This window comes from Nelusetta ayraudi, unplaced genomic scaffold, assembly GCF_046127955.1.
Source record: "Nelusetta ayraudi isolate G7.1 ecotype Tasmania unplaced genomic scaffold, CSIRO-AGI_Nayr_v1 ptg000019l, whole genome shotgun sequence".
Classification (NCBI taxonomy): domain Eukaryota; kingdom Metazoa; phylum Chordata; class Actinopteri; order Tetraodontiformes; family Monacanthidae; genus Nelusetta; species Nelusetta ayraudi.
This window is the reverse complement of record NW_027466069.1, coordinates 3,663,068-3,800,028: the sequence shown is the minus strand read 5'-3', so window position 1 is coordinate 3,800,028 and position 136,961 is coordinate 3,663,068. Positions and strand designations below refer to the sequence as shown.

Sequence of the window (136,961 nt, the reverse complement as noted above, 5' to 3'; positions counted from 1 at the left end):
TTCTTTGTGCGTGTGTTCCAGTTGTTGACTGTATTCAGAGATGGGCGGAGTAAAAGGGAGGCCAAGAGCCAAAAATCTGCCTTCTACAGTTTGGTCAGCAGGGACCGCCACAAATGGTTTCAAAAACACTAAAAATGATTGACTGTCAAAACAGAAAAGAGCCCTAAATTCACACCTTTACAAAGTGGCTCAAATTACTTTGTCGGTCTAAATGACTAGTAAGAAAAAAAAAAATCATTAAATCAGCCCGAGGGTCAATTTTTACAAAGCGGTTACATTCAATTTGTTTATTTAATCTGAATTCTTGAAGATAATTTTGAATAAAATGTCTCATAATCACGCTGTAACAAATTTGTACCTTTGCAATTATTCCCTCTAGGAAATACTCACGTTCCTCCCACTGATCAGCTTCAGGCTGCAGGGTTCAGACTCACTCTGACCGGCAGCAGAGAAGTGTGCGGTCGACCTCTCAGATAGACATTTCCATGTTTATTACATCCGGGGCTGGCCACATATTGGCTCCACCGCATGTTAGGCGTTGGGTTATTTGCATGCATTGGAGTTCGGAGCGCGACCACACCCTGATGCAGCATCTGGGACCGAGGAGGAGGAGGAGGAGGAGGAGGAGGAAGGGAAGCAGCCACCAGCTTCGGATGGCAGCTTGTTAGTAGGATTTTCATTCTGTTTTATTTTGTTTATGTGTTGCAGTTGTAGGCATTGATGATTAATTGATGAATATTCAACTCCCCAAAAATGGTTAAACAGTTCTTCTTGAGAAGTGTGATGTCAACAAGTGATTGAATTGAAAAAGGTGAAGGATTAAAAACCTGATTCTTCCTTTATTTCTTCGCAACTTTCAACTACAACATGAAACTCAAACGCTTGCTGAGCAGGTTGCCCGTGCTACCCAGTTACAGGCGGCGATGGCAGCCAGCTGTTTATTCACCAAAAACTTGTTCCCATCATTCTCTTCTGCAGGTGACACGACGTTTGAGTTCTGGAGGGGAAGCAGCGCCCCCTGTGTCCGGAGGTATTCACTGGCGGTCTGATGCCATAGCAAGCACACACAGAGCAGCGGTGGGGCCGAGTCAGTTGGCGCCTCGATTCCCAGATCAATGGATCAAATGAGTCTCATCGACCTGCTTAGAGGCCCAGGAATCCCAGAGTTCCCACAATCCTTTGCTTCCCGTCGCTCCACAGCAAGAGGACTGTTTGTGTGTTCTAGCTGTTGTTTCTCCAGTTTCCGGGCCGACTGATTCTGAGAGCGAGACTTGATTATCAGCACTACGTTTGGCAGTGCAGATAAACTTTTTTTTTTTGTCCCATGCTGATGCGCAGCAGACGTAATGGACGTGTGCAATGTTGTTTTGTTGTGTTGCCCTGTCACCCCGTGCTCTTCCTGCTGTGTCTTCAACTGCTTCCTGCTTACTGTGTTTACCCTGCAGATACGGATGACATCCATTATTTATTGAAAATTTTTTATGTTCCTTGCTGACCGACGACGAGATAAGAAGTTTGTCTCCTCGTCAGAGGCCGCTGTGATTTTTGAGCCGCTCCAGGAATCTGCTCCTGATTGGCCAATGGCGGACATGCATTTTCCCACCATGCAGTGAGGCAGGGGAGCTTCTTCTTCTCCTCATCAAAGGTTCATGGTCATGGCACTGCAGTTATTTCAGGTAGCTGCTCGTCAGCTGCTGTCTGAGGCATCTACCAGCTAATTGGAATGCGGGAAGGCAAAGTGCATTGTGGTGCACCAGCGGACGCAGTGTGCTGGTAATTGCCTCAGACTCCACCCTGCACCTTCTGTTTTCTGCAACACAGGGATTACTCTCGAGGTAACTTCAATAATTTTTTCCCTCCCCTTTGTAAGTAAACATTTCCTCAGACACTTTCACCTTTTTGCACCTGGACTCACAAGAACAAAACACACAGATTCCCCAACACCGACGAGGACGAGGGGATTAATTGTCCGATTGCTTCTTGTTTCCTTCCGCTCTGCGTCACGCTGCTGACCTCTTCGGCTCTGGGAGCTGTGTGTGAAACCTGTCGCACTTCCAGCAGGAAAAAACAAAACCAAGTGGAAGCAGCAGCTGCGCAACCTTTTTCCCCGGTTACTCACTGTCCACGCAAGCTGATGGCGATGATATCAGGATGACTATTAGGCTGCTGGTCATCCAGATTTAAATGAAAATTTTCATAATTAAAGAGTTTTAAAAGCTCTAAATAATTAAAAAAAAAAAAAAAAAAAAAAAAAGCACTTCTGTCTAAAAGTCTTGCACTTGCACTTGCTCAGTGTCTCAGTAAAAGTCTGCTCAAACATGCAGTTCTGGAAATTGGCCTTCTGTGACATCATAAACGCCACCTCATTGATATACCTTTTACCTAGTAAGCAACTGCGCACCTAGTCAGGTGTCGGCTGACTGGCTGCCTTGATTTTTGCCCCCAACCAGTCATGTGAAGGTCCAACAGCATCAGTTTTTGCAGGCGGCTGTAAACAGAGGGCTAAATTAGCTGTTTTCTGGAGCTCAAGAGAGGTTGTTTTTTTTTAATTCATCGTGTGAGACGCTTCTCGAGTATCAGAGATCGAAACGATTTAATGGGACCTTTGAGTGACCGCACCACTGTGGAAAAGCTAATTAATTGTCTGGGGCCTATTTAGCAGCGTGCACACAGCGCAACGTCTGGAAAATGTGCCAGTTCTCCACATACTTGCCCATGCAGGGACCTCACAGATGTCTACAGCATCCCACCGTCGAAGGCAGTGAACCGCACAGCCCGTGGTGCGCGCAAACCTCAGCGGCTTCGGTCGTTTGTGTAAAACCTAAAGCGAGGCCATTTGTGCCGCAGCACAATAGCGTTCCAGCGCTTAGCGAGCCACTGAACCACCATTCCAGAGGACATTCTGTTCAGTGCCGTCACCCATCACTGCCTTTGGCTGACGAAGAATCGAGCGCATTAAAGGTGCAACATGTGGTCTGGGGCACTGAAATAGCCGCTAGAGCACCGCGGTGTTTGCAGCGGCTGACGGCCGGGTTGAGCACTAATGAGGCGTCTCGGCTGTCAGGTTAGCGGCCCTGATGAACACACACACACACACACACACACACACACACACACACACACACACACACACACACACATACGACCATCTGGCCGGCCTCTGCTCTATGAGAGAGTGTGACTGACAGATCGCTGCCCACGCTGTCCTCCTGCTGCTCCTTCAAGGAAAACGAGTGTGAAAAGTGTCTGGCAACATTTGTCTTTACCTGGATCAGGTGATGGGACAGTTGGGAGGAGAAGAGTGGGAGGAGGAGGAGGAGGAGGAGGAGGAAGAGGAGGAGAGAGAGAGAGAGAGAGAGAGAGAGAGAGAGAGAGAGAGAGAGAGAGAGAGAGAGAGAGCACTGGGCTTCTCCTTAATGCGTGTATGCATAGCCGCTCTGTGATTGTAACATCATCAAGTCACCTCAGCACATTTGGATGTTGATGATTCGCGCTGCTCTGCGGCGGGAAGTGATTTGTTTACAGGAGACAGAGAGTGAGCGCACGGGAGCTGAGAGCTCAGAGCTGAGAGGAGAAAAAAAAAAAAAATCACCTCAGCTTAGCCGTCAGCGCGGCTGTTCCACTGACCCGCTCCTTCCTTATTGAATCAAATCAGATGCCCAGCGCTTGCTGGAATGTGTTGGCTAATTTGTTTTGACGGCGTTTTCTAGTTGTCACTCAAAACTCCTCACCACACCACCTCCAAATTACAATTACATTAAAATCACGCCCATTCATCATTACTTTCTGAGTTTGACCCCCCCAGCACCCAATGAGCTGCAATGGGACAAAAGATATGAGTTCAATATTTCACTGAGTACACTTGACTAGATCTTTGTATGATGAACTGGTGATGGGGTTGATTGATTGTTACCAATCACACTCTTCAAAATGTATTAATTAATTAATTAATTCATTCATTCATTCGTTTTCCTTACTACCACAGTTTTTTTGATCGCTCTAAGAAGAGAAAGTTAAGAAAAAGAATCGCTGCCTCCTCAGTTTCACTGCCAGTGAACACAACACACCAGCAGAACATGGAGTTAGCGCTGGTAACAGTTTAGCTTCGTGATACAGCTGTTGCACTTTGAAAATAACCTTAAAACTAAAGTTGCTTGCTTTGACTTTTGTCTTTGGTCACCGAGGACAAAAACATTCACCCACGGCACAGTTTCATAAGCCTTCAAGCTTTCAAAATGTGAAAATGTAAAAGTCTACACGCAGGGAATTTAATTTAAAAATGGAGGTCGCACTCATTGTTGGTCAAAACTCTAAGCAAATCAGTCCCCTGCTCTGGTGTTTTACCATTTTGCTTCCAACCCTCAAAATGGTGAGGGTTGAAAGCGTGTTGGCACCAGTGGAAACCACGACAAATCGAGCCAAGCCGAGCCAAGCCGAGCGGAGTTGCGCTGGTGGAAACCGTCCCTCTGACTCCCCCCTCTGGTGGCCACCCGGTCCTGCAGCCTGACATCAGTCACGTCAGCTCATTTACTGGCACCAGTTCACTGCAAGGAAACACTCCCACTGCTTTCTGGATTGTCTTGATGCTTTATTGGTTCAATTCAAAAGTTGATCTTTCACTTGACCTTGTTGTGGAATATAGACTGATGGCATATTTCATGAGTTATTGATTCACTATTGTCATATTGAGCCCAACAACCAGAATCAAAAGACAAAATTCTCTCCAAATATTTACATCCATTAATCTGATTCTTGACAAATGGATCAACAGTCAGAAGGTTCATCAGATGGATCAGTTCTTGAAAGGTCAAAGGTCAAGAAAGGTCCAGAGTGAAAACAGACCTCAGCTGTGTTACCACAGTAATAACGTTGCTATCTGAACTAATCACACATTATTAATCTGTGGGATGAATCGGCTGCAGAGGAAGAGAAACACCCAGCAGCCGTCACCAGGAGCACATACAGGAAGTGGTGTCCAGGCCAAGCCCACCTTGTTTGACTGACAGCCGGAGACATTCGGCAACAAACATGAAGACAAACACTCAAAGGTGAGAATTCAGCTCAGAATCTCTCGAGCGACTTCAGTCACACTTTCATCAACTCTGCTGAACCACGCTCAACATGAAAGCCAACATGTAGTGGCTGTGTGAAGCAGGTCTGGACTCTGTGGAGGAGCTCCATGGTTCCAGAGACGCTGTAGAAGGACAGAAGACCTGCCCTGTGGTCCAGGTGCACTCCCACTCTGGAGGAACTGGGACCTGAGACAACAGTCATGACCTTGTTGTGATAAAACCTATATTCTCCACCTGAGTAACAATCTAAACTCCAGGATTTGTCATTGAATCCAAATCCACTTTTGCTTGCCGTTTCTGCTCTGCTGATGTTCCTGTAGGCCACTGCTACACCAATCTCAAACCCACTCCACTCCACCTCCCAGTAGCATCGTCCAGTCACACTTTCTCTACTCAGGACCTGGTTACAGGAAGTGAATCTGTCTGGATGATCACAATTAGACTGAACTTCTTCCATACGTGTCACTTTTCTGTTCTCCTCAGATAATAACAGGTATTTGTTCACTGTGTTTGGATCCAGAGTGATTTGATGAGAATATCTGAGGAAGCCCTCTCTGCTCCGGGGTTCTGGTTCTGGCAGTAGAACATCAACGTTCCTCACTGTCAATGAGATATTTGTCTCAGTCTCCATCAGAACGTGCTGTATTTCATCTCTCAGCTTGGTTACAGCTGCTGCCACGTCCTCAAAGTATCTCAGAGGACGGATCTCCAGGCTGGAGGAGTTTGGAGACTGACTGAGTTCTGGCAGTGAGGAGAAGCTGTGGAGAAACTGGCTGTGGTCCAGTGTGTTTGAGATATTCTCCAGCTCATCGTCTCTTCTCTTCAGCTCCATCATCTCCTGCTCCAGCTTCTTCTGAAGCTCTTTGACTCGACTCACTGCTGCCCCCTGTGTGGATCTGACCTGCTGCTGCACCTCAGACTGTCTTTTCTCCAGCAGATGGATCATCTGGGTGAAGACGTCCTCGCTGTCCTTCACTGCTTTATCAGCAGATCTGTCGATGGACTCCACCTCCATCTGAAGCACCTTCAGGTCGTCCTCTGTGCGCTGGATCTTCTGCTGGATCTTCGGCCTGGTATCCTCCAGCTCTCTCTGCCTCTCACTCCTCTCTGCTGCTGCTGTCACTGTGTGGTGACCTTGATGATCATCCATAGTGCAGAGATAACAAATGATCTTCTGATCAGTGCGGCAGAATATCTTCATCACCTCATCATGACGAGGGCAGATGATCTCCTGGAGCTGCTGGTTGGGTTCCACCAGCTTGTGTCTCTGTAGGGGAGGAACATCACGATGAGGCTGGAGGTGAGAGTCACAGTAGGAGGCCCGACAGTCCAGACAGGACTTGACGGCCTTCAGTTTCCTCCCAGTGCAGACATCACAGGCCTCATCTCCAGCTCCAGCATAGCAGTGATCAGCAGGAGCAGCTTTGAGTGCAGTCTTCTGCAGGGTCTCCACTAGAGCTGTTAACAGGGTGTTCCTCTCCAGGACAGGCCTCGCTGTGAAGGTCCTCTTACATTGAGGGCAGCTATAGACTCTCCTCTCCTCCTCCGCATCCCAGTGATGTTGGAGACACTTCCTGCAGTAGTTGTGTCCACAGGAAGTGGTCACCGGATCCTTCAGAAGATCCAGACAGAGGAAACAAGAGAAGGGTTCTGAGTCCAGCTGAGTTGCTGCCTGAGACATGTCCCCTCTGAGAGCCACTGACTGACTGACTGACTGGGTTCCACCTCCACAGCAGTGGAGCTACTTAAAGCTGAGGAAGAGGAAACACCCAGGCAGGGCTGTGATTGGCTGCAGGGACCACAGGGGGCGGAGCTTCTAAAGTCCTGACTCATTCCTGGAAGAGGAGTGTCAGGCTGTGTGTGCGTGTGCGTGTGTGTGTGTTTCTGCTTTGCTCACAGCTGGTTGACCTTTGACCGTGGACTGAGATCCAGCTGACAGTGAAACCATCAGTTCAGTTAGCCGCAGCTGGTTCACTGACTGACTGACTGACTGAGCAGCAGCATCAGGTAGCTGACGGAGAGAACTGGGAGCACTAGGCCCCGCCCACCTTGTTTGATTGACGGCTGAAGACAGACGACGACGGATCAAAGTTCAAGGTTCACAAACTGAGGCGTTTGGTTAATGTTTGCAGGTGATGTGATTGCTGCTGAGACACACACACACACACGCACACACACACACACACACACACACACACACACACACACACACACACACACACACACACACGCACGCACACACCTGCTTATCACCAACAGGTGATCTATCGTCTTTCACAATCTCTGACAAACTGTAACCCAGATGAACAAAGATCAGAACTCATTTAAATCAGTTGTTTAACACTGTTGACTATCAACACACTGTCCTAGCAGAGAAGTGGTCGCGGCTGAAACTATCACTGGTGTCACAAAGTCGTCAATTATTAGACAAAAATATCTGCACAACTTGTGTGGACTACCACACAAAGCACAAGACAGCACCTGCTTCATTCAACCACTGTTCCAACAGTCAACAACTGTTGGAACACAAGGAGCGACACTTCTCACACATTTCCAAAATTGCTAACACACCAACACACCTACAACACAGAACTTGTTGTGTGCTTGAATGCTCAAAAGCTGACATTCTAATCCAAACACCTACACTAGTTTTCAAAACACAATACACCAACTGGAGAGAACACACGCAGACACAAGGAGAACATGGAAACTCCAGGCAGAAAGGTCCCAGGAAGGGCCCGGAATCGAACCCTAGACCTTCTTGCTGTGAGGTGGCAGCACTAATCACTGCACCACAGTGTCGCCCCACATTTACTTATGACAAGTTTTTTCTTTATTTTCATGGGGATAGGAGACCATTAGTTAAGGTTAAGTTGGGCCCCACACGCACTAGATGGACATCAGACATCTAAAGGCGAAATTAATAAATGTGACGTTGGCAAAGGATAATGAACTGCATCTCAAACATTTAGGCAGTAACGCCTGAAATGTATATTGTCATCGGAGCCTCTCATCTCTTTCGCCACAGGTGCAGCAGACAAAGCGAGGCGTCCCCTCCTCTCCACATCTGAAGTGTTTGTGAGCTCTTGCCACTGCTGGTTCCCCTGGGTAACGCGGCTGTCTTCACAGCAGCGGGTCACCGGGAGGGGGGCCCTCATTCAGCGATGGACAATAGATTGGCGCAGTCGCACATCTGCACCTGCAGACAGGTGTGTATCTCTGCAAGAACATGGACTCTGCCTGTTCCCTGGATTTGCTAGAACTGGGAGGGGAAGTCTGGGAGCTGGGCAATATAAGACGTCAGGCAGCCTTGATGGTTTGATGGATGAGTGAAAACGTCTTGATTTTGTTCACTAAAATGCAGATGTGCCGTTCAGTTTTACTAATAAGCCTGTATCTGCAGCAGCATTCATGATCATCTTTAGGATCAGCTACTTTTTCATAAGCTCTGTTTCCTCCACTGTGCTTCAGTGTTGAGAAATAACGTAAGGGATGAAAACGGCAAATTCTTGTATATGTACTCAGTTTATTGTGAGGAACATTAGTACAAGGTTCAACAGGAGTGAGTGAAGCAGAGTTAGAATGAAAAACAGGTTTTTGGAGGACTTATACAATAAATGAGCCCAGGTGCCACCTGGTGATCCAAATAGACAGATGGACATCGGAGGGAAAAGGGACCTGGCTGAAGTTCCAGCCTGTAATCAGGTGCTTTGATGGAGCACCAGCAGTTTGCATGGGATCTTAGAAGTGAGATTGAAGTGTCGGGTGATGAAGATGATGGGCAGCGGCAGGAGGGCCACAACGATGAGGAGGTAGGCCATGGCCGAAGCCCACGGAGGGTAGCTCTGGAAACGTTCGACTGCCTGAAGAACAACATGGAGGTACAGGGGAGACGAATGAGAACATAGGCAGATGATTCAAGGGGAGGACGTCTGCAGAAACTCACCTCCGATGCCACCCAGGCACTATATCCTGCAGGACTGAGGGCCATCTGCACTATGGTGGCAATGGTGAGGGCGGCCAGCACGGTCGGCGTCACGTAGCACCACATGTAGTAAAGGAGGCCGTACGGCCTGAAGCCGAGCATGTCCTCCAGGTCCTGCATGAACCTGCCGGCAGTTCATGACAACAGAGGAAAATAACATCTACCAGTAGTTTGATGCCTTAAAATCATCCTGTGACGACTTGATGGCAGAGAAAGTCTGTGAGGCAGTTTGCCAAAGCCAGAAATGTCTTCTGTGAGATGATCCCAGAGGGGAAAAAATCGCTGGCTCATTAAAATTAATTCTGATTCCTCCTTTGGGAATCATTAATACGCATCAGATACCAAGTTATTTTGGACCATGCTGGATGATTCACACTATTACTGGGCTGAAAAAGAGGGGGCCCAAATTCCCCTTAAGCACTGGAGAGAATGATGGAGATACTTCCTTTTTGGGGGGGAATTTGGGCGGGGGGGTCGGGGGTCGTCTAAACACACACGGTTGTCTTTTTCACCAGGCAACAGCGACGTATTAAGAGTTACCGCTTGCCGCCGTAGATCCAGGCCACGCTGACGTTCTCCAGCAGTGCGACCACGGTGAGGGGCAGACCGGCCGAGTAGTCGTCGAACATAGTGACAAAGTAGTTCCCTGTCGACTCCACAAATGGCAGGCCCAGCAGGAAGGCCGTGAAGCAGAGAACCACTGGAGGAAAGAAAGAGGAGGAGTCGTTTGCACCCAGTGGGACAAACTTAATCACTAGGCAAATAAAGAAGCTCACCGCACAGGATCTCCTTGCGGATCTTGAAGGCGTCCAGGATGGGCGTGGTCAGGCCGGTGATGATGCCGATCATGCTCCCGAGGCCCAGGTTGATGAGCATGAAGAAGAACATGACGGACCAGAAGGGGCTGGCGGGGAAATGAGTCATGGCCTCGGTGAAGGCGATGAACGCCAGGCCGGTGCCCTGAACCGCCTGCAGACAACCAGGAGCAGCTTTAGTTGTCTGTTAGCTCGAGCCGCACCATTAGACTAAACACCAGCAACTTTGCGGAAACATTTTATTGCTTCAACACTTATCTACTCTGACCTTGTTGAGTTCGTCCTCTAGCACGCAGGCGTCCAGGCCCAGCTGAGTAAAGTTGTCCTCCTTCACCGTCTTAATGATGCCGTAAATCACAGCGTAGTCCTCAGTGGACAGGTGGGAGAAGTTGACGTTGGGAGGGAGCATGTTGATGAGCTCAGGTGAAGTGAAGAGGCTCATCATATTCCCTGCATTTCTTTGGATAGGGAGGATGAAAAAAAACCCAACATTGGCAGATTCATGATGTCAGCAGTTCTATCGGCTCACGTTGGCTTCCGGAGGACACACTCACTCTGCGATGCACTTCTCGTTCAGAATGTTAGCCTTGAAGCCCAGGACGGCGAACACCACCACAGTGGCCAGGATGGAGGTGAAGAAGTTGACCAGCGGGACCAGCAAGGCGTCCATTTGGCAGTTGTTGTCCTTCTTGGTGTAGCTGGAGAACGCGATGACGCCTCCGAACCCCAGGCCGAGGGCGAAGAAGACCTGCGTGGCCGCCTCCCTCCACACCTGCAGCTCCAGCATCTTCTCCAGCTGCACACGGGGAGACAGCATTGATTAGTGAATGATTAGTGATGCCATAATTGGCGCAATATAAATGAAAAAGTTGATAATCTCAGAAAATCTGAATCTATTGAAGTCATATACAATACCAGTCAAAACTTTGGACACACCTGTTTCTTCTTTATCTTTACTACTCTCAGATACATCCTGAGGACATTGAATATATGACCAAAATATGAGGATTAATGTGGCAAAAGGTGTTAAATACCTAAATATGTTATTTTATATATATTTTATATGAAGGTTGGCTACTCTAGAACATCTGAAATATAAAACTTGTTTTATTTCACACTTTTTGTTTAATACATATTCCATATGTGTTCATTCATAGTTTTGATGCCTTAGTGACGATCTACAATGTAAATAGTCATGAAAGTGAACGAAAAACCATTACATCAGAACTATGTGTCCAAACGTTTGCCCGCTAGTGTAGAATATCAGTTTGGATTGACATATTTTCACCACTAGAGTGCGACATAGACCCAAAACGCTCCACAACCGTATTATAAGAACATTTCTGCACTGCAGGGTAACAATCAGTAGTTTAACCAGGATAAGAGACTGACGTCACTGCCACGTCATTACTTGCTCTTTCAACTCTCTCAAACGATCCCTTTTTTTCCTTTTTTCTTTTCTTTTCTTTTTTTTCACTGTGCGTGGCTTGGCCCCTGCTCAGTCTCGTTCCCTCTCACCTTTGGGGTGAACATGTACGCGATGCCGTCCACGGCGCCTTTCAGCAGCAGACCTCGCACCAGGAAGCAGAAGAGCACCACGTAGGGGAATAGGGAGCTGAAGTACATCACCTGAGAGAGACGGACAGAGAGAGCAGTTCGCGGCGTTGCCATGGAGACGCTCCCTTTCAAACGGCTCTGTTCTCTCTCGCAGAGTGACGCTGAGGTAGAAAACGAGGCGAATGGTGCCCAAAGTGCTCTGCGAAATCGTCGAAAACTCTTTCCTGCAGCGCCGCGGGGTATTGTTTTCAGACCTGACAGTAAAAGCTGGGTCTTTAGTTACTAGGTGACTCACGCTCTGGACCGAGATGAATAAAGACAATTTGTTTGCAGCTGTCTGGCATCTTTCCATCTGCATCCTGTCGTGGTTTTCCGCTCGCTTTGCTCACAGCTAACGAGCGCTGCGTGTGTCTCCCTCTCATTATGAAGTATGGATACGTAAAGGCTGACTGATGTTGTGGAGGGCAGCAAGGTGGTGCAGCGGTTGGCGGAGCAGCGAGTTTTGCCTGTTCTGGTTATGCCCAAAGACACAGAAGGCTAAACTATCCGTGAATGTGAATGTGCATGCTTATTGGTTTCCACTAAGGCCTACAACTGCTGCCCAGGGTGTGAGCCCGACCTTTTTACCTGAGCCAGCTGGCATAAACCCCTTCCCTGCCAAAAAAAACCAACAACCCAGAATCAACATGTTAAACGAGATTGTTTGCATGTTGCACATTCCTCTGCACCTTCCCAGACGACTGGATGCCCTTAATGACGGCCAGGCTGACTATGGTCCAGGCGGCCAGCAGGGACAGGGCCATCTTCCAGTTGATGCCGCCCGAGTCGTTGATGCTGCTGGCGATGTCGAGGGCCTCGCGGTACCAGAAGTAAGTGGTGGCCGTGCTCCTCTCGCACTCTGGCTCCACCACTTTGGCGGCAAAAGGAGGAGGAGGAGGAACAGTTAAAAGAGTGATTTGTAAAGTGAAGATGCATCGTCAGATGAATTTTCTAGTGTGCCGGGAACATTTAAAAACTGACATGGGGTTTTCTTTCAGTCTGCAAGATTACACCCTAAAGTCTCAGTGAAGTTTTAAGGAAGCGCAACACTAACACAGCGGTTGGAAAATATCAGCTAACACAGGAAACACAGTGGCCATGCGAACACGTGAGCCCTTTGCAGAAAACGAGGCTTCCACTGCCAAAAGAAAATTATGCTATTTTATGCTGGAGCCATCGTGAGGTGGCCCATTTATTCTTGAAAGCAGACAGCAATGTCCTTTCACCTTCAATATTTGTGTGGGAGGAAATTACAATTTATTCTTTAAACACAATTTTAAACTTTTTTCACTGAAAAAAAAAACAATCTGACCTACATGCACACAGCAGGCATTTGGCCCCACAGACATCCTGAGTCTGCCAGTGCTGCTTGACTGCAGTCTGCTCAATGCCGAGAGAGACGCGTTTAGCTGCTCAGTACTTAAACCTTGTTTGCGACCATGTAGCTTGCCGGCCTGTGACCGTGCAACAGGGACTCATTCATCTTTTTTTTTTTTTTTTTAATCATGTTTTCCTCTTTATGTCCTTCGGTTCCGTCGAGGGTCACTCACCGGCCCCGTCTCCACTTCCGTTCATAGGGCATTCAGCCCAAGGCAGCGGGTATTGGAAAGAGCTGCCGAAATAGAAGATGCTCCAGCCGATGATGACGTTGTAGTAGAGGCCCACAAACGCGCAAACCTGAAGGTAAAAGCGGCAGCAGCGTATTTTTCCTTTAGAACATTTTGCTACACGCAACTTCAAAGCTCACGAATTGTGTTGTAGGACCTGCAGCGCAGCCATGTCTCAGGTACTCCACAGAAGGGACCGTGTGGACCCGTCGGTACTCACCACCAGGCTGGAGAACCCGATCCCACCCAGTTTTGGGTAGATGTAGTTCCAGACGCCGATGCTGCCGCGTCTGATCTTCTGACCCACCGCCAGTTCCAAGTAGAAGAGCGGGATGCCGATGAGGAAGAGGAGGATTAGGTAGGGCACCAGGTAGGCACCTGAGACACACACACGGGTGAATTTCAAAAGAGCCTTAATGGATTTTGTTGTCAAGTTACTTAAAAAAAAAAAAAAAAAAAAAGTAGCAACCCTAACCCTAACCCTTTTTCAGTTTCAGTCAAAGTGTGTTCTCTGTCACAACCAGGTTGATTCTCAGCCGATCTAATGAGCTTCTTCCTCCTTCTAATGGTGTCTGCAGAATCAGCTCGGCACAGAGTAAACTCGCTGTCAGGTTTTGTTGTTGACTGTTGAAACTGTTGTAAAACCTTGCAAACTTGTCGCTAACCCAGTCACTTTGCGACTACAGAAACACAAGTTTTAGGCTTCCTCATTCAGACTCGTGCACACTTGGTTGGTCCCATTGATGACCCATAACAGTGGATTTTTTTCCCAGTAATTTAGAATACTGACTGGACAAGACTGCAGACGGAACAACATACCGTATTCCAGTATTCCGCTCAAATCCAAGAACGTGATTTATTTATTTTTTACGTGCCATTAAAAAAATGATTCCCAGCTGGACGCTCAATCTATGGAGGATTTTTACTTTTATTTATTTATTTTTTCGTTTTTCAGAATTAATGAAAACCGTGCTGGAGCTGGCACTGACTCAGCACAATACCTCTCATTGTTAACAATTACTCGGCCTCCTCCACTAGGGGGACACATTTTCACCATGGGTGGCCAATTTGGGCGCAGACCTCTTAAAACCTGGAACGTATTTCTTGATTTACACTTTAGGCTACACACGAATGGAGAAGCCACAAAAGACGCTTGTTTGCCTACCACCGCCGTTCTTCTGGCACATGTAGGGGAACCTCCAGACGTTGCCAAGGCCCACTGAGAAGCCCACCTGGGCCAGGATGTACTCCACCTTGTTGCTCCAGGAGGGTCGGCCCTCCTCGGAGTCTGAATCTGCGGGTAGAGGGGGGGCCGTGCTCCCCTGACCGCCCTTGAAATCTATCATTTGCTGCAGAGCGACGTCACCTTGCCCTGCAGGTGAACTTATGTTTCTTCCCTGTTCTCTCATCGTCCAGGGCTAGTGTAGACCCACTGGTGGCGGTGGAAGAGAGAGCAAGGGAAGGGGTTAGTTTCTCCGGCTGGGAAAAGATCAGAAGGCAGGAAATACTGGACGTGATGAAGCTGAGGAATCTCATTCACTGCTGTATATTATCTGCTGCTATGTTCTCGCCACCCAAAGCTCTAGACTCCTAACCCGACTGACCCTGAGACACTAGTTGAACCTGATAAATGTGGAAGCTGTTCTGACTTGAAAGAAAAAAAATGCACACACACTTTGAAGGCACGAACTAAAACCAATGTGTTGGATGATGCAACAGATCTCCTGTTTGCATGACAATCCCGAAAAATGACTTCTTTTGTTTGTCGTCAATCAATATTTTCCTTCTTATTTCCATTTTCTTTTTGGTTTGTTTTTGAAAGAAATGACAGTGAATGCATCCAAAGTGCTTTTTGTGTTATGGCAAAAACAAAAAGCTGTATTGTATTGATTTCACACATGTACCTGTTCTGATATATATATATATATATATATATATATATATATGTAGGTGAAAAGGCAAAACTCCAAATGAAGTTCCCAAAGAAAATCCAGTCAATCCTTAATAACAGCTTCCTATTGAGTTTGCTAAATATTCACTGAATCTGCTGATTTCTTAAGATTTCTTTCCCTTTAAATTTGAATGTTTGTCCTTTAATTCTTTAATCTCATTTATTCCATTCAACACCTTCTGGAACACGTGGTGGTGACTGCCAACCACATTCTTTTTTTCTTTTACACACACACACACGCACACACACACACACACACACACACACACACACACACACACTTTGAAGTAAGGGAAGTAAGGGACTAGAACCAATGAAAAATTACTTTTTTGTTTGTCGTCAATGAATTTTTTTTTTATTATTATTTTCCATTCTTTTTTTTATTTTTGAGTAAATCCAGCCAAAGCCAAAGTACTCTTTGTGTTACGGCAAAAATAAAACGCTGTACCTGTTCTCATATATATGCATGTATATATATACATATATATATATATATATATATATATATATATATACATATATACATATATATATATATATATATATATATATATATATATATATGTATATATGTATATATATATATATATGTATGTATATACATATATATATATATTTATATATGAACAGGCAAAGCAAATGAAGTTCCCAAAAAAAGACCCAATAAACTCTTAATAACAGCTTCCTATTGCGTTTGCTAAATATTGACCGACTGAATCTGCTGATTTTTAGTATTTTCTTTTCCTCCAAACACACACACACACACGCAGCTGTGTAAATTCTTCATTCTGACTTGCCCCCTCCCGTCCCCCTGGAACGGTGACACCATGCAACATGGAGCTGCAGGCTTAAAAATTTCTATCATGAGGTGAAATATGCGGTGGTTTACGCCACACTGCCAATTTTTGTCTTAGCACTATTCGAGGCGGAATTCATTCATTCATGTGCTGCTGTGAGGAATTAACTATTAATGTACGCCAAAAAAAGTGTGGAACTCTTTAAGAATGGTAGAAGGATTTGGTACCTTACAACCAAAATGTGTAAAAGTACCTAAAAGCGACGTAGTTTGGTACTAAATCCCAGAGTCTAAGAAGTAAAACAAGCAGCGTGAACATTTTTTTTTACCGATTCAGATCAACGTCACTGTTGGGCTATTTCTGATTTAATAGTCACAATTGTTCTGCCAAGACGTTTCTCTCCGTGCTTCATTGCTTCTTTCTTCCTTGTCTTCTCTTTTCCTGCTTTCCTCTCCCCCCCCCTGTTTAAAGTCAGCTAATGAAAAGATAAGAGCCACATGTGGCCACTTTGCCAATTGGATTTTCACTTTTGAAAAAAACAAAACAAAAAAAAAAACCTGAAAATGTTCATTTCACTCCGAATGAATCATTGCCACGCACAAGCTGCAGTATGTTTCAGAGTGATAGCTTTAATTTCCTGTTGTAACATCATCATTTACACGCCACATTGCTCTCTTTGCCGAAACAAAATAAACAACAACAAAAAATGAACTAGGTTTCAGCTCATGGTCATACCTGTCGACAAACATATCATTTTGATTATGTTGCCGACCTGTGCTGGTTGCCACCCCTGGTTCCTGTTAAAATAACTCAACTAGCAGGAGTAAATCTACCGTATTGAATCAGCAGCAGCACTCAACACTGAGATAGGAGGGAAAAAAATACACATTTAAACACCCAAAAAACCTACCGGTTCTACTGCATACTCACACACACTCACACACACAGACACGCAGACACACACAGACATACACACACACACACTCTCAACCGTTCGCCTATGATGAAAACAACCACACGCCACCAGCACGAGGAACCGAAAGACATCAAGGTAACGTTACAGTACAAAAATCAAAAAAATATCTCAAAATATACAGTTATTATTTACAGCTCAAGTATATATACTCTGACTATAGACACTTAGTGTGTGTGTTTTTTTTTTATTATCAGAATATACATCCATATGTACAGCGTAAATTGTCTTAAATACTATAAATATAAATATGTGTTTGGTCACGTAAGGACTATTTGCACAGCTAATTAAATCCACTGACACTCTACACTGTGAATGACTTCATATCAGTCAAAGGAACCAATTTTAATTGCTAGGAGTTGCTCTGCGGTTCATAGGGATACAACACAGGACGACAGAATGGACGAGACAGAGAGACCCTGGAGTCACCGCTTTCCAGCAAGGATTAAATGTTTGAAGCGGGTTTCCCAAACGCGTGTAGTGAGCTCAAAAAACAGCATTCAGGACCTGCGATCCGTGTGCTTGGCTGCGTGCGTGGCTCATCGGGCCAACGTGCATCGCTCATCGCACAGCAGAGGCAGTGGCCGTGCACGTGCTTTTGGAAGCAGGCGCCCGTGTCCTCCACCGCCGAGGGCCTCCACCCGACCCGGAGCCCTGCTGTGGCTGCTGAGGCCCACGGCTCGCTGAGACACGGAACCCCTTTGTGCTCTCTTGTCATGTGCTTCCATTAAAAATGTGCTTTTTCCCATAAATCCGAGTCAGAATTCAAATTGTAAGCGGGCAAAAAAAAAAAGTCACAGCGACTGTTTTTTTTCTTCCTTTCTCACCCTTGTAATAATGTTATTGCATTAAATTTGAAATTTGAGATATTAAAAACACGGTGAGCTTGAGGAGGTTTTACCATGTTTTTCGAGGGGGTTGCACCCTGTGTGTCTATTATGTTTGTTTACACACGCCATGCTTTTGTACACCCCTTGAAACAAATGGAGCAACAATATGCTCATCATTGTGGTATTGAAAATTGTAACACATTTCCATGGCAAATTCCACTGATTCATTGTGCAGATACTTATTGTGCAAAAATCAACCGAGCAGCAAAAGCCATTATCTGAACCAGTGAAGTGTGGAGCTATGGAAGTGTCCTTTGTGAGATGCCCGGCATCACTTTTGAGTTCAGTTACGGTGGAATTGTGCTTAAATTTAAAAGCATTTGTCTCAATGTAAATCATTAGCAACACTGTTGCTGCTGCCTTACTAATATTATTTTTTTATTTTAAAGATCCCTCAACCTTACCATCTCCATAAGAGCAAGTCTATGGCTGTGTCTCAATTCAGAGTCTGCATCCTTCGAAGGAAGCGTCCTCCGTCGGCTGAGAAGGACGAACCCAAACCCGCCTCCCCGGTAACCACATGGGACGGCGTAGCCTTCGGCATATTTCCTGCCGTTCGCTTCAGCTGGCCAACCCCAGAAGTTACGTTATTATAGCATCAAGTTAACCATTGGTTCGCCATCCAACCTTGTCCCAATTTTAGTGAATTGGGACAAGCCTTCGCGCAGTGCTATGACGCAACTGGCCTTCAAATGCATCCTTTGAAGGATGCAGACCCTGAATTGAGACACAGCCTATGTCGACCTGTTTCTCTAAAATATTTAGGCAAGCTCCTCCTTTAACAGACAACTCCAGGGTCTCACACTTGAAGTGCTCATGTAAATGAGACGTAACGTTGATCCAAAACGCACAATCGCACGACACGGCCCGGAAACAAGCAAACGTACGGACAGAAGCATAAGGCCGACAAAAGAGTCGCAGCTCTGGGAGCCGCACAACGCCACTGACTGTGTTCCACAACACACCTGCTCACTCTGTCGTCTTGGGGAGGGAGGGGCCCACCGGATGAGGGGGAGCTTGCTATTGGCTCATACGCGTGCCGGCAGAGACACCTGGTGGCCACGCCTGTGTACTGCTGCCGGTTCCAAACATTTATCACAGTACATTCTCCACATGGTTACACCCGTAAACACACATTGTCTCACAATTAAGGTATTTTTTCTTTTCTTTTCTTTTTTTTTTCTCTTTACAAAGCTTTAGTGTAGTCACTCCACAAAAAGACATCTAAGTGTAGACTAAGTGCTCATGACATAATGGTAGTGGTGGTCACCGTTTCAGGAGATTAAGTCAGTGCGTCTCAAGCCTCTTTCCCGTGAAAGATGATGACGGCAGTGAACCTCTGGGACAACATTGCAGCAATTCGGACAAAACGATGCGCCTCCTCTCCTCCTTCCTCCGCCTGAAGAGGATCCGACCTGCGAGCCGCTGCTGCTACTGCAGCAGGTTCTCCTGGGTAACGTGGCTCTTGTCGCAGCAGCAGCAGCAGCAGCAGGTCCATTCAGCGACGGACAATATAACCGGCGCACTCGCACGTCTGGACGGAGGTGCGCATGTCTGACGCACATGAAGCAGCTCCCCTGCGCACCACGACTTTTACAATGGCATCTGATTGAAATAGAAAAGCTCGACTGAACTGATTCATGTCAAGCCCAAAAGCTTTGCGGCGGTCGGCTGCAACCGGCGCAATTTGGAGATAGCAGGAAGAAGTCAGGAACTAATCCCAACGCCTTAATGTGGAGGACGGGCTCTCTGAAAGAAAAGGTGCTGTCGTGTGGTAAGGCTCAGAGTTGCTTGAATGATCTGTGCTTCTGTGGAGAAATGAGAGGACGGTCCCCGGGATGCTGCACTACTCCGGTGTGTGAACGCGCACTTGCACACGGTGACATCTGGGACGATTGCACAACACATATGTACAGTTTTCTACATCGGTGGTGAAGGCGTGGATGGAAGGAGATCCGCGGGACGCTGGGTGGCGAATTATTGCTGATGCATGATAGGCACGGTAAACCCCACGCGGCCTGCTCGCGGCGCTGTTCGCACAATCTCTTCCTCCTCCTCCGCTGATTGAAAGGATGATGGGTCGGGTTTCAATACTGCGTCCCCGGGATCTCCTTCCACCCTCTTTCCCGCCGTGAGCGACATTCCTTTCCTCCAGAAACTGGAACTGGGAACCGGGATTTACAAACTTCCCGCTGTCACAAGAGGAACCTCTCAAAAAAACACGTGGAACATACGATGTAAAGCGTTTTTACAGTTTGCACCTCAACCCCAGGCCAGAGCTCTCTCTCTCTCTCTCTCTCTCTCTCTCTCTCTCTCTCACTCTCTCTCTCTCGCCCTCTTTCCCTCCCCGTCACTGTGACGGATGGTCGATGGGGAAATGTTGTGGCATGTTTGGAGTTGCCTGCGATCCTGCTGGGGGTTGACTGGAAGCGAGCAGCAAGGATCCCACAGTGTGAAGAACCGTGGGCAAGGAGTGACGGGGCGGAATAGAGGGACTCTACTCTGGGGGTGTGGTCAAGGTGTGATGCAACAAGTGGATGGATCTGCTCTCCCTTCCTCATGTCCTCTCTCTCGGTTCCTTTCTCCGTCTGTCTCCTTCCCCCTTCAAGAAGGAAACGGGTCTACTGGATAGGGGAACCTGTGCGGCCAGCGGATCATAGCTCGGACTCGGGCGAGCCGATGTTCTGGTAGCCCGTTTTGGTGCTGGTGCCGTAGTTGGTGTTGGTCATCTCGTGGGTGCCGCCAGGCCCCAGGTAGGCACGGGGGGTGGGCATCGGCGAGGGCGCCTCGCTGGGGTTCTTGCCCAGGATGAAGCGCTGCTCGTTCTGCTCCTCCAGGTTGGACATGTCTTTCATCATGCCTTTGCGGTAGGAGACGGAGAGCTTGTTAGAGCCATCCGAGATGAGGTTGAAGTGGCGGACGATGAAGACGATGGGCAGAGGCAGCATAGACACGACCACGAGGGAGTAGGCCATTCCCAGAGCCCAGGGCGGGTAGCTGTGGAAGCGCTCGGCACCCTGGCAGACAAAGAGTGCATATGTAAGGCAAGGCAAGGCAAGGCAAATGTATCTGTATAGCACATTTTCAGACACAAGGTAATTCAAAGTGCTTATACAGAAACAGGAACAAGAAGACAAAATACACAGCACAGGCAGTAAAAGCAATCAGTAACACAGAAATAAAAGACAAAGTTATTGAATCGCAATAACAGAATCATTAAAAACAGAAATTAAAAACAGAGAGTATTAAAATAGTAATAGAACAAATAAAAGGTGCAGTGTGAGATAAATTTGATTTAATAAAAGGCAGTTTTAAAAAGAAAAGTCTTGATTTAAAAGAGCTGAGAGTTGGAGCAGATGTACAATTCTCTGGGAGTTTGTTCCAGATATGTGGGGCATGCAAGCAAAAACCAAAAATATTTTGGCCCTAAACCATTCAGAGCTTTATAAACCAACATCAGTATTTTAAAATCAATTCTTTAACAGACAGGAAGCCAGTGTAAAGACCTCAAAACCGGAGTGATATGTGAGGCAACAAAAGAGGAAGGTGACGCGAGAAACCTTCCGAGATCCTGAAACCTTACTTCTGACTCCACCCAGGCGTTGTATCCTGCGGGACTGACGGCCATCTCGATGACGGTTGCAACAATCAGCACCACCAGCACGGCCGGTGACACGTAGCGCCACATGTAGTAGTAAAAGCTGTATGGCCTGAAGCCAAGCATGTCCTCCAGGTCCTGCATGAACCTGTCAGGGAAATGATGCATAGGACAAGAGTAGGAATGAAAAACCAGCCCTCTGACTAGGTCGACTATGGCAAGTCCCTTGACGTTTGGAGTCTCCCAAAGTGGCTTATAAGCAACTGTGATTATTATCACCTCTTGGTGCCGTAGATCCAGGCCACGGAGACGTTCTCCAGAATCACCACAACGGTGAGAGGCAGACCGGCCGAGTAGTCGTCGAACATGGTGACAAAGTAGTTTCCAGACCGCTGCACAAACAGCAGACCCAGCAGGAAGGCAATGATGCAGCAAACCACTGGGCAGCGGGGAAGAGAAAGGGATCTAATGAGACTGATGATGGTGATCATCGTTTGATTTCTTGCATGCAAGCACAAGTCAAGAGCTAGCTCACCGCACAGGATCTCCTTGCGGATCTTGAAAGCGTCCAGGATGGGTGTGGTGATCCCAGTCATGGTGCCGATCATGCTTCCCAGGCCCAGGTTGATGAGCATGAAGAAGAACATGACGGACCAGAAGGGGCTGGCGGGGAAATGAGTCATGGCCTCGGTGAAGGCGATGAACGCCAGGCCGGTGCCCTGAACCGCCTGCAGACAACCAGGAGCAGTTTTTGATGGAGAAACAATCAGTTAGTTGTCAAAGTTACATTTTATTTTGCAGCGTTGAAGATGGTTTGCAGCTTTGAAGACACGCACTCTTAATTAATGTCATTAAATATAAGTGTGTTTCTTAAATAATGGTGTTTCTGCATCTGTGCGGCTATCCGGGTTGCCCCTTTTCCGCCTCACAAGTGCTGCTCTGACCTTGTTGAGTTCGTCCTCCAGCACGCAGGCGTCCAGGCCCAGCTGGGCGAAGTTGTCCTCCTTCACCGTCTTAATGACGCCGTACATCTCCGCGTAGTCCTCGGTGGACAGGTGGGAGAAGTTGATATGGGGAGGGATGAGCTCCTTGCTGAGCACGCCTGTGTTAACGAAGCCCAGGATCTTCTCTGCATTTCTAAACCAGAAGACGGTAGTTATGTGAAATTTGACCAGCCGGGGTTTCAGTACAGTCACTTCTGCGGCGGGAGGACACAAACCAACAAACACACTCACTCAACAACACATTTCTCGTTCATCATGTTGGCCTTGAAGCCCAGCACGGCGAACACCACCAGAGTGGCCAGGATGGAGGTGACGAAGTTGATAACGGACACCAGAGCTGCGTCAAAGTGGCAGTTGTTGTCCCGCTTGTTGTAGCTGGAGAACGCGATGACGCCTCCGAACCCCAGGCCGAGGGCGAAGAAGACCTGCGTGGCCGCCTCCCTCCACACCTGCGGCTCCAGCATCTTCTCCAGCTGCGGCCGATGAGAAAAAGTAATTGCGATGAAGCATCCAAAGCTTGGGGAACAAAATTAAACTGCAGAAGATTGAAGAGAGTAATAGTCAGTATAGTCAGTACTACTACTAGTTAGTAGTAGTAGTAGCAGCAGCAGTAGTGACTGGTGGCTCATACATAATGTCACCCTTTTCTGCTGCAGGAACCCTCAGGAGTACTTGGACTGGACAAAGTCCCTCTTTGATTTCTAAGAGAATTTAAATTTAGGTTCACAGGATTTGAGGACAAATATATTGTGAATACACTGTGTATGTATACTGAATGTACTGTATATAACTTTTTTACCAACGGAGATTTATTGAGTGAGTTAAAGCCAACAGTAGTGGGTTGAGGGGGTTTGGTTCAGGGACAGTTTTCACTTCCTCGCAGCTCTGATATCTTTCCAGAGATATTAATACATCAAAGAAAAAAACATTGACAATCCCCTATAAACTGGTTCATTCTGCAGTGACGTGTTTTCACCACTAGAGAGAAACATAAACCTTGACAACTAAACCGTATGTTCAAAACTCAGTAGCGTTGCATGAGATGCGGTTGAAGATGGCGGGAGAATGAAATGTATAGATCTGCAGCTGCTGCTCTATTATTTTACAGATGTGCAAGTACTGCTCGTTTTCACTCTCACCTTGGGGGTGAACATGTGCGCGATGCCGTCGACGGCCCCTTTCAGCAGCAGACCTCGCACCAGGAAGCAGAAGAGTACCACGTAGGGGAAGAGGGAGCTGAAGTACATCACCTGAGACAGACAGACAGAGGCAGATCGTTACGTGGCGTTGCCATGGAGACGCTCTTTCACGAGGCTCTGCCCTCTCGCAAGCAAAATGAATTGAGTGGCGGCCAGAGCGGCCGCGGGCGTTGCTCAGCTCTGCGTCTGTGACACCTTTCTCCGTCAACGTGGCAGGGGGAGCCGGTGAGGTTTGAAGAGCGACGAGTGGAAAAATCAGCCCTCAGGGGAGCGTTTTCGGCGCTGACTGTGAAAACTAGATTAGGAAATGTAGCGCATGAAAACGCCTCGGCGATGTTCGCTCGTCCCTATTGAAATTGGGCTGGATGCTACGCTGCGCTACGTGACTCACGCTCTGGATCGAGATTACAAGAGGTTGTTGCAGTTGTTGCCAAACAGCGTTTTTCCATCTGTCGCAGCCTCCGCTGGCTCCGGCTAATTGATGCTGCATGCGTGTGTGTCTGTCTTTCATGATATGGTGCAGAAATAAAGATGGACCGCCGCTGCTGTTGTTGATATGTTTAAGTACCTTACGTATCGACTGAAAAGCATTAGCAAACAACGGGATGAAACACTTGGATGGATCAGGATTCAGTGAAAGGCAAATACAGCGCAGGACTGATTGTTTGCATGTGTTTCTGTGCAGCCCAGCGAGCCCCCGGTACCTTCCCAGACGACTGGATGCCCTTGATGACGGCCAGGCAGACCAGGATCCAGGCCACAAGCAGGGACAGGGTCATCTTCCAGTTCAGGCCGCCCGTGTCGTCGATGCTGCTGGTGATGTTGAGAGTCTGCCGGTACCAGAAGTAAGTGGTGGCCGAGCTCTTCTCGCACTCCGGCTCCACAACTTTGGCGGAAGATGAGGAAGAAGGAGAAGGATGAATTTCCATGGAGGCAATAACACATGAGTCACATTAAGATGCCTTGGTGGATTAATATTTTGTGTAAGTGAAATAAGGAATTTGTCTTGTGTAAAGCTAAATATTGACTTCATGAGTCAGGTCTGATTTGCACAGAAACATGCTCTGCCAGGAAGCCACTTGCTTCGAGCTCTTTCTTAAACCGTGTGCCTTCAATATTCTTCTCTGGCTGCTCACCGCCGCCTCGTTCCGATTCCAAGAAAGCCACTTTTTCAGGATAACTGGACTTAAAAACGACGAGCGCTGCCATTTGATAAATCCAACAACCTAAACATCAAAATGTTTATTTTGACAAAATAAACAAGATAAAACTAGGAGGCTCCGCGGAGAAAACCCAGTGTGTGTTTAACGTTCAGCGCTAAACCTTTGTCCTCGAAGCCGAACGCATCTGTTCTGTTCATTCCTGTGGTGCTTGTTGAAACTGCGGAGAACATTTCCAGCCCACTGCTCTCTAAGCCCTGCTAACTGTCAACAGACAAAAGCTCCAGAGTGTAGAGCCGAGCGGTACGAAGCAGAAGCATCCTTATGTTGGCCCGTATTTGTAAATTCTCTACCCTCAACTTCATTTAATGCGATCCATCTGGAGGCTCTGCGTGCGTACGGCCATGAGCGGAGCCTACAGGCCACCAGCCCTGGTGTGTCAGAGGCGGCCGATGCCCTTCACCCTGCCAGATCGTACATGTTCTCCCACCGACGGCGACCAGCTGACGCTGTTGGCCGAGTCACAGCGTCTGGCAGGGCAGCAGCTCTCGAAGAGGAGGTGCAGCCACACACACACACACACACACACACACACACACACACACACAGACATGACATTGACTTTCATCATCCATCTTTTTTCTTTTTTTTTCCTTTTTTTACGCAGCCAAACTCAAACCTCTATGCATCTAAACTGAAGCCTTCACTCGTACAATTATTGACTTGCTATTGCAACTGCCACCTCAATACAATGTCCTTGGTTGGTACAAAACGCACTCTGGTCCTCACAATGCCATATTCAAAACACGCACACACACACACACACACACACACACACACACACACACACACACACACACACACACACACACACACACACACGCACACACATTTCGATCTCTCTCTCTCTCTCTCCCTCTCTCTCTCCCTCTTTCGCCCTCTCTCTCTCTCTCTCTCTCTCTCTCTCTCCAGCTCTCATCTCTGCGGAGCTCCTGCTGCATGACTGCAGAGCTGTTTCAATGCAAGGACACGTTCTCCCACTCGAAGCTCCGCCCTCTGAAGCACCGCGCAGCCTGTTTCTGTGTGTGCGTGCTTGCGTCTGTGAATGTGGCATTGTCTGGCATGGTTTTATTTATTTATTTTTACTTTTTTAATTTTTTTTTTTCCTTTTTGCTCTGCGTCTCCTCGTCTCATCCTGTTTATCTTTTCCTGGTCTGGCTGTGCACTTACTGGCTTGGCTTCCATTTCTCCGGATGGGGCATTCGGCCCAAGGCAGTGGAAACTGGAATGACTGGAAGAAGTAGAAGATGCTCCAGCCGATGATGACGTTGTAATAGAGGCCCACGAAACCGCAAACCTGTTGGGCAAAAAAAAAAAGGGGGTTATACCCCGAATTAAAAGACTGTCCTGGAACAAATCGAACCAGGAGACGTGCAAACATGGAGTTGGGACACGAGCGCTGGCCCCACGGCTTAAGTCACAGTGTTGATGAATTATTGAGATGTTTGCTCTCAGCAGCCGGGGCTGGGGTCCTCTATGAGCGGGTATTTATAGCTGCTAAATCTCCTGCTGCCGCACGCCTCGCTGCCCCAGACCTGGCCTCTCCCTCTCCTCCTCTGCAGCGGGATTAATGAAACTGGCTGACAAACAAAACAAGCGGCGCGGTCGATCAGCGGCTGGTCGACTCAGAGGCCGGTGACTGAGGGCGACGGCCGGCAGAGGGAGCGGGGACGTGATGAGCGGAGCGATCAGCACCGGGCTTCGTTGGAAGACAATGAAGAAATGAGGAAAGACAGATAGTGGCAGCCCAGCTACTGTCTCTGCGTGAGACACATTATGGCTAATGCTACATGCTATTATACTGTAGTTTTATGGGCTAAACAGTTGTGTTTTCATCGCAGCAGATACCAGGACGTATCCAGATACTGAGCCTGAAAGACAGACAAGCAAAAAAGGATCCTCCAAATCCAACCAAGAGGGTCAGTGGGGCGCAAAAGACTCACACTGAGAGAAACACGAGCTACTCGTGTTTGAGTGAAATAATGATTGCTCAAGTCAAAAGGTCTCTGCTTCTAATGAGGCAACTTCTTGCGACAGGGAGTGACAAACCAAACAGCAACAGGAGCTGGACTCAACACGTGCTAGTTCCAGAAAGTGCTATTAATTAACACCAACACGGCCAGATGCAGACTCTGTATATGTGAAATGATATCAGCCCTGTCACACGTCTGCTTGTCAAGTGGGAACCTGCCTTCACCAGTATGAAGACCTGCTCTGGCCCAGCTCACGTGGAACCCTGGCCTATTAGGTACTAAAGTAGCTAAAGCTTAAAAAACAAGGACTTGCTCTTAAGTAAAAAAAAAACAAAAAAAAAACATATGAGGTCCCCATCAGTCACTTACCATCAGACTGGAGACCCCGATGCCCCCCAGCTGTGGGTAGACGTAGTTCCAAACCCCGATGCTGCCGCGTCTGATCCTCTGACCCACCGCCAGCTCCAGGAAGAACAGCGGGATGCCGATGAGCAACAGCAGGATGGAGTAGGGCACCAGGTAGGCACCTGAGACAGAAGGGACATGGTTACTAGAGATTAGAACAAAGATTTTGAAATGCATTTGAAGTTCAGGCCTGAAGCTCACTGTGTAATGACACATTGGTCATTTGGATTTATTTGGATCCTTCTGTCCTTTTGTCCCCTCAAATTTGCTTGTTGTTTCTAATCTTCACTTCCCACTGAACTGGCTTTTTTTTTCCGGTAACCCTTTCAAAAGCGACAGAGAAGGCGGCAGCCACTCAAGAGACAAAACGGGTCACGTCGTCCCGCCCTGCTGCTTACGTCAGGCACCATGGCGACGTGACCGTCCACAGCCAGAGGGGAGAAGGGCTGTGGAGGACACCAGACCATTTCCAGACTGAACGTGAATCACGTGATGTCCGCCTCCATAAAAAAACCCCCCAAAAAACAAAGAAACCAAAAAAAAAAAACAAACACAGATTGGGTCAGGAGTGGCTATTAGAGACCGCATCAGACAAAGACAACAAAGACGGGCACGAGGCGTCGCGTCATCCGAGCCGCAGCCGGCAATCAACGATCCATCATGTCTATTCCTGGCACACAGAACAAACAGAACACATTTGACACTCATTCTTTGTTGTTCTGTCCCCCCCGCCAGACAGGCACAATTTCTTTCCGCACATGCACCAGAACCTCCTTTCCCTCCTGTCAGAAAAAGGTGAGGGTACAGCAGATTCATCAGACCTCAAATTAGTATAATCTGGTTGCAGGTAATTTTTCATAATAAAAGCATGTTACACTGTTGCACATAAAGTTGGGATCATATATTTTTGATCCTAATAAAAACTGTAGTTGGGACGCATGATGTCATTGCACCTGGTAAGAAGTGGCCACTGATGCATTTCACACAGGATTGTGTCTGAAAACTTTTTTTTTGGAAACTGTGTGGGCAACAGTAGAGCTGAAAAGATAGGAAAAGAGAAGGACACAAAAAGAAAAACTATTTGGAAACAATTTTCCTGAATCAAAGATTTGTTTCCTTGTTATTTTAAACATTGGTTCTGCTGTTTTACATGGACGCTCATCCTTACGCACATGGCGCCAGGATACATCTTAATTTTAATGCTTCTTGTGGCTTTTGTTTCAGCTGTTTCTGGACTAAAGGACAAGTTGTTCTTTCAGCTATTACCTACACCTATAACCGCTCAATTGAATCAAAGAAAACCATTGAATCAAAAAAGAAAAGTAGTCAGTAGCTGCAGCTCTAGACAATATTGCATTATAGCGTGATTATTGAAATATATTTGTTCTTTTACTTTTATAGAGGACACAGAGAACAAACAAGCTGGGGGCTATTGCCAGTAATCACTTTTGCTTTTTTTTTTTTTTTTTTTAAGGAAAATAGATGAATAGCAGGTTTACAAGATAATCTTTCCCATCATAATTTAATTTCCACATAAACACAACCACAACGTGCTTCAGACAGAAAGTGATGGTACACGGTGCTTCACTGAGGAAGCAGAAAACATTTCAGCAGCTTTCCTTTCGTGCACATTGTACTATTATACTATTAATACAAACCGTTTAATGTCTTCAACAAGATTTGATGACGATAAATGGTGAAGCACACGCGAGGAACATTTTGTCCTCCTCTCCACGATGAAGACAAAGCAGCACCACCCACAGAGCCAAAATTAAGCAGGAGATCACACGCAACCACAAACGCACACACACACACACACACACACACACACACACACACACACACACACACACACTCGTAGGCTTCGATTTGAATCATGCAGCTTTGCATCTCAAATATTGTTCTTTGCGCACGCCTCCCACGCAAGGTACGAGCAGCTGCGTCTGGAAAAGCCAGGAAATCAATCAATGTTTACGCTTTGCACTTCCTCCATCTTAGTCACGGCCACCCCGCCGTGCCATCGCAGCACAATGCCGTTGAATCACGGCAGTGGATTGATAAGGCCGGAGGAATGAGAAACCTGCAAGGAAAGCAAATATGCTTCCCTCTGTGTCTAATGGTGGGGGGGTGGACGATCTTATCCTGCCTGCCGCTGATGACGAAGGGACATTAAAGAAGCCGGCGCTCCGACTTGAATCTTTTCACTCTTCCAGCAGCTTGATGAGAAGATGGCAAAACGCCTCAGAAGGACGGCGTCCTTGTTATGTCGCAACACTTTTTTCTTCCCCCCCGACACACAAATGGTGTCCGCCTGTGCCACTGACGGGGGCTCGTTTAACGCAAATTCCCCTTTCGCTGCACTTCCGGCGTTATCGGACGATGGAAATGAGTTCCAAACGAGTCGCAATCGCCTGGGCAGGTCTCGCTGTCGTGTGACGCAAGTGAACGATTTATGAAGTGCAGAGAAAAAAAAACAAACATGTCTCAACACTGGGAAAACAATTGAATGACGAATTCTATTGGCAATCTAGCTCTTCTTCCCATCTGGCGGCTGATTGCATTGAAGGTTTTCGCAGAACCGCAATGCACAATTAGCTACAGACATCCCCAACTGGGCAGCAGATTTTAGACTTTAGCCTGCACACGGCCGAGGTCAAGGACCCTTCAACTGCTGAGACCTTGCAAAGCATCACCGTCCACCCACCTCCTCCGTTCTTCTGGCACAGGTAGGGGAACCTCCAGACGTTGCCCAGGCCCACCGAGAAGCCCACCTGGGCCAGGATGTACTCCAGCTTGTTGTTCCAGGCGGGCCGGCCGTCCTCGGCGTCGGGGTCGGGCGAGGGCAGCAGGGCCTTGACCGGGGCGGTGGAGCTGGGGCTCAGGCCCATGCTCATCTGGCTGCTCTTGTAGTCCATGGCGTGCTCCAGCGACAGCAGGTCGGCCACCGACTCGGTGACCGGCTCGCCGCTCTGCTCGCGCTGTGTCACCTTGGTGTTCTTTGGCATGGCGGCGGTAGCTTGGTTGCTTGAAAGTAGGAGGAAGAGGAGGAGCCCGGGAAGGAGGAGGTGGGAGAAGATCTGTGCTTTGTTACTCCGCAAATCTGTAAAACAGTGGAGTGGAAAGTTGTGAATTAAATATGAGATGTGAAGATGAGCTAGCGATACCAGTTGGGCCAATAAATGCAGGCCATTTAAAATGTATGTGACACGGGGGGTGAATGTGAAAATAACTTGTGAGAATGAAAAAAAACAAAACAGTTTACAGCTTCAATTATGCAACAGCGTCCGGTCTCAACTCCCTGCTCAGCTGATGCTGAACCGTGCCAAAACGTTTCAATCCCTGATGGACTGTAAATTAGCATTCAATAAAAGAGACATTATTGAAGCACGAGAGAAAGATCACAGCAGGAAATGGATTCAGAGGGGAAGCACTTTCTTCCCTTTTATACGTTTTGCGTCGGCTGTTTTCTGCAACAAGCAAAGCAAAAAAACACAACAACAAAAAAAAATGCATTGGTGCTCTGCAGCCGCCAGTTAAGGCATCACAGTCACCAACTTATTTTGCGACCCAATGTGACCCAAAGATTGAATTAGAGCGCACTTCACAGTGGAGCTCATTATGCTTAAGTGGAGTCATGTGAACGGCATGAGTGCCACTTTTTGCGAGTTAGCCTCGGCAGAATGCGCCGCAATAAAGTGGAAGCCGACCGAGCTGAGATTCCATCTGTGAACACTTCTTGCTCTGTCCTAACACAGATTTCAACATTTCTCATCAGTACTTGAGGGCTGCAATTAAACGGCTCAGTGGTCCGGCGCCAACGCTAAACATCTTAATTTTTCAAAGAAAGATTCCAAGAAGGAAGCAGTCACAGCGATGGGAAGCCTCTGCTCATTCACTCCCAATTGAGTTCCTTCAAGTTTATTCCATATGATTTCATCATTGTTTGATATATCTTGCCTTTTCGCGCCATAGAGAACAACTTCTGACGTAAGATCGACGGCGGGGTCCATCTCAAAGCAGACACAGCCGACCGAGGTCACAGCCGGGGCCCTTTTATTCACAGCCGCTGCTCTGGAGCCGTTGCCAGTCGGGCTGGACGGACGGCGAGCCCACCCACAGGCGGCAGCAGCAGCAGGAGCAGCAGCAGCAGCAGCACGCACAGTGCATTCCTCAACAGTGGCAGTAAGCCCCTGCAGTCACGACATCCGACGGATCCCCGGTGCAGTAACCCACAGCGGAGCAAAAAAACTAAACACCAGACACCAGGCTTGTTTTGGAAATGAATGATGATTATGATAATGAAAAAACTGACATATTACTCAAGCATTTAGCCCCGTTACTGAGGGGTAATGGAGACGCAACAAAGTGTCTCGACACAGATGGCACATGACACACAACGCCAGCCGGCAGGACTCGTGCACCAGTGCAAGACTCTCTCACGGAGGGTGACTCACGATGCATGAGGGGGAAACTGACAAGTGAGTGTTTGCTTCTCCTCAGGATTAAACCAAAGAGGTTTTTATTGCCACCAACAACCAGCTGGATGCACAGAAGACCCAGAGGAGGAGGGAAGGAGGCACCTCCGTCCTCACTTACACGAACTGGAGCTTCACATTTTGGGGTTTTGTCTGTGGCTCGGCAGCACTTCTCCCTGCGATGGTGCACTCTCACTTTTTTTTTTTTTTTTTTCAGAAATCCAGACCCGTTGCTAAGCGATGGCTCTTCCTGTGAAATCCAAGTCCTGTCCCTGCGCATCGGCGCTCGCCTTCCTCCCCGTCTCAAATGTTCAAATATTATTCCCCAGGGGGCTGGCGGTGGTTGGCGCGAATGAGCAGGTGGGAGTGAGCCGGGATGAACGATGGAGTGGGGTGATGGAGCTGAAGGACCTGATGCAGTGTCCATCAGGTAGCCATGACTAGAGGGTGTGCGCATTGAGAAGGTGAAGGGGGAGATCAGGATGTTCTTAGCCTGCCTGGGGGAACTGATCCTCCCTTGCTGTGGACTGCCGTGGCTATTTAAAAATAAATAAATAAATAAATAACACCTGTACGGCCAGGTCCAGGTACCTCCTGGGATCCGAGGCAGCTAAGCCAAGCCAAGCCAAGCCAGGCCAGGCCAGGCCAGGCAAGAGCAGCGACTGCCTGAGCAGGATCCTGGATGTGCTATCCGCGTGGATGCAACAACCACCGCGCACCTCGTCAAGGTCAAATCACTCACCTGGCGGAATGAACGCGTTAAAGTCCCCTCCCTATTCGATGATCAGCCTGTGTGCAGCTGTTACCCGGAAATCATCGCAACTGTATGCACGCCAGTCGCCACGGAAGCATGGCATTAATATGCGATGCTTGAAATTAAAATCTATGTGTGTGTATGTTAACGGCAATGCGGGGTTATCCTCGCTAAGGGAAAGACGCGGCGAAAGATGACGTTAATACGGGATGACAAACAAACAAACAAAAAAAACTCTTTATAAAGGTGGATATATACATATTTGTAAAATAAATAAATATATAAATAAATAATATATTAAAAAAAAAATCGCTATCTATTCTCGTCAAAACTATGAATACGTCAGAAAGAAAAAAGAACATAAAATAAAAACCCAACACGTCTCCGCGTCCTCACCGAGGTGCTCACCTGGCACTCGTCAGGTCCGCGTTAACGAGCCTTAATGCAGAGTGACGGACGTTTTCATTCAGCTCCCGCCTCCGTGTGAACCATCTCCCAGACTGCTGCGGTCCGCTCGCAGCTCCCGCACGGCCAGAGTAGTCGCCCCCTCCCTCTGCGTGATTTATGGTGCGCCCGTATTACAGTCGTTACGGCACATTTATTGGGGGGGGGGGAGAAAAAAGAACAGTGCACTGCTACACGTGCGGCTTTGACGAGACGAGCCTCCCTGGAAGTGACAGTTAAGAGGTTCTATATCAGTGCCGCAAGAGCGCTACTGATCTGATTGGTTGCAAGAACTGCGGCGATATTTTTTTTTCTTTTTTTTTTTTTATAAATGTTTTTTATTTATTTATTTGTTTTGTTTTATTTTTAGAGCTAGACAGAGAAGACGCAGGTTCTATCGATTTCCGGTTTTCAAAATAAAATTGAATTTACTGGCGTCACTTTCGCGAAAATTGGTTTATTATTATTATTATTTTTATTTTATTTTGTAAAGCAGGTAGCAAGGAAGCACGAAGACGTAAAAGGGCTGATCATGTGTTGACATAACTAGTTAACATCTCGGATAGTTACTATTAAAGGTCCCACATTATAATTAATTTTAGTTCTATATTTCTCATATTAGACAGAAATGGATGAGCCACGCACACCTCCAGCAAAACAGCAGATTCAACCCTGTGTTTACAGCTCCCTTGTCAAAACATTGTGGTTTTTGATTTGATTTCTGTGTGTGTGTTTCCTACTGAAACTGATAATTAGCTGGTTTTTCCACACCGGAATAGTTCCAGTGGCAGAACGGGCACGAGGCTGGGTGTGAGAACACTGAGCGAGTGCTCAGTGCCCTTTGTGACATCACTTTACTGCTGTGCAAGATTGTGTTTTAAGGGAGCAGTTTCCTTTAACTCAGAACAGAGATCGTGTCTCTACGTTTCATTCACAGGCAAGGTATACCGTTGTTAGAAAACATCGGTTAAGTGAGGGGAGTGTATTTCAAAATGTGGGACCTTTAATAAATGAACCGCACTGGACGTAATAGGCGTGCAACACTAAATCTCCGAGCTGCTGCTTTGACCATGGGGATGAGAAGGCGGTTAAAATGGTCACACAAGGTTAACGAATCTCCCTCCCGCTTCACATGGGGCTTCTGCGCTATCGCGTGAACGGCTCCCCGCGACGCTGCGGTTTTCTTCGTTTGATCGCCCCTCCCCTGGTTCCCACGTGGTCCGGGCCCGTGTTGAGCCACGGGCTCCCGGGGGGCAGGGGGGCGGGGATAGAGGCATTACTATGGAAAGTCACGACGTGGTCTGACGCAGGTTTGACTCACCCACTCGCTCGTGCGCACGTCACTAGTTGATCAAAAAAAAGGAAGGGGAATAAAAAGCATCTGCAGAGGGTAGTGTGTTGTCACGTCAAAGGTAACAGAATGAGAACACTGCGGAAAATAGCATTAAATATAAACACGTTCAGTCGTCTGCATTATCATTATTACCATCGTCGTTATTGTAGGAATACTCATTAATATACTAGTACTGTGGTAGTTTTCCTGTACTACTTATAACAACAATACCAAGAACAGCATTTTGTGGTTGTTTTGTTAGGTCCTCATTACTCTTTATATTGTTCTTATCGCTGTCGTTATCATAATTGTTACTAGCAGCATACGAAGCTACAAGCTAGCAGTAGTTTCAGTTTTATCACTACAATGTTAATCATGTTAGCACTGGCGCTATTGGAAACAACATATCTTATTATTATTTTGTTGTTGTTGTTCTTGTTGTATTACTACTAACATTGGAGTGGTAGTCGTTAGAGCCACAATACTAATATTAATATTATTGTGACTACTATTTTTGACAATAACAACATTTTTGTTGTTCATATGTTATGATATGATATTTACTATCATCATTTTTACAACTGTTACTCTGGTTGATGTTTTTGCCACATGATATTCACTCGCAGTGATGTAAATGAAAGGAAAGTTGCGCATCACACTCACTAAGTGCTCCGATTTCCTTCTTTCTGCCTGAACTTCCTCAAGATGTCAGTATTGAACAGACTCTGAGAGCCCTCTCGCATTATGAGATATAGTTAAGCGCCAAAGTAGTGGAGGTAATGAACGGGTTCATTGATGGAACTTATGCTGACACAGTTTCTTGCTCCCAGTCCTTAATGGATGTGTCACACCGCTGGCCCGGAGTCATGTAGACTAAAACAGGTGCTAAAAGACAGAGCTCCTTAATAGAGGTCTCTTTTTTTTTTGGCTCAGGCGCAGATCATTTGTTGTACGCTCGTTTTTCTCCCTGACACCTGCAATTTATTCTGCCCTTGGCTCCGTCTGCCAGCGCTTCACTCTCTATATATCTTTTTCCCCTTTGCGTGCTGGGTGGCTTTTCATCATCGCAAAGCTGGCAACAGAGAAGTCTGCACAAGCTGTTTTTTTTTTTGTTTGTTTTTTTTTAATTATTGTATATGTTTTTCAGGGTTTGCCGGAATCGTAGCCCAAGGACTTGTCAGTGGAGGAGCAGCTTCTGGCGTCGTCAGGCGACGGCAAGAAGATGCTGGCAGAAGGTACAAGTTGAACAACACAGATGAGGAGTTTGAGGAGTGTAGTATTTCTAAAGTTCCACCTTTTTGCTGGGGCTGGTAGTAGGTAACAACAATCTTACTTTGGATCCTGTTCAGCCTCTAGACACCTAACATTTCCCAAAGGCTAAACACGCTTACACACTGCCTTCGTGCTAAACATGGCAACGCAATCTGTGGACACAGGAGCACTGCACCAACCGACAGCAGTGCAGCGCACAGCGTGCTTCTGTCTCCTTCGATTCACTCATGTGACTCACTTCGCAAGGGCTCTGACTGCTGGGATCAGTTGCCATGGCAACCTCCGATCATATGATGGTTACTCACCCCGATTTTTTTCCCCCTCCTTCCTCTCCCCGTGTTATTTTTTTTTATCACTCCTCTCTTTCTCCTCCTCCCTCCCTCCCTCCCTCTGTAGTATCTGCTACCGTTCTGTGAATGGGCCACTGATAAACCTCCACCTCCCTCTTTTCAAAGCACAACCCATCGCAGGCTCGGCTTCATCTCTTCTGGCGCGGTTCTCTCTCGCAGTTTATATCGCACCTTTCTATGATGCAGCAGGAGACGCGCGCTCGCCCTCCCTGTCAGAACCTGAACGCCGCTGCAGCGCTGCGCACCTGAAGGCGTCATGAGTAAACCCTCGGAGCGAGTATCTCTTAGGCCGGAAACAAACGGGCCAGAAATCACATTTCATATCCGTGGGGAGGAACCTCGTCTCGCCTGTCTACATCAACGTCATCAGAGCTCTGACCTCGAGACTCCTGACCTTGAGCTGACTTTATTTTTATTCATCTCACAGAGCGAGAAGAGAGGCAGGCGGGGAGGATGGAGGGCTGGGAAAGAGCTGCAGAAAAGCCTCGGATTTAGCCCCTTCAGTATTTCACATGTTGTAAAATGGGAGCACAAAGGGGAAATGAGCCATAAGACTCGGGCTATTAGCAGAGCCTTTTAGGACTCTAAATAGTTATGGGCCAGTGTAAAGAGGCTGCGAATGGACAGGAGACATAAAGATTCATGGGTCATATACCATGACCGAACCTGCGCATTAAAATGAGTCCTCGGATCTTTTAACCTTGCATAGCAGCGGCTGGGCTAGTTAGAATTCCACTCGGATGCCTTACAACTGTGAAAAAAATGGTGAGTCTTGGTGGTGAGTCATAGCCAATCAGCTTCCTTTGAGGGTGAGGAGACAGGAAGTAGGAGAGCGAGAAGTTGCCCTGGAAAAAAACAGCAGATGGAGGCCAGACTGAAGAAGGCATCACAGCTGTTGGTGCTACAACGACTAGCACGGATGCGGCACTGGGAGCAGTTTTAGCTTTAGTTTTAGAGCTGGGTGTCATTTTTATTAAACCCTTTGCATCTCATTAGACCTGTGACTCAAAGTCAGAACAAACAAATCTGATTGGTCCTCAAATGTGATTGAATAGTTGGCCCAATCGCTCTCTATGTTATTCCCCTCCCTATTCAAATGCTTTCTATAGATCAGTTAGGGTTAGCAAACAGAACAACAAACCAGATTTCAACATTCTCTCTGGATGGGAGTTTGAACTGGTGGGTTATAATGTCACCCAGTCACAAAACCTTACTGTCAATCACGCTCAAACATGGCAGCAGTTATGTCTAAATGTTTGGTTTACAAAAAAAACAAAAATAAAGAAATCCCTGGAGAGCCGAGTTGCCAGGGCACCTGCTCGACATGCTGAGGAACAGCCGGCGGCCTACATGCGATCTGCATCTCTGGGGTGTTTTCTGTGCAGCTGAGCCCGGTCGGCGCTGCCATCAGCACTTCCTCTCCTCCGGTGCCTCGCGCTATTGATGGTGCAATTCCAAATCTGTCGGCAGAGACACATTTTCTCGCCGGCCCCTCCGGGCTGTGAATGCGCCGGTGCTGCCGCAGCCGCTGAACCGGCGAGTCGAGGTAAAACTGGCAGGTCTGCTGACTGACGCTGCTTCCCTCGCCTCTGTTCAAAGAGATGCTGCTGTGGAGGAAATTCTTCTGCCCTCATGGCCTCTTGCGTAATCATCACCAACGGCGTACGCGCCCCCACCGCATTCAATCAAGAAACATAGACAGGGTTCGCATCTGGAGTGGGGACGTGCGTTAAAGTGTCGACGTCTCTGCTGTCTCGGGTTCGTCAACGGCAGAGGAATCGACGGTGGGGTTTTCGATTTGTGCGCCGGTTATGATTTATTGCACGAAACACAATCAAACGAGCTAAAAAGATTAGGAGGAAGCAGCCAATTGTGCGTCTGTGTGGATGAGTACAGAGGATCCTGGCCTCCTCCCAGGAGAGGAGACAATAAAACTGTTACGACGAGAGTGAAACCTGACAGTTGGCCTGCCAGAGCCACCGGGAGAGAACTCAGCTAGCGCAATATCCTTCCCGCTAACATTCACGTTTCGTCACTCCAACGTCCGCGTGAGCCGGCGACGTCTGAAGTCTTTTCAATTAGCGCTGCGCGCGTGAAGAAGGAGGCCTCTGAAAATAGATCCCATCCCTCCTCATCCTGCTCCCTGAGTGCAAGGACTCGAGAGCAGCTGTGCGTTGCAGGGCCGGCTTCGCTCAGAGCAGAAATGAGCCCACACGCTTTTATTTACCCGGCTTGCGAAAATATGGACTTAAAGATCCCATGATGAGGCAAAATCTATTGTTTTGTCTGACAGGCCACACAAGATGCAGCCACAAAAAAATTAAAACCTTTACTTAAACACAAAGTTCTGGTAGTCACCTCTCTGTGATGTCACAAAGGGCTCTGATACCTCTTCCAGGCAGGTGAAAACAGGTGTTGGCTCTGCCCTCTTAGAAGAGCTCTCTTTGGTCTCCTTCGAAATATGTGGAAGATCAGAAGTGTTAGCAGGGGGCTAAAACAGCATTTTTGCAGGAGGCTGTAAACAGAGGGTTAAATATGTTGTTTTCTTAAATTGTAGATTAGAGATCTGTATTTTTTTTTCGGTGTTATTAATCATCATCATCATCATCATCATCATCATCATCAGGGCTGAAGAAATTAAAAGATCTGAAATAAATTGCTATGAAACGGGACCTTTAAGCAAATGCCACGGTTCTTGTTTTCTGCTTTGAGCACAAAGTTAATTTTCTTTCAGTCACGCGTCGAGGCGTAAAGGTCGAGACGGGAAAATGGAGTTTGAGGATTTAGATTTTGACCATTTTGATGTGAGCGCTGCCCTGCGGCACAGCATTTGCCATCTGAGGTTGCAAGGAGGGACAAATATGAAAAGAGCGAAGACTTCCTGCTGGTGTCACACAGATCAATGTGCATCCGTCCCTATCATGCATCAATGGGGAAAACCCACAGAGGCATCAGAGAACCAACAAAGCAGTGAGGTGGGGGCTCTGATCCCTGTCTGGCTTTTTGCTCACAGCAGATATATAATAGAACGGCTAAGCTTATATGCAGTCCTGCTGTATGTATACACAGCCACCGAAATTGCGGCCGCCCGGCTCCTCAGCGACCAGACACAAAGTGTCAAGCTTTTTTTTTTTTTTTTTTCTTTTGTGTAGCGACGTTAAAGAGTGCGCGTTTGCACCCAAGCTGTGTTGTGTTGTCGCTGTCAGCTGCAGTCTCGTCGTTACAGCTCCGCCGCTGCCTGGGGACGAGGGGGATGACCTCAGCGTTGCCCCACTGTAGGTGTGTTGTGTTTGTGTGTCGCGTCAAATTGACTGTGTTTACAGCAGCCTCCGCCGCAGGAGAAGCTGCAGGGCGTCGAAACAAACCTGCGTTTTTCCCCTGTTGCTCCCCTTCAGACAGCCGCGGCTCCTACCTCTGTCCCTGAAAAATAACCGTTTATTGAAAGAAAATATTATTTAATACATCTGTTTTGAGATCTTTGGAGGTCTCCAGACATCGAAAAGTGACAATGCGTCTGAAAACACAGAGATGTTATAGCAGATACCACATAGAAATCACTCTCCCTTATTCTTTAATTCTTTAAATCTTATTTTAAATGAGAATACAGTTTTTGAGATTTGGTAGCATTCCTCACTCGATTTTTCTTTTAATGCACCAAAATGTGTGATTACTTCATCAGTTAACCAACTGTTGGCCGATCTTAGGTTTCATGGAGAACTCTGCAAAATGATTTCTGGAGAAATATTAAAAGCGCACGTTTAATTAGACTTTCCCTGATAACGTCAGCTTTTAAGAAAAAACGAACGTGCAAGGTTGAGCTGTGAGTGAGGGCTCTGAACCTCAGCGGTTGTTTCAGCACGATACTCTACGCTGACCTGATTGCGCCCTCTTGTGGTTAGAAATGAAAGAACATCCTGTAAATAAATGAATCCTGACGAGGACTAAAAGATTCTGCCTCAAACAGAACTGCGTGCCTATTTTTTTTTTTTTTTAAACGCAAGCAAAAGTTTTTAAAGCAAATAAAATTGGACTGTGGGTTTAATTAGAGAATTTTGCACTGAGATGTCGGTCGAAATAAGCAATATTTATGAGCTGTTTCCTGCAGGTTTGCAGAGACTCGGGATGATTAGCTCGGTAATCCCGCCTCCTCTCTCCTTCTCTACCGGCTGGCGAGACAAGCTGCTGAGACCTCGGCGACGTCGAGAGGGCTCGGCTGCCATCTGTGGCTCGGTACACCGAGTTTTCGGCCAAGACGGACGCAACAGACGCACAGTCAAACTTTGCAGACAGACAGACAAACACGCGCGCACACCCACACGCCCAGGGAGAAAAGCCTTCAGAGGTTAGCAGGGGCGTCAGCACAAACTGTGCTTTGGGTGGACCGGCACAAGAGTTGTGTGGGGCTGATGAGTGTGTAGAACAGGGCTGGGTGGACTGGGTGGACTGGGTTGTTGGAGCCAGTGGTGAGTCCTCGGCCTCCACCCAGCCTCTTTACAAATAACACATGAAAAAAAATGTTTTTTGCATTTGTTGTAAGTTGTGTGAAAAGTCTGCTAGCTAAGTTGAGGGGCGTGGCTACTGGCTAGCAATTTTGAGGCCTATGACTAAAAATCGGTTTGGGCTCTCCTCCCCTCCCATTGCTACACAGCAAATTAATAACGGTATCCTCTGGGGCCCACCATGACTGTTGGGCCCATAGAATCAACCTCCTTAACGCTGCACCAGGCTAAGCTAACTATCAGAGCTGTATAGCTCTCCTGGATTGCTACGGTTGCTATTGTGTTGGATTGGACAGTGGTCATTTAAGGGGAGGGGCTTAGTTGCTATGTTCCGGCGGTTTCATTTAACATTTTTCTGTTGTTCAGTTTTATTCGCAACAAGTCAACAACAAACCAGTTTCATGTCTACAGTACTTCTTTTTATGGTAATTTATGGAGTTTTAATGAATCTAAACCTCGGGGGCCAATGACTAGTGTTGGCACAGCTGGTCCCACCCTGGTCCATTATATCTGCTCAGCACCTGGAACATGCAGTTAATGGTGTCAAGAAGAAGTACAAGGAAATGCCTTAAAACTGTGTGCAGACTTCCAGATTTGCTGAGCGGGGCTGTTACACTGAGGAAAAAAAGAAGAAGAAAAAAGCAATAGAGAAATGGCCCTGGCTTGGCAAAGAGGACCTGCAGCTTCGAGGTCTGTTGTGAATTATCCCCAGAGAAATGGCACCCTGCATCTAAAAACAGGCCCGTGTTTATTTTAGGAGCCTCCAACGGAACGCCGCTCTCCGGAGCGTGTCTGCGTGGTCGTTGGATCTGCGTGTTAGCGCGGCGGCACGGCGCTGAAGCCTTCGGAGATGCTCAATAAACAAACAGAATCCAATTACGCTCTCATGTCAAACGCGCAGGGGGGAGAACGGCGACCATTAAAAAGAACGTGAGTTATGAATCCGATGACGGCGGGGCGGGGCGGGGCGAGGCGAGGCGGTCTGGCGGAGGGGGCGGGCCCTAATGAGTGCGTCTGTAATGTGTGTAGTTGTGCTGTGTGTGTATTTGCAGCGTACGTGAAATACACAGTACCAGGGACACAGCCAGGCGGGGTTAATGGTCCTCCTAGAACGGCTCTGCAGCCGGGAACGCTGACCCCGCCCGCCTGCGTTCAGATTCATGTCTTCATCGGTAACAAGGCGGCCAGTCACAGTGATGGATTCTGCCCAGACGCCGTCGCACAGAGCCTGGCCGCCTGCCAGGAAGCTGCAGCGCCTCCAACCCCGAGACAAACGACGCCGCTTCTGCCATCGATTACCGCCGCCACCGCCTGCTCATTTTATCTCTTCTTCACACTGGGTTTTTTTTTTTGTTGTTGTTAGAAAAAGAATTCCTCGCCGGCTCCTTGAGTATCGATCGGAAAAGCAGGGGCGGCCGCAGCTCTTTACGTTTCTCTCTCCCAGCGCTCACGTAACGCCGACTGCAGTTCCAGGCCAATGTAATGAGCGGCGGGGAGATGATAATCGAATTAACACTCATTTCACAGGGTGTTGCTTTAAATGACTTAGCGAGTGTGTCATTCTTTCTGTGAGGACGCAGGAGTTTGAGGGTCAGCGGACGGCGTGTGTGTGTGTGTGTGTGTGCGTGTGTGTGTGCGTTGCTCCAGTTTTAAAAAAGGGGGGGAGAGAGAAAGAAAAAAACACCAGTTGCCGCCACCGCCGCCGCACCCATGAGAACTGGCAACCGTCTGGCCATTAAAACCATAAACAACAGACTAAAGGGTGACATGACCTGCTCATAAAAAAAAAAAAATCCGCCCAGTCGCGAGGTTTGATGTACAGTTGGCCTCTATATAGCAAAAAAAAAAAAAAGAAGAAGAAAAAAAAGCTGCCTTTGCTGCCGACCATTAGTGGGAATGATTATTGCCATATATTTCAACCTGTAGTCGCCTCCTGAAGCTCTGCTGGGTAAAACTGGCTCCAAGGTCCTGCTTGTGACAGTAGGGAGAACAAATGATTATCATAAGAGGGTCAAAGTAATTGGCCATAATTCACCCAAGCCACAAAAGAGTTTTGTGTGTGTGTGTGTGTGTGTGTGTGTGTGTGTGTGTGTGTGTGTGTGTGTATGCCAGTAATCAAAGACTTTTTTTTTTCCCATACAGTGAAGGTGCCCATATGACCGGCCGTTTGTCTGCAATAAATCATTGTCCAGACACACACACACACACACACACACACACACACACACACACACACACACACACACACACACACACACCCTGCCCCGCTCTGTGTGTGTGTGATTTAAGGGGAGAGTGACACGCTGATGATACGCATGCACCAGACTCCAGGACACTAGACACTGAACAGACAGAAGGAAATCCATTGCAACTATTGCAGCAATTATTTTTTCTAGTTGCAGTTGCAGAATTTCTTTTTTCCACATTTATATCTATGACTTTGTTCAAGTTTTTTTTGTTGGTTTTCCTCCGATTTCTGCGTGCGATTTTCTTTTTTTGTATTTGTGTCTATTTCATGTCTTCGCCGCAGACCTGCCCGGAAACTATTCACTTGCTATAATCCCGCATACTTAAGTTTTAAACTCGCAAGTCTCTGTTTCTTCTTTTAAACAAATAAATCCTAATTTGATGTTACAGCAGAATACCTGCTGGAATTAGGAAACATACAGAAAAACCACAAAAAAAAAGGCCTGATCCTAATTTGCAGCCTTTATAGTTGATCACAGGCCATTTTAATACAGAGAGACAACGGCCACATGGGAAACATTGGCGTGCGCTGTTCACGTCGAGTCGCATAAAAGCTGGCGTATAAAACTCCACTCGGCAACAAGAGTTATCTGACACCACGGACGAGGCTCAGACCAAACTTTTTATCATTCTTCTTCGCCGTTAACATGAATCAAATCAGGCTAGAAGTGCAAGGGATTAAACGCATGGGGGGGTGATGTAACTGTTAATCACCACTAGGTGGTATCATTAACGTCACGCACCGGCCGGGCTCTGGGAAGCTGACGGGCTGACGCGCCCCAGAGTGGGCAGACTGGTGGGAGGAGGTGGCTGACTGGGGCTGCGCGTTGCATTGTGGGATTTATTTTGATCTGCGTGTGTGTTTAATGTGAGCGCCGGCTACCTGATTCTTTGCTGGAGGCCCTGACTCTGCGCTTGGGGGGGGGGTTCTTTTCTTCTTCTTTTTAACTGCGTGTGTGCTGAATGAGCGGCAGAGATCTGTGGCTCTCACTGTGACATCAGGGTTTCATTCAAACGCTTGGAGGTCTGGCGACGTGCACGAAAAGTTCTGAGCAAGACAAGAGAGAGCTTGCACCCCCGGGAGTCTCTCCAAGACAAAGCAAGAATTCAAGTGTAGCCTGTGTAGCAGTGCACTGATCAGCCACTATCGTGTTGAAGAGCTCAAGAGTTTTTGTGCTGATAAAAATAAATAGGCAGCAAAAACAAGCCAAAGATTCAACAGTGGACACTTCCCACAGACAACAAATACCACGTTGGTGACGTAGAGAAAGTGGCGTTAGCGTTCTGCCTAGAGCGGTAATATCTGCTAGCTAGCTAACTGACCCAGCTGTCGTGGTGCATTTTTGGTTTATGCGTGATTCGTGATTCGTCATTTTAAATGCCTTTACCATATGTTTTCAGTCCACCGCAAAGAATAGAAAAAGATTTAAGTGTAAATAAAAAAAGAACTTTGTATGCCTCTGCACCAAACATTTGTCGTGAGGAAGTGTACAAAAAAGTTGCTATTTTGCTCACTCAAAACAGCCGCCGCTTCACACAGTCAGCAAAAGCCACACGGCAGACTGCTCTACTTCAGGATAGATAAAGGGATAGGTTAGCTAACTTAGCGGTTAACCTAGCAGTCGTTTTTAAACGCCTTTATTGTATTTTTTCAATCCGCTGCCAAGAGTAAAAAATAACAAGCGGCGGTCAAATGCACCAAAAAAAAAACACTGTCCGCTGGCAGCGAACAGCGTTGAACTGCAAGTGCACTGCATTGAAGTTACGCCACGTTTTCGGTGCACTGACAGAGGTGTTTGGAGTAGTTTGAAGGTGTAGCTCGAGTGTCTTTTGTGCCGTCAAACATTTGGACGTGTGCAGACTTCAATAGGTTCTGCTGCATATTTGATGCGCCCTCCCGACCTCCTGCTGAGGCCAACATGCAACTTTTAACAAAACAATAAACAGACGCCTTTGCTAGCCGCTGCTAGTTGTCAGTAGAAACGCTCTGAAACACACTTTTCATCTTACACAGCGTCGCACCCTCGCACGCACACATACATGCACGGCGCCCGAAACATGCAATGCATTTGTTCGCCGCTCAAAAACCGCAGGAATGCGAGACTCACGGCCCCGGCGCAGCTCAGCGCAGGCCTGATCTCTCTCTCTGACATGAACGCTAACGGGAAGTTTAATAAGGCTTTGTTTACTCTTTGCCCACCATATGTGATGTCCCTGAGTTTTTGAAATCCAAGAGCAGCCAAGGGGAGAGGGGGGAGGCGGGGGAAGGGTGGAGGAGGGGGGTTCTCCTCGGACATCTAATACTCTGCGTGCTCCAGGGCCGGTGAGAAGAAAAAGAGCACAATTGGATTAGGTACCAAAATAAGGTCAGTGTTTGTTTTAATCATCCCGGTGACACGGGGAGCTCTTGAAACGGGCCGGGCTAAAGGCGGGTGGTGGCGGGGGTTGGGGGGGGTTTGAGAGAGGGTCAGGGGGACAGATAGCGAGGGCGGAGAGGGAGAAGAAGGAGAAGAAGGGGAAGAGGAGCTAGACAGAGGGCAGCCGGGGTGAGTGGTCCCCAGGCTGTGGCAGGATAATGAGAGCAGAGGCTGGAGGGGAAGCCGTCTGGGGGGTGGCCGGCCCTCCTCGGGGGGGGTTCACTGTCAGGTCTCCTCGGCCGAGGGGGACGGCGGCCACGTCCGCCAGTCCCGGGCCCTCGGCCGCCTCCGCTCTGTTTTCCGCGCGAAAAAACACCAACAAACCATCCAGGCAAAAGTGTCTGTGAAGGAAGGGGCGTCCGTGAAATCGCAGATTTATCTGCCGGAGATGATTTGCGTCAAACAACAGTCGCAGCGTTTGTTGTTTTTTTCCCTCCTTCTTCTACTTTTTTTTTCTGTTGTTGCGCCGACGGGGCCCTTTCACACGGAGGTCGCTGCGAAAACACTCCCGAGCAAATCCCGAGGCTGGGAATGTCGGCCGTCGCCTCATCTCAGATCGGGCTCTCCGATTACCAAACGTTGTTGTAATCGGAGGCGACTCCCCCGGCGGATAATAAGTTTAGAGAGTGAGAGTGGCGAGCGGAGGGAAAGACAGTGCGCATTAATCAGGCGGGTGGAGGAGGAGGAGGAGGAGGTACTGGAGGAGGAAGGTTCTGATTTAAGAGCGTGAGGCCTCGGCTAAATTCGGCCCGTAAGATTACACTCCCCCCGTCAGGTCGGTGAGTGAGCTGCGGCTACCGGGGGAACAGAACGTGGTTACAGCTGACTGGCCTTCCCGCAGCAGAGCTCGCAGCCCTCGGCCCGGCGCACACCGCGGAATTTCAGACGTCAAAAATGATTTTGTAGCCCTGCGACAAATGCGGTCGGACGGCGAAAGGGTGGAGTGTGGGATCGGGTGCGTGCGTGCGTGTGTGTGTGCGTGCACGCACGTGTATGGTATCCGCCATTGTTTCCCACAGACAACCGATATGATGTCAAATGTAGAGTAGAAAGAAAAAGTAACGAAAAAAAAAATCTCAGATTTCTCAGCTCGGAGATGAATTTGTTGGTTATTTAACAGGCTGTTTTTTTTCTATTTTGCTTTTGTCGCTCTATTTTTGATTTTTTTTTGTATTTTCTTTACGTGACGTAGCGCCCAGACTCCCAGGTCCTAATTGTATCATATATAAATGGGCTCGGCTCTCTTCCTTTCCCTTGCTTATTTAGTTTCTTAAAATAAAAAACCGAGCGATGACGTAGCCGACCACTTAAGATGAGCGCCGCTTCCCTCGGCCGCCGTCCCGCTGACCTTTGAGCGTAATTACACAAACCAGAAAAAAAAACAGAAGCGTCTCAATTAAAAAGAAAAAAAACACAAAAAAAAAATGTGTGCAAGTATTTCAGAACGCAAGGAAGGTCGTTGCGACATTTTGGGTTTTTTTCCCCTTCTCCAACTGGAGAATGTACACGCTGCCTAAATATAGAGCACATTTGTGTTCGGCAGTCGAGTCCCGACTCCTGCAAATATCCACAGGCCCTCTGCAGCGTGTTTGGTAACGGTATCCCCAGGTCGGAAGTGCAAATCCAGCTGCTGCCGAGTGGCCATAAATTAGATTATTCTGAAACCTGGTCAAGACGGGAGTCTCCTGTGTGTCATTGACTGCAGCGCTTGCTCGCCCGCTACACAACTCTTTATGACCCATCTACACGAATCTCCCCCCAAAGTCGCCTGATCGGTCTTGCGCGCAAGGCGTGCGAGTCGAGCGTCGAGATCTTCGGCAGCCGAGGCCGCGAAGTCTGAGGATGAAGAAGAAGAAGATTAAGATGAAGAAGTTTAAATCTAGTCCGAACCTCCGGCTGTGTACTTTATCTCCTTTAAAGAGCGCAGACATGCTGAAGACATTACAGCTGGTGCTCTCGCTGCCTCAGCCTAAAGCTCTGGATGATGTTCTTGCTGAAAGCTTTTCCCCAAATCGCAGGGAGATCTGCAGCGCGAGTTTCGGATTTTTGCAGCTGCTTTCTATTTCTCAATGTGCAGAGTAATTCCAAACAGTTTATTTTCTATCCAGCCACTTTAGCCCCCGAGGTCATTTGCTTTTTTTTTTTATATATATATATATATATATATGTATATATATATAAACAGGCAGAAATTGTTGCATGTCCTTTTTCTTGGTGGAGATCCACCAAGAAAAATCCCTCTTAATTTGCCGCGCCGGTGCCACGGTCTTCCCCCAGCAGAGCTGTGCAAGTCCGGCTTGGATGCCAGAACTCCTTTAATTTACCGACTTGAGATCTTGTGATAGCACAAAGTAAGTAGGGGCGGTGGTCTCACCTGCCCCGAGACCTTCAGATGGAGGGCTGCACGCTCGGCGCCCTCTGTGGCCTTCACGCAGAGCTGACGGCCTGCACGCTACAGTGGAACAAAACCCCGTGAATTGTTTCTGCTATCGAGGGTGAACTTGCAAACAAATACCATTTCCACCACCCGTCCCCCCTCTGCGAGTAAAGACGGGAAGATGACCGAAAAACACCAGCAGCTAGCGCGAGCTCCGGCTCAAGGACGGCATTATAGTGTCTGGGTGGCTCTTTGCGGGGGTCACGCTCCGTGCCCGGGCCCTCGGGGCACCAGTAGCAGGATGGACCCCGAGCATCCGCTAAGAGGATGACCCCGGCTTTCCCCGTGGAGATGGGCTTGTACAGCTGTATCTGATTGGACAGGAACAAAGGGCCGCGCTGCACCAGGGGGTTTGGCATTCAGCAGATAGAGGGGCTTATCCCCCCGGGACCACACTCACTCATATCTGTCTGCTGGCCAGTGCCCTGCTCAATATAATAATGGCTGATGTTTTTGAAAGGGAAATTAATTACTTTATGGGATCAGTAACGGTGTATACATAAATGTATGTACATATATCTATATTTACATTTTCAGTTATTTGAAGTTATTTTTGTCACTATTTATACTAAAAATCGCCTTCAGTAATGTTTTATTCTGTGTCTATTTGTCTGCGCTTGTCTGCAAATAATCTACATCCGATATTGTACTATCCTGGCCTGAGAAGCACACTTCAATTAAGGCGATAAGGGATTCCAAGTTGGGATCAGTGCTTCTAATGTTTTGCATCCGACATGCCTCCCTCCAAGTGGCAAAAAACATATATATTCAAGTAATCAAATCCCCCCCCCCCCCCTTTTTTTTTTTAATTCCACGGGCGTCTCGCTTTGTTTTTGTTTTTGTTTTATCCAGCTGACACGGTTTCTTGCCTCAATGTGAGAATGCTACTGTGCGTCACGGCTCCTGTCCCGATGGCAGCTGCCAGACACGCTACAGGTCTGTCTGTCTGTCTGTCTGTCTGTCTGTCTGTCATATTAGCAGCGTCGTCATTGGGAGCAGGACATTAGAGAAATTACTCTTCAGACGTCACTCATTCTTCGTCAATAGGCCGTCGAGTCCACTTATGATAGAAATGCCGTCTGGAATTGGAAACTTTAACAGTCCGTACTTTCAATTTTCTACTCGCATGACGGCTCTAAAAAGTTTTGTTTAAAAAAAAAAAATAAATAAGAGGGGGAAAAAAGATTTATATAAAAGGGACCTGCTCAAGCCTTTTCTCCACGACTGCTGAGAATAACGACAAAAATAATTTGTCAAGATATTTCGTTTCTGCAAAGTGTTCCTATTTTTGTCCCCTGAAAAGAACAACTTTGCGTCGGAGGGACGCTCACAATTGTCGTTCACATGTTTTTATTTCAATGCAAATATTAACTTATTCACGGATTGTTTTTTCCCCTCAATTTCTTTTTAAACATTTCAGATGTTTTGTTTTGTTTTTTAAGACGTTTTCGGTCAACAAAACACATCACATAAAATCACTTAAAACTATAACAGATTAGGTTTAGTTGTAGTCAAACGGAATTGAGTAAAATTAAAACGAGAGAAAGAAAAGGCAGGAAAAAAAAACCTGAAATTATCGTAAAACTAAAAACTAAAAAGATACCCCGGTTTTATCGATTAAATTATTTTTAAGGCAGACACACTCCGGATTTCTATAATAATAATAATAATAATAATAATAATAATAATAATAATAATAATAATGATAATAATAATAGTTTATATTAAACAATGACATTAAAAAACAAGGGGGGTGCGAATAGAAATCATGTTGTGAGTGCTAATATTTAGTTTTATTATTTATTTGATTTAACTTACTTTACATTCTCTCTCCGTCTTGAATTTTAAATGCAAGCTTTTTAAGTGTCCTCTTTCCAACAAGTCTCGACTGACAGGTGGGCGGACGCCAATCAGGGTTGCACACAGGTGTCACTTCCACTGACCGTGAACCCTCGGTGTGCCTGAGGTTCCTGCGTGCCTTCGACTGATGACAATCCCGTGATGGTCAGTCTGGGCTGTCACTTCACATCCTCGAACCCAGTCAAACACCATCAAATAAATAGCCAAATATCGCCAGGGAAATCGCTGGGCATGTCAACAGGTAGCTGCTTTCCTTTTCTTTAAAATCCGTCTCTTCAGAAATATGTCCACGGCTCCCATCAAGTATGTTCACGGGAAAAGAGTCCCATTTAAAATGACCCATTTTCAAGCGCAAAAATAGTCTCAATATTCAATTTCACCTGTCTGGAATCAAGCTCAATTAGTTTTACATTTGGCCTGCACATTTCGAGCCCAAAGCAACAACCGTGTTTTGATCGCTAAAAGCGGAGCTCCCTTTCCGTCGCTTCCCCCTCCCCCTCCCGCCGCTGTCACGCATACGCACCGACGCGCCGGTTCCTAATCAGTCCGGCTAAATGACGGATTACGGTGTTTATTTTTTGGCCGTGGCGAGCTCACTGGTGCGTGGCCCATGTACCGGTGCGGCTATCACATGGTTTTGATGCGGGGGGAGGGGAGGGGAGGGGAGGAGGTCTCCACCGGTCTGCCCTTCATTAGGGAGCCAGTCGGGAGGCATTTATCAAGACGGACAGAGCTTCCATAATAACCCCGGTGTTCAAATCCCCCTCACACACACATGCACTCAGCTACTGTGCCACAGAAGTATGGACATCCCGCTCCATGTTTAAAGTATCAGAGGAGGATATCAGACCTGATATTATAACTCAACGTTGTGGTTCTGCAGACATGAGATACTGCTGCTGCTGCTGATGATGATGCTGCGTCAGAGCAAGAAAAAATGTTTTATTGCTATTATATTTTTATACTTTTGCTACATTTCTGTCTGGATAAACAAAGGAGAACGTTTGAGAAAAGGGGTCGAACAAAAAAGAGAAGAAGAAAAAGATGAAGGAGAAGAAGAAGAAGAAATGGATCATAATAAACTGGCACCCTGGCCTGTTTTATCTGCTGTGGGCCTCGTCAGCCTTTTGTGGTCACGTCTTGTATTTTAACTGGCCGCTCCAGTGTCTAAAACTACTGTATGAAGGTTAACACGGCGCATGTGTTGCAGCAGAAAAATATTTTCCTGATAAATCAACCCCTGTCCGGATTCAAATTTACCAAAGGGGCAAGTTGTAATTTTCTATCTGTGCTGTCAAACATCAAGGTCTCCGGGTCTGAAGATCACCGGGGGGGTTCATTAAGGAGCTCAAGTACGCCACAATCATGTCGCCAGTGACATAGATGGAAAAAAATTTCAGGGTCACTTTTTTTTTTTTTTTTTTTTTTTTTTCACTTTTCTGTTTTTCTCTTTTAAAAAAAAAAAGGCCAGTGCAGATTTTGCGGCATACAATAATATTTTCTCGTAAAATTAAAAAACAAAGGAAAAGAAGAAAACAGTTTAGCGTCCATTATGAGGAGGCCTTGTGACAGATTCATGCCCGGCTCATCTGTGTGTTGTGGCTGTGAATCCCGACTCGCCCGCTAACACTCACCAGGCTCCAGTGTGCTCTGCGACGCCTCCTGAGAGGTCAGGCAGAGGACAGCGCCGCCGCTTCCCCCTTTTTCCAAGAGCCTCAACCACCCTCCCCACCAGCCCCCCTACACCCGTCGCAAATCGCCAGAGCGGGCCGGCGTTTTTTAGCCTCCCACAATGCACCTCTCCGGCCCAGCCCGGCTGACCCCGGGGGTCGCCGCCTGTCAATCACGGGCTTCAGCTGGGCTCTGGCCGCGTCTGGATATTGGCTGCAGGATGTGAGGGAGGCCTCTGAGAGGAGTCCCGGCTCTGCATATGGGTTCATCTCTGTGCATTCATGGCGGCTAATTAAATTAGCCATCCTTCTCCTATTCTAATGCAAACCTCAGGTTGAATCGCCACCCTGTACGTGAGAGGAAAGGCCCCGGGGCAGTCGCAGGCAGACAAAGAGCGAAGCTGACCGCGCACGCACGCAGCGCTCAGAGCAGATCTCTCCTCTCGGCGTGTGATACCGTTAAAGGTCCTGGACTATACGAAACTCACTCTCGCGGCGTTTCTCTAATAACAATACGCTGTTTCTGTTCCGACAGCAAAACGCCTCAGGAAAGGGAAAATTCCGCCCTGTGTTTCTTATCCTGGCTTCACTTTTTGGAAAATGGCTCTCGAACTGCTTTTTTCCCCAAAGCCACTGATAATTGCACTAAATGCATGAGACTTATGTCTGAGTACGATATAAAGAATTTATGCAATAGCTAGAATGAACTGTCTTGGTGTTTTTTATGCTTAAATATAACTGTGTTATTTATGTATTTTAAATATCTTGTTACATATTATTGTGCCATAGATGTGACATTCTGTTTTCGTTGTGCTTGCATAGTGATTTTAATTTGTTTTATTCAATTTATTCAATTATAAAAGTTCAGGTAATTGGTTCATTGTGACACCACATGGTTAGTGACAACACCAGCAGCCAGGTGTTGGTGAAGGCGCTGCCCTCTGACTCCACAGTTTCTGTTTCCTCGCAAAGATGTGGACGGTACGACAAAACAACAGCAAATAGAGTGAAGTGGACTTTTGCGTGTGTGTGCGTGTGTTTGTGTGTGTGTGTGTGTGTATATGTATGTGTGTGTGTGTGTGTGAGTGAGAGAAGAAAGAGAGAGAGAGAGAGAGGGTGTAAACAGGGGGCTAAATATGCTGCTGCGCTGGATCATCATTAATCGTGTGAGGCTATAAAGGAATAATATGGTGCTTTTAAAGGTTCAGTGCCTGGTATTCAATCCTGATGACAACGCATTTTGTATTTAGGGCACTGTCAGCCGGGCTTCCTTAAATACCCTAATACTACTACTAAAAATGGCACCGCAAGATGGCAGCTAACTACTGTCGGATCAAGACCCTTGCTTTGAGAACCAATCTAAGGGTAGGAAAACCAAATTACTTTTATTAATGTATATATGTGCAGTATGTTAAGCTTTTACCAATATAAAAATCTTAAATCAAGCCAAATTTTACACACTGGACCTTTAAAGCCTATGTAGTATAAATATGTATTTTTAAAATAACAAACATTTTTCCCTAATTGCTTGCTTCTTTCCAGGCCCCTGCACATGATGCGCATGCAGGACGCTGAGTGTGTGTGTGTGTGTGTGTGTGTGTGTGTGTGTGTGTGTGTGTGTGTGTGTGTGTGTGTGTGTGTGTGTGTGTGTGTGTGTGTGTCTTGCAGCCAGGATGTCAGGTGGATCAGGCTGTCCCCAGGCCCAGCAGACTGACACCAGGCTGGGAGGATGTCAGGGTGGAAGTGACTCGGCAGCCCCGGGCTTGTCAGGGCACAGGGTCACCTTTATCCCGGCCCGCCGTCTGTGTCCCCAGCCCCGACAGGCCTGTGTGGCTGCGGTGCTGGGTGAGGAGGGGAGCGAGGGGGGGGAGGGGCGGGATGGGGGTTAGATCTGTGACTCCCGACAGGTTGAAGTGATTTCCTGTGCAGGGTCATGCCCAGGACAGGCTGCGTGCGGGGACGAGGATTGAGGACGACGGGGCCGAGCGGCGAGGAGTCCTGACGGCCTGCGAGCGTGAGTTGTTGCCGCCTTCTCCCGTTTCCCACCATGCACCGCTCCTTTCGTTTGATAACCGTAGATAGAATTTACGCCTGTCTCTGTCGGAGGCAGGATTTTGGTGTCAGACGTTTAATTAAATGTATTTTATAGAGCAGGAGCAGCTTTGTTTTGTTTTAGATTGGCAGAGATGTTGCTTCCTATTTAAACTGTGTAGTTGGATATTTATTTGCTCAACGGTCTTTTAGCAAACCCAGTAACAGAATCTTGTTTTTTTTTATGAGCTCCAGTAGAGAATAAAATAACTGATCATCCACAGATCCCCCAAAGAACAGTGGTATGTAGCCCTCTGTTTGCAGCCTCCACTTGGTTTTTAGCCTCCTGCTAAAACTGACGATCTTGTGGGATTTTCTACACGGTTATCAGGGACCAAAAACAAGGTGGCCTGAGGGGGTGGAGCCGACACCTGGCTGCAGGTGTTTTCACTAACCTGTGAGATGGATCAGTGCCCTTTGTGACATCACAAAGAGCTGAACTTGTCGAGAGTGTGCTCTGTGTGCTTTAGTTCGACTGACAGGATGGAGTTTTTTTTAGAATGCTGAGGTCGGTTTTGCCTAATATCCTGATACACAAGGTATAAAAGGGGAAAAGCTAAGTTTTTTAAATACTAAGACTAATATTGCGATATTTTATATATCTATATATATAATTTTTTTTTTTCAAATTATCTGGGAGAGCTTTCAGTTCCCCTTTGCTTCCCTTTGTGACATCACAGGTTTGATTTTTAGGAGCGAAAAAGTAATGCGAGCTAAAGAAGCCAGGGATGGATTTGGCTCATTTCTGATGAGTCACTGACAGGGTTGAGACTCAAGATTATTGTCAAATAACGCCGTTAACGCCACTTTAAATCAGCTGCACTCTGCACTTCAGGCGCGGCCTCGGCCAGGATGCTCCTCGCCGCTCTTACTCGTTGCCACGCCAGCCGTTCTTTGGCGCTGGGTTTGGCACAAACGCCGTTTACCTGCAGCTGCTCCGAGATCACAGCGCGGACATTCTTCCTCCTTGCCCGCATTTCTGGAATGCATTTACTCAGCTGGCTCTGTGAATCTGGAGAGCGCTCTGCCGCCCGCCCCAGGCCACAGAGGACATGCTTGTCACGAGATTTAAGGAGCACAAACTCTGCGCGTGCATCTCGAGAGAGAGAGAGAGAGAGAGAAAGAGAGAGAGAGAGAGAGAGAGAAAAAAGAAAGAAAAAAAAAACCTCCACCCCAGCCCTAAGAATTATGAGGTTTCCAGCTAGACAGTTTGATAGATGCCGGCAGGCTGAAGTTTACGGGGGACAGAGACACTTTGGTTTAAAGACAGAGAGAGAGAGAGAGAGAGAGAGAGAAAAAGAGGCACTGTGGTTGTGAGTTACATTACAGAGTGGTATGTCTCTCTCTGTCTGTCTTTTTTTATCCAGCCCACACGCTCCACTGACTCAAACATGTTAATCTAAGTCATGTTACTCATAAATGTCATTAGGCCTCATATCTGAGGTCACTAATCATTTTAACGTCGGCGGAGCTCCTCTTTCCACGCGGGCTGCCACGTACGTCCCTGCAATTTGTTTTTCAGGGATTTTCGGGGGGAGGGGGGGGTGACCTGGGATTTTCACGTTCCCTCTACCCGTGTGCGCGCACGTCAAGACGTCTGTCGCGCTTGTCTGAAAAAAATCAAATTACGGTTCCCACGTTGGTTTGTTGATAATGATTTTCAGACACTTTTGCCAGTTTTCTGCAGGCCGACCCTCGTCGGAGTCGTCAGTCCGTAGGCACCCTCTCCCCACCGCCCCCTCCGCCCCGAAAGTCCTCCTTACACTCGGAGCTGTTGCGTCCAGCGCAGACACTTTGATATCACGGGGGCCTCAAAATGGATTCAAATGAGGCTTGTGTGGCCTCGCGGGCCTAAATGGACCCCTTGTTTACGCACTTGTCCGTCAGCTGGGCTGCAGCAAGCGGCCTCGGGTATCCGCAGAGATGGCGAGATGTCCTCAAGCCTCCGCCGCCGCGTCTCAGCCTGGTAAGTGCACCGCTGTTTAGATAAAGTTTGTCTAAAACCTGAGATCGCGTGTCAGTATCAAGAGGCTTTTATCTGGCCGCCGAGTCTGACATGTGGCAGAGTGTTCGGTCTGTTTTAATTTGCCTGCTGGAGGGAGACACACACACACACACACACACACACACACACACACACACACACACACACATATGGAATAAAATGTGTCTAAGTTTGTGTGCAACTGAGAAAACGTATGACACAGCTGCCTTGAAGTTCAGATATTTGCTTTCATTGCCTGCTGTCACAACAATTGGATTGAATATTTAATGCATTGATCGTGGCTGCAGGCTGGCTTCTCTCCGCATTCTGACTGGTTTGATTTGTTGTTTCCAGTATTTGCACAGGACATTTGGAACCACAGGAAATCAGCATCAGCTTAGACTCGAACAAATGGAATGCCGCGGTGAATTAGTGCGCGCGAATAGGTGATGTACGCTGAAAAAAAAAAGAAGAAAAAAAAAAAAAGATTTCGCGCAGTTGATCTGTCTAATCTACTTTGGGTTTGTTTCGGCCGACCGGATGATTTTTTTTTTTTTTTTTTTCAAGATGATGCCGTTGAAAAAAAAACAAAAAAACAAAAACGAGCCGAAATACCGCCCCTGGTTCTTAATTATAACAGGAACAGACCGAGGACAGAAATGATTCCGCGGCCGCTAAATTAGGAGAGTGCGACTCGTTCCTGCGGCTTTGTTTAATTTTAATTAAAGAGGTTAGAAACATATTAATGCGCGCGGGCTTTGCAACTCAGCCGACCACTGCTGCATGGGGCCTAAAACCGGAAATACGAGGCGGGGAAAAATAATTTGGAGAGGAACGACACCGACGGAAAAATAATTATTACAAATTAGATCTCTGGCTTAAACTAATGTGACAAAGTCGGTATAAGTAGTGATTGTCACTCGCGAATTTGGCGTCTTGCTTGCGTCCGTATTTTTTCAGAATTATTAAATCATTTTATAGGTTATCAGTTTAGTTTTTGCGTCTTAATATCCAGCTTTCTATCATAATAATAGTAATAATGATTATTATTATTATTATTATTATTATTATTATTATTATTATTATTATTATTATTTAAATATTTGTCACAATAAAGTGTCGGCTTTGTCGCTGGGCCTGTTTGTTGTTCTGACGCGAAGAAACGGGTTTTTTCCCTCTCATTTTGGTGATCTAAAACTGATACACTGTGAAGTGATGGAATTGAATTATTTCAAATTAAAATTGTAGTTTTTTGCAGATTTCTTTTTTATTTTTAATGCATATCTGTAAAAGATCCAGTCCAATCATGTCCGACTGCGTCAATGAAATTACAGCAAGTGAAATTTAACGCGATCGATCTGAGGCGCGGTGAAAGTCGGATAACATCGAGTTAAGTCAAATCAAAACGAGCTTCATTGCAAATATTAGAGGGGTTGTCTCTGCGGCCTTTGGTGAGCGGATGTATATTTTCTCAGTCACTTTGCGGCGCTGCCCGCGTCTCCTTGTCCTGCTTCATTTGGCGATTAGGGGCCGTAACAGGATGTGAAATAGGAATTAAATTGATAATTGGAGGGACAGAAACCACATGTGATTGATCTTTGTCGCGGATTATATCAGACTCCGGGATCCTGTAGCAAACATCACATCACAGCACATTACACACACACACACACACACACACACACACACACACACACACACACACACACACAGTGAGAGAGTGAGAGTGAGAGAGAGAGAGAGAGAGAGAGAGAGAGAGAGAGAGAGAGAGAGAGAGAGAGAAATGTTGGGGTGGGTGTCTCTCTCTATCTCTCTCTCTCTCACACACACACACACACACACACACACACACACACACACACACACACACACACACACACACACACACGAGTTACTATCCCGGTTTCACGGGTCTTTGTTTCTGATCTGTTAAATCCCACCCACTTGACATGAACACGGCAGCGGGGAAAAAAAGGCTCTCATTCGGTCCCCTTCGCCCTCAGCGCCCGGTCGTCACCGCCGCCGCCGCCGCCGCCGTCACCGCCACCCGGAGCCGCAGCGCCATGGACACGGACACTTGTCTGCCCTTCTCCTCGCAGAGCAGCAGCAGGAGGACTCCGGAGAACTCGCCCCGGTTGGAGCACGGACCCGCGGGCTCCTTCCTGCCGTGCGACGAGCTCCAGAAGCCGCCTCATCTGGCGCCTCCTCTCCCCCAGCGCCTCGGCCTGCGCGGGGATCTTTACGCAGCGGCCATGGGGAGGTTCGGGGAGACGGCGGCGGACTTCAGCCACGGTGCCGCCCCGGTCAACCCGCCCGGCTCTCCGTCCAAACACAAGTTCTTGGATAGTATCAGCCAGGAGCAGAAGTCGGCGTCGATGAGCGGCAAGCCGGTGTTTTATGACGGCAACTCCGAGGGTGAGTCGGTGCTCGAGAAGAAGCGCACGAGCGATGCGTAAAAAGGCGCAAAGGGGTTCGATTTGTCACGGTTTACAACTTATTTTCCAGTGCAAAGAAAAAACAACTGCAAAAAAAAAAAGAAGACTGCAAAAGCAAAGACTTTTGTTCCGTTTTGACAAGTTTTTAAAACGACCATGAAGCTTCTTTGCGTACTGGAAAAATGCTTTTGGGGGGGAAAAAAATATTTGGCCCAATCTATTTAAATTATTATTACGTTGCGTATTTTAGACACATTTTACTAGCTACATAAATGGAATTGGCCTCTGTAAAAGAAAAAGTCAGCAGGTTTTCTCTGGCTGCGCAAAGACTGATGTAAAGCGGGAAAGGTTAAAGGTCAGTCTGGCAGCAAGTCGCATGTCATGGGGCCATTAATCAGTCGTCAGTATTGCAGTTAAACTCTTAGTTGAACCTTGCTTTTTTTTCAACCTTGTTGTTAGACTGTCTGATGTGCTTGCTTGAGTCTTCGCTTGTTCTCGTGTGAAAGTTTATCCTACATGTAACATAAGAAAAAAATCAGAGCTGAATTAATGTTGCGTGCAGCATGCTTGCAACAGGTTTCAGACATTTCAATCTCATGAGTGTTCATCTGAAGAAAAATAGTGTGTGTGTGTGTGTGTGTGTGTGTGTGTGTGTGTGTGTGTGTGTGTGTGTGTATGTGTGTGTGTGTGCGTGTGTGTTGAAGCCCGGGCCTGAGGAAATGATGCAGCTCCTCTGCTCTATTTATTGGTGTTGATGATTCTGTAGAGCAACAGAGGATATGAAAGATGAGGAGGTCTTTGTGATATCAGTCTCCAGAAAAATATGCAGCAGCCTCATTCATGTTCCTGCCAAAGGCAATAGACAGCCAATGGCATTCTTTCCCCATTAGTTCTGATAGCGATATCAGCTCACAGCTGGATGGACGTCCGATTGGTGTCCTTCTAAATCAAGGCAGTTTCACACACACGCAGTGTAAATTTATTATATTTGGTGCCTAACTAGCCTCACTGGGCTCCTCAGGAAGAACGGATACTAACGGACACAGTGTATGTGCTTATTGTCTACGACGTCGACTTCTTTCAACCATGTTTTGTCTACAGAAGGAGAAAAGTTTGTTGATGGAAGGGAAAGGCCAACGCGTTCAAACCCCGCCTTTACCTTCAAACACTTTGAAGATTTTTGTCTTGTTGCCGTGCATTTTTTCAAATTTAACCATGTGCAATTTTGCAACATAGAATTTTAGACATTTTTTTAAATTAATAGTTGGAAAATTCTTTCTTAATTGTAATACAAATCCTCCTTGAAGAGCTGAAGGTATATTTGAAACTAAAGTGGGTCAGTGTGGATCTGTTTTTTTGGATTTGCTTATTGGGAGGTGCCCATTAATGCTAGAATGGCCTTGTAATATTGACTTATAATATTGTACTCATTGGTATTAATTATAGTTTGGATGAAATGCAAAATTTTAAGATGAGCCATATCATTATATGCCGGACGCACTTTAAACTAGGCCTTTTTATCAACTTTTCTTTTTTCTTGTATGGAAGGTTGCAAATGTAGTTTTTCCATTAACAAAATCAAAAAGCATTTGGAGAGCTATTATATACTCACATATTTTAAATTAAATATTTGAAATATAGTTTTTAATTTAAAAAAGCAGACATTTGATATGCATTTAAGGGATTGGGGAAAAAAAAACAATGGAAAAGTCTGGACGAGGAGCGGCTGAAATTTGTAGCAGCGCTGTTTGGGAGTATGTGGAACAGCTCTGCTGCTCCCTGCGTGATACTCCAGGCAACACGCTTTTTAATTTATCTTCTATTTGCTTTTTCCCCTGCATTTCACGTACAGTGGAGCTCCAGTTACACGGCGGCGGGGGCAGAGCGGATGTGGATGTTTGACAGCGTAAAAGCTTCACAATGTCCTGTGGCAGCCTGCGATCTTGACAGACATTATTTTCAGCCGGGCCTGCGGTGCGAGACGGCATCTAATGGACACGGGAAAATTAATGCTGCAGTGAAAAATGCTCTTAGTTTTTTTTGGGGCCCCATATTGAATTAGGAAAATAGAGAAGTATAGCGTCTGTGTGCGGGGAGTGACTTCCTGGAGATAGATGAGGAGAGAGTCTTTTTTCTTTTCTTCATATATATATGTATAGATATGTGTGTTATTGTTGTTTTGTAGTTCAGGGTTGGACATGATGAATGCTGACAAGAGGATCAGGAATCAAAGGAAGAACTTTTCCCATGCAGCAGGAAAAAGAAATGCTCACAATTAAGTGAAGACGACTCAAAGTTTATTATTCTTCCCCAACAAGCCTGTGCTTTATTGCCAGTCATGAGTTCAGCTGCTCGCTTGTTTTCGCAAAGGTGACTCTTCTATGCACGCGTGTAAGCTGAAACAAGACAAAATTTTGTTTTCACTTGTTGCCTTGTAGGTTTAATTAAAGCCAGCCACAGAGAGTTCCCTTCAGTATACTGTGATTGCCTGAAATCATCCATTTAAAACCTTGTTCAGCTAAATTAGTGCTGTGTGTGGCTTCTCTCAGCCGTCCCACCCTTGAGCTCTGATGGATTTTAGGTCTGAGAGAAGATGACAAGAGATGCAGGATGCAAAACCCTGTTTTTTCCGTTTGTTTTGTCCAATTTCTTTTTGCCTTGTCAAAGTTGACAATTTTCTTTTCTTACAAAATGGCAAACATTGTATTTGCAGACACATTGTATTGGGTATATTGCTCATATTGGTACTGCTGTAGCTTAGTTTTATTCTAAAGTGTTTGTCAGCAAAAGTCTTTCTGTTTTTACACCCAATTTATTTGTGATTTCATCAGAATCTTAGGCGGTGCTTATGTTTGTGTAACAAGAGGAAAACATTTTTTATTTTATATTTCAATCTAAACAAATAATCCGACGCAAAACAGTTTGGATTCTTCTTACTTAAGCAAACAAGTTAAACAGACTCAACACAATATTCGCTGCAGGACTCAACTTGTAAAAATCTCAACCGATTAAATAAAATGGTTATTTCTTAAAAATATATTCAATTATGGATGGAAACTTGGAATAAAATTTCCTCCATAAAAACAAAACCTAATTCCATCTAATGGTAATAAATGAAAACAGATTACAATTGTTAAAATATATATCAAATAATATTATTTACAGTTAATTCCTGTTTATTTTTAAAATATGATGCCTGTCTAATAAAAAAAAAAAAGTAATAAATACATGTGTGTGTGTGTCACCCAGAGAAAGGACCTCAGAAGACGATGGGCTATCCAGGCATCAGCTCGGACTGCTGCAGCAAACTCAAGGAGTCCGGCGGTGGCTTGCACGCCGACTCCATCGCCGACTCCATTGACCTGTCGGGCAAAAACAAGAAGCGGCGCAATCGCACCACGTTCAGCACCTTCCAGCTGGAGGAGCTGGAGAAGGTCTTCCAGAAGACACACTACCCCGACGTCTATGCCCGGGAGCAGCTGGCCCTGAGGACCGAGCTCACAGAGGCTCGCGTTCAGGTGCGTATCCTGGCTGCAGACCCAGGATCAACTCATGATTTTTAAGCTTGGAATTACTCTCACAAATCGTCATCTCGTGACATGACTGTTTGTGACTAATGCGACTAATATACTGCATATATGTATATTCCCCCCCCCCCCCCTTTTTTTAAAGGTCTGGTTCCAGAATCGTAGAGCCAAGTGGCGAAAGCGGGAGCGCTACGGGAAGATCCAAGATGTTCGGAACCATTTCGCTACTTACGATATCTCTCTTCTCCCTCGACATGACACATACCAGGTGGGTCACTGGGTAAACTGTCAAAATCAAGTGACAAGTTTGTTGTTTAGTTTTATTTATTTAAATTGCAATTCTACATTCGCTGAAATTTCATGTTGGTGTAATCTGGGGAGCAAATTTCCCTCCAAAGTCTTTCTAAGCCTAAACGGGCCTATCCAAAACTCCTCACTGTGCAGATGCAGGGCAACCTGTGGCCGGGAGCGGCCTCGGGAGGCGGCGGAGGCTCGGGCACGGGCTGCGTCTTGGGAGCCGACTCCATCCCTCCGTCCTGCATGAGTCCGTACCCCCACTCCCACGGGAACCTGCAGGGCTTCATGGGAATGCCGCCGTCCTCGGGACATCCGCACCACCACCATCCTCCGCACCATCCGGGCATCAACGGCCTCTACTCGCTCCACGGCTTCCCAGGGGGCCTCGGCTCTCACTCCATCGAGGGCCCCGAGGCTGAATACAAGCCCACGGGCCTGGTGGCTCTGCGCATGAAAGCCAAAGAGCCGGGCAGCATCCTCTCCTGGCCTACATGACCACTGCGCTGCCAGCTTTCCATTATGCACTGACTGAGCCAATGCATATAACATTCCTGACCCATCGACAGTCCCAGGTGTACGCACCCGACTTCAAGTATGACTCAGATATTTCCTCTAAACATTTATATAAGCCAGTGTGGAGACTTTTTTTTCAATCCAATGGAGAAACCAAAGAAAAAAAATCAAAAAAGAAAAACATTGGAAAGGCATTTCATGAACATTTAAGGGCTCGCTGAGCCTCTTGCACGAAAAACCCAGCATATTTAAAGGACCTATTGCCTGCAGTTGTAGTTTACTATCATGTTGCTGAGAACAAAGAGGAAAACTTATTTAAGCATGAAAAAAAAAATCCCCATTTTCATATTAATCATTTGTTTTTGTCTTTTTGCTTTTATATTGTTATTAGTAATAAAGGACTCCACCTAAAGCATTTGAATTATTTACCTCATTTTTTTTGGGGGGGGGGGGGGGGAAGGAGGGAGTGGGCGACGATTGTCGATTGCCGCGACTCAAGGTGGAAATGTGGCTGTAAGGCGAGATGTCTGCCGGGCTGCGGTCGCTGCAAACACAAAAGATTCCTACATGTGCCAAAAGTCGGCTTCAGATGGATTGGGGTCCGCGCACAGGGAGCCCCATACATGCACGTCGAGCTTGGCCGGCCTTCAAGTGGCCTTCAGGTGGCACCTCATGCATCAGAAGCAAAGGGCAGCTTTATTAATGGAAAGCTCACTGAGCGACCACAATTCACTATTGATGATGAAGAGCCTCCTGCAGGAACGGCAGTGTTCACGGCGAAGCAGCCGCTTTCTCCTTCACATCTGGCTTTAGTAGCGCAGCCCGACCAGACCCGGGCACTGACTTACAACTACGGCGGGACGCACCGTGGTCACAGTGGCCCCGAGCGTCCTTTCTAGAATAAGTTATGATCGTCATCCACCTGCTTCCTGCGTTTATTTATGAATGCGCTATGTGTTCGCATGTTTCCCAGAGGGACGAAAAAAAATTACAGGAATATAACGCGGTGGAATTCCCGCACTAGTGTCTTCTTCATGAATGCATTACAAATAGTTGTTTTCTGGAAGTCTTACTTGTTGTACTTTCCCCCCATAACAATTTACTCCATTGCCAAGGAAACACTGCGCCGCATGGTACGTCCCATCTGGGCTAAATAACTTAATACCAGCGCAGGTCTGTCAGATGTGCAAACATTTCAGTCTGTGTCACATTAAGAGTGCAACTCAAACACAGAGGGGAAAATAAAGAGTTCCTCCGGTAAGCTCTCTCGAGCTCAACATGCTCCCCGGGAGTGTCCGCGGCTTACGGCGGCTCTTCTTCTGCTTACCCCCATTTAAGTCGAGCCGGGGCCTGTTTAGCCGCCATTCCCAAAGTCTGTACCGGGCTTTTGCGCGAGCCACTAACATGTGGTTCTAATAGAAGAATGCACAAACCCATCAGAAACACTTTCCACACCCACAGCCTCAAATTCCAGCCAGGCCCTGGGAGATGGCGGCCCGTACTGTGGTTACATAGCCCCCCTCTGATTAAATCCCAGATTAAGTGGAGGAGATAAGAGGAGCCATCGGTGTAGGGACTGAGGTGATTGGCCATCCCCAGGAAAGCTGATGAATCTACAAATGGCAAAACCCTGCTCAGTATTTTTGTTTGGATAGCTAGGTCGGGCGGATTCATTTTATACGATAATGAATGATGTAGCTAATTTTACCCGCTAACACTCAGTTAAGTACATCAGTTAAGGTAAAATTTCCAAAAAGACCCAAATATCTTCTGTCACAACAAACATTTTGAAAATCCAAATCATGCTTAAGGGAGGCAATGTGCCTTTTGATGTGCGTTGATGTAATATACAAGCCTCGGTGATTGATAATCAGGCAGCACGAGTTGTTCATTTAGCGTCACACTGCATTCCAGGTCACTGGGTGCAGATTATTTTGGCCCTCATGTGCAGCTAATGTGACAAAACTCATCCCCACTGTTTGAAGTAGTCTAACAGAATTAACGTGTCCCACTGAGCCAAGCGGTGCAACGTCTAGTCAAACTGCAGGGCAAGTCAAGGTCACCACAGACTGTCTGGCTGCCTGCGCACATTTATCAGCAGACCTTCATCAGGTAATGTTTGCAGCAGAACAGAGTCTTTCTGTCTGCAATTTGCAGTACAGTTGCCAACAAACATTAGACACATTTACAAATGCAAATACAAACAAATACAAACGGTCGTGGCACCCTTGCACTATAAATTAGGTGCTCTGTTAGATCCTAGAAACGCGTCTCAGATGTAGAAAGAAAAATCTTCCAGTTGATAATGACAAGTCAAGACCGTGTTTCTTCTGGCTTCTCACTTTATCCAAAATAAAACCTCATGGAAAAGATGGTGCTTGAAAGTAACCCAGCTTAGACACAATACGTCCCTGTCCTCCGACCAGGGCCATCAATGAAGTCACCTATTAAATTAAGCTGCTTGCATTTTGCTGTGTTTATTTATTTTATTTTACAAAAAGTGCTGTAATTGTTTAGCCTGCACTTAAAACAAAACTCAAATTCAATTTGGGAGGCTGTGGTTTGACCTGCTGGGCGAATACTGCCATCCAGTGGTTTTTTCTGTTGACTCCTACCACAAGTTCCTCCTCGCTGCAGTCGTTTGTGTACGTCTCGATAAACTCTGCGTCTATCTTTAACGTCATAAAAATAGTCCCAGGAAGGCTAGCTTGAAATCCATAGTTTGTGCATATAGTCATTTTCACAAAACCATGAAGGCTTGTGTGTCCGCCCACATACACAAAATGGGGGTGGAAATGCACACGTACCGTCTCAATGTAAATATGTCAGCGGGATGATTGACGTGTGCTTTACAAATTTCCACCCACTTTTTAGCCAATGGGAGACGAGGGGGTGGGCCTTAGGATTTATCTTTACAAAATGGCGACTGTTGTTGTTTCAGCGCAGGGTCACTGAGAAAAAAAATCTTGCTTTTTTTTTCTTTCCGCCCAACTCGTTTTCTGCAACCGACTGCAGGAGAGGACTGTCGAAAAGAAGCCGCGAGTATCGGCTTCGTGCGGACTGAAATGAAAGGTAAAGAGCGGTCGCCGATCAAGAAACGCTCCCGGGCCCTGGATGATATTCGAGACAGGGGAGGATGCCACCCGACCAGCAAGAAAATGGGGGCTCTGTCCGTCTCCGGCGGCAGCAATAATGGGAACAGCTCGACGAAAGCGGACGGCGGCTCCACCAGGAGGAGCCTGCTGGGCGAGAAACGAGAGCGGGACTTCGACGGCCACGGCCGCGCCGGAAACAACCACGGCTTGCCCGGCGCCGGCGGCTCGGTGGGCAAAACCCACAGCCTGAGCCTGACGCTGGACTTAGCCGCGCCGAGGACGGCGCTGCGCGGGGAGCAGCGCGTCCAGCCGCCGGGCGCCGAGAGTGAGTACAAGACGCTGAAAATCAGCGACCTGGGCACGCAGCTGAGCGAGGAGGAGATCGAGGACGGACTCTTCCACGAGTTCAAGAAATTCGGCGATGTGAGCGTCAAGATGAGCCGCAGCAACGACGAGCGCATCGCCTTCGTCAATTTCCGTAAGCCCGAGGACGCCCGCGCGGCCAAGCACGCGCGCGGACGCCTGGTGCTCTACGACCGGCCGCTGAAGATCGAGGCGGTGTACGTGAACCGCAGGAGGAGCCGCTCGCCGGTCGAGAGGGACCTGTACGCCGCGGCCCAGAGCCACAGGCACCTCCAGAGACCACTGTCGCCCACCGGCCTCGGCTACAGGGACTACAGGCTGCAGCAGCTGGCTCTCGGGCGGCTCCCTCCGCCGCCGCCGCCGCCGCCTCCGCTGCCCAGAGAGCTGGAACGGGACCGGGAGTTCGCGCTGTTCGAGGCTCGAACGCGGCCCGCTTTCATCGCGGAACGCGCTGCTTTTCGCGAGGAGGATTTTATCTCGCCGGAGGACGACCAGCGGGCCAACAGGACGTTGTTTCTGGGCAACCTGGACATAACGGTGACCGAGGCGGACCTGAGGAGGGCCTTCGACCGGTTCGGGGTCATAACGGAAGTGGACATCAAGCGGCCCACACGGGGACAGGTCAGCACGTATGGGTTTCTGAAATTCGAGAACCTGGACATGGCTCACCGCGCCAAGCTCAGCATGTCCGGCAAGGTGGTGGGTCGCAACCCCATCAAGATCGGCTACGGGAAGGCCACCCCCACCACGCGCCTGTGGGTGGGTGGTCTCGGACCCTGGGTGCCTTTGGCCGCCCTGGCCAGAGAGTTCGATCGCTTTGGCACCATCAGGACCATTGACTACAGGAAGGGAGACACGTGGGCCTACATCCAGTACGAGAGTTTGGACGCGGCTCAGGCGGCGTGCACGCACATGAGGGGCTTCCCACTGGGGGGCCCCGAGAGGAGACTGCGCGTGGACTTTGCCGACGCCGAGCACCGCTACCAGCAGCAGTTCCTGCAGCCTCTGCCCATCCCGCCCTTCGACATGGTGCCGGAATCCTTTGTCCACCGTGCCGCGCCCGAGCCCCTGCGGGTCAGGGAGCGGACTCCACCGCCCCTCCACTTCCGGGAGCGGGAGCTGTTCCCCGGTGCCGAGTGGCCCAACCCGGCCATCCGCGACAGGGTGCGCGCCTCGCCCTTCGAGCCGCTGGAGCACCTGGAGCGCGAGCGGCGGACTCGTGAGTCCTGGTCGTTGGAGCGCGAGCTCCAGGGCAGGGAGCCCGCACGCAAGCGCCGCCTGCTGGAGGACGGCCGCCACTTGGACCACTCGCCGGACGCCACCGAGAGGACAGTGCGGCGCCGGCGGGCCTCGCCGGACGCCAGTCCCGGAGGCAGCAGCCGAGACGGGGGCCGCTTCAGCGACTCGGAGCGGCCCCTGCGGGGCGAGCGGCCCTCCCCGGCGCGAGAGCACCACGGTGGCGGCGTAGAAAGGAGCGGCGGCGCCGAGCGCAGACTCAAGAGCCAGGCTGCGGCCGACAAGGGACCCCTGAGCGGCAACGTCTCGGCCGAACGCAAGCGCAAAGCGGACGGAGGCGGCGGCAAGGGCCCGGCCAAGAGGGAGCGGTCTGACAGCAGCTCCAAGGCCGGCCAGGCGCTGAAGCCCGACGGCGGCAAGCTGGCGCTGGCCTGGCAGGGCATGCTGCTGCTCAAGAACAGCAACTTCCCGGCCAACATGCACCTGCTGGAGGGCGACCACGGCGTGGCCAGCGACCTGCTCGCCGACGGATCGACGGGGAGGCAGGTGGGCGAGCTCAAGATCACCCAGCGCCTCCGCCTGGACCAGCCCAAGCTGGACGAGGTCTCCCGCCGCATCAAGGTGGCAGGCCCCGGCGGCTACGCCATCCTGCTGGCCGTCCCCGGCACCACCGAGGACCCGGCTTCGTCGTCGTCTGCGTCCGACCCGGCGGCCTCCACGCAGCGGCCACTCCGCAACCTGGTGTCCTACCTCAACCAAAAGCAGGCGGCCGGGGTCATCAGCCTGCCTGTGGGGGGCAGCAGAGATAAAGACAACACGGGGGTCCTTCACGCTTTCCCCCCCTGTGATTTCTCGCAGCAGTTCCTGGATTCCTCGGCTAAGGCGCTCGCTAAAAGCGAGGAGGACTACCTGGTCATGATTGTGGTTCGCGGAGCCTCTTGAGAAGTGAGAGAGAGGGGGGGAAAAAAGTCAGAACACACTAAAATTCAGATGGTGTTAAAAAAAAAAAAACAACCCTGCTGTATGTCAGTAACTATTGCATGCTGTGTGTTCTGCATTATGGGGTACACTTGAGTGTATGTTGCTATGTAATCCACTAAAAAGACAAACAGTGCCCTATCTCAAGCGTTGAAATGACTTCTAACAGGTGTTTGTGTTGCTGTCCAGGTCACAGGGCTGCAGGTGATCAGTCAGAGAGAGAGAGAAAAAAAAGACAAAACCACAAAACACGTGGCGTATTTATTAAAAAAAAAAAAAAAAAAATCAGCACAGGGAAACAAGTTCAGCAAAATTTAAAGTTTAAACCTGCCACCAATTCTGTTACAATCGAGAGTTTAAAGACAAAATAAGACCTAGTCTGAAATACTTACAGTGTTAAAGCCTCATCAGTCTGACACGATGCTCACAAAAGCTAAGTTCTGTCTGGTCAATGAGCTACTTGGCTGTTTTGCTCGTTACTGTCGTCGTGTTGGCGGTCAAAACTGACCTTTCAATAATGTTTAAACGTGAGGGCTCAGAGAAATGACCTCCCAGAGCTTTCAGTCTGCGCAGTCGTATCCTTCTCCCACTGAGTCTTAACCCGGAGGCAAATGAGGTCAAGTGTGGTTCTTTCATTTTGAAGAACTCTGGTGAAGTTCAGGTTGCCGATGTTGGTTCTGCGGTCACAAAGAATCCTCGCTCCATGTTTGAAGGACACGTGTTGCAGAGTTCTTCCTTCAGCACACCACACTCGGTTCACCAGAGGTTTTACTCCTCTTTTTTTTCTCCCCACCCAATCTCTCTCTCGGATGTCTGGCCTTCCCCAGCTAACCGCCTCCATGGCAACGGTGCGTTTGGTGAACAAACTTTGTTGTGCCGAAGATAGAACTGCGCAAACGTGCTTTTATTTTGACATGCCGTATTTTACTTCCCTCCCACCCCCAAAATTTGTGCACTGTTGTTTTGTTTTGTTTTTTAAAGCTACAAAATGTGTCCGTGCACGGTTTATAGATTTGATTTTTCGCTCACGTTCCTAAATGTTGCAACATCGGACTGCAAGATAGGAGATCAAATTTGGCTGGACAAAAACAAACAGGAAAAAAAAGCCCTACGTAGTTGTGTGGAATGCTAAATACTAACAGATGTGAGTCTTTGGACCAGAGAACAGCGCGTAGCATAGCCGAGCAAGTACTAACATGTTTTTTTTTTATTTGTTTTTTTCCTCTTTTTTTTTCATAATTTTTTTTTTTGCTTTGTGCATCCCTACCTTTAGACATGGTTGTGTAATGTGATCTATGAAAGTCTACAGTAGTCCTGGATAAAGACCAATTAGCGTTTTGTGTTGTTTCATTTATTGCTCTGAAACCAGTAAGTCCTCCAAGTAACTATAATATCCAGTATCGGTGAACTGTCAGTATAAAGTAACAAAAAAAAACCTGTTTGTGTCATTTTAAAGTAGTAAAGACACTTAACCGGTCGTTATTATTACTACTTTTAATTTAAAGCTTAAATGTCAGAATTGGAGAACATGCTACTAATGCCTGCCATCATGGTCCTAAGACCTTTCCTTTTTTTGTCATTTTTTTTAATTTTTAATTTTTTTTAATTTTATTTTGACAATGTATTATTTGTCATGCAGCAGACACCAACCACCCCGAGTTGTGTTTTTGCTGAATTTGCGTGTTGGAAACATAAAAAAAAAAAAATAACTGTGTGTCAGATCTTGTCGAACCTGTGATCACCACCACACCCGTTTCCACGTCGGACTTCTGAGGAGAGCCGAGAAACACCCAGCAAGCGGCGACGGCGGCGAGCCGGGTCTTTGCGAGTCCTCGCTTGAAACGAGGCCGCTTTTAAGTTGTGTGTCCCGTCTGCACCTGTGATGACTTCTGTTTGAAATGGGGGGAGAGAGAGAGAGAAAAAAACGACAAAAAGTTGAGATCAATGTACACGTTGATGTCGAGAGGGGAAGGAGAAAAAAAAAAACCCTCCCGTAGTGCCCCCGAGCAAAGCTGTTGACGTACCTGCGAGTGCTGGTGGGCACTAAATGTGACCGATTCTCAATAAATTGTTCATTTGAAGGGAAACTTCTGTTTCTTCGATGGAGGTGAATTGAAGAAACGCGCTGGCTGCCTTGTTGTGTTTGGAAAACGGAGTTTGTCTCTCGAGAAGGGAGACAGTGTGCAGTTTGTGTAGCGCCACCGAGGAGAGACGCCCCCGCCTGGCCCGACCCGGCCTGGCCTGGCCCGGCCCGGCCCGGCCCGGCCCGGCTCGGCCCCGACCCCTCCCACTCGAGGCTGTGTGAGGATCGCTGTTTGCTTGGCAGGCTGCTTTTTTTCCTCCTCCTGAGAAGTTGGTGCACCTGTTGAAGTTGCACCGCTCAACCTTCCTGCTGCTGCTCCGGGAACGGAGGAGCCTCCGCCTGCCAAGCCCCCCGTCCACCAACATTGTTGGGGATGGGGGAAGGAGGCAGCTGGCAGAGGTGGAGATGGGGGTGCTGGAAGAGATGGGCGGCGGGCTCTGGAGGGGAAGGAGTGGGCGGAGCCAGTGGCAGAAGAAGCGAGGAGCGATTGCCGTGGAGGAGGAGGAGGAGCAGGTGCAGGTGGTCCGCCCTTCATCTGTGGGTGGTGTTGATGGTGGGTTGGGGGGGGTTGCGGGTTTGACGCCGCTGAGCCGAGCCGAGCCGACCGTTGTGCGTGGCTCTGCCCAGGTACGGTTGGTTTTGACTGAGCGAAGAGGATGGGCCCGCACGGCCGCCAGGAATACCGCTTGCTTCCCGCCTTTGTGCTCTTCCTTTGACTGAACCCGCTCCGAAGTGGAGGAGGCGACGACCCTGCGACCTGCCGGCTCTCCCGTCGCCACACTTGAGGCCCGAACGCAGCCAGTTGTTTCCCAGCCAACCCCCTTTTTCTCGACCCCCGGCGGAAGGAAGGAGGGACCGGCCGCCCCGAGGACCCCCGGCTGCTCCCACACTCTTGAAAAGTCTTCTCGGAGACGCGTCTGCTTAAGGTTTAACCGCACGCTCTGTCCTTAATCCAGCCGAGAGGGAGCGTGGCCACAGAGAATGGTCGCCATCTCGAGGACCGCAGAGCTCACGGTGTCCACGACAGGCCCTTAATCACACACAGCAGCCCTGCCAGGAGCGCTGAGGTGTGAGAGGTGTAGAGAAACCAGCGGCAGCAGCAGCAGCAGGGTGAGTAGAGGAGAGCAGAGCTGCGTGCCAGGTCTGTATCGCTGGCACCGGCAGCGGCCGCAGCAGCAGCCGTGGCGGTAAGTATCAGGTGTCCAAACACATACATGAGAAATGACAGGACGTAGTTCATGTGCCCTCCCCTTAACCTCCAGCCGGCTAGTGTGGCTCAGGAGTAACACAAGTTGTCGAGCAGCAGCAGGTACATAGACATAGACAACGTAGAGTGGCTTTCCCAGACGTTTGGCAACCTTCGCCCGAAGCACAAGGCAGCTAAACTGGCAGCGGTAGACTGAAGTTTATCATTCAAATCAGGGCGCGCGATCACTTAATTTAAAAATGATGATACTAATAAACTAGGACAGGGCTGACATGAGCTGATAAAAGCTGGAGCCAGTTTTCTTATATTCAGTCGTGCTGTAAAGATTAAAAAGCCTCCTGATGTTTGCTGTAATGAATCCTGCAATATAGATTTTTTTTTTTTCTTCAGGTAATTTCTCATACAAGAGTGAAGCCTTACGAGACAATGTGTAACCTACATAATTATAATTTTCTAAAAAGCCTCAGGGAGCGTTCACTTTGCACACTAATGGCAGTAGGACAAAGGTGACGACCCCCAGACAATAAGAACGACCCATCATGGAGGCTCAGTGTGTCCCAGGAAGCCAGATGAGGTGCAGGCTGCGCACATGCACACCTGTCGGTGCCCGACAAACACCAGCGGCCGCTCGAACCGCAGCAGCGGATGACTCTGGCACCTACTGCCAGACGAGTGAAGCCGCGTGAGGAGCAGGACTTCATAGGTCACGAGCACTTCAGCAGCAGCAGTGCTGCACTGCAAAGTCTGAGATGATGGGCTTTACATTTTATTTTGGATTTCAAATACATGAGATACTTTTGGGCAGTTCATCAGTCTGGAGGAAGGGGTGCACAAGGGCCGGGTTGTGTCACCTCACTGGAATGAACTGTGTAGACTGTGGAGACGAGGGATAAAAAGTTTAGAAATTCTCATCAAGTGAGGAACAGTTTTCAGAAGATGGGACATTTAGACTCTAGTCTCTAATTTGCAGATCCTATGTTTACTATGTAAGGTAGTTTATAGTGCGGACGCCATCAGGTTAAGGCCAAACTGAATCATTTCAGCTGCATGACATCTTCATTTTGGAATTTGTATTTTGTTTTTTTTGCAGAATCCGGCCAGGTGAGTGTCTCCGCCTGTGTCCAGCAGAACCAGCAGAACCAGGTTTCATCCGACGTGCTGTGAGTAAAACCTTCTCCTTTTTGCTTGGTAAACTAATGAAACACTTTTGCTTTCTACCTGACTGTAAACGCTAAATGTTACTTTCTAACAAGCTGTATCCTTGTCAGTGTTGGTGAACATTAAAATAAATCTGCTGAAAAATACTCAACCCTGTGTGACATGAGTCTGTGCCTCTGACTGCATTTGTTGCAGCTGTTCGTGCACCACAGTCTAATTCACTGCAAAGAGTTACATGCCAGTTTATTGCAGCTGACTCCGCACCGTTACAAGGCATATGGTTATGTAAATTTGTGTGTCCTCTGCACAACTGTGGCAACTTATTTTGTTGTTTTGTATAATCTCAACTAGTGGGAGCATGTAGATGTTGAACCATAGTATGTCGTATGGTACAAAAGAAAATACCTTACATCAGCCTGAATATCACTAAAAATTACCATCCTGTCATAGGACGGAGCAGTAGAATGCAAAATCTCAACATGTCTGAAAATTGAAAAAAAGCAACATACTATGATATTTTTTATTTTCTGGGCAAAAAAAACAAAACACTCATCAGCCTGAAACTGACCATCTGATCATAGTTTAGCATAAGACAAAGTGGTAGAATGTAAAATCTCAACAAAAATGAAAAAAAAAAAGACATGCTGTTTTTTTTCTGAGATAAAACTATTCCAAAAAGCCCAAAACTCATTGAAATGACTGTTCTATTATAGCAGCCTGAGACGTGGTAGAGTGGCAGAATGCGAAATCTCAGGCAACAACAACAACAACAAAAACAAAACCCTGACATGCTGTAGTATGTTGGGTTTTTTTTTTTTTTTCTTGGACCAACGGCTAACGTGGACCAGAGGTACAACACTTGTCTGTGTGTGTGTGTGTGTGTTTGGGTGAGTCTAAATCAAACAAAAATCAAAACAAACAAACCTTAAGCCAACAAAACAACCAAAACTAGCGTCTAAACATTATATCACCTAATTATTTAAGTAGATTCAGGAACCAATGAGTATTATAGCCACACCCACCTTTAATAGTTCACCACTCAAATTTCAATTATAAAATGAACAGAGATGACTGCTAAGTAATGGCTTTGAATGAAGGACGGTGAAAGAGCACAAAAACTCAACATGTCTGAAACTTGCTGAAAATAAATCACACTATACACTTGTGGTTCTTTTAATTTTTCTTAATTTATTTTTGTCTGGAAGATCTTAAGTAAACTCAAACCGAAGAAGACGCAGCATTTCACTTATTTAGAATTTCTTCATTCTATATCTGCTGATGTGTCATTGGCTGAATTCCCCCTGACTGTGATTTGAATTCACAAAAGTGAGTACAAGTGAGGACATGATGAGCTACAGTAGAGCGTCCCATTAGGATAAAGTCTGAATTAATATTTCTTTTGCAGGATCTGACCAGGTGAGTGTCTCTGTCCATGTGCTATAAGTAAAACCTCCTCCTTTTTTTTTTATTTATTAATAAAGTAATGAAATGGGCGACACGGTGGCGCAGTGGTTAGCAAGAAGGTCGTGGGTTCAATTCCGGGGCCCGGGCCTGGGACCTTTCTGTGTGGAGTTTGCATGTTCTCCCTGTGTCTGCGTGGCTTCTCTCGAGGTTCTCCGGCTTCCTCCCACAGTCCAAAAATGACTGTCAATTGAAAATTCTAAATTGTCCGTAGGTGTGCATGTGAGTGTGAATGGTTGTTTGTCTCTATGTGGCCCTGCGATGAACTGGCGACTTGTCCAGGGTGTCACCCTGCCTTCGCCCTAAGACAGCTGGGATAGGCTCCAGCAGACCCCCGTTACCCTGAATAGGAATAAGCGGGTATAGAAGATGAATGAATGAATGAAACGTTTCTCCTTTTTCCCTGATTGTAAACAGTAAATGTTAATTTTAAACTCTATCGTTGTCAGTGTTGTTGAACGTTTTCTTAAATCTGCTGAAAAATGCACAACCATTTGTGATATGAACCTGTGCACTTGATTGCATTTCAATCTGTGTGAGTGGGAGCCGTTCGTGCACTGCCGTCTAATTCACTGCAAAGGCGACAAAGCGACGAGACTGAGTCACATGCCAGTTTATTACAGCTGACTGCGCACCGTTACAAGGCATAAAAATGATCTCATCATCGCTTGGAACAAAGGTTCTATGATTGGTGAAGCAACATTTCCTCAATCAGATGCAAATTCTAAGAGTCCAGAGTCGACACAAACCAGCGCGTTGGCGATAAATGCATTTAGACTGGAAACAAACAAACGGGTAATAAACTCCCCGACATACAAAGACAGAGTTTCTTCTGAATGCTGTTTGAGATGTTTCCAAAGGAGCATACAAATTATTTGAATACATTTGTCAAACATACAGTAAACAATAAAAAAAAAAAAAAATTCAGATTACTAAAAGGTAAAATGAACCCAACCAAAACAACAACAATAACAACCAAATCTACTATTAAAGCGTCAAATAACAGATTTCTTATGGCACAAAACCCTCGGTGGTCCTGATCATGAGAGCGTTGCGGCGCTGAATGCAACTCGTGAGCCCAAAGAGCTTTGGTGCATGACTGTCGTTATTGAAAACAATACAAAGAGCCTCGCTCAGTATTGTGAAAGTGAGCTGAGGGGGAATAATTTGCTGCTAATTGAGACGGCATTCTTCTGGTAGGAGCGCTCGCCTGCCACAAGGGGGCGGTGTAAAAAAAGACATGCACACTGCTGCGCTCCGGGCTCTGGGACGGTGAGGCGGTGACGATGACAGTGGTCTCATACATGTTTATATATGCATTTTTTCTTCTTCTTCAAGTTGTAGGTAGGTTTTCTAACGTGTCTTTGGCTGACATCACTGAAAAAGTTAGTAAAGATACAACAAGGTACCTCATAAGGCAAACAGGTGAAAAAAAAAATGGAAAAAAAAAAGTTCAAGAAGCTGCAGCATCCTTTGTTAAAACACAATTCAGGCCTAGTTTTTTTTTTTGTTGTTTTTTTTTTTTTACACTGTGTCGCTGCTGACACAGGCACTGTGAAGGCTGAGCAAACAGCTGCAGGCAACTGCTTATAATCACAAAAAAAAATCCTGGTTGACAGGGAGTTCCACAGACACTCCTGTCGTTCCCAGCCCCCCACCCCGAAAGGACGTTTCAACCAAACGGAGGCGAAACAAGGAAACAAGCGAGCCGTCGGCCAACAAGCACTATAGCATTCGTTCAAAAATCAGTGGAGGAGTTTTCATTTGTTGTATCGGCGGCAAAAGATCCTTTGTGTGGCCAAGGGGGGGGAAGAAAGTGTCACGTGTTGCAGTGTAAACCCGACTTAAATGCTCTTAAATATGATCTGAAAAAGGGGGACAAAAAAAGGTTGCAGCTCTCAAATAGTGGTTTGTCCGAACAGTGAGCATTGAAAGGCGCTGAGGTGTTTTTTTTTTTTTTTTTTCATATCTGAGGTAATACAGTATCGAGAAGGCGTGACGAGACAGAAGAGCAGCAAAGAGGTCGGCTGTTTAAACCGGTCCTCAGGAAAACGTCCCAGTCTGACGAGGAGTTGACGCACAGAGCAGAGAGGGTGGGGGAGGAGGGGAGGATTGTGTGACACATTTTTTCGGTTGTAGAATCATGGAATTTACTCGAGCCGCCCAAAAAAATAATAATAAAAAAAATTGCTAATACGCAACAGAAGTGGTAGATAAATCAAAAACACAGCACAAACTCACCGGGACAAACACTCCCACATGGCGGCCCCCACCGAAACATTTTTTCATTTAAAATGGATTTGCCGCTCCGAGTTGTTTTTCGACGTCGACATAATATGTAGGGCAGAGGGTTCCGGGAAGGAACGAGGGAGGGAGGGGAAAAAAAAGGAAGATAAGGGCAGCAGTTTGAACGTGCTGAAAGCGGTTCAGGTGTCTTCTGGGTGTTTTGACAGGCGATCCCGGGTGCTGATGCAACGTGTCGGGGGGGGAAAAGGTGAGCCCTTCCCTCCTCCCCCCACACACACACCCAAACCTCCACCGTGCGGGGAGATTCAGCGGTGAGTTGAAACGTTGGAAGACGCTTGACGTTGAGCGGCGAGAGGCTTCGGCTGGGCTGAAGAACGGCCGGAGATGAGACCTCGCGACAGTTTCACTCAAAGTAAATGTTTCAGATTTGAATCTGAGAATTGGGAGCGGCCTTTACGGATGGGACACCTGCTGCTAAGCACCTTCTTACTTTCCTCGTTAAATCACAGGTTAAAGCACTTTTGGCCTTGAGGTGCTGGATCCATAAAAGCTGGGCTTTGATTCTTTTTTGTTCATACTATGCGGAAGTTAAAGGTCAAAGAAGGAGCATAATGACAGGTTGAGAAAAGCGGTAGAATCAAAGTGGAAAGACTTCTTTCGTGGGAGCGACGGTGAAGGTGAAGGGAAGAAAAAAAAAAGGTCGCTGACGATTGTGAGTCTGAGGTGCATAGCTCGGTTTTGTGCGTCGACGCCGTTTCACGCTAAGTGCAGTTTTCTTCAAAAAAAAAGTAAATATATTATGATGCTTACAAATAAAGTGATGAAATGACGTCATATATTAATATGTGTGGGGAAGAAGGCGGGAGGGAAATTATTTGCGGGAGACTACAATGTCGGCTCCTCCTTTTTTCTTTCATTTTTTTAAAGAAGTCTGAAAGAGTCAGGAATCCACCGACGCAGAGAGATGAAAGCGTCGTCCCTCTCCGGGGGCCAACAGTCATTCTGGCTAAAATGAAGGGTCAAAGGTCACGGCGTTAAAGCTGGAGCCCGGGGGCGGTGGGATGGGGGGTGTCTCACGCCGGTGGGCAGAGTTCCAGGCCTCGCTGGCTGGAGACGGAAGGCCTTCCCCCCCACCCCCCCGGCCCGGCCGTTCATTCCTACACAGCGCCGTTCTGCTGCAGCCGGTCGGGGGCGAAGCAGCCGTTGGTCCTGCAGCTGCTCTCCGCAACACCGCCGCCGCCGTGGCTCAGTTTGCTGCGAGCCCTCCAGCGCTGCGCCAGCGGCTCCAGGAAGAGCGAGAGGGAGGAGAGCAGGTAGCAGAGGCCGGCCAGGTAGAAGGAGCAGTCGTAGGTCTGCGTGTAGTCGTACAGGAAGCCTGGGAGGGACAAACAGCGCGAGAGGTGAGAAACACGCTGAAGTTTTAACCACTGGGGGTGTGGAAAGAAAATCGATTCTTAAGATTAATCGCGATTATGACATTGCCAATTAAGAATCGGTTCACAAATTAAAAAAAAAATGTTTGTTTTTTTTCAATGAGGCCGGAACTCGTGTGCGACTGCGCTGCAAGCGTCCTACCGGACCGTTTGAGGAGACGCACACCAGACACACAAGCACGTAGATCCAAACCAACTCATGAGATGAGACGCCGACAAGCACGGCATTACAAGATGACTGAAAAACGAATTTGACCGGTTCCTTGGCAGCATTTGGGGTTTTACGAGGTTGAGGGGAAAAGGAAACTCGACAGAAGTCACACTGTTTGTAAGTTGTGTCAGCCTGCAAACAAATATGGTGGGAACACGCCGAACATGAAGGACCTTTATCGTCCATATACATATGTATATATATAAATATATATACATATGTATATATATATACATATGTATATATACATATGTATGAACTGTGCTAAATCATGATTCTCGATTAATCGCCATTAATTGCATCATAGCCCTCTGAATCGGAATCGGAATTGAATCGTTTTCAACACCAGTTGGCCAGTTCATCTGCACACACACCTATGGACAATTTAGAGTTCCCAATTGACGTCACATGCATGGTTTTGGACTGTTAAAGAAAGCAAGAGAACCCAGAGTGAAGCCACGTAGACACAGGGAGAACATGCAAAGTGCACACAGAAAGGCCCCAGGCCGGGAAGCACACCCGCAACCTTCTTGCTTCTTTTTCTTGAGGTGACAATGCTAACCACTGCACCACTGTGTCACACAAGTTTTGACAAAAAGAAATGTAAAAAATAATTAATCTTGTCCAGAGAATAACTAAAAGACAGGAGAGGATATCATTGTTTCAAAAAAATGTAGTTTGTCTGAAACTACTAACCCCTCCCCATCCCCACTTCATCCAAAAAAAAAAGCATTTTATAAGTTTTTCATTAAATTAATATCTGTAGCAATCTGTTGCTAAGACCTGCTACATGATGCCACATGCATCATAATCATTGTTATTAATTCAACTGTTTGTGTTGACTTCTTTAATCTGACTTAATTAAAGGTGTGGCTTGTGGGTTCCAGGTTTCGGGCACCTTGGCTCGAGGTTGAAAGAACGTTAAAGGAGCTTCGATGATGTCCAAATTGAGCGTCACTTAAGAGTTCCAGGAAATTCAAGGAAAAAACAATACTGGTCTAGGCGGGGCACATCCCTCGGCTGTCAATCACTCGGGGTTTAGACGCACCTGACGGAAGCCGGTAACAGCTCTGGCTGCACCGGAGCGATCCGGTTGGGAATTGAACCCGCAACCACCAGCAGCAGCCTTGAGGGGCAAGTCGCATGAGGTCACGGAGCTTTTCACCCCGCAGGAGGCCAAACGACACCGAGCGACGGGCGCACGCAGGCTCCAGTTTGCCGGACGCCGGTGTATTTAAAAACCTGAAATGTGCAAAGTAAACCACACGGAAGCGGCGCGTCACCCGACCCTTTTCCACTCGTCGACCCCCCAAAAAAGACATATTTTTCCAAAGCGTCGAAGCACACCTGCTTTACTTGGACTTGACAAAGAGAGAAAGAGAGAAACTTGTCAGACGGGAGAGACAACGGCCGGGCGTTCCTGAAAATCCTTCAGCATCCAAAAGAGGCGACCTACTTTGACGAGCGGCAATTGAATTTTTCCATGAAACTGGGGAAAGACGAAACAAAACCAGGGGCTATTTCCGCAACCACCCGGAGCCGAGCTGAAGGGAGGAAAAAGGGGTCGTGGTCGGGGGGGGGGGCAACAAGTCACATTTCAAACCCCACCCCCCCCCGGAATCCATCTCAGAAGACTTGCGTGACCCAGTGGGCAGCAGCAGAAACCATGTCAACAGGTTCATAGGGAACCCCCCCAACACCACCCGACCTCCCCATCCCGCACCCCCACCACCACCCCGGGCCGAGTGGAACCTGTGGGGGCAGGAAAAGCCTCTTAGCCGCTGCCGCCGCCGCCGCCGCTGCATAGCGTCCCGGACGTTTGGGAGGAAATGCGTCTGCGGTGAGGTATTCCCTGCAAGTTTCAACCTCGCCGATCTCACGGGGAGGTCAGGTTACTGTCACACGGGTGATTGACGTCCACGTTTTTTTTTTGGTTTTGTTTTGTTTTCCCTAAACTCCCCCCCCCCCCCCATCTGTCAACGCAGCTAATCAGGAAGAATCTCTGCATCTTGATTTAATAATAAAGAGTAAATATAGAAGGCGCGTGCACGCCCCAGACAGATGAGAAACAGCTCCGACGTCCTGAAAAAATCCGAGTCCGAAAGTCGCCAGCAAGAGTCGCGAAAAACACCACCTTGTTGTTGTTGCAAGGGCCGGATTTGATTGGCTGTTGGGGGCGAAAGGTGAAACCTGACACGAGCAGCCACTTTCATCAAACCTGCAAGTCTCTCACACACAGAGGCCTTACTGGCCATACTGACCATACTGGGCTTTTTGGGGGTTGTTATTTCTCCTCCAGTGTGGTTTAGTTGTCACAGTGAGCACAAGCACACACACACACCCACCCACACACACACACACACACACACACACACACACAGATGCCCTGCAAAAAAGAAACCCAGTGTCCCCGCCCCTCCCCCACACCTTCAGACTCCTTCACCTTGACCTCCGTACAGAGTCAGCTCGGGTACAGGAATTCTATATGTGCGCGTGTGTGTGTGCGTGTGTCAGTGAGTGAGAGAGAGAGAGACACACACACACACACACACACACACACACACACATCTGGAAAAATGGGTTAGCAGGTTTCGCATGAGGTAATCCACTCTCTCACCTGCCAGAGGAGGCCCAGTGAGGCAGCCCAGGCCGACGAAAAACATGGAGAAGCCCATGGAGTTGTTGATCCGCTCGGATCCCACCAGATCCACCTGCACGGCACCAAAGACACACACACACACTTGTGAATTCAAGAGAATGAAAGGCCTTCTTAAAAATAAATAAATAAATAAATGAAAAATCTGCTGATTGCTTTAAAAAAAAAAAAAAAAAGAAAAACACACACACACACAAGGAAAAACTAAAGGTAGAAAGCAGCAATGAGAAAAGGTCGGACAAAAACGCTTTGGCTATTTCTACTAGGAGATTTTTTTGGTGAGATCAAATTGAAGTGTTTCTACAGCAGGTGTCATAATAGCCATCATATTTATATAGTTGTATTTATAGAGAGGCAGGAAATAATTAAATATCTACTGAAATGAGTAAATAAATTAATATTTCAATTAATACATCATTATTTATCAAAGTGCAGTCAATAATTGATTTATGCATTTTTAATTAATAAATATCCAAATTCATTTATTTATTTTATTTAATGTATTTATTTCATTTACGCATTTCAAACCCTGCAGAACAACTTTAGCACCTCCTGACAAAGAGATGCGCTCCAGTCACATGGTCACATTGTCACAGGATTTGAATGTGCGTCACTGAAGACTTGCTGTCACAAACAGACCCACTGCACCTCCAGGGACTTCACACTTGGAGCACTGCTTTCCTGCTGCATTTATCGTACCTTTATTTGTAGGCTGCTGGACTTTAAAACACAGCAACATTCTGAGGAGTTGAACCATCAACCTCTTGACTGCCAGTCCCTCCACTAAAGCGCTGAGTGATTTGTCCGGTAAGGACAAAAAAAAAAAAAGACTGCTCTTTGAACAGACTTGCTCGCTAACGACAACATGTAAAAAGCTGAAATCAAAAGCAATTGAAAAAAAAACCTGCATGTTTTTTTTTGGTTTTTTTTTACATGCAGTGTTCAAAGGCTAGTGCCAATTTGATAGAATAGGCAGACAGGTTACACAACTCAGTGGCAGGCCACCAAAACAGAAAACAAACGACAGCAACTTGTTATTATTGAAGGCGTGGGCTGTTCCAATGCTGACACCCATCCCATAAAAAAACCGTCAGTGCTCAGACACAAGCATCCAGGGATCTGCTGCCAATGTAATGCACAGCTAGAGGAGCTTCCTTTATTGTGTATGCGCATATTCTGTTGCTAATGCAGGTGAGATGATGGATTACTGTCCTCTCCATTATATTGCACCATAAGCATAAGAGGGAGAATAAACGGCTGCAGGAGGCTCTCAGACAAACACTCATGCTGGAAAAAAAAAACACCTCAGGAGGATTTTTTTTCCATCCATCCATCCAGCCATTTTCAATACCCGCTTATTCCTGAGGTTCAGGGTCACGGGGTCTGCTGGAGCCTCTCCCAGCTGTCATTGGGTGAAGGCAGAACTGGAAAAGTCGCCAGTTCATCGCAGGGCCACATAGAGACAAACAACCAATCACACTCACATCTATGGAAAATATAGAGCTTCCAATTCACCTCACATGCATGTTTTTGGACTGTGGGAGGAAGCTGGAGAACCCAGAAAGTCCCCAGGGTTGGAATCGAACCCACAACCTTCTTGCTGTGAGGCTGCAGCGCTAACCACTGTGCATGCCATTAAAGTGTGCCTTAAAAGGCTGCTTTGGAAACGTAAATCTATGTTTTGTATGTACAGATATGTGCGTGTTGCACGAAAGTGATTGGTGTGTTGGGCATGCAGAGGAGCGGGTTGGATTTGTTTGAGGATGGAAAAAAAAACACATTTGCATTATTATTACTATTTGCGCCGAGGTTCTTACGAGCACAGGCAGCAGCAGGGCCATGTATCCTCCGCAGAAGATGGCGAAGAAGATGGCGTAGACCATCAGCAGGATGTAGGAGGTGGCCAGCGGGGAGAGCAGGTTGACGAGGCCGCACAGGATCAGGTAGGCCTTGTGGTAGTGGTACTTGTGGAACAGGTTCCGGTCCGTCACCCAGCCGGACACCAGCTGGGCGATGGTCTCTGTGATGCCTGCGGTGAGAGACAAACGCACACACACAGACACACAAGGCTTTAGGGTGTTTTGGCGGGATAAAAAAAACTACGACTTCCTGTGTGTCGAGGATTCCGACACTGCAGGACTCGGCGAGCGCCGGGTCCCTTTAAAGAGGGATCCGCGGAGTGACGAAGCCCCGCAATGAAATATTCAAGCATCGGGCAGCTGCACAGCCTTAATGGAGCGTTTGATATAATGCGAGTGACAACGAGGGCATCGCCACACCCTGCGCAGTTATTTAATAATCAAGAACCACGAGCCAAAACACAACAATGCGAGGTGTGTTACCAGCCAGGTGAAATATGCGCCCTGCCATGCACAGGGAAAAAAAAACAAGAGAAAAACATCCCAGCACATTCCCTCTGGGGGGAATTAGTAAAAGCAGTGCTGTTGCAGGAGGACTGCAGAGTGGAAACGTGAGTCGAGGAGCAGGAGCAGGAGCACTTAGAGGTCACCTTGGGGAAGAGCCGGCCAGCGTTTGTTTGCAAAGTCACTGCGGAAGAGCCGCAGGGAAAGTGGGACAACAGAAAACCTCTGTTTTTTCTTTCTCCTCGAGACAGAGTTTGAGGTGAACAGGAAGGTGGTTCCACTCTTGCCTGATGGTCATTCAGGGTTGCTGTCCCACAGCAGCAGGTAGACCTTAGGGTGTTGGGCAGGCGTGGGCAAACTATGGCCTGGGGGCCATAAGCTTTTTAATCCAGCCTGCCTAACTTGAAGAGAGGATATTAGTAGTAAGTCATAAAATAACTGTATTTCATCATTTCTTTCAATGTTTTAAGAGTCATTTCAATAAAGAGCAAATACTGCAGGGCTTCAAAGACACATATTTTGTTGTAACGCTTTGTTCATTTTCAATAGATATTAAATGACACATTTTCCACATATCCTGATATATTTTTCCTCCTATGAGGTGAGCCTCCAAAACACTCCATCCATCTGCTGCTCCTCCGGCCCCTCTGTCACATTTTAGAAGCCATTGGGGCCCACCAGCTGAAAAGTTTGCCCACGCCTGGTTTAGTGTGATAGGGTAGAAAATCAAGAATAAAATAAAATAAAATAAAATAAAATCATAGTTGTAGCACAAATTCTCTTGTACAGGCAAAGAAAGACAAAGGGCTAGGGTGCGCCTGCGGCCGGAGTTATTGACGGCCGCCAATGGCGACTAACGGCGTGACGTCGACGGCAAGACGGACGCATCTGCTGAGGTCGAGAGGAATGTGAGAGGTGGTGCAGGAGCAGGAACCGGAGGAGCGGCGTATTGACCGTCGCAGGAATAGCTGCGAGCCGCCGCCCATCGATCCATGCTACACGCTCAGCCTCTGCACCACCGCTGCCTGACGCGCACGTGCCATGGCCACGCTGGAGCCCCTCCCCCACCCATCCAGCTCCAAAGAGAAAAAAAGAAACTCTGCCGACGTCAGCTGAACAGAGCGTGCGTCCAGTGCTGGGGGGGGGGGGGGGGTTGGCGGTGGTGGGGGGGTTTGGATGGATGGTGGGATTTACGATCTCTACCTCTCAACTGTTTCATTCACGATTGTGGACCCTGCGATGAATGAAGAGCGAGAAGGTCCTCCGCACCGGACCGCAACACCTCCACTCTCGGACCTTATGTAACCAAATCCGGAGCCTTTCTTCCCCCCACCACCCCACCCCTCCGTGAGGTTAAATAAACGACGCGAGGCAGCTGCGCCGTGTTTACCGTGTCCTCCTCCGGCCGCTCCGGGGCAGCCTCCTGGGGCGTCCCCGGCTTGCATTCAGACGGCTCGCGGGTTTTTGTTTGTGTCTTCAGGCCCCAGCGGGTTCCTCGGTCCCTCGCAGCTGTTTCTTTTCAAATTCGGAACAGGGCTGTTTAAATAAGACGGGGCCTCTTCCCAAGTAGCACCTGAAGCAAAGCCGATGTGTTTCCCTGCATCGCGCACGTCCGTCAGTCAGTCAGTCAGTCACTCAGTCAGTCAGTCAGTCTGTGCGCGACAACGGCCAGACTTCTTGGCATTCTGAACAAAAACACTGAAAAATAAAAGAAAGTGCAAGAATGCCAAAGCGAAGTGTGAAACGGCTGAAACCCCTTCCCGGTCCTCGCCAAAGGCTGCACTCAACAACTTGGACGGCAGCGGGGCTGAAAAAGCAAGTGGCCGACTTCAGCACAATGCACGCATTTGCATTTACTGACTGTGAGCTTGGTGTCTCATGGCGGCTGTTGCACTGCGCTGCTGTTTGCATCTGCAAACACGCCGCGCTGACAAGACAAGCGGCCACGAGAAGACAAGCACACGTGCAGGCTGTAGCAGCAGTAGTAGTGGTAGTAGTAGTAGCAGTCAGTGTTGGCGAGTAATCTATTACTAAGTAATCCACAACTATTGTTTTTAGTATCGTAACGGGATTACTGTGGCAAAAGTGGCAATTATATCATAATTACTTTATCAAGTAACGATTCAATTTTCTTTTCTGAAATATTTAGCTAAAAAATATTTAGCTAAAAATGTCCTATCATCCACAGAATGTCTGAAATTTAGAAAAACAACCGAAAACAACGATGTCGCAGATTGAAGATGCAGCCGTGCATGCAAAGTCATTGATACGCGACGACGCACCAAAACAAGCATGGCAGCGGCAAAAGAACAACAGCGATTGCAGTTTGATAGCTGGAAATACAAAAATTACTTTGACTTTATAAGATGTTCTCAACTGTTACTTTATCTTTTTTTTAACTGAAGTAATTAGTAATTGATTACTTATTAAACAAAGTAGTTAAAGAAGAAATTAGATTAATTTTAAAAGAAGCAATCAGTAATCAGTAGTTGTATTACTTTTATGGAGTAATCCAAACAACACTGGTAGCAGTCGTAGTAGCAGCAGTAGTAGTACGAGTAGTAGTAGTAGTAGGCAGAGGACGCAGCCAGCGGAAGTATTAAGTTACCCAATTTTTGAAACCCGTCATCTCATTGCTGAGAGAGTTGCAGTGTCCATGAAGGCCACCAGGGCTAAACTTTAGCGTGTGGTTTGACATGGCCAAATAAAATGGTGCAATAAGAGACCCGTCCTCAAGATTTGTGTGTGCGCTCCCTCCTTGCTAATGGACAACGAAGAGTCACAAGTTCGTAAGAGACTTGCGGGCCCCTCCCCCACAACCCCCGTGTCCCGCCTCCCACTTCAGCCTCCCCTCTTCAAGAACACACAATCGCGAGCCCCTCTTGTCACTGCGCCATGGACCTCGCCGCTCGCCGTTGCTTAGCGACTCCTGGAGCTAACTTTGTTTCGGGCTCCGAAGGCCGCCCGTCCGACCCTGAGGACGAGTCAATGGGGTTGGGGGGGGGGGGGGGGGGGGGGGGGGGGGGTTGGCGGAGGGCCTCTGTGACTGGCAAAGGGATCAGAGGAAGGAGACCCAGCGGGACAGCGGCCACGGCCCCCTCCGCCCCCTCCGCCCCCGCTCTCTGTCCGGACAGTGTGACGGAACAAGAAAAACAGTGAATCGAGTCAAAGAGATGCGTCACTCTTGATGCGGCTAGCTTGCGCTCAGAGATGTACGGCACGCAGCGAAGAATTCAGATTTTTAAAACGTCTGTCCACAAACCCCTCAGACCGACATCGCCGACACCTGCCGTCAGAGGCGGCAGTGATGACAGTTAGCCGCCACAGCAGCCGCCGCCGCAGCGGCAGCACCCGGGGGACCGGGCGGCGAGAGACGGATCGCATAAACGGACGAATGTCGGACATCACGCGTGCGTTCGCGGGGTGAGACACAGGAAACGCGTGCACACAGGCGCCTGGCAATGACGCTATTAGAATTCTTCTTCTCCTTCTTCATCTACATTTGCAAAAAGATTTGGTCCCATCAGCAGCACGCTGCTGAACCCGGGCGCTCTGGCCAGTGGACCAAAGTTCAGCTTTTATGTAAGCACATTCATTACATAAGACTGCAGAGACTGAGCAGCTCACAAATAATTAATGCCTAGAAGTTGACTGAGGACATTTTTTTTTTCTCCCTCTTCCCACTTCGCTTCTTAAACACGCTGTTGAAGAAACCTGCACCTCCCTCGACTCAAAGTCTTTGCCGTTCATGATTCAAAGTCAAAGCTTTATGTTTACCTCTCGTTCACGTTTTTTGTTTCGCTGCTTTTTGATTTCAGACACGACCAAATGCACGAATAGGACCAAAGTCAAGGACACGAGCGGGTGGCAGATGTGCAGGTGCTGAGATGACCTCTGCAGTTAGATATCCCACTGAGCTGAAAATCCAGTGAATGTTCCATGCTCAAATCTGATAACCTGTTCAGCTCGAGACAAAAAGCTCCCCGCTCAAGACGCAGCCTGGTTCTAAAAATACACAGTCCAACTGCAGTATTTTGGCCCTACCTGAAAATGTTTCTTCCCCGCTCTTGCTTGTACACTTACATGGTTATGAGCAACAATGCAACACTGCATCACAAACTAAAGTGAGCAAAATTAGCCACAAAACAAGCCTGTTGTTTTTAAACTTGGATGGGGACGTCCTTCTTAAGGCTGTTTTCTCCTTAAAATTAAATTCAAAGTAGCAGCTGCTATGAGTAGCTTTTGAGTGTGTGATGGTCCAAATAGATTGAAAAGCAAGAACGAAAGAACAGCAGAGGGACTACGGCGTCTGATGAAGTGGGACGGTGTTTTCTACACCCAAAACAGGGAAATAGCAAATAAATAATGGAGGGGTCAGGGAGAATCTGAAGCACTCTCCAACAGTTTAAACAAGCATCATATATTTTCCTATTAGAGAAGCTAAAAAATAATACAAGGCACTCAGTAAAGAAATTCTGTCAAATTTCTCAGAAACTTTTGGGCGGAGGGGAAGGCGGTCGAGCAGGAAGTGCTCTCCCGCTGTCTGTGCAGGAGATTCAGCACCTTGGAGAGAGACCCACGACTCTGTCAACCTTGAGAAAAGTCTAAGAGATTCCACTCATCATCACCCTCAAGGTCGAGGCTTGTACTCCCAAGAGGGGTCGCACGCTGGATGGGTCCGATCCAGTTCACTTGTAAATCACGCACACGTGACCAGCGCAGGACAGGACAGTCAATATTCTACATATATTCTACATAGCTTGTATTTCATTGTGTTTCAAAGGATCAAACAACCTGTGAGGATAAAGGATCTAATCGGATTCGCGCTAGAATTACACGGTGGCTTTGATTGATGTATCTGAAGGATCCATCCATCACTTTTCTACCATCGTTCGTCCTGCTCTCATGGTTGTGGAGCTGCTGCAGCCCATCCTGACTACGCGGTGGTAAAGGAGCGGTGACAAGTCGCCTATTTTGTCGGTCACACAGAGAGACAAACAACTATCCGCACTGAGAGGGGGCCTTTCACTGTACACCATATACAGTGAAAGGCCCCCAGTGAGAGTCACAGTGGACACTAGTGACTGTAGCTGTGCCTGGAGGGCAGAGGAAGTGACGCCCAACTGGATTTCAATGCACATAAAAAAACGAAACTTTTCGGCTAAAGTGTGCTTTACCTGCCACAGAGATGATAAAAGACGCGTCCATGGCGTCGATGCCAAGGGTCCTGGCGCGGGCAGACAGGTGGAAGTAGGGGATGAAGTAGGCCAGCTGGCTAAAGACCAAGGACCACGTGTAGATGCAGAAGAAAGGGTCCTTGAGCAGGGAGAAGTCCAGCACTTTGGTCTGCAGCACCACCGGTTCGCTCGGCGTGCCGGCATGCGAGGGAACTCCAACAACAGTGGAGGCACTGAGGTTGCCATTGACCTCCGACAGGCTGTCTGGAGTTGTGGGTTTGCGCTGGCCCGAGTGGTCATGCTGGGCCTCGTTTGCATTCAAACCGTTGAGGACCTGCCTGGTTACTTCGGGGTCCAGCAGCGCCTGAGTGGGCTGCTCCTCTTTGCTCCCATTGTCCGTGTGAGGAGCGGCGGGAGGGAGGGAAGGGAAGGAGCCTGACTTGGAGATGCCGTTGGACAAGTGGGACGAGCCGTTGGAGCAGCTCTTGGTGTATTCCTTGTCCGAGGAGCTCTTCAGGGAAACGGCGGGACTCTTTTGGGTGGCGGGAGCGGTGGCGTGCATCTCAGACTTCACGTTGATCGGCCTCAGCAGCATCCCGGAGGCCACGAGGTTGAGCATGAGGCCGCCGAGGATCAGCATCGCCCCTGCAGGGAGCAAAAGTGCAATAAAAAAAAAAGTATTCCGTATTTTATGATGGGCATCAATCAAAGAGAGGCAACGGGATGTGACTGCCTTACCTTGCCAAGCATACTGGTCCAGGAGCAGCTGGGTGAACGGAGCAAGTGCAAAGGTCAAACCCATTCCCGATCGCCCGATGGCATACGCCGTGGCCAGCCTCTTCCGGAAGTAGAGCGCGGTGACCACTGAGAAGGACTGATACAGCAGAGCAAAACCCATTCCTGTTGGTGGACAGAGAAAGGTTGTAATTCAATGGCTGACACTTACTCTCCATGTAGGGGAATACTGGGAAGAACCAATTGGTAAGAGTGCTTACCGACGATCACTCCCATACTGACGTAGAGGAACACCACACTGTTGGCAAAAACACTAAAGATGAAGCCTCCGCTGACCAGGAGTGCCCCAGTGATGGAGGTCACCCTGACTCCAAACTTGCCACAGGCCATGGAGGCAATGGGTGCTGCAGGACAGGAGAGGAGAGGAGAGGAGACACACAACCATAATCTCAACACTTTTACTCACTGACCTTTGGAATTGGAGATCGGGTCCGAACAAAGCAGAATAATATGTGGTAAATCCAGGCTGGATGAACTCATCTGAGAGTTGTGTTGTGCAGAATTGTCAGAATTGTGTTGCGTCAATACGAACCTCCAGAAAGACGCAGACTCGACATAATAGAACCAATCCAGCTGATGCTCTCTGCCGAGCCCCCAAACTCATCTTGAAACGCCACAAAGAAGATCCCGAAGCTCTTCAGTGTTCCCATCACTAAGACGTTGACCTGCACAGACAAATACATAAGAGGCTTCCAGAAGAAAGGGCAAGATACAGAAAATGAATGAATTGTGTTGCTGCTGGAGAAAGTTGAGAAACGTATGAAAACCAGCGTTACAACACAGCCTGTGAACAGCCGTCACTCTGGTCAGTGTCTGAGGGGAAGCTGCGTGGAAGAAACGAGGCACCAGACGAAGGACGAGCGCAAACTCACCAGGAAACAATGCAGCACCACCATCCAGCCCCAGCCTCCATCTGGAGGCTCTTCGTACTGGATCTCCTGCTCCTTCTCCTTCTTGGTGGTTATGGCATTTTTCCTGAACAGGTTCATGGCTGCCTTGGTTTCACTGGGGGAGAAAAAAACAAGAAAAAACAAAGAGCGCGTCATTAACATGCAGCGGCGGCTCTCACACTCCCAAGGGATCATGCAAGACCTTCCAAAGTGACATATCTCCTCTGAGCTGGACTTTTTAAGGGGGTTTGTGTCTTGCTCAAGGGTACTTCGGTCTGCTGACTAACAACCCGACCCGCTGAGCCACTCAGCCGGCGGACAATAACTTGCCAAAGCGCTGAGCTGTGAAACGACCGTAACCGCGTCGGTTACAGTGTGTCCAAACCGGGTTACAGTTCCACCTCTTTTGCCGTTATTACACGTAAAGCAGTGTAGCGAGTGTCTGCACAGTGTTTGTATTGTAGTCTGTCCCAGGAGGCGTGATAATTGACTGGCAGGAACCGGGTGCCCTGCAACAGGCTGCCTAACAAAGCAGTTGTCTGAACTGACCTGATCCTAGAAAACCACTGCGAAGCCGTCGCAGGAGGTTCTTCTCGCGCAGAAACCCTACTAAGTGTTCCAACTGTATTTTGGATTTGGCTGGTAATTTTTAGAGCTTTTATCTGAGGTAAACAGCATTTAAGTGAGATAAGTTGTGTTTGTATCGCCCGCACATATGCTTGGCTACAAGTTTGGGCAGGGGTTGCGTTTAGGTAGGTGTCACCTGCAGTAATTGCACAGTGCTTTAGGTATTAGTTCAACCCAGATTTAAAAACAATAGATCAACACACCCAGACGGGCAGTAAAGGCTGCCAGCATGCACTTTAAACATATTAAAAATTCGCCAGCCTTATTCTCAGACAATTATCAACAGTCACGTCACGTTCTCGGGGCGAGAGCTGCTGGAAAGCAAATATCAAGAAACAATAAATGTCTTTCTCTCGGCGCCGCTAAGACTCACTGTCCCGTCGGCCACGCCTCCTGAGGGGTGACAATGGTTTACCGAGTGCATCGATTGCGTCGTCGTGTGGGGCACGCACGGTGTTCCCTGTGTTCATGTGTGTCACCACGTGCGTCGATTCCTTATGGTATAAGTGTAACTTCTGGAGTTAAGGCTTAAGCTGTAAGCCTGCGTGCTCTGTGAAATGATCCCTGGCTCCTGTTGTGAGGACATTGTGGGCCGACACATTCATGCTTGTGTTGCTGCACCGACTATGCTGACATTTGACTTGACCTCCCGGTGGACAAAATGCAAGCAAATTTTCTTTTTTTGCATGCCTAAAATGAGTGACAGATAATCGGGTCCGGTCTAGCGAAATGACTTGCAGACAAACCAAAACTCAAGGTTTAAAAGGCAGAGACGGCAGAGACTCATAAGGAGAGTTTACGTTGACTTTGACGGTTAGCTAGTAATTTTTTTTAAATATTTATTTCTCAACAGTTAGTGTTCAGATTTTTTTTAAACTCTCCCGTTCTGCCTTTTTGAATAAAGTCTGTCCACTACCATGATGGAGATCCCTGATGGACTGATTGACCGAGTCTACAGATCTTCAGGCAGAAACTTCAGACAAACTCCATCTCCCGTATTCAAACGCAGAATCCAGATGTTGGGGGAAAGATTAAAGACATTCAGCAATAAATCAAAGCCAACCAATCAATAATTTAGAAAGCCATAACAAAAGTCAAGAGTAAAAGAAAACTGGATGACAAAAACCCTACGAAACAAAAAACAGACTAAATAATCAGAAAAACAACCATACAGACCAAATATCTTATTGTGCACTGGGCAGATCTGCTACTACTGCTTCATCCCTGAAATTCAACACCAACAACGTGAGTTTTGAGTTTTTTCGTTTCGCTTTTCTTCTTTGTTTAATAAAAGCAGTTATTTCAAATAACATGTATATTGTTCCTAAAATCAGCTGCTTTTTAGTAAAGTAGCCACAGACTCCAAATGAACTTTCAGCTCCACTGTAACAGGTTTTAATGTATTTACACCTTATAATTCTACTCTACATAGAAAATCACGCATCCAAATGTGTTCTTATTTATTTATAAGCCACCTCCTTCGTGTCTCTTGCACAGAAAAAAAATAAAAGTAAAAACACTGGAAGGAGGACAACATGTACGGCATCTGGTGTCACCAGACAGCGATATCATCCCTCCAACCTTCCGTAGGTAAGGTGGAATGTGTAGAACGAGTTGCTGCTCTGGTATGACCAGACAGGTCCAACCAGTCTAGCGTCACACCGATCCGTGTTGGCTTGAGAAGAACTCCAATTGAAAGGCAAAGAAACAAAAACAAAAAAAAAACATTGCCATCATGTGTTTAGTGAACAATCTCTACCAAGGGCAACACAAGAGGTGACACACAAACAGAAGTGATTCATGTCACTTATCTTTTTGTCTTCTGAGTTACGCCCTTGAACTCAGCACTGCGAGCGCATAGTAAACTGGCATTGGGGAGCCTGCATCGTCAACTCCACCAACAAGTCTGATTTAGACATTAGTATACGAACCTGCATGGGGCCGAATAAGGCGGAGAGTGCAGAGCGGATTAAATGGGAATGAATTGGGCCAGTGTACTGTGAGGAAAGTAATCCCACCCCCCCCACCCCCCACCCTCCATGTGCTGTTCACAAGTTGTCCCCTGAGTCTGAGTGAGTGTAGGTTTGTCAATGTGCTGGGGTTCTGAGGCTTTGAGCCACGGGGGGCTGGAAACCGGCTCTTTGTAGCCCTGCATTGCCGGCATGTCGCTGCACACTTCCAACACGACACCCTCTAACTTTTAGCGCGGCCGCTTCCAAATCTTCAGTGGTATGCAAGGTTAATGAGACAGGCACAATATTCACTGCCAGTTATTGAAACACAGGTTCCTTGACACTTTTACTCAAAGGCAATGGCGTGGGCAGCGAGTTCCCCTTCCACATCAAATACACTGCGGAAGCAAGGTGCGTTTACTGGTTCACGTTCTTAAATTTCCTGCCTGTCTGGCGAAAACAAAGACATAGTATCCATGTATAGCATCCAACAGAGAGAACAACTGGTTTGTATATATGGTCAGCCAACTCTCCATCCATCCATCCATCCATCCATCCATCTGCCCACCTACATATCCATCCATCCATCCATCCAACGTACGATTTAGAGTTGAAAGCCGAAGCCAGTGTAAATGTTTTAAAGCTGCTGTTTCTATGAATCGGATTCATTTTTCATTGTGGTGTCAACCTAAATCTTATTCTTGGAATATGTTGTCAGATATCAGAAGAGGTGCAAACGCAGCCTATGAAGTAATTACACGCAAAGTTTCCCAACGTTTGTATCTCCTCGTCTGATACTCTTGATGTTACTGTGCTGCTGAGATTCCACTGACTCCACTATTTTATCTGGATGAGTGGAGACCAGATTCAAGCCACCGGCTACTTGGATGAAAGTTTTCGCTACAACAGAGCTGAGGAAAGATTAAAGAGTTTGATTCATGCACCATTACGCACACTATTAACATCTGCTCATTGTTACCGTCAATATGGGTGAAATAAAACGACGCTACTAAACCTGGAACAGGCCAACTTACTCTATTAAAAACTTCTTCTACTCCCATCACGTAATCTGGGTAATCAAGAGTTCTGACCGACTCCGCTGCAATCCCAAACATCCCAACTAGCAAGCTACCTTTCAGTCTGGCTGTCATTCTCAGCATAGTTTGAATGCTATGGCTTCAATATCATGAAAACCTGAAAGAAGCGGTGAAGAAAAATGAAACGAATATGTGAAAGACTGCAGTCTGGCGTGTACCAACCAGGGGAATACTTTCACTTAGGGGTGCCACTTCTTCGCATCGGCTGTGTCGCCAAAAACTGTCCTAAACAAACAGTGAAGAACAAAGGGTTTTCCTCAAGGATGCTGCCGCTGCTGCTGCAGCTCTCGGTCTTCCAACCAGGAATGTGTGCATTACATCATCCTCGCCCGCCACTCTTCCCACTTCATAGTCAGTGAGGAACCAAGCGTCCACACCTGCAACAGCCCCCACCCCCTGACCCCCTTTGGCCTTCGACCTTTGCAAATCAACTCAAGATCACCATTGGCACAGATCACCATCAGAGTTTTCACAAGGATGAAAACTCACTCCCTTGTTTTTGCAAGAGCTTGGAAGGAGGCTCCTAAAATTGGCTTTTCAGAGAAATCCTCTTTCAATAGTACTACAATTTTATTTTTTTATTTATTCATCTATTTATATGTACTATGAGGTTAAAGCCAGAAGATTGAGCCTTGAGGCAATTTGGAAAGAAAACTGGGTCAGATAAAGCTCTTATTTATATGAACTCCAAACAAGTATCTATCTTATTTCTATCCAAGGCTGTAATAATAATAATAATAATAATGATGATAATAATAATAATAATAATAATAATAATAATAATAATAATAATAATAATAATAATAATAATAATAGGTCAGTAATGTCTGAAAAGAAGAAGATCCCAGAGCAGGCACACAGACGTTAGAAAAAAACAGACACAGCCGTGGAAAAACTCCAAAAAAAGCAAACGGTTACTCACACAGTGGAGAGTGTGTATGGTAGGATCAGTGAAGACTGCAGGGTTGACCAGTCAGAAAACAAAAAGGTGAGTACTGCTCCAAACGTGCCAAAATTAAGATCTCGCGGGTGGTTTCTGAAAGGAAGTGGAGAAAAGTTTATTGATTAATCGCGTCATCACCATGTAGTTCCTCTGTCTGTCTCATCCACTCATTCATCAAGATAAAAACCATTCACGGAGATAAAAGAAGAAAAAAACAACAACCCACATTCACAGCGCTCTGTGAATGAGATTATGTAAATGCTGCGAGTTTTCAGCAGAGCATTTTCTTTTCTTTTTTTTGTTTCTTCTTCTCCTCCGCTCTTAGTTCAGCGAGGTTAACGCAAACCGTATTAGCTGACGGGGGGAGAAGCAGGCAGGTCTTACCGTGAGCAGCTGCGAACCACTTATCTTCACTTTGCAGGCCTGTTGCATCGTGCCCTCAGCTCAGCACCGCTGGGTGGGAACACAATGGAAGAAGAGTCGCTCGGGACACCTAAAGTTAGGGTGATGTCATCTGCGTGACTTCAGGCGGGGGAAAAAATATATTGTAAAATGTCAATCTATACCCATAATGTTGGTGAGATGGGTGAGAAAAAGTTTCAAATGAATAAATAGTATTGAGGAAAAATAGTAAAACACGATGGATGGCGGTTTTGAGTATTATTAATTAATGGACAGGTAGCAAAGTTTATGGTTTTGTTTAAAAAAAAAAAAAAAAAATGTTATTAAAAGTTTGATCAAATAATGGATTGTGCAATTAATTTCTACGATCAAGTCAATAATCAGTAAGTTATGGTGGGAAAGGAAAAATAAATAAATAAGATTCCTTTACCTGAAATCGACTGTTGCGATGCCTCAGTGGAATCTGACGCGTATCTTTGCGCTCACTCGCTCCGGAGTTGTGCGTCCCAGAGTGACGTGCGCGGCAGCCGTGCGGCACTTTTTGGCAGAAGCACTTTGCTGCAGGACCCTTTTCTGCGATGATGACGGTGCCATAACTTTGCCTCTAGCAGCGAGTCCCGGCGAGCTGCATCTCACGTTTCAGCCCCCCAAACACTGCTGCTCGTGTTCCGAGAAGCCGCAGCGGAGCAAAAAAAAAAGAGAGGAAAAAAAAAAAAAAAAAAAAACCTCGGATGGTGAGAGGGGGCGAGGGGAGGGTGGGCACACGTGACTTGAGACGTAGCAGTAGAACCCCCCACCCCGTCCCTCTCTGCTGGGGAACAACACGGCTGCGGCTCTGCGGACAACAACATCAGAAGCACTGCAGGCTGATCAGCGTGTCCCGAGCTGAGCTGAGCTGAGCTAGTGCGCCACTAGGACGCATTGCATTGTCAAACCGCGCCGCCGACGGGGCACCAGCTGGGGGCGCGCATATCTCGCTGCTCTCCACGTGCCACCTGAGGGAAGTCATCCGGTCGCACGCAGGCCTCTACACTCCAAATAGCTTATTTCAATGTTTTTATTAGGGCTTGGCGCATGATTGACCTCAGAGATAGTTTTTATTTTTTTTTCCATTCGGCTATGAACTGTAGTTGATTTGATTCGGAGGATGAGCTTCACGCAGCTGCCGAGTGATGAAAGTTTATTGTTTAACCGCGAAACGGCGTGGAAAGGAGAAAATAATGAATATTTAACACACAAGGGGTCAGCAGGCGGTTAAACCCAAGTTTATTAAAGCTACTCATTTATTGCACACACTCACACTGAAACACGCTCACACTCGACGGCACGGACAGACAAAGTTCTGCTTCGCTTAAATAGTAGACGTGAAGCACACACACAAGCATGTGGTGAACTCGACGGTGACACTGGCAGCCGTCCTCAGGATGCGATCTTGTGAACTGCTACCGTGATGGTGCCGTGACTTCTCACCAGAATGTTCCTGAAAAACAAAACAAAAACACATTCGGTTGGATGGACAAGGATTGTCAAGACAAACAAACAAAAAACAACAAAAAACAAACAAATGTGACATGCAATGTTGTAACTTATTATGGGGCTACTTAAAATAAGGTTTTAAATCAACTTCAATCCTGCACTACATTTTGTGTCCACAGGGTGGCAGCACAACCACAAAAAAAAAAAACACTTTGCAAGAGATTCAGCACCATCTCTGCTGCAATCCGATCAATAATCGATTCTGGATCAATTTCACGCCCTCCTCTTGTACCCACCAATCAGTTCACTCGCCACATTCAAACACCAAACATCCACTGGCCAAACATCCTTGGCCACAAATCGATGAAAATGCAAAAAAAAAAAAAAGGAGCAGGACGAGGCTGTTGTTGTTGTCGCTCACCCTGACTCGGACTCCAGGCACACAGTGGGCGAGTCTGTTGGATCTTTGCTGAGAGCCGCAGCCTGCTTGGCCAGGACCGACACCACGCCGCCGTGTTCGTCAGACAGGGAGCCGCGGCCTGGTGGGTGTCACGTGTGTGTGTAAGTGCATTAAAACAACAACAATAACAACAACTTATTAACAAACTTAAAAGACAAAAATGCAAAGGCTGATTAAACTTTTTATTTTAAACATCAAAATCTTTCAAGCATCTAAAATGGTTCCCTGCTTTGAATGACTTCTCTAGAACAATGCGGGAACAAATATAGCAGCTCCTGCCAGTTTCAGGCAGATTTTGAGGGACACCAAATACTTTAATTTTAAAGCTTCTCGCTGAAACCAGCATGATGAAACAGCCCAAGTGTGGTAAGACTGACTGAACAACCTCCGTCTACACCAATAAAGTAAAATTTGAATGGTGAGACAGTTTTGGTGGGCGCAGCAGTCACAAAAGATGTGGCTTTCTAATCAGAGATGTCCAACACAAAAAGGTTCCATGAGCCAAACTACTGCTGCTGTTGAATGAGAATGCTTTGCAACAAACCACAACAGTAATATAAAGGTATGAAACACTCAAATGTTTAGATATGGCACAGTCACACAAAAATAAATTTAGCTAAAATTAAATAGCAATTCTTTCCACATTCTGAAGCTTTGACTTCATGCTCCACCCTGTCTGGGAGCTCACACCACAAACTCCACTGTGTGTTTGTATCGGAAGCTTTGTTGTTAGGCAAATCATATAAACACCGCACCTGTTTCCTGAAAGATAACTGCTGTGTGCTGGAATTAAGGTTTGGTGGTAATATTTGTTATTGAATGACAGACGAGGTTCGTGGAGAGAGAGCTAAGGCAAAACTTCATAGTGAAGAATTTGCATTTGTTTGTATTTTCTAGGCTATTTCTTGAAATGTTTGAAATCTTCAAATCAATTTTAAATCAATTTTGTTTGTTTACAAGTCTGGTCTCACCTGACTTGTAAACAAACAAAAAAAATAATTCTCAAAATTTTTTGATGAATTAGCAATTAGAAAATGTCCGCATCGTCAAAGGAGACCCATTTATATATCTAAACAACAACAACAACAACAACAACAACAACAACAACAACGACGACGACGACGACGACGACAACAACAAAATGGATCAGAGCGGATCCTCTATCTATGGTGTAAAAGTTGGACGCCTCAATCAATAATACAACTGAAAAGGTGTGTTCAGGGTACTGTAGATCTGGTCTGTATTTGGAGTGACGCATAAACCGTCAGAACACGTGACACTGTTGCGTACAAATCAAATTACATGCATTATACAACAGATGCATTGTCAGTACAATAGGGTTTTGCTAAAGAGGGTACATCGTACTTTCTATATACAAAGTGTGTTTCACTGACTTCGCTTGACTTTGTTTGATGACGCTCAAATGGTTTGGTTGCTATTTCGAAAAGTCTTAAGTTGAACCTTTGTCCTAGCATAGTGGCGTCGGGCTTATTGTTACGTTGTCAATATGTCGTTGTGTCTTCATGTCTGCGGCACCGGGTTCCACCTCACTCGTCAGTGAAATTGACATAGTTGAGATAAAATAGTGTGGAGCCACATTCGCTGCAGGACGAGGGGTATGAGAAGGAGAAGAAGGGTTACTTACAGCCCAGGTTGTGTCCTTGCTCATCCGTGCACAGAATCCCGACCACTGCTTGGTTCTTCATGCTACAAAACAAGCACAGAGATAAGACGAAGTGGCAGGAATAAAAATAAGTTCCCTTAGAACAGCATTAAAATATGACGTTAAAACCAGCCGCTTTCGACATACGTATCATCGAGATGCTGTTCGAGCGTCGACTCCATTACCGCTGGGCGTAAATAACAGCGATAATAAAAAATAAAATAAAAAAGTGAAAGAAATCTAAATTTGTACGTCAAAAATGTTGTTGTTTATACTAAATCCCTGACAGGGTAGCGCATTTCCTGAAAGCTTCCGAAGCGACGTCACCTGACCATCACGTGCCATACGGGTCCCTGTGAGGGTTAAACTGAACGCACCGCGCGTTGCAAAAGGGATTTTTCAAAAACACAAAAACACAAAAAAATACATTGCGATTCCCTCATTTACTCTTTTATTACTTTATTACTCTAAAAGTACTATAAAAAATGTACTATATGATATGTAAGTCAGTGTCTAAAAATCAAAAATATTCTGGGGTAAACTTGATTATTGTGTAAGACTTGAAGATTGCGTCCTAATCCTTGTCTACACTGAAATTAATGCAATGCTTTTAAAGGGCACACAATTAGAAAGATAGGATAGGGCACACAGATAGATAGATAGATAGATAGATAGATAGATAGATAGATAGATAGATAGATAGATAGATAGATAGATAGATTTCTCTATTAGATTCTCTAATCTTGCACTAAAGTGGTGTTGTATCTGTACAAAGACAATAAACACAAACCAAATGGAGGTGTTTTCTCTCAAACTTGGCTAAGACCCTGTGGGCTCACTTCCCTGCGTGATTGTGCTGCCCACCCATGACGGAGGAGACTTGAGCGCTTGTGCTGACGGGGCAGAAATGAGTGAATGTAATTATGTGGCCCCTGCACCGAAGAAATCTATCACCTGAGCAGCCACAGCAGCGGGGTGATGTCCTGATGACTAACCCGTGGGGTAGGCTCCCTCCCTCGCCATCCTCTAATGCAGCTCTTTGCACACTCATATTTCTCCCCTCGCCTTTTAAATCGGAGGCGGCCGTGGCGCTGCAGACAACTTGCAGCCCGTCACTGTCAAGCTCACCGTGCAGACAAACTCACATTTGTGCATGCACCAACCGTGACACCTCGAGTCTCCCCCTCCCGTCCTGTTTCTATTTCACCGTGCTTGCCACACACTCACACACGCACATACAAATACACAAACTTCCCATAACTTTATTAAAATGCGGGCACCTGACACGCTGGAGTCGAACTGAGGCTTGTTCACAAAACAATAATCTGCAATCAATCAGCCGACACCTGGCTCGGTGTATCAGCCTCTCCTCGTCTGCCCAGGATTAAATTGTGACAAAACCATTTCACATTACATTAAATCACCCTGAGGTGCAATATGTATGTATATATGTATATATATATATATGTATATATATATATATATATATATATATATATATATACATATATAAAAACCAAAAAACAATGCTTCCCAAACATTTTCTTTCCTCCTTGGGCGTTTAATTGATCTTTTTCTCATGCACAAAAATTAATTAGTCAATATGACATCCAAAAATAGCGTGTCAATTTATGACACGGCGGCTGAGGTGTTTTCCATGTTTAGCTCCAACTCTGTCACGGTGGATTAACGGCTTGCTGTGATAAAGCTAATGACAGCTGTCACAGCTCATGGCATCACGGCCAAATGTCCCCTAATAAAATGAGGGAATATTACTTTCCGCCACGTAAACAATCCACTCTGAGCTCCCGTCCACCTGCCAGACTCTTGAGAATTTCTCTAAAGTCATTATTTGGCCCTGACGTTGATTTGTTTTATTCCAAAAGCTCCGTACGGACAAAATAACTGTCAGTCATTTAACCGTTTTTTTCCCCCTCTGTGGTGGTGCGCAATTGATTTTAATTCACACGAACACCACTATTTGCGAGGACTAAGGCCATGTGCATGAATTTTCTCCCCAGAAGTTGAACGTCACCAGCGTTTCAAAGCAGACAGATGGACCCACGAGTGTCAACGATGGCCAGCACGAGTGTGAAGCGCGATGGTCAGGAGGAGCTTGCAGGGGACATCTTGGGGAGGAAGAGCAGGAAAAAAGGAGAGAGGCGGGAGTGTGGGGTGGGTGGAGGGGGGGTGTCGGAGGTGGACAAAGAGAGGGAGAGAGTGCAGGCGAGACCCTCTGAGGAGTTCATGAGTGACTGGAGCACAAGGAGCGAGCGTGAGGTGCAGGAGAGTCCAGCCAGAGTCGTCGGGGTGTTTCTCTTTCCAGAGTGTCCTGTTGCTGTGTCATGGGCTTCAGGGTGGTACTGCTGTCCTTCCTCCTGGCGTCCCTGAGCTGCTGCAGAGGAGCCGTCATCACCGGGGTACGTTGATCAACCACAACCGGTCAGAGGGTTCTATGTGTCTGGGTTTTAATGTGGCAGGGGCACAGCTTGAAGAGTTGAACTGATGGCAAAAGTAACATTTTTCTTCTTGAGACCTGTGATGACATCTGAGAGGTCAAACATGATTTGTGACTGTTAATATATATACATATGTTTATATATATTTACATCGCTGATGTCCCAGTTTGTTTAAACTTAAACTTGATCTCAATGATGTTGACCTTCTGAGCCAGGACAGCAACCACCCTGAGCCGCGAATCCAACATTTTTATAAGCAGGTAGCAGCAAATGTTATTGTTTTTGTTTTTTTTCAGTTTTTCCACAGGGCAACAAAATGAACAGCTAAATATTGATGGAGGATAAAAAGCAGAAGTGACACAATTATAAAGCTGCCAAAATTTCCAAAACTCCAGATCCAAAGTCCTCAGTTTTTCACTGTGGTGGACGGACATTTGAACTGTCTGCAAGCATCATCTTTGGCTTTTCAGTCAATCTCTTCTTGAATTGGATTAAAATGGACAAACAGGAGACCACATCCTCCTCCGCTTTATCCACTGGGGAAAAAGAATGGGAGGAAATTATGTTGTTCCTGCAACTGGCATTCATTTGTAAGTGGATTAGAGAGATGATAGGCAGCAGATAAAATGGCTTTGGCTGCACAAATACGGCGGGGCTTCCGCATTTGCATATTTGAAACCAAAAGAAAACAGAGCCGCCGGCATCAAAAGAGTCCCCCCGCGCCTCTGTTCTTCACTGCCTGCGTGTCCCTGTGTGTCGCCACCCGCAGGCCTGCGAGAGAGACGCCCAGTGCGGCTTCGGCCTCTGCTGCGCCGTCAGCCTGTGGCTCCGAGGGCTGAGGATGTGCGTCCCCAGAGGCGTGGAAGGAGACGAGTGCCACCCCTTCAGTCACAAGGTTGGCCCAGTCGTCCTCCTGCACCATCACACCGCCACCATGTCTGTCTGTCTGTCTGTCTGTGTCTGTCTATGTCACCGTCGTGTCATGTGTGTGTGTGTGTGTGTGTGTGTGTGTGTCTGTCTGTCTGTCTGTTTCCGTCTGTGTCTGTGTGTGTCTGTGGCCCACACTTGTTGTTTCCCCAGCTCCTGCAACTTTTGAGATGAAGATGATGATGAGAAGGATAATTATAGTGATGTTGAGAATGATAGTGAGGATGATGAGGATGACAATGATGGTGAGGATGATGAGGATGAGGATGAGGATGATGGTGATGGTGGTGATGGTGAGGATGATGATGATGATGATGATGATGACGATGATGATGGCGATGACGATGATGATGATGAGGATGATAATGACGATAATGATGATGGCGATGACGATGACAATGACGATGATCATGGCAATGATGATGATGATGATGATGATGAAAATGACGATGATGATGATGATGATGATGATGATGATGATGATGATGATGATTTATTTTGGCCCTGATGCCCAGCACTGGCTGAGCTTGGCTGAGCTTGGCTGAGCTTCAGAAAAGCTGCTGAGGAAGCTGCAGGGGTGATTGATCTGCCGGCACCGAGCCGAGGGCGATCAGGGCCGTTCATCACTTCCACCCGGGAGCCCGAACTCAACTCGCCTGCCAGCTGAAGGCGTCAAAGCGTCAGATTCACTCTGTCCCTCTCCCTCCGCTCCCAGGTGCCCTACCCGGGCAAGCGGCAGCACCACACGTGTCCCTGCCTCCCGCAGCTGGCGTGCGCCCGCTATGCCGACAACAGGTACCGATGCACCGACGACTTCAAGAACATGGACTTTTAGCGGCAGAGGGAGCAGAGCACTCCGCCTGGCGGGAGCCGCAGTCGACGCCACACAAGTCACCGGTCAACAGTCGTTTCAGCACCCCCTGATTGGTTGTCACTCTCATTTGTATGCTAATTTATGCAGAGAAATTGATGAATATTATTGCCAATAAATCTATCGTATGGAACATGATGCTGTGCAGGCCTGGGTGTTTTTTTTATTTTGTCTGTCTTTCCATTACTTGATTAAACAGACATTGTTATCACAGTGGAAGGATTTTAAGGTGCTTATTTCAATCACAGACTGATTAGGACGAAGGTCACAGGGAGAAACACTTGACTGAAATTTAATGACAGCTGAAGGGGCTGAGTGGCCGTAGCATTCGGTCCATGATGATTCAGCTAAATCACAAGGTTTCTGTCAAATGGCAAAACTAAATGTAACATACACTAAAGCAAACTTTTCTTAAACATGCATTTTGATGATTGGATGTTTGTATTATTTATCGACATGTTCCCGACAACCTTTTGGGATGTTTCCTGATCACCATTGAATAGAAAACTGTGTCGTGGGAACAGAAAAGCAAAATGCTTCACTCTATTTTATGAGAAAAGGAAATAACGGCACAAAACAACATGCAAAGTTCTCCAAATGTGACTTTGAAGCAGGGCCAGTCATGCTAGACGTACTGAAGTACTTGTTACGTGAGCAAGATTTTCGTTTTGATAAATGTATGCTGTCGCATTGCGGGTTTGTTATCTTCGGCTAATACAGGTGCGTAGATATGAGGAAGGGCAGTTTGGAAGCTCGACCTTGACGCTGCGTATAAAGGGGGCCGCACTCCCCGACTGTCGGGAACAAACAGCGTGCGGGATGATGAAGGGGCTGGTCGTGCTTCTGGCCTCTGCAGCTCTGGCCCAGTGTCTCCACAAGTGAGTCACACCTCCTGCTTCAGTGACATTTCTCTCCTCTATGGGTCTCCATCCATCTGTTTTTCTTTCCTCCCCTGAAGGGGAAAATCTTTCGGTCGACTACTATGAGGCTGAGCTATGTTTTTTTTTTTAAGGTTTTTTGTTTGGGGGAGCTTTCTCAATGAGCTCGGTGGTTGTAAAATGACCTTTCTGCCTACAGGGTCCCACTGATGAAGGGAAAGACGGCCCGCGACGCCCTCAAGGAGAAAGGATTGTGGGAGGAATACAGGAAGAAACATCCCTACAACCCGATGGCCAAGTTCAGCCGCTCAGAGTCCCTGACCAACGACGCCGACGTATGAAACAAAAAAAAACTGTCGTCCACAGTGTTCCAACTGCTGCTCTAACGTCCTTCATGCCTCCTCCAGCTGTCCTACTACGGCACCATCTCCATCGGCAGCCCACCGCAGCACTTCACCGTCATCTTTGACACGGGCTCCTCCAACCTGTGGGTCCCCTCGGCCTTCTGCTCCAGCAAGGCTTGTGGTGAGTGTCACTTAGTCAGCATTCTTCTTCTTCTTCTTCTTCTTCTTCTTCTTAGCAAATTTGCAAATTGCAACTCCCCCCTCTCCATTTTTAATATATTTACAAATCGCTTTCACACCTTTCTTTCCTACTCAAGTCACTTAGAAGGAACATATTTTGCAGAGCTCCGTCTGCAGGGCCCTCTGTCTGCTTTTCTCTCTGGGCTTCATGAAGTAAAACTGGCAAGTCGACACGTAGAGATGAATTCATGAAATCATAACCCAGCAGTTGTGTTATTGGCCGCCAGTCTCATTGCATTTTACTATCAAAAGTGTTGCCCCTTCAGGGTCACAGTTTTGATTTGACTTGTCATGCAAACTTTTTTTTTCTTTTAGTTTTAATGTACAGTTATTAGTATGAGTCACATCACGAGAGGTGGCGCACAAAACTGACACGCATTTCTGCAGACGACCACAACAAATTCTACCCGTGGCTCTCCTCCACCTTCGAATGGGACAACCGCCGTCTCTCCATCAACTATGGCACTGGCGGCATGACGGGGTTCCTGGGGGGTGACACCGTGGAGGTAAAGCCCGAAAGAGAGAGAGACAGAGAGAGAGAGAAAGAAAAAAAAAGAAGAGCCTGGAACGAATGACGCTGTGTGTTTTGGAGTTCCAACAGCCACATCGTCAGGGAGGTGACTGACTAACCTCTGCCGTTCCGCGCTCCAGGTGGGCGGCGCCGCCGTCAAAGGTCAAGTGCTGGGACTCAGTCAGACCGAGGACTCCTTCATGACCTACATGTCTGCCGACGGCATCCTGGGTTTGGCCTTCCAGTCCATCGCTGCCGACAACGTGGTGCCGGTCTTCGACAACATGGTCAGACAGCACCTGGTGCCGCTGCCGGTGTTCTCCGTCTACCTGGGCGGGTGAGAGGGGAGGACGGTGAAACGCTCGCAAGCTCAGAAGCTGCGCGTCATTCAGCGGCTTATTGAAAATGTTGCTCTATTTCTTTTGTATATTTGCAGCACTGACGTGCAGAGCAGCGAGGTGGTCTTTGGCGGTGCTGACCCCAACCACTACGTTGGAGAAATCACATGGATCCCGCTGACTTCCGCCACCTACTGGCAGGTCAAAATGGACAGGTATGAGAGAAGTAACCCTGGCAGCCAAAGCCTAAAGAGCTGTTTGTGTTTTTATGTGAGAATAAAACCCTAACTTTTGATCAAGCTGCACCATACAGCAGCATCCGTGCCACTGAAGGGCAGTCATTTATTTCCTGGCAGCCATTTGCGAAATCAGACGTAATTCTAGGCTGACTAAAAAAAAAAAATAAAAAAAAAACGCTTTCTGCTGGATGAAGGCAAGATGGACGAGCTGGTTACGGAGGGAACGCGTGCTTTACTCATGCCAGCCCCGCTCTGCTCTCTCTTGCAGCGTGAAAGTCGCCGGTCAGACGGTGGCCTGCTCCGGCGGCTGCCAGGCCATCATCGACACGGGCACCTCCCTCATCGTCGGCCCCACTGCTGACATCGACAGTCTGAGCTCCCGGCTTGGAGCCTCGACCAACCAGTTCGGAGAAGTGAGTCATGCCAACACGCTGAAGCAAACCACCTCCCTAAAGCGCCTGTGAACCATAGAGTAAACAGACTTTTTAACACTCTGACGTCAACGCCGTCAAATGAAAACAACCGCAGCAGGACGGCGGTTGTGTTTCGGCTGGAAACTGGCAATAAATACGACCTCAGCCGGCTTCACTGTGTCACCTCTAAAACCTGCCGCCGCTCCTCTCGCAGGCTGCGGTGAGCTGTCAGAAGGTCCGGAGCATGCCTGAAGTCACCTTCAGCCTGCACGGACGTGACTTTACCATCCCCGCGTCTGCCTACGTGCTTCAGGTCGGTTTGATTCCTGCTTGACGGGGAGGAAAGAAACAGCAAAAATCGGCAGGCGTGAAGCTGTGAAGACAGTAAATCCCCCTTTTATTTTCCCCCTGCAGAGCTCCGACGAATGCACCGCCGGCTTCGGGCGGGGCGGCTCGCAGCAGCTGTGGATCCTGGGCGACGTCTTCATCAGGGAGTACTACGCCATCTTTGACGCCGCCGCTAAGCACGTCGGCCTCGCCAAGTCTGCGTGATGCAAACGAGGCACCCGGCGGATCGTCTCTAAGTGGTTGCGTCCCCTGCAGGAGCCACAAAATGAAGCCGCAGATCGGGGACGGCAAGGAGTGCCATCAATGCAAAAATAAAAACGTGCGTATTTCACTGAGTGTCATCGTCGGTTTGGTCGAGAACAATGAGGATTTAGCAAAAAGAAGCTGTTCTTTTCTGTGGTGCAGCACTGAAATGTCAGACAGATAAGAATAGTCTTTTCACTCACATGCTCAAAACAGGAACTTGATCTTCCACAAGGAGTACAAAGAGGATCACAGGCCTTTCTTTTGTGTGTGGAAATGATAACCGCATTTTATCTCCTGCGGCAGCAGGAACTGATACCGACGATGCGCCGATGATCACAAAAGATAAACCGCTGTCACAACCCGTGAGGCGAGACTGCGGCGCTGAGAACAGAACTCACGGAAACCAACGTTCAGCACTTGGTGGTTGCAGATTTTCTCCATTTAATGAGCGTCCAGCAATTCCACAACACACAATGTGAAAGAAAAATACAAAAACAAAACATGAGCGGCAGTCACGTGGGGGGAGGGAACGCCTTGTTGATGTCAGGGGTCAGAGGTCAGAGTAGGTGCACTGGTTTGAGACCACGGAAAGACAACAGGGAGACACAAGTGACCACTGGTTACAACCAAAACATGAACGACACCTTTGACCTTAATCATAGTATAAAACTATACATATGTGTACTGTATGTGCATTCCCTGGCCACTTTATTAGGTACCTTTTTTAAAGTGGCCAGTGAGCGTATAACAAAAATATAACAGATACCAAAAGCTGAGGAGTCAGACATCACAATGTGTTTTCAGTCTTGAATTATATACACATTAAAAAAAAATCTAATGCTAAATGCCACATTTAACCTTATTATTTTAGAGTGAAGGGTCAGATTTAAAATGGGCTCTCTCCGAGGCTCGGCAGGAGCTCACTGGTGGACGGCCAGGATGGAGTACTCCACCGTCCCATCATGCTCGGCACCGCGGGCTGAGTCAGAGGCTCCCTTCGCCGCTTTCTGCGTCCTGGCGCTGCGCTCGGCCGGCCGGCGGGGAGCTTTGAAGTCCACCGTGGTGTAGACGACGCTGCCGCTCTCCTGCACGGAGACAGGCGCCGGGGTTGGAGGAGAAGTGTAACGCACAGCCACTCAACTGACAATGAATCACAGAGGCGGCATGTTCCCTCTTTGACACTCACCGACATGTCGGTGGTCAGTGACTCACACAGCGCCTCCTCGTGTTTGGCTGAAAACGCACACAGAAACAATCAAATGTAAGAAGATTTCACAACTTACAAAGAATTTTTTTCGTTTGGTTGTTTGCTTAGCAGCTTCTGTGGATTTTCTTGTTTTCTTGTTGTCGTGGTGGTTTCGGGGGGACAGCGCGCTCACCTGGCTGTGTTACCTTGAGTCTGCAGAAGATCAAACCCACGACTGAGGTGACAAAAATCATCACCGAGATGGACACAACGACGGCGAGTGGCAGGCTGAAGCTCCAAGGAGCTCTGGGCGGGGGGGAGGGACAGAGACAGACAGGTGGACAGAGAGAAAGGCAAAACAGACATTTGTTCGAACATAAAAAAAAAAAATTGAATGAATTAGTAAATAATTAAATACAATCTCTCAATTGTACGGAAGAGGATTAGGGGATTAGAGAGAAAAAATTAAGATGTAATTTTTTCCAATTCAAGAATAAAGTTGACATTTTGAGATTAAAGTCGAAATTTCGAGAATAAAATCAAAATATAATAAAAAATACATTTTGCAATTAATGTCTACGTGAAATAAGCATGAATAAAATCGAAAGGCAAGTCCAGTGGAATACTTCCGTTTTGCGCCACTTTCCTGATTGCAGTTGGTGAACCTTGTGGGATACACCTGTTTTCAGTAGTTTTCTTTAACTGTGGGTAACTGGGTTAATCCACCATCCATCCAGTCTACTCGTCAACCTCCACTTTATTTGCGTTGACTTTATTCATGAAATTTCTACTTTATTCACGAAATTTTGTCTTTTTTTTCATGAAATTTCAACTTAAAACTCTTAAAACTGAAATTAACTTAAATAAAAATCTCCTTCCTCTAATATTTTTTCAACTAATCCTGCTTTTCACAATCGGGATGTTTAACGGAGACGAGGAAAAAAAACAAAACAAACAAACAAAAAAACTCACCTGCGTGCCTCGCTGTGGTCCTCGGCCAGAACTGCCCCGGTGGATTGTGGGAGTGATGCGGAGGTCCTGGTGGGAACTCTTTTGGTGGTTGTAAGTGAAACAACAGACGGTGTGCGATGGGCTGGAACCTCTGAAAAAAAAAAAAAAGGACGTAGAAGCGTTGAGTCTTAATGACTCTTTAATCCGCAACAATAAACCTGTGCAGGTGTGTGGTCGGCCACGCCCCCTTGCCGGCAGTGTTGTTGGGATTACTCCATAAAAATAATCCAACTACTGATTACTCCTTAAAAGTAATCTAATAACTTCTTTAACTACTTTGTTAAGTGTTTCCTGCACATAACGTACAGCAAACCACAATGTTCTTTCATTTAGACGAGATGAACTCAAAATAATGTTTGTATTCCCAGCTATCAAATGCAATTGCCGTCTATTCTTTTGCTGCCGCCATGCTTGTTTTGGTGCGTCGTCGCATATCAATGACGTCGCATGCACGCTTGTATCAACAACCTGCCACATCGTTTTGGGTTGTTTTTCTAAATGATCGATATTTTGTGGATAATAAGACATTTCTAGCTTGCAAAATATTTCAGAAAAGTAATGGAATCGTTACTTGATTAAGTAATTTTTTTGCCAGAGTAATCCTGTTACATTACTCTGATACTAAAAAAATAGTTTAATTACAGCAGTGGATTACTTAATAATAGACTGCTCGAAAAACACTGCTTACCAGACACCTCCACGTAGTAGTCGGTGTAGACGCGGTTGTTGGTGTCGAGCACCAGGCACCTGTAGTAGCCGCCGTCCTGCAGCTGCACGTTGGAGATGATGAAATTGGTCCAGCCGTTGCCTACAGCGATGGAGACCCTCCCCCTCAGCAGGTCGCAGGTGTAGCCCTGGCTGTCCAGCAGCTTGTAGCAGCCGCCCGGGTAGAGCTTGCAGCAGGACTTGGGGTAGTTGTTGTACAGCGGCAAGAAGGTCAGCCTCAGCACCAGGTGCTGGAACTGCTCGATGGTCTGCTGGCCTCCGAGGCGAGGCGGGAGAACCAGGAGCACGGGAAGGAAAATAAAGCAAAACTTCATCTTGATGCTGCTGCCTGCACTAAGTGCTTTTCAGCTTTCTGTTGTTTTTTTTTTTGTTTTGGGGAAGGTCAAGCTCCTCCTTGCTCTCCACCCAGAAAAGAGGAAGAACAGAGGAGGGAGAAAAGGGAAGTTGTGGATATTTCCGCTGCAAACTTCCATAATGTGGGAGGTTAGAACTGAACATTACAGTTTTAAAAATGTCAAGCGTTTACATTATGATGTCGCACCGAAAACTTGTTTGTATCGAGTGAGCAGGAAATCACATCACTGACATCACTGACTGATTAACTCATGTTTATCAAGATGCTTTGATGAGGGATGAAAAAGAGCGAATAAGAAGAGTAAATGTTGTCTGTCAGTTTCTGTGATGCTTTCACATTCCTGATATATAACCCTCATGAAGTTAGTTACACTTCCATTTCACGTTGATTTTAAAAGCAGAAAACAACTTTCAGATCAAACACAGGAGCTGCGGGGACAAATTTGAATTAAACAAAAACAGGAAAAAAAACCCACAAATGTTCAAATAAAAAGTTTTTTTTTATTATTTGGCCTCAGCTCTTGGCTTATTAAACATTTCTGAGTCACCAAATGGAAACACACACACACACACACACAGACACACACAGACACACAAACACACACACTCACATCCTCCAAACACAGAACAGAAGGCAAACTATGTACAAAATGGATGCTCAGTAAACACAATGCCGCGGCTTTACAACAAGAGCGTCTCAGGTTGGACGACCACATCAATCCATCGCAGGTGGCCGTGCGGCACCGAAGAAAGAAAGTCATTCGGGCGCCGAGTTGGATTTTCAACATCTTTTGAACAATCACGTTTCATGGTTTCTGAGTTGAAGCAGTCGAGGCACTGAACACAGCTCGTTTTCATAAATACAGAGGAAATGCATTCTTTTCATGACTCTTTAAATAACCTTGCTCATGGGAAAGTGTAGGAGTTTTCCTTTTTTTTTTAAAAAAAAAAACAACAACACACAAAACAAAAAGCTGAGTTTATCATCGAACAGGACAGACACGGTGCTTCAGCTCACAGCCAGACGAGCCTGTGAAGAAGATGAGGTCACTGAACTCGTCAGCTCTTAGTGGTTTGTGTCATCCAGGCAGGTGGTTTGTTTTTTTTGTTGATAGATTTCTACTCGTCAGTGAAGGTGATGACGTCATACTGGATGCCCTGCTGCTGCAGCTGCTCCAGCTGCTCCGGCGTGGCCTCGGTGTACAGCGTCTGCGTCTGCACCATGCTCCCGTCCGCCACGGCTGCAAAGACAGAGGGGGTTCCCAGTGAGCTCGTCTCAGGGTGTCTTTTCACCAGGTTTGTGGGCATTTTAGGGATTTGAAAAAAAAATTTTTTTTTTTCTTTTTTGCAAAGACAAAATGCTCCGACCGGTCACTAATGCCTTTGGCAGAAAACTGAGATTTTTACTTGCAAGAAACTCAAAAAGTTCATCTTTAGAAGCCTGATCTGCAGCGTTTAAAGACATGGAACTGAAGAGAAAGTCAATATGTTTTGAGCAGAAGTCTCTGAAAATGAATTACTGCTGCTTTTTCATTCACCACCCCTTTCCAAATGTGTTGAAGGTCCAACAACTTTAGCATGAAACTCTAAACGGAGGCTTTAAACACAGGGCTAACTTTTTAAGTTTTCTGTAGGTCTGGACAGTATTTTGGATGACTTTTGACATTAAGCTGCTTTATGGAGTCCAGAGTGAAAAACAAAGATCCAAAAACAGGTGTAATATAGTATGCTTGATATATTAACCCATGTTTGTTAACCTCCACAAATATAATTATTATAATGAGTTGAACATTTTGTCCACTGAAACAAAGTTAATAAACAAAATGATTAACTTCATTAAGCCGACCTGACACAGCAGAGTGGGCAGCAGCCTCCAGGTCTTCAGGACTCACGATCTGCTGCTTCGTCCTCACTGGCAGATACTGGATCTGACCGTCCTGAGTCACAGCAATCTGAGCAGAGGTGCAGCAAGGAGAAAAGTCAAGGCTTTGTCAAGACGAAAAAAAAAAAATCTCTCTCTGGTGGCCTTTTGCATTTTTGTAAGACCTTTAATTTTTTTTTTTTTACCTGCTCCTGCACAATGGCGCCCTCTTGCTCGTACTGGATAATATGTCCATCTGCCATCTGAGAAACAGACAAGTGAGTCTGAGGAGTGACATCACCCACATCTCTGCAGAAAAGTAGTTCTGAAACTCTTATGGCCCAAGACACCCCATTCCTTTTCTTTTTCATATGTTCATATCTTCACTTACACATCTTGTTCTACTGTTTAGCCTTTTTTGTATATGCCTTCCTACTTACTATAACTATTCCAACTTTATTAAACATTGATTGAATTCTGTTTTTTTTAACACATTTTTTAACACATTAAGATTAATGCAAGGATTTCAACACACTCCAAATATATTGATCAAATATTCAAACTTGATTAGGTTAATGAATCTATGAATATGATTTTTCTTTAATATGTTTAAGACGATCAATACATTTAATATTGCATACGTAATATTCTTCTTTAAGTGACACTGGAAACTTGCAGTTATTATCTTAATATTTTTGGCCTGCCGTAATGGCGGCACCCACTGTGACAAGCCCTGCTGTGGCGGACGACCCCTGACCTGGATCTGACTGCCGTCTGTCACCACCACGTACTCCTGTGGAATCAACTCCGGCACGCCCTCCTGCGAGATGATGTACTGGATCTGGAGGGAGGAGCAATGAGGAGCAATTCAGAGACGCCTTCCCTATCGGCATATTGAAACAGGAAGTGGCTGCGCCGCGGTCACCTGGTTGTCTCCGGTCATCAGCTGCTGGACGGTCTGTCCGTCGACGGTGGTTATGTGCTGGATGTAGGTGCCTTCCTCCTGGGATAATAGCACGTGACAGTGAGCGGAAAGAGAACGGAAACTCCCTCCACGCCAAAGTGATGGACGACTCGTGTCGCTGTGAGCAGGTGGAATATAAACCCTACCTGGTCGGACGCCGCCTGCTCCTGGGCCACGATGATGTGTTCCTGTCCCAGCGCCTGCAGGCGCTCAGGGAGGATGGCCGTTTGATGTGCCTGGAGGGCTGCAGGCAGCACATCAAACACACACATACAAAAAATAATAAATTAACAAACCTTTTGCAAACGTTCAAAACAGCAGATTTTATCTGTTGACTGTACTTATTGATTTGTTCATTTTATCTGTTCTTTGATTTTTTTTTAATAGAATTGCACTGTGCACTTTGAGATTTGCTCACAAATGTAACGTGCGCTACAAATAAAATCTATTATCATGATCATTATTATTATTGAAACAGAAAACATCTCTTACACTGCAGAGTGGCCAGCGCCTCCTCGTCGCTGTTCACTATGATGGTCTGCTGGGGCGTGGCGGCCCGGTTCTTGCGAGTCGGATGGGCCTGATTGTGGAGACGCTCCATGTGGAACTTGAGATGGCCGTTACGATTAAACCTGAGATACGACAATAACAACAAGAACGACAAAGAACAAAAACCAAAAGCGTTAGCGACGCTGTCGGCTCTTTGCTGTGACGTGGCAACAGCGGACGATTGGCTCGGCACCTTTGTCCACACAGTTTGCAGGGGAAGGGTTTCTCATTGGTGTGTGTCATCACGTGGCGGCGAAGGTCCTTCTTGTTTTTGGAGGCAAAGTTGCAGTTTGGACACTTGTGAGGACGCAGGTAGGAATGAAGGCCCATGTGGTCCTACGGTAAGAAGAAACTGAATATTTAGCCATGAGGATGGAATATGGATTCTAAACAGAAGATCGTGACATGAGTTGTGGATTCATGGGAGTGAAAGCCGACACACACACGTGCTGAAGTGGTGACGGTGGTGCTCAGTTTACCTGAACCTCCGGCCAGGACGTGGAGATGAAGTCGCAGTCAGGACACTTGAAGGTGTTGGCGTCCACGTGCGCCCTCTTGTGGTTCTCCATGTCGGAGCGGCCGTGGAAAGACTCCATGCAGATTTTGCACGAAAACCTTTTGACGCTGACGCTGGGGGAGCTGACGGGGGAGGGGGAGGCTGGCGATTCGGTGCTCAGCTAGGAAAAAAAAGTAAACAAAAAGAACATGAAGGAGAGAGTTCTCGCGTCCCGGTGACGGGAAGCGGCGGGTCGCCGTTTTTACCTCCACTTGCTGCAGAACGCCGTCGGAGAGAGCCGAGGTCAGGTAGAACTTCTCGCTTTTCAGGCTCTCCGCTGCAGAAACCTCCAGAGTCTGAGCCGCGGGGCTGCTCTCGCCCTTGCTGCAAACACAGTCGTCAAGTCACATGATTGGCGGCTGACATCAGCAGTCTTCAGTGGGGACGGGAAAAAGAAAAAAAACCAAACAGTGTTAAATTACCCGTTTTCCGTGTTGTGAGTCTCTTCGGCGGGCTGCTCCACCACGCTGAACTCCTGCCCCTCCTCGTAGGTTTCGATGGCGATCTGCGCCAGCTCGCTCCCCTCCGACGTGGCCGCCTCGTACGCCTCCTGCAGCACCGCCTCGCCGTTCTCCGAGACGTGGAAGGTCACGACCTTCTGGCCCTGGCCGGGCGCCGCAGCGCTCACCAGACCCTTGCCGTCGGACTTCAGCACCGCCACCTAGGGTCAGAACCACCCGGTGTTTCAACACAGACCACTGATGGTAAAAGAGAGGTTTTTTATCTCGATGGGCCGCAGCGCCGACCTGCAGGGCGTTTCCCACCAGCTCCCGAGCGTTGCTCATATTCAGCAGCAGGTCGAGTGCGTTCTGGGCGGACAGATCGCTGGATTCACCTGTAGGGGGACACAGAGAGGAATAATGTCAGCATGCGGTGGAGTACATCAAGCCGAGCACCGCAGACGTCGGCGTAAAAGTCAAGAGAACCGACCTTGTTCGTAAATGATGGTGGTGTTTCCCAGTGCATCTTGGGACACGGAGGCTTTTTCTAGACCCTGCATGGCCTGCAGCGTCGCGGAATCCACCGTCACCTAACGGAGGCGCATTTAAAAGATGCTGGGTCATCTTCCGAGCGCCACAAAATGCAGCGCAGGCACAAAGAAGTTTCTCTACGATTAATCACAGAAGCCCTCTCGCGACTCACGATGGTGTTCTGCAAGGCCTGCGTCTCGTCGTGCTGCTGTTTGAGCTCCTCGATCTGCTGCAGGGTGAAGAAGGGCCTGCGTCTCCTCCTGGCCGGCTCCTCGGGGTGAGCCATGCACCACTGCACAAACGCCTCCGGGTGGCGACACTGCACGTGCAAGCGTAAATTCTTCCTGTGCTTGGTCATGAAGTGGCACATGTTGCATGAGAAGGGCTTCTCCCCTGGAGGCCAAAAAAACAGGAGCAGGTCTCAGTGGGTGTTCAGACTAAAAAAAAAATCATCTTAAATCCAAAGATTCGAAAATTCATGACACAGGTGTTTCCTCACAGTACAATTTTCTCAGAAAGTGCCTGCTTCACAACTCTGAAAATGGTCATAATGCAATAATAACCTACCCGTGTGTTTGATGGCCATATGCGAGACGAGGAACTCTTCTTTCGACGTCGAGTATTTGCAGAGTTCACACTTGAAGGGCCGGTCGTTGGTGTGGGACATTTGATGGTTGAGCAGCAGCTTCTTGTTCTCGCAGGTGTAATCGCAAAACTCGCACTTGAACCTGTCACGTGAGCGGCAACACGTCAAAACCCTCGACCTGAACAGCTGGTTTCAGACTGTAAAAACTGAGCCGAGTACTGACTTGCTGTCTCCGAGACTCTGGACGTGAGTCAGCAGGTGCATCTTGAATGTGTAGCGTTTCTTGAAGGATTTGCCACACTGCGAGGCAAAAAGGATTATTAAAAAAAAAAGAAAAATTCACTGCTTTTGCAACGTGATTTCTCCTTAAAAGCTAAATCAAGCAAGGGGGGAGCCAAGCTGAACACGGCACTCCATAAAAGAAAAATGTGGCCTCAGATGAAGATGTTCTTTGCCCTGTTTCTACTAGAATGCCATCACTGTCAGCAGTCGTATAACTCATCGTATAACTACATGTGTAGTATATGTGGCCACAGAGATGTAACTATACATGCATCATGGTGGATTATTACTGTATTTTGAATGCATCCATATAAACTGACATACTGGAATACTGGATACTAGACACAATACTGGACACAATACTGGAGGCTGGAGTCCAAAACTAATTTCCTCATGATCTGTGATCTGTTTGGAGCGATTTGAAATGTCGAAAGTGTTTATTTCCGGTGGGCCGACCTTGTCGCACATGTGTGGCTTCTCCGAGCTGTGCGTCTTCATGTGCTGCGTCAGTCTCTTTTGCATGGGGTAAACCTTGTGGCACACGGGGCAGATGAACTCGGACACCTTCGCCTGCACGGACGAGCGAAGGGAGACGTCAGAGAGAGAGAGAGAGAGAGAGAGAGTGCAGTGATATGGGCTTGGACATGAAACATCCGCTGTGAAGATGTGTGTGTGTGTTCACAAACTAGTGGTCAGAGGCCTTCAGGTATCTCTAAGAGAAAAGCTAAGCAGCTAACAAGATGTTGCTCCATATCTGCTATCATTGGTGGCCGCTCAGTATGGACAAGGTGCTGCTTCTTGTACCCAGAGACCGGATGTGGTATCACAGTGTTGCTGCCTGTTAGCCTCCTGATTGTGTGTGTACATTAACCGTCATACAAGCACAAATGTATCTGATGGACTACCAGTGATGTATTTGCACTGACAGTATTTATGCCGTTATTGCACTTTGTAAATATGTGTACATAAATAAAGTACTTGAAGTGTGTGTGCGTGCACGTGTGTATGTATGAAGAGCCAGCATCATTTCTTACCAAATCCGTCTTTTTGCACCTGGAAGAGACAAAGAAGGAAATGTGATGAAAACCTTGCAGAAATCTAGGGATGCACCGACACCGGGTTTGAGTATTGTACTCAAACTAGTAAAATATGTGCTGATACCACAACATGGATGCCAGTTGTATGTGTATGTATATGACAATTTTGTTAAATTTGTGTTTGTACCGCAGTGAAACCAATGGGAATGGCCTTAATAAGTGCTCAGTTATCGGTGACGACTGACATGCAAGTACTCTACTTGTGCAGTGAAAAAGTGCTACCGGTGCATCCCTACAGAAACCACTGTGCGGTGCTCTGCAGTGCTGCAGTTGTGCCACTGGACCGCCTACTTGTCTTTCTTGTGGACCGCTGAATGGCGAAGGACGTCTTTCTTGTAGACGCTGGAGTAGTCGCACTGCTCGCACTTGAACGGCTTCTTGCCCTCGTGGTTGAACATGTGCTCCTGCGGGACAGACAGACAGACAGACAGACAGACAAGAGGGGGCAGTCAGGGCATGCATGCGTGTGTGCGTGCGTGCGACCGTCGGCCGGGCAAGTTTGCGATGGCGCCTCTGCGACGGGCACCTTGAGCGAGGACCAGCGCTTGCAGCGGTAGTTGCACTGCAGACACTTGAAGAGCTCCGGGTCGCTGCCCTCGTGCGAGTCCACGTGGAAGCGCAGGTCCTCCTGAGTGAGGAAGCGCGAGCCGCAGATCCAGCAGTTGTGGGGCCTGAGGAGCGGCTTGAGGGATTTATAGTAGCGGCTGCGAGGCGGTGAAGACAAACACACAAAGAGATGAGGCGGAAAATAGACGCAGGGTTGCAATTCACGAGGCGACTTGGTTTCGGACGGTCGCGCTCACTTCCTGTTGATGTACTTCTTGTACTTCTTGCGAAGGAAATGTCTGGACGGCCGTCCGCGCTTCCTGTGGAAGAGCTCCTCCTCGGGCGACGAGTTGGAGGAGGGATCGTTGTTCTCTGTGTCCGACTGGCTGATCGCCGCCTCCGCCAGCTCATCGTCGGCCCCGCCGCCGTTGTTTAACTCCGATGAGCTCGCCTCTCCGTCCGCGCCGGCTTCCCCGCCGCCCAGCCGGGGCTTCTTGGCGGCGCTCTCCGCTTCTGTGACGGCGGCGAAATAATTGGACATAATGAAAACAACAACAACAACAACAACAATAATAACGATGATACGATTCATATTGCACTTTTCTAGGCACTCATAGCGCTTTAGTCTTCTTTTCTCTTATGCTTATAATTAAGTGCTTTTGTTCATCTTATTATATTTTATTATCATCTTTTTATTTCTATTCTTTATTGCTGCTCTATTTATGCATTTTAATCTGTCTCTTTTTTCTCTGCATTTTGTCTTTGTTCTTTTGTTTTTTTAAATGCTTTTAAAATGTTTGAATTTTTAATTATGTAAAGCACATTGAGTTACCTTTTGTATGAAATGTGCTATATAAACAAAACTGCATTTCCTTGCCTTGCCTTGCCTTTACATTGAACCTATTATTCATTCACTCCTCATTCACACTAGCGATGGTAAGATACAGTTGTAGCCACAGTTGCACTGGGCCAGATACTAAAGCCATACAAAAGCCATACAAAAGCGTCGCTTCTGATTATTTGTGTCCATGTAAACATAGCTAGTGAGTGAAAACGCTAATGTGAGGCCCCAAAGCTGATTCTTCCCGTGAGCCCAACCAACCTTGGCCGTTGAAGCCTTCCTCCAGCAGGCTGTACTTCCTGGGCCGTCCGACCTTCCGCCGGGGCCGTCGCTGAGAGGAGGAAGAGATGGACGGCGAGGGTCTCTTCGGGACGGCAGCCGGCTTCCCGTTGCAGTCCTGTTCCACCGGGTCGTAGTCGCTGTCTACTGGGCATTGAGGCGAGGAGCAGCAGGCAGGAAGTGAAGATGTGATTCTTACTCTTCTCGCGGTTCAATTCTGAATCTGCTCTTTCACCGACCTTCATGATCCTCGATGGCGCCGGCGTCCACCAACTCGTCCTCCTCTTCCTCGGCTTGCTGGCTCTGGGCCAACTTCGCCCTTGCCGCCTTCTTCTCCTCGGCCTCCTCCCTCTCAGCCTGCCGACGGGCCAACGTCTCCTTCTTGGGAGGTCGACCGCGCTTGCGCTTCAGGGACATCTCTCCTGTAAACCAAAAAAAACAAAGACATAAGTGTATATCTCATACGCCATGAAGAAAAAAGTGATACACTTTGAGCACAGCTCACCTGCAGGTTTGAAGTGTTTGTCCCTCATGTGGTTGATGAGCGTGTCTTTGGAGGCGCTCTTGTACGGACACATCTTGCACTTGAACTGGTGGACGATAACCACTTCCATCATCTCCTCCAGCTCGGCGAGGTTCGGCGCTCCGTTCCCGGAGCCCTCCGCTACGGTGGACGTCTCCATTTCCCGGTCCAGCCCGACGCTGTCCCGCGGCCCCTGGGAGCCCTGCGGCTCCTCTGGGCCGGGCGACAGCTGCGGTGCCGTCATCTCGGGCTCCGGGTTGGCGGTGTAAGTCCCGCTGCTGCTGATGTAGGGCCCCGGCTGGCTCTCGCTGCACTCCAGGGCCTCTGGAAGACCGGCCGACCCGGCCGTGTCTGCCAGCGGGTGGTCTGAGGAGGAGCTGTCATCGGCGTAGAGAGAAGCTTCTGGCCCGTTACTGCTCTCCATGTAAAGCTGCCGCGGCGGCTGGGAGTGCTGCGGCTGGTCGGGGTTCTGGCTCTGCTCGTCGTCTTCGTCTTCGACCCTCCGCTGATAGTGGGAACAGCCCGGCTGCTCGGAGTCCGCGGCCGCCACGCACTCCCCTCCGTAGTCGGCGCTGTAGGGCCGAACCGTCTGAGTTCTGTGGTCTTCGCTGCTGTCGATGTAGTTGCGGGAATGGTGCGGTCGCTCGCCGTCGTCCACTGCGCACTCCAGGTAGCCCGCGCTGCACTCCACCACGTAGTGACCCCTGCTCGTTTGGTTGGAATCGGCACCGCTGCACTCTGCGTATCCGGACAGGTCCTGGTCGCTGGTCTCCTCGCCGTAGTCGGGGAAGCCCGACCGCGAGCGCGTTTGGTCTGGCTCCTCGCTGGAACACTCCACGAAGGAGGATGAGGACTCCTCCGTCTGGTCCGGCCCGTCCGCGCTGCAATCCATGTACTGCGAGGGGTGGGAGTGCTGAGGCTGGTCGGGCTGGCTGCTACTGCTGTCCTCCGGATAACCCGAGTGGCCGGGCTGATCGGGTTCCAGGTGGCCCTGCAGGTCTCCCTGGTCCAGACAGGTGGAAGTGGGGCCTTCGGCGAGAGCCTCTATGGCTATGCGGTTAGAGAGGGCAGAAGATGACATCTGGGCTACCATAGGAGCACCTGCAGCAGTGAAAGCACATGAACATGAAAACAAATGAGTTGATTACATTCATAGGATTAGAAGTGATTTAGTGACTGAAAATTTAACTTGACTTCAAAATTGGTGGAGTAACTTCGGGAAAAGTGCTCTCACCATCATCTGGCCCTTGCAGTATCAGATACTGGGTTGTTTCTGCTCCTCCGTCTTCTGCACTTGTCACAGCTATACAGCCTGGAAAAACAACAGTCAGCTGGATCAGATATCTTCTGCTTGATGGTAAGAGCAGTCCACAGTGACACATCCTCAAGAGCGGCTGTGGAAATACCGTTCATGATGTCAGGGCCGATGGTGGACTCTATGATCTTGTCAATGGCAGAGCCCAGATCGGACGAGGTAGATGCAGTTGAGTCGGACACCATCATGGCTCCTTCAGACACGGCACTGGAGTGGACCAGCACTTGGGCCGACTCAGAAACCAGCACTGACTGCGTCACGGTGGAGACGCTGGACACGCTGGTGGACTGGGCCACTGAGGAGGAGTCAGGCAGGTGGACGGATGAAACTCTGATGTCAGTGCTGGAACTGGTTTCTGGGATGAACACCTTGAAGTGAGAGGGATATTGTGCAATAATTTTGTTAATGGTGATTGGTGAGGTGTTGTAAGTGTTAGGCTTTAAAAAAAAAAACACAAAAAAACACACTTGGAACATTTTCTATTGTTAAAGTCACAAATAACGAAATTCCTGCCCAAAATTTATTTTTAAAAATACACCTATGTTACTTCTGACATGAACTTTTCTATTCTATTTTCCCCTATGCTTCTCTTCTGACAAGTCTTCCATGCATGTTCTTTCATAAGTTTATTCTGTAAGTATACTTTCATTCAAATTGGAAGTTACTCTCCTTTTTTTTTTTTTTTTTTAATTCCTGCAGTTTGAAAACCGAGTTACCTCACTGAAATTTCTGATGATTAATCACGTATGCGCTACAAAGTGAGCCTTACAGTGACTGAAGATGCTTACCACAAGGCTCTCAGAGCTTTGCCCAACATGGCAGTCAGACTCTGGGGCTTGTGCATGGGAGGCAGCAGCATCACTGCTGTCAGCAGACATGGCCTCTGACGACTCCATGCCCATGCCACTTTCAGACGGCTCCTCCATCCCAGAGGGACCTGCATCGCTGCTGCTCTCCACCTCATTCTCCTCTGAATCCATAACTGTGGGGAAAAAGTGGGGGGGGGGAGAAACCCCAGATATTTAGGTGACTTTTTTGTGTTGTTGTTGTATGTCTGACCAGTGGTTGATAAGATAACTTAAACAATGATTTCATGTGAGACGATTAATTGTAATAGTGACAGGATATTTTCAACAAAAACAAGCTAAATTCTCAGACAAATGTAAAATAATAAAAAGTATAGAAAATGTGTTAATATTCACAGGTTTAAATCAGCAAGCATTGTCAAGTCTGAGTGTGTGTACACGTTTGTCTTTGTACTGGGTGTCACTCAGGTCATTTTTAGTGGAGTTCTCCTGACAGCTGTGTTGCACTGATTGTATAGATGTACTTTATTGATCCCAACCTGCCAAACTACAGACACAGATAATACAGACAATACAGAAAATTGAACAAAACAAGCTGTTTTATTATGGAGTCACACCCATTTTGTTTTTATACAGATACACTATTCTCTCTCGGCACGGCACCTTGGTCAACACAGTATCGTTGTTTGGCCATTCTCCCGAAAGGAGCCACTGAGAGAGCATCAGTTGACGGATCACCCCTTATATTGCCTTTAATGCGGGGGGATAGTCGCTGTAAGACTGAGGATAGTGTGCCGAATTCACGGGGCTCCTTCTGCCTTGGCGAAATGCTTGATCGAAGTGGAGCAGCGCAAGTATCTCCAGACAGTAAACGTTAGCCTAGCTCACAAACTCATGTTCGGTGTCACAGCCTCGCAAACAAGGCAGACACGCAGCGGATAAATAACTCTCGTAACATAAATTCAAACTTGGAGTGATCAAACACAATGCTGAATGGCGAACACGGAACTGCTTCAGCCCAGGGCGACATATCAAACGCGTCAACGTCCTACACACTGCGTACGATAGCCGTTTCAAGACGGGCCTAGCTGCCCTTCACCCTGCCTGCATCGCGTCGCCATTTTGCACCGCTCAAGCCGCTTTTACACTCAGGCATTCTGAGAGCTCTACTGGGGACCTCGAGGGCCTGAGCCGCGGCAGACCGCCCAAATGCTCTCCCTGAAGAAAATGAAAACACCCCTCTACCCGGCCATCGGAATCGCCCTGCATTTTTCTTACCGTGTTATTTCGCGTACAGTCGAATCCTTCGGTGTACGCGCGTTAAATGGAACAGGAATTACGACGCGATAATTGTAGCTTCATTCTAGTCGGGCGCCATGAGACTCTCCTTGCTTCCTGTCCTCGCGACCGGATCTTGTTTATTATTTTTCTTTGTCACCTAGTTCATCGTTCAACCACCGTTTTTGACTGTACGTTCTTATGTGTTTTATGTCTTTTGTCGGTTGATTTTTGTGGTCATTACTGTGTAAGAATATTTGATGTGTATTATTATGTGGTGGACTATTGTTTTTGGAGGAAGGCGCATTACGCAACAGAATGCGGAGTAATACATGTCAACCGGCGCCCGTTTTCGGATGCATTATAGATTCTCTTAAATTATTTTAAATGTAAAATACTACGCACTTACATGAAAACGACATACAGTATCCCATATCATTACATTTTACTGATTGTGATTTTCCTTAATTTATAAAAAAAAATAATTATATTTTCCTTCTTGGACCACTTCGGGTGCTTTTTTTCTATACATTTGGGCTGCCGGACACTGACTAATAGAGGTCGAACCCGTAACCTCTTCATTCAACCCATCCTGAAACATTTCAGAGTGTTTCTTTCCTTGACTCGGCATTAAGGCTGATCCTAGGAGTGTCGTGTTGTCAGCAAATCATGAACCATTGAGACAGAAATTGTATGTTCTCCAGGAATGTTTATTGCATTAAAAGGCAAAACTTGATACAAAATGCATCTGTCCCATAAATAGTTCCAGTAAAAGAGACATGCATTGTATTCCAGTGCAAGCAATGGGCTTAAGAGCCATTTTCACAAACACAGAATGGTACAAACAAATATGTTTTAGGACACAAATAAACAATAGATATTGCTATAAATAGCAAAAATAATTAAATACTGTCAAGAGTCTGAACCAGTCAGACAACTGATATGTGGTATCTTGACCACATATATTTTGAGATTATTTAATGTCTCAGACTATATGACTGTGGGCAGGGCACTGCTACTGAGTGCAAAAACCCTGCTTTCCTTCAAGCCTTTAACTTATTTTTGGCCAATATTATTTGTAACAGAATCAGCCAACGTTGTGTATGGCTAATTATTCACATCCCAAATAAAGCAAACACACATTATAAAATGTGCTTTAACAAGACATTCTTCTTGGCATCTGAATAGAACATATTGTCACGAGCAACAATTCTACAGATAATTGTCAGCTTGGCCCGGTGTGCCAGCTCCTTCAGTATGAAGTGCCTGAAGGATCCGAGCACATGAGGAGGTCATATTTCACATATCCAACACGATCCACCTGCCTGCGGGAGTTCATGCGCCAGTAGAAGCGTTCCCGGCAAAAGTAGTAGTGGCCTAAAATGTAAAGAAAGAGGTTTAATTAATATAAAGAATTAAACTTCTTACATGGCTCTGCAGATATTTTCTTATTAAGCAATATTTTCCGTACCTTTGTACAGGAATACATCATGAGCATCATTGGGGACACCACCAAACACAGCATCTGTGCGCCGGGGGTAGCCTTTGTCGATTTTCTGGGCCTTGACATCAAGCCTAAATTTATGTGGAGAAAAGTGATTTAATTGTAAGTTTGACAGGCAGTTTGACTGACGTTTACCGCCAAAATCGGAAAAGAAGTTTAAATGTGAGCTGAAAACCTACACCTGTAATGAAAGTCTGATTGAACTTACCTCCAGTATTGACCCGCACTGAAGAGCAACACTTTGCCTCTGCCCCTCTGAAGGGCTCCCTCCACCTTCTGAACACTACTGGGGAGGCCGAGCTTCTCAATGCTACGTGGACCCAGAACACTTTTCCCTGTGTATACCCAGAATCTGGTCCCTGTGGGAGGAAAGTTATCATTAGGATAAAATAGAATTTATAGTTTTTATATTTATACGATGGCACGTAGTGTAAGAAAGTTCCTTACCTGAGAAGAAGTACAGTTTTTTGGTCAGAAGGTCCTCAAATGCAGAGTCGATGACTGCTGGCAGCGCCGGCCACATCTTAGAAATAGAGAAGGGTCCCTTTGGTCCTGCATCAGTTCGACGGGACATCCTCCAGTAATTTCTGATGGGTTACATAAAATGAGCTCATGTTTAAGTCATGTTTAAGTAGTTTGATTTGTTTGACACAAGGGAAAAGACTAAATTTGCTTACCCGTTGTTGAAGAAATGAAGTTCAGCCCCAATTGAAGTGATGCTGTCAAATTTGGTCAGCCTGCAGGCGTCTCTGGTTGGATCCACAGGCTGCGTGGTGGTGGGAGTCTCAGTTGTAACCGCTTCAGTGGTCATCTCATCCGGGAAGGAGTCAGTGGTGGTTTCAACAGGCGGAAGAGGGGATGGTCCAGGACCTGTTTTACTTCCTAATTGTAAAAGAAAGAAGAGTTTGTTAATGATGAAAACAATCTGTTTGATCGTTTTATTTTTATTTTTTATTTTTTTTTTGCCAAACCTACCATAGAGGTACTGAATGCCCTCAATGTCGTCTTGATGTAGAGCAAAGTTCTCAACATAGCTGTACATGGGGTACATGAGAGCCTCTCTTACACTGGAGTGATCCAAGCCGAGAGCGTGTCCGAACTCGTGGGCTGCCACAAGGAACAGGCTGTAACCTGGAAGACAAACAGCAAGGAAAGTGGTAAGAACTCAAAAAAAAACAACAAACAACAACAAAAATCCTCACCCCTCTGTATCTGACTTATATTTATGTCACCTACCCTGGTCAGGGCAGAAGCCCCATTTTTTGTCTGTGTCATAGTCGCGTGTCGTGCCACACCACAGCTTGCCGTCACCTCGGCCCTCGCTGGTGCAGGAGTCGTACTGTTTGCCGAGGAAGGTGAAGGGGAAGTGGCAGGGCTCTCCCTCGGAATTGCCACCTATCACAGCGGTTTCTAGCCAGAAAGAGATGTTCACAGTGAGACACAATAAGACACTTTGGCCACTATAGCACGGTGCATTTGTGCATTGCTGTGCGGGATATTCACCTCGACTGGGACAGAAGCCGTATTTCTGGTCAGTGTCGTAGTTGTCTGTGGTGGCGCACCAGCGGTAGCCGTCGCTGCGGCCCTCTGAGGTACAGCTGTTGTACTCATTCCCCGAAAACGTGAAGGGGAAGACACATTTGTCGCCGTCGGCGTTTCCTCCAAATGTGTACAGCACTGTCAGGGAGAGAAGAAGGAAGGATGTATTAGAACCGGCGAGTGGTTAGCGTTCCTCTTCGTGTGACAACCTTTGACCCATAAATCCCCCCCCCCATGCAGCGTGATTGAAAAACTTACATTCACTTGGGCAGAAGCCGTATTTCTTGTCTCGGCCGTAGTTGGCTGTGGTTGCGCACCACGGCAGGTTGTCTGTGCGGCCTTCGGTGGTGCATGTTGTGTAGGATTTGCCCTCGAAAATGAAGGGGAAGTGGCAAAGAGCTCCCTCTGCATTCCCATAGTGCGTCTTCACAGCTGTGGAGGCAGGGGAAGAGTGGGGTTGGCGCAATGCACAAAACAAACACAAGGGGGAGACAGCGACACGCATTTCCGCGTTGTCTGGTTTTTTACCTGGGCCTTTTCCCAAAGTCCAGAACTCGTCATCGTCAAAGTGGGCGTCTCCCTGCACACCCTGACCAGGAGGGTAAGCGTGAGCCAAAAGTCCGTCCTTGCCATCGAAAGGGTAAGGGTCCCCGTGATCTGAACAGGAAGTGACATCGTGATCAGACTTTTGGACTGTGTCAAGATTGGATTAGATTGGATAGACACGAGCGCACAAGTCGACCTACCGGCTTTGCCGAAGGAGATCATGATGTCGGCAGTGCCGTCATAGAGGCGGGTGAAGGTCAGCGGCGTCACCTCGCTCCACACCTTGAAGGCTCTGGCGAAGGCGTCGTCGATCAGCGAGCTCGCCATGTCGGGGGAGTAGTTCACAACCCTTGACGGAGAAGAGCAGAGGCACGTCCGGCTTTCAGACTGACAACGGCACAGACTCTTTGAGGGAAAAGACCCTTGGAGTTCTCGGACGCTCCACTCACCTGTAGGTGACATCCTGGTGGTCCCACTTGAGGTCCCCGTCGAAGGTCTTGTAGTTGGCCACGTCGGGGACGCCGCAGCGAGGCCGCTTCATGGCCTCCACCGTGACCTTGTCCAGCTCCCCGGTCTCGTTCAGCCCCAGCTGCTTCTGCATCTTCTTCAGGGCTTTGGTGGTGGACGCCATGGACTCGAAGCCGCTGCGGTGCAGCGTTTGCATGTAGCCAAACTTCTTCAGGTAACTCTGGCAGAACAACACACACACACACAGAGCACAACGTTACTGATGGGGATCCAAATGGAGCAGGCAGCGTTATGCCTCTACCCTTTGCCTTTCGGATTGAGCAAAACGTGCATGTTTCTTTCTTTTCCGCAGCAGGGTGATTCGGGATGGGCAGGTAATTACTCGCCTGCACAGCTTGATGGCTCATAATTTTGTGAGAATGCAAAAAATGCAAAGAAAGAAAGAAAAGAAAAAAGAAAGCAGCCATCTGCTACTCACTTCTGCCAGCTCCACATCACTCATGTTTTTGATGACGTCTCCCGGGAAGGTGACAAAGACCGACTTGACAGGGAGGCTCCATCCATCTTGCAAACTGATCCCCAAAACCAAGCAGACAGCTAGAGCAGCGCAGAATCTCATGATGAGGTCTTCTGCAGATTTCTACTGACAAACAATTTTTTTAAAAAAACCTCTGGAGTTAAAAAGAGTTCCTTCTTCAATGTTCCTTCTTCTGGTTCCTGCTCAGCTTGGCTGCTGTTGTTGTCTCTGTCCTGTCGTGCTCATGCTCCTGTTTTTATATGTTGTGAAGGGTTAGTCACCCGCCCTCGAGTGCACCTCCCACTAACCTCAAACCATTTTTTTTTCTTGACAGACTGTTTTGGATGAGTGCACATCGGGGGGATTTCCGAAATAGCCACATTTAGTTTCCTAAGAGCTAACGAGTGGTTTACTAATTATTATTTTTTTGGGGAAATACTTCATATCTAAAGGATGTGCTTATATTACGACAGCAAAACATTATGAATGCAATGTTGTATTTATAAATAGGCATGGAATGGCTAATGAAAAGTGGAAATCGAACAACTGATCAGAGAATTTGTAAAAGTTCTCCTCTCCTGAAATCCCTCATGAACGTCGTGATTGTGACACTGTCATCACCCTTTTATTTCACATGAAAAGCGGTTTTTGACACTTGCTACAAACAGCACAGCCATCATGGGACCTGGCACCACACTTCTGGTTTTTCAAAATAATAATAACAAAAAAAGAATGGCTTCCACTTTTCACATAAATAGAAATTTGTTTCCTCTTTGCATGGATTTGGATCCTGAAGAAAAAAAAAATTCCTAAACGAGGTCAAATCAACAAAAGACTTATGGATGAAAACATACTGACTTTAAAAATGAAAAGAACTGAAAAAAGATAATATAGCTGTTTGCATTGCTATTAATTTATTTACATTTAGCATCAATTGCAAACTTTTAATAAAGGTGTGCGTCAAATTTGGTTGCATTTACAATAAAAGAGCATGTCATAAAACATTGTGTTTCAAACTCAGTAGCACAATGTGACCCCCTTTCAAGTGGTCTCACCCATTTTGTAAATGAAAATTCTAAATAGTTCACAATGAAAACATTTTATTTATTTCTAAGACGAATATCTTCCGTTCTATTTGATGGCCGAACATCACTTTAACTGTTCCACCATTCAATTTTGTGCATGCACAGGTGATTCTGGGAACTATTACAGCACTGGCTTCATCATCATCACTGCGCAACTTTATGACTGGAAAAATTCAACATGAGCCAATTTCATTTTCAGCTTATTCACACTGATTGTACAACGAGTGTTGCAGTAGACATGTCGCTGTTTTCGCACGGCCGCACTTCTCCTATTCCCAAGCACTAATCCGTTACTATCAAGTTTACACTTTGAAAAAAAAAAGTAAATATTTGAATGTGTTTGTTTTCTGTTATACTGAAAAGCGCCTCAGCCAATCTCTGTCTAAGGTCGATGATCTCTTGGAGTCCTGATGTGTTAACTGGTGTGTGTGCAGACACAAGCTTTGAATCTGTCGATATTTTGGGCCGTATGAATATCAAGGTGTTATCTGGATGGATGTGTCGCAGGAAGTGTTTCAGCCAAACTACTGTGACTCACTGCACTACCACACGAATGGCCGAAGCTGCAGATGGGGCCTTTTTTTAAAAAAAAGAAAAATGCTGACAGTCTTTTCCCGCATCTAAACCTCTTTCATATGCAGCAAAAACAAACAACTGTCTTCAAGCCCAGCAATGGTCTATCAAATCAGACAAACTTTTTTCTTGTTTGGAGGGATTGAAAGTATTTCCTTTCACAAGTTCTTATTTGACTTGCCTTATATGGCAAATGCCGCGCACTTATAAATGTCTTAATGAGGGGGAAGTGTGATGTCTTCGATGAAAGACAGTGTCCTTCCTCCTATATATGTCTGTGGTTTCTCTCTGCGGTTGATATTTGACTCAGTCCAACATCCCACACGTCACCAACAGCCCAGTTGTTTAACTTTTGTCGGAATGACAAACAAACGGGTACTTCTCACGAAGACATTTGTCACCGCCCAAGACACCAGTGTCACCAGGATGATGCTCTTTCTTTGTCATTTGTAAATCTCCCAAAAAAACAAACAAACAAACAAAAAAAACCTTGACAATGAAAACATTTTATTTATTTCTAAGACGAGTATCTTCCGTTCTATTTGATGGCCGAACATCACTTTAACTGTTCCACCATTCAATTTTGTGCATGCACAGGTGATTCTGGGAACTATTACAGCACTGGCTTCATCATCATCACTGCGCAACTTTATGACTGGAAAAATTCAACATGAGCCAATTTCATTTTCAGCTTATCCACGCTGATTGTACAACGAGTGTTGCAGTACACACGTCGCTGTTTTCTCACGGCCGCACTTCTCCTATTCCCGAGCACTAATCCGTTACTATCAAGTTTACACTTTGAAAAAAAAAAGTAAATATTTGAATGTGTTTGTTTTCTGTTATACTGAAAAGCGCCTCAGCCAATCTCTGTCTAAGGTCGATGATCTCTTGGAGTCCTGATGTGTTAACTGGTGTGTGTGCAGACACAAGCTTTGAATCTGTCGATATTTTGGGCCGTATGAATATCAAGGTGTTATCTGGATGGATGTGTCGCAGGAAGTGTTTCAGCCAAACTACTGTGACTCACTGCACTACCACACGAATGGCCGAAGCTGCAGATGGGGCCTTTTTTTAAAAAAAAGAAAAATGCTGACAGTCTTTTCGCGCATCTAAACCTCTTTCATATGCAGCAAAAACAAACAACTGTCTTCAAGCCCAGCAATGGTCTATCAAATCAGACAAACTTTTTTCTTGTTTGGAGGGATTGAAAGTATTTCCTTTCACAAGTTCTCTTTTGACTTGCCTTATATGGCAAATGCCGCGCACCTATAAATGTCTTAATGAGGGGGAAGTGTGATGTCTTCGATGAAAGACAGTGTCAACAACAAAAAAAAAAAAAACCTTCCACACTCACTGGCCATTCTATCAAGTGCAATATTAAATTTCGTGACGCAGATATCCAGTCGGTCAACCACATGGCAGCAACTCAGTGCTTTTAGACATGAATATGAAACGCTGAAGAGCATCAGAATTGGTTGGAAAAGGGAAGATTTAAGTGGCTGTTGTGATTTTCACGCACAATCGTCTATGGGGTATCACGAGAATGGTCCCAAAAAGAGAAAATGCCCTGTTGATGTCAGAGGTCAGAGGTCAGAATGGACCACTGGCTCCAGCTGAAGGCTGTGTGTGTATTTACACTCACCACTGGGTGCTATTCCAGGTACTCTGCGCTAGCAAACCGTACCTAATAAAGTGGCTAGTGAGTGAACATCAACCTGCTGTGAATTTCTCTGCCAGAATCTTAACATCAAGAGAATGAAGCTGTACAAGTCCCCCCCAAAAAATCTAAAATGTTTCTTTTATTTTAGCCTGTTTTTCCTCTTTTGCGCACAGCCATTTAATTACGCATTAACCCAACAAATTGTGGAGTTGTTGTTTTTTTTTTTTTATTGCAAATACGTTTTAAATGGTTTTCATTTGTTTCCTGCTGGTGTCAATAAAAGATGCTGTGCTACTTTTTTGGCTTGTTTTAGTCTAGTGGGTTAAAATTACATTCAGACAAAAACAGCGTTTTTCTTGTTTTTCATGCTCATTCAGACGCATTCGGAAGGTTATTTCTGGTTAAACGTGGCTCCGCCAAGGATCTCCAGGCTTTCTTTTGAACACATCTGCCTCTGATTTGACACGGCGTCGCAGGGCTAATGAACACGGCTCCGAGCATTTTAACAAACGCCACATTTCATTTGACATTGCCACTTTGCTGCAACAAAGACGTCTGGCACCGAACCTCAAAATAAGAGGAGAAAATAATCACATTTTCTGCTGCGCTTCCTGTTGGCGCGGCAGCACAGTAACATCAGCGCTGCGCTGCCCAAAAAATGCGTCACGCACAGAAAAAAAAAAAGAAAGAAAAAAAAACGATGGAAAAAAAATTACAGTAGCGCAGCGAGACCCTCGCAATTCATGCTGACGGGATCGTCTTGATTGGGTTAACCGAGCAGCGTCAGAACCCAAAATATAACAGAAAGAAACAAAGAAAGAAAAAAAACGTCTGCTGTTTTTTCTTTTCAGAGGTTGCCAAAAAACACAGTCATAATTTTATCAGGTCTTTACCCCTCGCTGCTTGTTTCACGGCCTCTGTGTTGGGAAAACTGTATGCAGAGCTTCGCCTACAGTCTGTAACTTGGTAAAATTATATACACTAACATTTTTTAGATGTACATTATATATTTTTGGGATTTTCCTGCAGCCGTCCGTGGTTGCACTTCGGCTCGACGGCGAGTCTCGCGACTTTCTGCTTAATTGCGACCTTCCTCCTATTTTCCTCCCTTCCCCGCAACCATCCAACGGCCTTGTTAAAGCAAACTGTTTACGTCTTGTAGTATGTTCCTAGCAGGCCGCTCGCGAGTCTGCCGAACACTTCCAGTCCTCCACAGTTGATGTGGTTTATTGGCCCGGCCTCCCTCTTTCTGCTGCGCTCGTGTTTTATGACGGCTGCTTTTTGTTGACTTTTGCGGCAGGACGCGTAGACTTTGCAACACACACACACGCACGGGGCCCTCCGAGTGTCACTGTGTTTGATGTGCGGAGACAGTTGCCCCATGGCCAGGTACTTTACCCAGCCCTGCTGAGTCTGCTGCAGCCGTGCTGCTATTCTGGGAACGACTTTGTTTTCAGAAGCAACTAAACAGCTCTTTTTTTCTTGGCTTTCCAAGAAGTTTCCCCTCCGCATCTCTCCTTCCCCTTTTTTAACCGGATCTGACACGATAATCATCATCACAACCAAACCCAGATGGGGATTAACGTTGCGTCCGATGTTTTTTTTTTTTAATGTGTAATGTTCATTTCTCCAGAGAATGTACACAATGATTGGTAGGGGAGGAAGAGGAGTGAACACATGAGTGAAGGAAGGAGGCTTTGTGGCTGCACAACAAACAGAAGGTGGGATAACAAAACATAAACACATCCCAGTGTCACAACAACGACTTGCTGGGGTGGAGACGGGGGGTTTGCACATACGAAACAGCTGCTGTGACTCACGAGACAGGCCGATAAGATTGGCAAGAATAGTTGAGTGAATCAGCTCGGCCAGCTGGCACAGGGCTCAGTACAGTCATCTGAATTAGAGAACAAGAGGCCTCAGCTTTGACTCATATCTGCCCCGAAGCAGCGCTGAGTTGCTCCCAGCGAGTTGTCAAACAGCCCAGACCATCAGTTTCAGTTTGAGGGCATCATCGGTGTTGATGTTTCTACATGTTGTTGATTTTCCCACCCTGGATTCTAGCGGAGGAGCCTCTGAACACGCACAAACAAAACAAACAGTCGGTATTAGAGCTCCAAGAAACAGCATTCTTAGCCCTCTGTTTACAGCCTCCCGTGGAAATGCTGCGAGACGGCTCGCTTTTTGCTTTGCATACAAAACAAATGCACTCGGATGGGCGCCAGAAGTGTCGTGTGATCGCGGCTTTGTTGTGACTGCGACATTGTGGGATGCTCCTGTGCGTTTTGACCAAAGTTTTCACAACAAACCGCAGACAAAGTCGCCCAAAAGTCCAAAACAGATTCGTTGGACTGGCAGCCGTGTACTAGCGTCTAATGCGTTAAAGTTCAGTGCTACTTCTAATTTTGTTTTTACAGAAGTGATGTAAACATGAAGCACCGCGCCTCTTTCTCCAGTCAGACGCCATGAAAACCTGACAGCGCACCAGAGTCAAGACAAACTTGCGTGAATAAAGGAATGAAACAATGCATCATGTTGTTCACATCGGCATGTGTCAACAGTCAAACTAAGTTGTTCAGAGCTATCAGCACCCTTTGTGACATCACAGAGGGCTAGTTTCCGGGGACTGTTTTGTCACCACACACGGTATTTGGGTGGTAGAGAAAGTAAAAGGGACAATTTCTGGAAAGTTCACTGACAGGATAGTGACACGTGAAACTGTGAAGTGAATTTGGCACAGTTCCGGGCCTCTCCGTGCCTGAATGCCAGTGAATTAAAAGACATACTTGTCAATTTGTGTGTGTTTTAACCCCATTTCAGTCCCCCTCCCCCATCCCGACACTGCCCAATCGAGTTTACACAACAGATTCACCTGTCCGAATGAGGAACGAGCGAACAGCAATGCTGATGAAAGTGGAGGCAACGACCGAATCGATTGATTTAATCTTTTGAGCTTTTGGTTTTGGAACATTACATCAGTGTTACGCTGAGTTGCAGAAAGACTGCCGGCAGCCTCGCGGTCTCTCAGAGCAGCTGACAGATCAACCAGATCAAAGCAGCAATGCAACCAAAAGGAAGTTTGTACAAAATGTGGTGGGACCACTTTGCTTTTTCCCATCAGCCGGGTCCGTCGGATTTCTGTGGTAATGTCCGAGCAGAAATGAGCCCACAGGCACTTCCTGTGTGTCCACTAAGGTGTTTTACAGGATTGGGACACTGCAGCAGCGCAGTGTAACAGGAAGTGACAGGGAGTGGAGCTGGATTGGTCACGGACGCTGTGCATTCTCTCTGTGCGTTGTCTGATGTGCGATCGTAACGTTGCCAAACTCCAGATGGGTTTATGGCTCGACTCATACGCAGTGTTTGCATCTCTGCGCGTGCAGGTTGCAGAGGCAGATGAAGGGGGTTAACAACTGCTGCTGCTGCTGCTGCTGCTGCTGCTGCTGACTTTTGGTCGGAGGATGATGGATGTGGAGGCCACGAGGAGGGAAATGATGATAGGTGTGATCGATTCACTACTCCCTCTGGTGTATTAACACCCACGCCGGTGACGTATGTTCGGAACGCTGCGGGTCTGTCATGTGTGTCACGTAATTATATAATAGCGCCGCGGGGCCGAGGGCGTGTTGGGACGGGAGCGGCGCGCGCGAGGGCAGACCACAAGTGCGGTTTGTGAGGGCTGCAGAATGCAGGGCGGCGGAGCCGTGTTGACTTTATGAAGAACCGCTCGCTGTTAAACGGCTAATCAGCTCGCTGCCGCCGCCGGCATGGCCGTTCCCGCCGCCGCCACCACGGCCTTAACGGGCCTCACTTCCTCTGGCGTAAACAGCGCCGCCGCAGGGAGGGACGCCGCTGGCGCGCTCCTGATTGCGCCAAAGATTATTATTGTTGCTCGTCGAAACCCAGTGTGGAGCAACTTGGCCACGACACTTTAGGGAAGGGTGTTTTTTCGAGAAAACAAAACAAAACAAAAAAAAAACACCCTGTCAACTAGAGCGAAAACCAAAAACCCAGAGTGCTTTGTCAAGAAAGTGGCGCCGTGAGAGCCATCGTCAGAAAAAGGAATAAAAATATGAAAAGAGGTCACACAGGCCCAAAACACAAGCCATGCAGGTCCAGTTCTTAAGACAAATGGGGGAAAAGGGAGGGAATTTCCCACTCCTGATAAAGGATAAGCAGCTGACAGCAGGCCGACTGTGACTCAGGCTCAGCAGTCCAGCTGCCTCGGCAGACTTGTTGAGGCTGGCACTTATTCCTGCTTTTGATGTGTGTTTGCTGCTGCTCGCTAACCGCATGTCGGGGGGGTTGCCGCCGAGGCCCGTGCGGCCGAGTGGAAACGCAGTGCTCCGCCGCTGGAAAACGGACGAATGCGGACGCCGAAATGACGGCCGCGTCACATTCCGGGAACACATGCAGCAAAAACGTCCTGATGTGGCCGCACCTGCAGCAGCGAAGTGGCCACTTTGCTGCTGGTTTGTTTTATTTAAATGCTGAAAAATCCCCCGGTCACTCTTCCTCTCCCGTCGACCAGGCCCGCAGGGTTTTTAAGATGGAGGAGGAGGAAGAACGTGGGAAAAACCAGGGAAAGGGACAGAGCAACTTTTTTTTTTCACGTTTTGTCAGCAGTTGCACTTGATTTCATAGCTCTCAACTTAATACCTGATAGACACACACCGACACAGTAGATCAACTACAAATTGTCCCCTACAGCCTATTTAGAAGCACTTTCTTATTTAGAAATGCATCAAGCAAAAGAATGGTGTATAGATGACATATTAAAAAAAACAAATCTACTGAGCAAATGCATGCATCTGATTTTTGGGGTTTTTCATCCAACATCCACATTTTAGAACTGGTGTTTTGGTGGTGATGATAACTAGCCAAGTCCGACTGTTGAGCCCCGATTTGATGTGTCTGGATGAAAGTTATTCAAGTGGCTATGCGGACCTTTTGGAAAGGCCTCAATGAAGCGGCCAAACCTGACGCTGGAGCAGGCAAACGGAGCGGGAATCCAAAATGATCGCCCAGAAATCGTTGTTTACCAGCAGATGGCAGTATGCGGCCAGAACGGTGAACCAGACTGAGGGAGGAAGAAGCGGAGCTCCGGCGGAGAGACTCGGTCAGGAGAAAAGTGCAGCATCAAGATTTGCGTTACAAAAGCTCTGATGTAAACAAAGACGGAACAAGCTCGCCCAATAATGCATGAAGGCCCTACTGCGATCTATAAAAACACCTTCCGTGATAAAAATAAATAAATAAATAAATAAATAAATAAATAAATAAATAAAATCCTTCAAACCATCCGAGGTTCACTCAGGAGCTCTCATTTCACGAGGCCGTTTTCACTCATATTTCCCGAGGCATAGACGTGATTAGCGAGGAAGATGGAGTATTGACGCTGATCTAATTTTGTGAGCTGCTTGCTGAATAATTGATAGTCGGGGAAGTTAGTTGTTGTTTTGTTTTTTTTTCTGAGATATTCCAGAAAGGTTTTTGTCTCAGCGATGGAGCTGCTTGGTGAAAGGCGGATGGATTGTTACTCTCTTGCTCTTCCTCTGTTACAGCACATTTAGCATGACAGCAGACCCTGCAGCATGCCGATAGGCCAGGATCCCCTGATGGTTCCCGCAAGTTGTTTTTTTCTTCTCTCCTTCTCTCTCCCTCTCTGTCTGCTGCCAGTTGGCTCATCAGTTGGAAGAGCCGACGTCCCCGCTGCGCTCCGACTCTCACAGATGAGAGTGACGCAGATGCTACTGTTTTGTGCTTTTTTTTTTCTTTTCTGCTTGACGACTGATTGTTTCCCCCTGTGAAATGGCAAACCGTGCATCCGTGAGGCTGTGCATTTCCATGTAGAAGTTTCATGTTGATTTTCTTTTACTGTCGTTTACCGCGTCTTGAACGGTGATAAGGGGGCTGCTGGTGTTGCTGTTTGCTTCGTCCTCCTCAGACCTGCGCCGCTGCGCCTGGGAAGGGTTGTAAAAGTCTCCATCCCGTCACTGCAGCAGCGGTGGAGGCCACACGGAGCTTGTTTGTTCACGCCGGCCGGCCCGGCTGGCTGGGGCGCAGGTGGACCAAACGGCTCTTTATGTTTAATAGGAAAATAAAGTCTTTAACCGGAACATAAAGGCTCTGCCTCGCCGCCGCGGCTAATGCACAGGAGCTATACACGTCTCCCCGTTGAAAAACAAACCATCCCTTGGTAATGTATTGATTACGCTGATGTGTGTGTGTGTAGATGGATGGAGGCCCCCCGGGGGATGGGGGGGATTGGCTGCTGTCATCAGCCGCCTTCTTGTAAATACACTCCATGGGGTTTTGCAGAGTCAAACGGTGACCGGCATGAGTGCGGTTTCAAAACACGCTCTGCTCGGATCCAATCAGAGGCTCTAACCGCCCCAGGACCGGCGGTTAACACCCACTTCAGCCCTGCAGGACGACAGGTCATCTCAGAGGAAGGTCACCTCCACCACCGCCGCCACCGCTACTCCACTGGAAAGGTGCAGGCAGCGTATTGGACATGTGGTCCTTATCAGGAAGTCGGTCTCGGAGTTGATATTCAATCCCAGGCCTGCTCCTCCGCAAACCTCGTACAGGAGGATCAATCCTGGGCGATAAGAATAGCTCCTCGAGGCCGAGTTACCTCCGCGAGACGCCGCCCGCTGAATAGCTGCTCTCCAGTCAAAAGGGCCGGAAACCTTCGGGATGCGAGCGCCGTTCCATGGGATTATGGGAAGGGGGGGTGGGGGGGGGGGGGGGGGTCGGTGGTTGGGTGAGGGGTCGGTATCTGGCATCAAACACCGAGGGAATTAATTTAGTGAAAGGAGGGAATGGGTGTCAGAGCTGCGATACGCTTCACTGTTATCTCACCAGAACGGGAATTATGGAAGCAGCGCCGCACTGCAAGACACGCCAAGAGGAAGATGATGTCACGAGGCACTAATGGGTGAGGAGGAGAGTAAATCTGGTGTTCAAGCATTCATTGACATCCTGCATTACACCCACTTTAGAAGCTGATTATTTCATTCTGTGCTCCGATGATAAAAAAAAAAAAAAAGCCTCACGTGACCCCCTGAAACCTCCGCACGTCGCCAGAAAACAAACTCTGTTTACCGCCAAAGACGACACATTTTACATTCCGGCTATAAAAGTAGAGCGTTCAAATAAATATTTGCCGACTTGGTGGCACCAGATTTGATGCACAAGAGAAAAAAGAAATCCTCCATTCAGGGCGGCACGGCTGCTTGTTTACGCAGAGGGGGAGGGAGGGGAGGCGTTACGTAAAATCTGAAGTTGTCGTCTCGAAAACAAAATTTAGGTCGACTCTGCTTTCACTTCTGTTTGGGTTGTGGCTAAGGAAAAAGAAACAAAATAAAGCCCCATCCTCTGACTTTACCACTCTCAAAGCGGCTGCTAAATTTGTCAGCTATAAATAGTCAGAGTGCCATGAAAAAAAAGGAAAAAGAAAACACAAAGCTGTGAAAGATGTCCGCAGAGGTGCGGAAAGAGGGGGAGAAGAAGAAGAAGAAAAGGATGTTACGCAGAAGTCGTCTTGGGATCCATTGTTGCTAAATGATTCGCCTGAGGCCATTTACAGTAAGTCAGATGCACATGGGAATCGTGCCGGACCGCCAGGCCAGGAGATAAACGTAACTGCTGCCTCGCTATTTTATCTTCCCACAGCTTTGAAAAGGTTTTTCTTCCACCCCGGGCCCTTCAGTGAGGGAGGTCGGCGCCGAGCGCATTGACGTTTGCATTCAGACCTGTGAGTTTTGCGCAACACGTGCGTTGCATTCAGCATCGACGCGCATCCCTTAATGATCGCAGAATAAATTGCAAAAGATAAATTCACACCGGCAAG

At 47.2% G+C, this 136,961-nt stretch overlaps 12 protein-coding genes and 1 long non-coding RNA gene across 19 annotated transcripts; 5 read left to right on the top strand and 8 right to left on the bottom strand.

Moving 5' to 3' along the window:
- Positions 1–4,567: 4,567 nt before the first annotated feature.
- On the bottom strand, positions 4,568–7,568 carry LOC142888278 (tripartite motif-containing protein 16-like). The gene has a single exon (XM_076026438.1). It carries the CDS (start codon positions 6,751–6,753, stop codon positions 5,086–5,088), a length of 1,668 nt encoding a protein of 555 aa, XP_075882553.1. The 5' UTR covers positions 6,754–7,568; the 3' UTR covers positions 4,568–5,085.
- Positions 7,569–8,560: 992 nt separating this feature from the next.
- LOC142888277 (sodium-dependent neutral amino acid transporter SLC6A17-like) lies at positions 8,561–15,120 on the bottom strand. 2 transcript variants are annotated; one of them, XM_076026436.1, is made up of 12 exons: positions 14,980–15,120; positions 14,241–14,507; positions 13,296–13,453; positions 13,019–13,145; positions 12,158–12,339; positions 11,391–11,501; positions 10,427–10,668; positions 10,141–10,330; positions 9,834–10,026; positions 9,598–9,757; positions 9,019–9,181; positions 8,561–8,935 (listed from the first exon to the last, which is right to left on the bottom strand). In XM_076026436.1, exons 2-12 carry the CDS (start codon positions 14,482–14,484, stop codon positions 8,774–8,776), a joined length of 1,932 nt encoding a protein of 643 aa, XP_075882551.1. In that variant the 5' UTR covers positions 14,485–14,507; positions 14,980–15,120; the 3' UTR covers positions 8,561–8,773. The 2 variants fall into 2 exon arrangements, with proteins under 2 accessions (XP_075882551.1, XP_075882552.1); XM_076026437.1 differs by having other exon boundaries at positions 14,241–14,554; positions 14,980–15,095.
- Positions 15,121–18,169: 3,049 nt separating this feature from the next.
- slc6a17 (solute carrier family 6 member 17) lies at positions 18,170–32,945 on the bottom strand. 2 transcript variants are annotated; one of them, XM_076026435.1, is made up of 12 exons: positions 32,711–32,945; positions 29,790–30,185; positions 27,050–27,207; positions 25,878–26,004; positions 24,192–24,373; positions 23,428–23,538; positions 22,520–22,761; positions 22,229–22,421; positions 21,820–22,012; positions 21,564–21,723; positions 21,270–21,432; positions 18,170–20,703 (listed from the first exon to the last, which is right to left on the bottom strand). In XM_076026435.1, the coding sequence occupies exons 2-12, from the start codon at positions 30,088–30,090 to the stop codon at positions 20,341–20,343; spliced, it is 2,193 nt and encodes a 730-aa protein (XP_075882550.1). In that variant the 5' UTR covers positions 30,091–30,185; positions 32,711–32,945; the 3' UTR covers positions 18,170–20,340. The 2 variants fall into 2 exon arrangements, with proteins under 2 accessions (XP_075882550.1, XP_075882549.1); XM_076026434.1 differs by having other exon boundaries at positions 32,723–32,945.
- A 19,470-nt stretch (positions 32,946–52,415) lies between these two features.
- On the top strand, positions 52,416–62,102 carry alx3 (ALX homeobox 3). 2 transcript variants are annotated; one of them, XM_076026433.1, is made up of 6 exons: positions 52,416–52,857; positions 54,612–54,900; positions 57,018–57,333; positions 60,603–60,871; positions 61,026–61,148; positions 61,325–62,102. In XM_076026433.1, the coding sequence occupies exons 2-6, from the start codon at positions 54,790–54,792 to the stop codon at positions 61,670–61,672; spliced, it is 1,167 nt and encodes a 388-aa protein (XP_075882548.1). In that variant the 5' UTR covers positions 52,416–52,857; positions 54,612–54,789; the 3' UTR covers positions 61,673–62,102. The 2 variants fall into 2 exon arrangements, with proteins under 2 accessions (XP_075882548.1, XP_075882547.1); XM_076026432.1 differs by having other exon boundaries at positions 56,922–57,333.
- A 2,481-nt stretch (positions 62,103–64,583) lies between these two features.
- On the top strand, positions 64,584–67,937 carry rbm15 (RNA binding motif protein 15). Its single transcript, XM_076026431.1, has one exon. The coding sequence runs from the start codon at positions 64,756–64,758 to the stop codon at positions 67,324–67,326; it is 2,571 nt and encodes an 856-aa protein (XP_075882546.1). The 5' UTR covers positions 64,584–64,755; the 3' UTR covers positions 67,327–67,937.
- Positions 67,938–67,963: 26 nt separating this feature from the next.
- On the top strand, positions 67,964–71,956 carry LOC142888273 (uncharacterized). The gene is made up of 2 exons (XR_012926672.1): positions 67,964–69,998; positions 70,073–71,956. It is a non-coding gene; the product is annotated as an uncharacterized LOC142888273 (long non-coding RNA).
- Positions 71,957–75,966: 4,010 nt separating this feature from the next.
- slc16a4 (solute carrier family 16 member 4) lies at positions 75,967–94,736 on the bottom strand. Of its 2 annotated transcripts, XM_076026428.1 has the most exons (11): positions 94,495–94,736; positions 94,047–94,184; positions 93,642–93,755; positions 89,026–89,158; positions 88,686–88,818; positions 88,354–88,497; positions 88,097–88,258; positions 87,359–88,003; positions 81,636–81,847; positions 79,780–79,873; positions 75,967–76,893 (listed from the first exon to the last, which is right to left on the bottom strand). In XM_076026428.1, exons 4-11 carry the CDS (start codon positions 89,140–89,142, stop codon positions 76,676–76,678), a joined length of 1,725 nt encoding a protein of 574 aa, XP_075882543.1. In that variant the 5' UTR covers positions 89,143–89,158; positions 93,642–93,755; positions 94,047–94,184; positions 94,495–94,736; the 3' UTR covers positions 75,967–76,675. The 2 variants fall into 2 exon arrangements, with proteins under 2 accessions (XP_075882543.1, XP_075882544.1); XM_076026429.1 differs by lacking the exons at positions 93,642–93,755; positions 94,047–94,184; positions 94,495–94,736 and adding an exon at positions 90,587–90,657.
- A 571-nt stretch (positions 94,737–95,307) lies between these two features.
- On the bottom strand, positions 95,308–98,006 carry lamtor5 (late endosomal/lysosomal adaptor, MAPK and MTOR activator 5). Its single transcript, XM_076026430.1, has 4 exons — positions 97,811–98,006; positions 97,646–97,707; positions 95,962–96,079; positions 95,308–95,544 (listed from the first exon to the last, which is right to left on the bottom strand). Exons 1-4 carry the CDS (start codon positions 97,843–97,845, stop codon positions 95,484–95,486), a joined length of 276 nt encoding a protein of 91 aa, XP_075882545.1. The 5' UTR covers positions 97,846–98,006; the 3' UTR covers positions 95,308–95,483.
- Positions 98,007–99,873: 1,867 nt separating this feature from the next.
- On the top strand, positions 99,874–102,058 carry prok1 (prokineticin 1). The gene is made up of 3 exons (XM_076026035.1): positions 99,874–100,083; positions 100,892–101,017; positions 101,765–102,058. The coding sequence occupies exons 1-3, from the start codon at positions 100,009–100,011 to the stop codon at positions 101,882–101,884; spliced, it is 321 nt and encodes a 106-aa protein (XP_075882150.1). The 5' UTR covers positions 99,874–100,008; the 3' UTR covers positions 101,885–102,058.
- A 592-nt stretch (positions 102,059–102,650) lies between these two features.
- On the top strand, positions 102,651–105,653 carry LOC142888036 (pepsin A-like). Its single transcript, XM_076026034.1, has 9 exons — positions 102,651–102,798; positions 102,998–103,133; positions 103,206–103,323; positions 103,770–103,888; positions 104,034–104,230; positions 104,330–104,446; positions 104,739–104,883; positions 105,098–105,196; positions 105,298–105,653. The coding sequence occupies exons 1-9, from the start codon at positions 102,740–102,742 to the stop codon at positions 105,433–105,435; spliced, it is 1,128 nt and encodes a 375-aa protein (XP_075882149.1). The 5' UTR covers positions 102,651–102,739; the 3' UTR covers positions 105,436–105,653.
- A 245-nt stretch (positions 105,654–105,898) lies between these two features.
- Positions 105,899–109,413, bottom strand: LOC142888269 (uncharacterized). Its single transcript, XM_076026427.1, has 5 exons — positions 108,363–109,413; positions 107,636–107,765; positions 106,857–106,969; positions 106,664–106,710; positions 105,899–106,562 (listed from the first exon to the last, which is right to left on the bottom strand). The coding sequence occupies exons 1-5, from the start codon at positions 108,712–108,714 to the stop codon at positions 106,398–106,400; spliced, it is 807 nt and encodes a 268-aa protein (XP_075882542.1). The 5' UTR covers positions 108,715–109,413; the 3' UTR covers positions 105,899–106,397.
- Positions 109,414–109,849: 436 nt separating this feature from the next.
- Positions 109,850–121,525, bottom strand: LOC142888267 (zinc finger protein 335-like). Of its 3 annotated transcripts, none has more exons than XM_076026425.1 (28): positions 121,209–121,525; positions 119,913–120,106; positions 119,216–119,492; positions 119,044–119,121; positions 117,792–118,910; positions 117,526–117,708; positions 117,269–117,433; positions 116,424–116,679; positions 116,147–116,324; positions 115,912–116,024; positions 115,558–115,576; positions 114,980–115,093; positions 114,465–114,541; positions 114,223–114,383; positions 113,828–114,048; positions 113,615–113,714; positions 113,431–113,519; positions 113,107–113,345; positions 112,891–113,008; positions 112,608–112,805; positions 112,322–112,464; positions 112,072–112,211; positions 111,726–111,823; positions 111,541–111,618; positions 111,373–111,456; positions 110,822–110,878; positions 110,601–110,706; positions 109,850–109,995 (listed from the first exon to the last, which is right to left on the bottom strand). In XM_076026425.1, the coding sequence occupies exons 2-28, from the start codon at positions 120,102–120,104 to the stop codon at positions 109,874–109,876; spliced, it is 4,725 nt and encodes a 1,574-aa protein (XP_075882540.1). In that variant the 5' UTR covers positions 120,105–120,106; positions 121,209–121,525; the 3' UTR covers positions 109,850–109,873. The 3 variants fall into 3 exon arrangements, with proteins under 3 accessions (XP_075882540.1, XP_075882538.1, XP_075882539.1); XM_076026423.1 differs by lacking the exon at positions 121,209–121,525 and adding an exon at positions 120,594–121,060; XM_076026424.1 differs by lacking the exon at positions 121,209–121,525 and adding an exon at positions 120,594–121,060 and having other exon boundaries at positions 117,269–117,430.
- A 377-nt stretch (positions 121,526–121,902) lies between these two features.
- mmp9 (matrix metallopeptidase 9) lies at positions 121,903–126,020 on the bottom strand. Its single transcript, XM_076026426.1, has 13 exons — positions 125,744–126,020; positions 125,247–125,485; positions 124,998–125,146; positions 124,780–124,908; positions 124,510–124,683; positions 124,216–124,389; positions 123,949–124,122; positions 123,688–123,843; positions 123,390–123,594; positions 123,160–123,299; positions 122,921–123,071; positions 122,680–122,783; positions 121,903–122,585 (listed from the first exon to the last, which is right to left on the bottom strand). The coding sequence occupies exons 1-13, from the start codon at positions 125,882–125,884 to the stop codon at positions 122,461–122,463; spliced, it is 2,061 nt and encodes a 686-aa protein (XP_075882541.1). The 5' UTR covers positions 125,885–126,020; the 3' UTR covers positions 121,903–122,460.
- Positions 126,021–136,961: the final 10,941 nt, after the last annotated feature.

What these genes read in the sequence shown, in the direction of transcription:
- LOC142888278 (XM_076026438.1), bottom strand. Translation starts at nt 6,753, where the DNA reads ATGTCTCAGGCAGCAACTCAGCTGGACTCAGAACCCTTCTCTTGTTTC.
- LOC142888277 (XM_076026436.1), bottom strand. Translation starts at nt 14,484, where the DNA reads ATGAGAGAACAGGGAAGAAACATAAGTTCACCTGCAGGGCAAGGTGAC. An exon ending in GCATCCAGTCGTCTGGGAAG is followed by an intron (nt 11,502 to 12,157) that starts GTGCAGAGGAAT and finishes CGTCTCTCTCAG; the next exon opens with GTGATGTACTTCAGCTCCCT. An exon ending in TAGAGGACGAACTCAACAAG is followed by an intron (nt 10,027 to 10,140) that starts GTCAGAGTAGAT and finishes GGTTGTCTGCAG; the next exon opens with GCGGTTCAGGGCACCGGCCT.
- slc6a17 (XM_076026435.1), bottom strand. Translation starts at nt 30,090, where the DNA reads ATGCCAAAGAACACCAAGGTGACACAGCGCGAGCAGAGCGGCGAGCCG. An exon ending in GTGCCAGAAGAACGGAGGAG is followed by an intron (nt 27,208 to 29,789) that starts GTGGGTGGACGG and finishes CTTCTGTCTCAG; the next exon opens with GTGCCTACCTGGTGCCCTAC. An exon ending in TGGAGGACGAACTCAACAAG is followed by an intron (nt 22,013 to 22,228) that starts GTCAGAGCAGCA and finishes GGTTGTCTGCAG; the next exon opens with GCGGTTCAGGGCACCGGCCT.
- alx3 (XM_076026432.1), top strand. Translation starts at nt 54,790, where the DNA reads ATGGACCCCTTGTTTACGCACTTGTCCGTCAGCTGGGCTGCAGCAAGC. An exon ending in CGCCGCCGCGTCTCAGCCTG is followed by an intron (nt 54,901 to 56,921) that starts GTAAGTGCACCG and finishes CTTCGCCCTCAG; the next exon opens with CGCCCGGTCGTCACCGCCGC. An exon ending in TCACAGAGGCTCGCGTTCAG is followed by an intron (nt 60,872 to 61,025) that starts GTGCGTATCCTG and finishes CTTTTTTTAAAG; the next exon opens with GTCTGGTTCCAGAATCGTAG.
- rbm15 (XM_076026431.1), top strand. Translation starts at nt 64,756, where the DNA reads ATGAAAGGTAAAGAGCGGTCGCCGATCAAGAAACGCTCCCGGGCCCTG.
- slc16a4 (XM_076026428.1), bottom strand. Translation starts at nt 89,142, where the DNA reads ATGAACCTGTTCAGGAAAAATGCCATAACCACCAAGAAGGAGAAGGAG. An exon ending in TGGTGCTGCATTGTTTCCTG is followed by an intron (nt 88,819 to 89,025) that starts GTGAGTTTGCGC and finishes TTGTCTGTGCAG; the next exon opens with GTCAACGTCTTAGTGATGGG. An exon ending in GGACCAGTATGCTTGGCAAG is followed by an intron (nt 88,004 to 88,096) that starts GTAAGGCAGTCA and finishes TGCTCCCTGCAG; the next exon opens with GGGCGATGCTGATCCTCGGC.
- lamtor5 (XM_076026430.1), bottom strand. Translation starts at nt 97,845, where the DNA reads ATGGAGTCGACGCTCGAACAGCATCTCGATGATAC. An exon ending in GAACAGCATCTCGATGATAC is followed by an intron (nt 97,708 to 97,810) that starts GTATGTCGAAAG and finishes CTTGTTTTGTAG; the next exon opens with CATGAAGAACCAAGCAGTGG. An exon ending in TGCCTGGAGTCCGAGTCAGG is followed by an intron (nt 95,545 to 95,961) that starts GTGAGCGACAAC and finishes TTTGTTTTTCAG; the next exon opens with GAACATTCTGGTGAGAAGTC.
- prok1 (XM_076026035.1), top strand. Translation starts at nt 100,009, where the DNA reads ATGGGCTTCAGGGTGGTACTGCTGTCCTTCCTCCTGGCGTCCCTGAGC. An exon ending in GAGGAGCCGTCATCACCGGG is followed by an intron (nt 100,084 to 100,891) that starts GTACGTTGATCA and finishes CGCCACCCGCAG; the next exon opens with GCCTGCGAGAGAGACGCCCA. An exon ending in GCCACCCCTTCAGTCACAAG is followed by an intron (nt 101,018 to 101,764) that starts GTTGGCCCAGTC and finishes CTCCGCTCCCAG; the next exon opens with GTGCCCTACCCGGGCAAGCG.
- LOC142888036 (XM_076026034.1), top strand. Translation starts at nt 102,740, where the DNA reads ATGATGAAGGGGCTGGTCGTGCTTCTGGCCTCTGCAGCTCTGGCCCAG. An exon ending in CCCTGACCAACGACGCCGAC is followed by an intron (nt 103,134 to 103,205) that starts GTATGAAACAAA and finishes TGCCTCCTCCAG; the next exon opens with CTGTCCTACTACGGCACCAT. An exon ending in TTCTCCGTCTACCTGGGCGG is followed by an intron (nt 104,231 to 104,329) that starts GTGAGAGGGGAG and finishes GTATATTTGCAG; the next exon opens with CACTGACGTGCAGAGCAGCG.
- LOC142888269 (XM_076026427.1), bottom strand. Translation starts at nt 108,714, where the DNA reads ATGAAGTTTTGCTTTATTTTCCTTCCCGTGCTCCTGGTTCTCCCGCCT. An exon ending in CTACTACGTGGAGGTGTCTG is followed by an intron (nt 107,766 to 108,362) that starts GTAAGCAGTGTT and finishes TTTTTTTTTCAG; the next exon opens with AGGTTCCAGCCCATCGCACA. An exon ending in CACTGACCACCGACATGTCG is followed by an intron (nt 106,563 to 106,663) that starts GTGAGTGTCAAA and finishes GTCTCCGTGCAG; the next exon opens with GAGAGCGGCAGCGTCGTCTA.
- LOC142888267 (XM_076026423.1), bottom strand. Translation starts at nt 120,624, where the DNA reads ATGGCCAAACAACGATACTGTGTTGACCAAG. An exon ending in AGCAGGCGGCGTCCGACCAG is followed by an intron (nt 111,619 to 111,725) that starts GTAGGGTTTATA and finishes CTATTATCCCAG; the next exon opens with GAGGAAGGCACCTACATCCA. An exon ending in TGCCCACTCTGCTGTGTCAG is followed by an intron (nt 109,996 to 110,600) that starts GTCGGCTTAATG and finishes CTGTCTTTGCAG; the next exon opens with CCGTGGCGGACGGGAGCATG.
- mmp9 (XM_076026426.1), bottom strand. Translation starts at nt 125,884, where the DNA reads ATGAGATTCTGCGCTGCTCTAGCTGTCTGCTTGGTTTTGGGGATCAGT. An exon ending in CGGCTTCTGTCCCAGTCGAG is followed by an intron (nt 124,123 to 124,215) that starts GTGAATATCCCG and finishes CTTTCTGGCTAG; the next exon opens with AAACCGCTGTGATAGGTGGC. An exon ending in CTTCATTTCTTCAACAACGG is followed by an intron (nt 123,300 to 123,389) that starts GTAAGCAAATTT and finishes GTAACCCATCAG; the next exon opens with AAATTACTGGAGGATGTCCC.